Genomic DNA, 144,179 nt, shown 5'->3' on the forward strand with positions numbered 1-144,179 from the left:
GAGAAAAAGGGAGTAATCCATTCATCAAATCTTTTCATTTCAGGGCTGAGAATGTGGCTTTGTGGTAGAGTGCTTGCCTAGCATGCATGAAGCCCTGGGTTCAATTCCTCAGTACCACATAAACAGAAAAAGCCAGAAGTGGTGCAGTGGCTCAAGTAGCAGAGTGCTAGCTTCAAGCAAAAAGAAGCTCAGGGACAGTGCCCAGGCTCTGAGTTCAACCCCCAGGACTGGCAAAAAAAAAATCTTTTCATCTCACTTTAAAAATTTTTTTATTGTGGGCTGCGATAGTGACTCAGTGGTAGAGCGCTTGCCTTGCATGCTCGAGGCCCTGGGTTCGATTCCTCAGCACCACATAAGCAAAAAGAAAAAAGCCAGAAGTGGTGCTGTGGCTCAAGTGGTAGAGCGCTAGCCTTGAGCTGAAGAGCTGAGGGACAGCGCCCAGGCCCAGAGTTCAGGCCCCACGACTGGACCAAAAACAAACAAACAAACAAAAACAAATAAAATTTTTTTATTGTTATTGTGAAGGTGTTATACAGACTTATATACAATTGGGATGATGTTATCCCTACCCTTGCTCTCTTTGTTTTTCCCTCCTGTCTCTAAATCAAACCTTAAGGCATTTAAATCTTTATCATGAGGTTTCCAACCTTCTGACTTAATCACCTCTAGAAGACTGCCTTAGAATGACCAATTAGAGGGCTGGGAAGGTGGCTCAGTGGTAGAGCACTTGCCTTGCATACCTGAGGCCCTGGGTTCGATTCCTCAGCACCACATAAGCAAAAAGAAAAAAAGCTGGAAGTGGCACTGTGGCTCAAGTGGTAGAGCGCTAGCCTTGAGCTGAAGAGCTGAGGGATAGTGCCCAGGCCCAGAGTTCAGGCCCCATGACCGGACCCCCCCCCCAAAAAAAAAAAAGAATGACTAATTAGAGCATGAAATGTTGGAAGGGACACAAATATTCATACCGAAGCACATCCCCAGTACCTGAATTTCAGTGTGACCCATCCTTGTCACTCACTTATGGTGACATAACCTTCAGGAGTCACGTGTTCATGCATTTGTATGAAGGAAAGCATTTACGCCTGTGATATTTCTCAAATGTGCAGAGTCAAGAGTCACCATTGCTAGGCTTCTAGAGAATGACAGCATTAGTAGAAAGTTCCATAGAATGGACATAAGGAAAAGAGAAAGAGAAAGCTAATGATTTTCTGAAATTAGTCCCCAAATTGGGTCTCTCTAGTTGGTTTAGAGGAATTGCAACTTCAACTTTGAATATAAATGACATATCCAAGGGAATCAATGTGATTTCAGAAAGACACAAAGACAAAAAGTGAGACAGAAAAAGAGAGACAGAGGCAGAGACAAAAAACCAGGGGGGAGGGAGGCAGAGCACCCTTTCCTGGAGTCACAATTACAAGCCAGTTGCTGTGAATCCTTGACAGTGTGGCCTTTGTGTGTCTAGAGCAGTATCAGTAGGAGGTGGCACAGGCCTAAGCTCAGAACTGCCCATGAGGCGGGGTTTGCGATTATATCCTTCAGGGGAAATGATAGAGGCTTCCAGCCACTCCCGCATTCAGGAGTATTGCCACATCTCCGTCCTGGTTCTCTCTGGGCCTGTCCTACCCACGCCAGCCTGGACTCTCCCGGTGCTTTATATGGTCTCTGGGCTCTAGTCTGCTTCCCCATCGCCTGCGAATCCCTGCCCTCAGAGGTGCTGCTACAGCGCAGGTGAGGGGCATGTCCCCCAGGGTCATTCGCTCCCGGGAATGACCCTTCTTGCTCTGGTCTCACGTCTTGCTTCCCATTTAGTCTTCTTTCTAGCAAAATGGGGTTCTTGAGGTTCCTGCTTCCCATTTAGTCTTCTTTCTAGCAAAATGGGGTTCTTGAGGTTCCTTTAAGGAGAAAATGCAGTTTCCACCTCCACACGGGGGTCCTGATGGGAGGATTCCCTCCCTTCCCTCAGCACTGTGGACTGTCAGGGAAAACCTACTTCTGTCAGCAAGGAACTTTACCTGGAAAGAGTTACATCTGGGAAACATTCCTTAGCTCTGAAGCTCTGGGTTCTGCTACACAGCTCCACCGGGTTACAGCCTTCTCCCTCAGGATCATCAGTTTACCCAGGGGGTGGAGCAGAACACGTGGGCTGGTGATTTTTGTTATCTACATTCCCAACCCTGCCAGACACAAACCCCTTCAGGTCAGAGCCAATATAATAATTTTCAAATTCCAAACCTCACATGGGGTCTGCCATTTGATGTGTATTATTAAATAAAGGAAGGAAGGACGGAAGGAAGGAAGGAAGGAAGGAAGGAAGGAGGGAGGGAGGGAGGGAGGGGAAGCAGTACTGGACTTCTCTGTCCTGACACCCTGAGCTGCTGGTGCTTTGCTCAGGGTCATAGAACTTGACCTGGCTGCGAGGTATTTTTTCATTCAGGCCTCCCCTAGACCCATCTCTAATTCTAAAGCTAAACAAACATCCAGTGAGCTGTGATTTCCAAGTACACCAAGGGAGCCTATTTAAGAAATTCTGATTGTGAGTGGGAGTGTTTTGCCCTGTGCAATGTATTCAATCTTTTTCCTTTTTTGAAACATGGTAGGATTACAAGTGAATGGATAGATGGTAAAGAGAGGTTGTCTTCATCTCTGTTATGGAGGTTTTACTTGAGGCTCTGCCTTTCCTCTTCCTTTTATTCCATTTAACATAACACATTCATTCAAAACTATATGTAATTACCAGACACTGGTGGTTCAGGCTTATAATACTAGCTGCTAAGGAGGCCGAGATCTAGGGATTGTGGTTTGAAGCCAGATTGGGTAGATAAATCTGAGAGACTCTTATTTCCAATTAGCCATCAAAAAGCCTGAAGTGGAGTTGTGGTTCAAGTGATAGAGTACCAGCCCTGAGAGAGCACAAGCCTTGAGTTCAAGCCCCAGTACCAGTACAAGACCAACTACATTTAATCAACTTTTACCTGGTTTAAACCCCTTTGTACATCACCTTTATAATAACAATAAAACATTTTGTTAAAAAGAGTATAAGTAGGTGTGCTATAAACTATAATTTAATTATATAGAGCTCCTAATATTATATAGCAATTCTTATTTGCTTCAGAGACAATTATAGAGACAATATTTTTATAGGCAATATTTTTTTTGTCAGTCGTGGGTCTTGAACTCAGGGCCTGGGTGCTGTCCCTCAGCTCTTTAGCTCAAGGCTAGCACTCTACCACTTGAGCCACAGCTCCACTTCTGGCTTTTTCTGCTTACGTGGTGCTGAGGAATTGAACCCAGGGCCTCATGCATGCAAGGCAAGCACTCTACCACTGTGCCACCTTCCCAGCCTACAGGTAATTTTTATAAGTTCACACTTACAAATGTTTTTCACTATAAGGTTAACAAAAAATTAAAGCTGGGTGCTGGAGGCTCACACCTGTAATCCTAGCTACTCAGGAGGTTGAGATCTCAGGATAGCGGTTCAAAGCCAGCCCAGGCAGGAAAAGTTTGTGAGCCTCGTATCTACAACTACCCACCAGAAAACTGGGAGTGGTGCTGTGGCTCAAAGTGGTAGAGTAGACCAAAACACATACAAAAATAAAAAGATTAACAAAAAATTAAAAACAAAAGAGGATAAAAAGTCTAATTTAAATCAGAGTAAGGGAGTAAGTTTTCTACAAAACAATTCAATCACATGCATCTAGAGTTTAGTGTACCTGTGTCACCAGTGTGAATGACATATCTGTTCCTGGACAGAACAGAAACACCCTCCAATCCCCACCAAGTCAATGACGATGAAGTAATTGGTGGTTTTTATTTTGTGACTACATTTTTAAATGTTTTTATTTTTCCCCCAATGAGACAAAATTTTCATGGATTATGATTTTAAAAAAAAACAGAACAGAACAAAACAAAACAAAACCCAACTATTTCCACTACTCAAAAATGTTACAGAAAAACCATCCAAGCAAAAAAAAAAATGTTACAGAGAATTTGTCTTTTTTGTCTTTGTTTTTTGGGAGTACTAAGTCTTGAACTCAGGGACTCAAGCATGTTCGGTTGGTGCTCTACTACTTGAGCCACATCTCCAACCTAGCTCTTGCCAGGTTATTTTGGAGGTGGAGTTTCCAGAGGACTTTTCTGGCCAGGCTGGCTTCGAATAAGAAATCCTCTAATCTCTTCCAACTGAGTAACTAGGATCACAGGTGTGAGGCACTGGCACTGGTCAAACTTGACATTTTTTAAATAAATATTTATACCAGTTAGCTTTCGAGAATGAATCACACATCATGGTTGTTCTTAATATTGGTGAACATACTGTTGGAAGCCAAGGGAAGCAGCACATCGGTGGTGTGTGTGTGTGTGTGTGTGTGTGTGTGTGTGTGTTGGGGGGCTCAGCATTTAGAGCCCATAGCCCTGAGGGAGTTCCTCCTCTACCAGAGTGGTAGCACAGCTGGCATGTGAGGTCAGAGTGTAAGGCTACTTCTGGCATCTCGGGAGGACTGTGTGAGAGAATCCTGGGAGATGCGTTGCTTGGGTGAAGTGGAAAGGTCTGGGTTGGGTTTCATAAACATCCAGACATAGCGGATCAAGTGTGAAAGTCTGGAATCTATTTCAGCCTGGGAATGCAACGTGATGCTGTCATTAGTGTTGCCATCTGAAAAATGAAATCCCTTCACGCTGAATGTGTTTTCTGTTCTGTGACGGCTACTTGTCAACAATCAATGCTGTCATTGTTCCCAAAGTTTCCAAGTAAAAATGCATGACAATCACAATGATAGAAGAACAGAACTCAAACTCTTTGTCCTGACATTGGGGCCCTAGAGAGTCTGGTCCACAACAGTCCCAGAAGCCTGATGGCTCCCAGTGCAAAGCTTTGTTCCAGAAAAAGTAGGTACTCGGCATTCAGCATTCCCTCTCCACTGCCATATGCCATCTTTATCGGTGCTGATGACGATTTGGAATGTCCTTCCTATTATGCCGGTCTGGCAGTTCCGTCAGTCAATCAAGGACCATCTCAAATGCTACTTCCTGTAGCCACTAGATTAGCATCTGAAAGACACTTGCCTTTTGGCATATCGTAATTATGCTACTATGGGAGTGAAATCAATTCATTGGGTTAAGCCACTGTAATGTTTTATATCTCACAGAGGCAGAGCCCTCTCCCTGGCTGAAAGAACTTGCTATCTTTTTAGGGCTTGAGTTTTTTTCATTCCTTGTAGCAGGGAGTCAAGAAGTATTTATTCGATTCTCCAGGTGCTGGTGGCTCACACCTATAACCTTAGCTATTTAGAGGCTGAGAATGGGAGAATTGTGGATCTAGGTATGTCCAGGCAGAAAAGTTCATGCAACCCCGTTTTAACACATGACATCTCAAGCTATTGGGAGTCTGAGTACAGGAGGATTGAGGCCAGCCCAACAGAAAAGACTGCAAGTCTCAATCTCAAAGAGAGGAAAATTGGAACTGGGCACCAGTGGCTCATACCTGTAATCTTAGAAAACCAGGAGGTTGAGATCTGAGGATTGTGGTTCAAAGCCTGCCCAGGCAGAAAAGTCCATAAGACTCTTATCTCCAATTACCACCATAAAGCTGGAAGTGGAGCTGTGGCTCAATTGATATAGTGCTAGCCTTGAGTGGAAAGAAAGCTCAGGGACCAGTGCCTGGGCCCTGAGTTCAAGCCCCAGGACACACACACACACACACACACACACACACACACACACACACACACACACACACACACACACACACACACACACACACACACGCACACTTTGGCATATGCCCAGGATCCCCTAGGTGAAACCTGAAGTAGATGGGTCGGATGGCTACTCAGATGTGCCCTAAGGCAAGAATCAGAACCATATCCTGAAAAGAACCAGTGAAAAATGGGTTTGTTGGAGTGATGGCTTAGCTGCAGAGCCCCAGCCTAGCTAGGGTGTGCCCTGTATTTGAAATCTTAGTATGGAAGTAATAGACAAGTCGAATAAATATTCATTGATATATGGGAGGAAAATGGAAATGAGCTACACTATAGAAACATCATTTGAGCTGCCTGATAACACCAAAATAATCTTCCAAATTTATTTCAAGGGATTACTGAAAAAAGTGCTGCTTTCCCTCCCCTCCTGCCAAATGCTGCTCCCTGCTTCCCCCCCCCCCCCCCGCCCCCGAAGTCATTTGTCTTACACAAAAAGTACTTAGACTTTGACATCTCTTTGCCAAGGGCAAAGGGAAAATAAGATGTTTTAAGAATCAAACTGTCGGTCATTCTAGTTGAATATGGATGCCAAATTTTCTTCTGGTTATGTGAGCCAGATGGCATAACTGTGAACAAATAATGGCAGGATAAAAGATATTTCTTTTTGATTGTCAGATACTTGGGTCTGACTTGCATAATCAGTAAATAGGGGCCGTTGGCCAACAGCACTCCTACAGGCCACTTAGTCTTCATTATAAAGCAGTAATGTTCTTATTGCTAGTGTTATCTCTGAAGCTGAACTAAGTCCTCAAAAAGGGAGTGTCCATTAGTCTTAAACCCCAAACAGCCTCAAACTCAAACAAGATTGGATTCGAAGCCCTCCTAATCCCATTTCAGGCTAATTTATGTGATTGAATATTTTATTAGAACTCTAGAATCTAAAGCTTCAGAAGAAAGGCAGGGGAGATTATAACCAAAAACTTGGTGAATATGGCCTCCGGTATTTATGTAATGAGACTGGCTGGCATCAGAATTATTCTGGGCATCAGAAGATGACGTTTTGATTTTCAGTTTTTAATTATAGGTAACTCTAGTGTTCTAGAAATTCATATGCACGGCAAAACACATACCCACGCCCAATAAAAATCCTGTCTTGAGAGAAAGCTTCTCTATCCAGCTCTTTCTGTTCAAATTTTCTTTGCTCCTGATTCAGTTCTGTAAATACCAGTTTATATTTAGCCCCTCTTTGGGTCTCCATATGCTCTTCAAAAAAAAAAAAAAATACTTCCCAGTAAGGAATTTCAAATTGTTGCTCTCTTAGAGAAATACTGAGTAACATGACCTTAAAGCAATAGCTTTGTTTGCCAGTGGCTTCATGACCAAGCAGGATAAGAAAGCCCTTCTACAAACGCCTGCCATATAATTCTCCTTCTTTTCTGGAAGCCTGGCTGCTGACCAGACAAGGCCAGTGATGATTATAGCTCAGCCACCAGACTCTTGGTTGGTCACCAATTTGAGCTTGGGTCCTTTTCTGTTTTCCTGAATTTAGCATCTTTCCTCTCAAGCCTATCTTGGATTCCCTTTCTGTCCCTTGCATTTTTATTCTCTTGTCTTTGCTTTTCATGCTTTTTATTCCAGCTGATTTAACCCAGTAGTAGATGATGGCTTCTGTTCCTTCCTTCATTTTTTCCTTTTTTTCTTCCTTCCTTTCTTCCTTCCTTCTTCCTTTCCTTCCTTCTACCTTCCTTTCTTGTTTAAATAATGGCTAAGTGTTTATATAATGGCTACTTGTTTACATAATGGCTAAATGTCACCATATTTACCATATTTTCTTTGAGGTTTCAAAAGCCCCTTGGAAAAATATTGTGATGACCATGAGGAAGATATTGAATACTCTTGGTTTGACATACTAAATGATCAAATAAAACCTCCTTTACCTTTATAAAAAAACAAAATCTAACAAACACTTATAGAAGTGTACCAGGATATAAAATCAACATTCAAATATTAGTGGTTTTTCTATATACCAATAATGAACAGGCTGAGAAAGAAATTAGGAAAATAATTCCATTCACAATACCCTCAAAGACAATAAAATATCTGGTAGCAACCAAGAAAACAAAAAGACCTCTACAATAAAAACTATAATACCTTGAAGAAAGAAATTTAAGACAACAGAAGATGGAAAGACTTACCTAGCTCATCAATTGACAGAATTAATGTCATTAAAATTACCATACTAAAACCTCCAGATTCAATGCAATACTCATCAAAGTTTCAATGTTATTCTTCCCAGAAATAGAAAAAAATTAATGCAAAAATTCATATGGAAGCAATCCTGAGTTAAAAACAGAATGCTGGACTTCAAATTATATTACAGAGCCATAGTAACAAAAACAGCAGGGTACTGACACAAAAAGAGACCAGAAGATTGAAGGACTTCTGTAAAAGGCTCAAGAATAAAACCATATAACTACAGCCATCTAATTTTCAACAATGGCTCCTCAGACATACACACTGGAAAAAGACAAGCCTTTTGTGCTGGGAAAATGGTTTATCTACTTTCAGAAGACTGAAACTTGACCCCTATCTCTCATTCTGTGAAGATATCTTGTGTCAGTGACACAAATCCTTGTAGGGGGAAAATACACAGGGAGAAGATATCCATGTGAAGATTGAGGTAATTCTTTGTTACAGCAGTCCTGAGAATTAAGAAATGACACTCTGGGTTGGAGCCCTGCTGGTTCTACTATCTTGTCTACTGCATCACAGCTGTGCGAGGAGAGGCCACCATGAATGACTGATCACTTGAACAAACTCAACTTATACTTTTGTCTGGGTCCCAAGGCTCTTTGAATGGTTTAGTTTTGGAGTGAGATCACTGGGAATCTTAAAAACACAGTAAGAAGACATTACTTCAAATACTATAACAAGCAGAACATAAGAATAAAATAAAAACTTGTAGGCCACGGGGAGTCCTGAGATGCATAGCTATAAATATCGGGGGCAGGTGACGTGATGTCAGTGGGTTTTCAGAAGGGGGACAGAATGGTGGATGAGTAACAGGAGCCCAAGGATGCCCCACTCACCTGAGGACACACCCTCCCAGTCACCAGGAAAGCTGCCTCCTGGCTGTTGATGTTAGTTAGTCTAGGTGGTAAATCTACAAATACTGGGGTTTCCCTCCGGGGAGAAAAGAAGGACTCTGGGAGAAAAAAGGACTCTGCTACTTGTGAAGTAATATAAAAGTCAGACAAACAGGGCTGAGGAGATAGTTCAAGTAACAAGGATCTGCCAAATAAGCAGAGTCCCTGAGTTAAAGCCCCACTACCCGAAAATAAATAAATAAATAAATCAGACAAGAAAACCCATAGGCTGGCAAATGACACAAGCCACAGGGTCTTCAGTCTGAGACAGACTGCAAGCCCTCGCCATGGACGATGGTATGGTAAATGTAGAACCGAGAGAAACTATGGCCTCTTTCTCTGGGGGTGGCTGGGCAGGGTAAGGTCTTTGAAGATTCTCATGGAAGGCAGAGGGCACTGCCAACACCCAGGATTAATGACATGAGTAGTATCTAAACAGATAAAATATATGGCACTGAAAGAGAAGAAGGGGTTCGGTATGACTCTCTGGTTATAAATCCTGTTTACTGGGAAAATGCTGAAAGACAGAAATGTGAATTCACTGGTCAGGGGTTCAATCCCATTTTTCAATTCCAAACTTGTTCTCTTAATGCTTGTGGATGACTAGGTTATCAGCCATTATGTGCTGTGGTGTGCAATGAGCCTTTACACAGACCATGATGCAGCTGTTATTAACACTGCCACATTACAATCAAGAAATTGAAGCCAAAGGAATGTTAGTAACTCATCAAAATCATCTGGCTAGAGCATTGCAGAAGTGGGGCTTGAGTTCAAGTTCTGAAATCTTAGGTTCCCTATATTTTCCACCGTGCTTCTATGGCCGTTGTGTGGGGAACTTGGCTTGCTTTCAGGGAGTATCTTTGAAAAAAGTTGATCTTGAAAGCCCAGTAAGATGGCTAGTAGGCAAGAAGACCGGAAATATTAAAACCAACCTTTCTGAGAAGCAACAGCAAGCCTGCAAGAAACCTAGAGGCAGAGTGGAGGACAAAGCAGAGATACAGCGCCAGAGACCAGGGATTGTGCTCTTTATGTCCCAGGATGAAATCCACACAGCCAGATGGACCAGTGCTGTAGGGGAAAGACCTGGTATTGGTCAGACATCGCTCTAACAGAAAGTCTTGGTAGGATGCAGAAGGCAGAAGACAGACTGTAGAGAGAGGACCAAGCAAGAACCCAGAGCTAGAAGAAAGCCTAGATTACTCCTAAAACCATGGGTATTCTGGGAGGAAAAGACAAGATGGCAGAGAGAAAAACAAGTATTTTAAGAATCTTTAGGTAACAGAACAAGTTGGGGAGGGATCCTTTTCTGTACTGGGCCTTTGATTCTAGAGGCAGGGAGTGGGGACGATGGACAGAAAGATGAAGCCCAAGAGCATGTCTCCATCTGACCAATGTTTATGGTGCTTGGTGCTAATGCTTATCATTCATTACTAGTGAGCATGGTGAGGAGCTGGATATCTTTCAATACACATCTGTCCATTTAAGATCAGGGTGTTAGGGTAAATACTATGGCCAGCTAGCATCAACCAAATCATGTACCAGAGACTTGTAGAATGTTTACATTCAGTCTACATTATTCCTAAAAGTGAACAAACCCCCTATTGTTCATTGAACTCTGGTTGTATGTGTCAGGCACTCAAGTCAGCTTAAGCAAGCAAGAAAGGGAAATTTATCACATTACTCCAGTATCCCAGGAGCCCAAGAGTCCAGGTGCAGCCAGGAAGGGCTCAGGACAAGAGTCTGACAGCTCCACCCCTGGCTGCTACAGGCTTCCGTCCATATAGACTGGCTCCTCTCTCTGTTCATGTAGCACTTTGAAGACAGCTCCATTCAGGCGTGACTATATCTTTGTTCAAAGGATCTCTTAGACCCAGTGTATTTGGATCGGTTTTCTTCTGGGGGGAAGGAGGAAGTGCCAGCCACTCAAAAGGCTTAAGCTAATTAGAGAATTGAATGGTTCATGTAACAGAAAAATTCTAGGCCAGCTGGATTCAGGTGGTCAAAGGTCTCCATCCAGGGCATCTTTTCCCTTACTATGCCTTGCTGGCTACATTCTGTACTAGTTCTGTCTTCTTGGAACTACATAATCAACAGCACCTCTCATCCTTCTCCAACAGGCTTGGCCTCAAAGACTCCCAGAAGGCCTCAGGATGGACTCTGGTCAAGCCTAGCTCTGGTCTCCTGTTCACTTATCAACGGGATGGCCATATGGGAGGAATGTGCTCATTGGCCACATCTGAGACTTGTGCCTCTTCCAGAGCTGAGGCCAGGTTAGCCCATCCCCCTCACAGACAATTCTACAGTGTTAGGTAAATTATAGTGTGTTAGGAGTAGCTCTAAACAGATAACTCACTTTAACCTCAGGTTGTTACTGTCCTTGCTTACTCATTTAATCATATATTTTTATTCTCGAGATGAGGATAATCAAGATCTAAACCTTCAGCACTAATCCAGTGTGCATTTTATGATGGCTCAACTTTTCAATAGGGCAAAATGATATGCATTCTGTGGAAATAGAATTTTGAATTTTGCGTTTGGAGCTTTTCCCAGGTTGGAGATCTGTGCGTCTGAATCTCCCTCGGGATGCCGGGTTGGACAGACAGTAGCAGCTTCCTATCAGCTGTACAATCACAAGGTCCAACAACTGATCCTCTATAGTGTTCTGGACGATTACACCATGACATTTGTTAGGCTAGCATATGCAATGCCTTTTCAACTCAGGATAGTTCCAAGCTGTGATGGGTTTGTCAGGCTGTACCTTGAAAGTGGAGGAAAACAGGTGCATTGCAGAGCTCTGGGAGTTGATCCAGAACTTAAGGCTCCAGAAGTGGGGCTCTTCTTGAGAATGAGTCAAAGGGAACTTGTACCAGGAAAAATGGAAACTGGATGTCCCATGGCCACTCTGAGTTCTTGTTCTGCAGAGAGAATTACTGATCCATCCTGGGTTTGTGTATCTGCCCTGGTGAATAGAACAGGTGAGGAGGAACAGATCAAGTTGTACCAGAGTACATGCTTCCACTGTGATCTGCAATATGGATTAGGTCCAGAAAACAGCAAGGACAAATGAATGTGTCCTTCTACCACTGTTCTCTGATGAGGTGTCATATGATGGGGAAGGAATTTTAGTCATGCAGATAAAAGTGAAAAGGTGTTGTGGAGGGAGAAGACTTTATTCTCAGAAGGTTTCATAATTAACTCTAAAATAAACTGACAACTGAGAGATTCACAGGGGAAAAAAGGCACACAAATTTATATTATATGCAGAAGTCACGGAAAGAAAAAATACCCTACCCTTCCCCTCTTGGTGCCCCCCCCTCTTCCTACCCCCAAGCCAGTGAGATCTGGAACTTTGCTTAACAACCTGGCTCCAGAAGGCAATGGGGATGTGGAGCTTTCTGGTGGGGGAGGGGAGGTGGTTATGGGAAGGTAAGGAGGAAATGTGCCTTGTTCTGCACAGTCTCTGATGTAATGCAATTTGCCTCAAGGAGATCGTCAGAATAGGCTATATAGCTTGTGACAAAGTTCATCTGGGCAAATTAATGACCTCCAGGCTCTTCTCCTGTGATTTCATCTTCCCTGGTTGAAGAGCTTCCCTGGGGAGAGGAGCCACTACCATTGTTCTCCTCTCTGGAGAGCACAGAGAAAGCCCCACCAGCACCGCCTTCCCCTGCTGCTCACCCCCATCTCCCCAGGTCGGTAAAGAGCAATTAGCTCTCTCCCTGAGGCCTCACATTTTAGGGCCTCCACTCCTTCATAGTCATCTACAGGCTTCTGGCACTACTTATTTGTGTTTGAACCCACCTCAAATGCTGCTTCCCGTAGGGACTGAGTATGGAGGAATCTGAAGGTGTTCCAGAGCCTAGGAGCTGCCTAACCTTGTATTCCTTTTGATTCTTAGGGTCCAGGGGAGGGTTGGACAAGGGAGCCCAACCTATTTTTCAAGTGGGGAAAAGCACAGTTCTATATGTTATAATTAAAGTGCATTTTGGGATCTCCAATGATGCAAAGAGGGATATTTTCGCTGAGTATGTTAGTGAAGGACCACTTCATCTGGGCACCCAGATGGAAGGCAACAAAAGATATCCTCATGAGCTAGCTAGGCAGATGTTCAAAAGGAAGAGTACCTACTTTTGGTATGGAACAGCTTCACATCCACAGTAGAACATTTTACCTTGTCTTTGAAACCTGATTTGTTTATATCTGTGTTCTTCCAGCTTTGAGAAAGACTGTAACAACCCCGAAGCTCAGTGGTGACAATAGTTTCTTTCATGCACATAGTTCCTGTGAAGTTATTGGGGACCTGGTACTAAAGACCTCCCTAGCCTGTCTTGTGTGGTGCTGAGCAGTGGGAAAGCTGTGGCCCACGTGTGCTGGGCACCCATTGGTCCTGCCACCGCTGGCCAGGGTCTCTTCACCCATGTTCTGTTGGCCAGAGAAAGTTCAATGGCCAAGTGTAACCTCAATAAGGTGAGGTGTCATCCACCCCTTGGAAGGGAGTAAAAATTTTCAAGGATTACAATTTTATTTTCAGATACCCACAGAGCTTTAATGTCAATACTGCTATGGAAATTACATGAACTGACATGTGTGTACACATATATGTACATGTACATATCTATACATACACATATACATACATATATAGATAGATGTGTGTGAATAATATAGGCAGTTAGTGCCAATCACAACACTGGGAGGGCTAAATGATTTGTCATTGAGAAAAAGTGAACAACTTTTCAAATAAACTGTATTTTTAGGCAAATGTCCTAAGGAAGGTGCTGCAGAGAGTGAGGTGTTTAAGAACAGGTTTAGATACACACACACAGAGTCACACACCTATACCTCCGCATCTATGGTTTCTGAAGAAAGGATGGGGAAAGGGGTAAAGGCCCTGGGGTCTGCCAAGATGTAGTAATTACATCTTGGTAAGCGAGTGAGAGACGGGATTTACGTTTCCAGGATTTCTTTTTCTTCTTTTTTGGTCGGTCATGGGGCTTGAATTCTGGGCCTGGGCGCTGTCCCTCAGCTCTTCAGCTCAAGGCAAGAGCTCTACTTGAGCCACAGTACCACTTCAGGTATTCTGGTGGTTTCTTGGACTTTCCTGCCCAGGCTGCCTTTTAACCGAGATCCTTAGATCTCAGCCTCCTGAGTAGCTAGGATTACAGGTAAGAACCACCAGTGCCCAGCGTTCCCAGGATTTCTCTGGCCTCCAAATCTCATACATATGGTTGAGACTAGTGGTAGTTCCCCAAAGGAAAGGGTTAGGAGAAAGAAAACAATGACCAGGAAGATTTTCCTCTTCTTTGGACTAACCTGTAATAACTGTCCATATGGAGTGCAGTATAATATTTATTTTAACACATGCAGGGATCAACTCAGAGTAAACAGCATGTCCCCTAATGGGAAGGAGAGTGTATTTGCTTGTTTTGGGCTATACTGGGGTTTTAACTCAGGCTGAGTCTCAGCCCTTTTTGTTTTATTTTTCCAATAGGGTCTCTGTTTATGCTTGGGCCTAATTAGACCCACGATCCTCAGGTTTAACATCCTTGGTAGCTGGTAAGGTGGGAACCACTACATCCAGTTATTGGCTGAGATGGGGGTCTTGCAACTTTTTCTTTTTTTCTTTTTTGCTTGGGCTGGCCTTGTAATCACAGTTCTCCCAAGTCTGAGCCTCCCTAGTAGCTGGTATTACAGATGTGAGCCACTGCACCCAGCTATTAGGGGAAAAAAATTAAACTAGGAAAAGTAAAGGTCGAAGGGTAGAGAAACACAGAGGCAATCAGAGTAGGAGACCCGAAGAGAGACACAGGAGAAGGAAAGAAGACCCCCCCCCCTCCCCACACACATACATATAAGAATACATAAAGAAGAAAGCCCTTCCTGCAGGTCCCCAAAGCTCAGCTCAGCTCCAGCTCCTGCGGGCAGTGGAAGAAGTCTGGAGAGGCGGCACGCCCCCTGCAGGCCGCGAGGGGCGAGACCCGAGGCCGGGGCGCCGGGCTCCCAGAGCCGAGGCTCTGCCCACCCACACCCAGACACCCAGACACCGGGCAGGGTCGGGGGTTTGCTCTGGCTGGCGCTAAGGTGCCTGGAGGAGGAGGAGGAACACGGGGCAAGGGCAGTCTCCCTGCCCAGCGTTTCCGCCCGGCCCAAGGAAGAACCCGAGCCTGATTGGGCGCTGGTGGCGCACGCCTGTAATCCGAGCTACTCAGCCGAGATCTGAAAGATCGTGGTTCGAAGCCAGCCCAGGCAGGAAGAGTCGGTGGGACTCTCATCTCCAGTGAACCACCCAGAAGCCAGACGTGGAGCTGTGGCTCAAGCGCTAGCCTTGATGAAAGAAAGCTCAGGGACAGCGCCCAGGTCCTGAGTTCAAGGCCCCCCCTCCCCAGCCAGCCACAAGCACTCGCTGCCCGGGAGCCACGCGTCCGCGCCCCGTCCGGGCCTTAGCTGCGGTCTGCCCCCGGCTCCTCCGATCGGCCGACGCGCGGCCGGGACCCCCGGGTGACCGCGCAGACGCCGCGCCACCGCCCAGCGGCGGAAGGCCCGAGCCGAAGGCGGCGAGAAGCACCGGTGCCGGGCTCGGGGCTCCCCGGTGGGTGTCGCCGGACCTCCGCGCCCGTCCCGGGCCCCCGGGGCGCTGGGATCTCCCCGGCTTCCCCCCGGCACCGGAAGCGCGGGTCCCGCCCCGGGCTGCGTCCGCCCCCAGCCGGGCGGGGACCGCGTGGCGGCGCCGGGGCTCCGGGCGTCCCGAAGGCTGCCGGCGGTCCGGTCTCCCGCGGGCGCCTCCAGGGACCCTGTGGACCGGCCTCCTCACTCGCCACCCCCGCCCCGGACCGGGATCCCGGAGCGCCGCGGCCCCGCACGGATCGGCCCTTCCGGAGGCCGGCGAGCCCCGCACGCCCCGCGGCGCGCCGCCCTCCGGAGCCTCCCGGAGGCCGTGCCGACTCCCAGCCTCCGGGACGCGGGGCTTCGTCCACCGAGCCCGGGTCAGGAGGAGGCGGGTGGGGCGCCCGCAGGCTGGGCCCCACGGCGGTCCGCGCCGAACGCGGCTGTTGGGGCGGGGTGGGGGGGGAGCGGACCCCCACCGCAAGGCCCGGGCCCGACCCTCGGCCGCGGCCCGGCGGTCCGGGAGCCTCCCGCCCGCGCATGGGGGTGTCTGGGGGCGTGCAGCTCCGAACCCGCGCCGGAGCCGCAACGTTCTAAGTGTTTTAGCCCCTAGACACCCATAATTCAGAGCCAAGTTTCATTTCCCAGGAGACTGGGGCGGGGCGGGGGGGTGGATAGCCGGGCTGAGGGACTTAAGACCGACCCCCCTCCCCTCCCCTCCCCTCCCCTTCCTCGCCGAATCTAGGACTTGAACCTTTCTGCCTTTCTGCTGGTTAATTGGAGATAAATCCTCTGAGGTTTTTATCGTCCTCAGATTTCAGCCTCCTAAAAAGCTGGGATTACAGATGTGATCCACCAGCCCCGGCCTCAACCCATTTATGCTTTCCAACTTGCAAACCTGCCAGATTATTTGAAGGGGAATTATTTAACCTAGGATGCAATTCCTGGCTGGAGCGTCACACGGGATTCTTTTGCACAGGTCTCGCCAGAGGACTGGACTCCTGCCTCCCCCCCCCCCCCCACAATGGCCCTGGTACCTTACGAGGAGTCAGGAATGGGGCTCCAGAAATTCCACAAGCCTCTTGCCACTTTCTCCTTTGCAAAGCGCACGATCCAGATCCGGCAGGACTGGAGACACCTGGGAGTGGCGGCTGTGGTGTGGGATGCGGTAAGTCGGCTCAGAGAACCTCTGAGAACGTGCACAGCTCTAAGCCCCAGCATTACTGAGATAGAATTCTTATTCCATGTATTTCACTGATGTAAAGCACACACATTTGATTGTGTGTGTGTGTGTGTGTGTATGTGTGCCGGTCCTAGGGCTTGAACTCAGGGCCTGGAACACTATCCCTGAGCTTTTCTGCTAGCGGTCTATCACCTGAGCCACAGCTCCAGTTCTGGCTTTTTTGGGGAGGGGTGGGGCAGGTAATTGGAGATGAGAGTTTTAAGGACTTTTTAGTGGGTTTTAAAAGAATATTTGAAGTCGGATGCCGGTGGCTCACACTTAGCTACTCAGGAGGCTGAGATGTGAGGATCGTGGTTCAAAGCCAGCCCAGGCAGGAAAGGCCATGAGACTCGAAGTGGTACAGTGGCTCAAGTAGTAGAGTGTTAGCTTAGAGCTGAAAAGCTTTGGGACAGGGCCCAGGCCCAGAGTTAAAGCCCTATGACCGACAAAAAAAAAAAAAGAATATTCTAAGTACACTAATTCTTTACTGCCTCGATTTTAATTTTCATCATCCCCTAAACCCTATCAGTCACTCTGTTTATCCAACCACATACTTAGCATTTTAAAGGGGAGTCACTCAAAGCAAAAGATAGTGAAATGGCTTGCAGTAATTAATTACCCACATGATTGACAGGTAAGCTTGAACCTTGTCTAGTTTAGACCTTCATTAAGTCTTTTTATTTGGGTAGGGTCGTGGGGCCTGAACTCTGGGCCTGGGCGCTGTCCCTCAGCTCTTCAGCTCAAGGCTAGCGCTCTACCACTTGAACCACAGCACCACTTCCGGCTTTTTTCTTTTTGCTTATGTGTTTAGGTGCTGAGGAATCGAACCCAGGGCCTCATGCATGCAAGGCAAGCGCTCTACCACTGAGCCACCTTCCCAGCCCCTCATTAAGTCTTTTAAATGTGCTGGTGCAAAAGATATGTAAAGTGACTACAGCCCAAAGAAATGCCATGGGTTTTCTTTTAAATTTTCCAGAGTTGTGAATAGGTTGTACAATTATTTGTTTTCTGCCTCTGATTGGTGAAGGTGGCTCAAGCCCTCAGCCCCAAGCACCGCGTTAGGATTGGGGAGGATGAGTCCTGAAACAAGTGGATTATAGGATCAGAATAAACACAATTTTAACACGGTTAGGCGTCTGGAAAATAGGAATAAAAATACTACTATGATCTGTGTGCTGATGACTCATGCCTGTAATCCTAGCTACTCAGGAGGCTGAGATCTGAGGATTGAAGTTCTGTGGGCAGGAAAGCCCCTGAGACTCTTATCTCCAGTTAACCATCAGAAAACTGGAAGTGGTGCTGTGGCTCCAAGTGGTAGAGCGCTAACCTTGAGCAAAACTGCTCAAGGGGAGCATGCAGGCCCCTCATTGAAGCCCCACAACTGACAAGAAAACAACAAAAAACAAGACAAAACAAAAAAAAACTAGTATGTTCTGGCATGACATAACCACTTATATGAATGCAATCTAAAATGACATGAAAACTACTCCCGTAGCAAGTGAGAAAGATAGTGAAGAACAAGACTAAGAAAACTCAGCAAAACAAGCAATTGCCAATTATATTCCTACTGCGTATCCCGACAAATTATAGTAAAAATTACAAAAGCACAACCTTTTAAACATAATTGTAAGCAAATACTACTACTACTTCATGCATCAAGTTCCAAAACTTTGGCAAACTTACTATTAATGTCCCAAAACAGATGCCATGGGTCTCTGGGTCAGTGATGGTCAGTGACAGAGTTCAGGGAGCCTTGGGCATAGTGCTGCTCTTTCCCTTTAGGTGAAGGAAGGTGTGGCTTTGCTGACTTGACTAGGCTGAGGCATTGGACATTACCTTAAACAGTCACAGAGATTGTTCACGTCAATTCTATTGGAATGCTTTAGCAAACTTCAGTGTAAAAGTGCTGTGACATAGTAAACATTAAACTTCGCCATTCAGCGAGCCCCACCAAAGCTTGTGGGGTTCCTATCTCCCTCCCCTTTGTGGGGCTTTTCTTCCCCTGTGTCTGTGTTTGCTCTAGATTTCCTCCCAGTGGCAAGACTGTAGCTAAGTTACTGTCAGTAAGCTGGGACTCCCAGCTCACCCAAGAGGAGGGGCACGGGTGTTGTCTCTGCCAGCACCTGGGCCTTCAGATACTCTGCAGCCTTGAAGCACTTGCTCATGTGGATCATAATTACAACTGTGTTTTGATGCAGGCCATCGTTCTTTCTACATATCTGGAGATGGGCACAGTGGAGCTCAGGGGCTGCTCTGCCGTGGAGCTGGGTGCTGGCACAGGGCTGGTGGGCATAGTGGCTGCCCTGCTGGGTGAGTGTGATGTGCTGGCTAACCTCATTGAAAGGTGCATCTGATCTTGTTAGCACAACCCATTTGTAATTTCCCCCTCACCTGGTTAATTCCCTTTGTGCTTTCAGGTTGTGGGCCAATTGTGGTGCTTTTAACTCCTGTGGCTAGTTTCTTCTCTTTTTCTCTCGACCTGTAATTTATCCTTCTCCTGGGAGATTGCCTTGTTCCCTTTAATTCTATAATGCTGATATTATAATCTTAAAGTTGCTTTGATTTCAAGAATATAAGCCCATCTGTAAATTCCTTTAGTCTAAAGTGCTTACGGGGTAGTTGGATTTAAGTTGGTGAGGCAATGCCTTTTCCTTCATTAATTGCCGAGGAAACTGCTGGCTTTCCTCTTCTGGGTAGGATCAGCTCCTCTAAAATCTGTGTCATCTTATTTTAAAACATTTTATTAATAATCCAAGTATGGTGGTACATGCCTATAATCTTAGTACTTGGAAAACTGGAAAAGGAGGATCATGAATTTGAGGTCAGCCTGAGGCGCATAGTGAAACCCTGTCACAAAAAATTATGTAAATAAAATTATATATTAAGGGCTGGGAAGGTGGCTCAGTGGCAGACCGCTTGCCTTGCATGCATGAGGCCCTGGGTTCAATTCCTCAGCACCACATAAGCAGAAAGAAAAAAGCCGGAAGTGGCGCTGTGGCTCAAGGGGTAGAGCGCTAGCCTTGAGCTGAAGAGCTGAGGGACAGCGCCCAGGCCCAGAGTTCAGGCCCCATGACAGACCCCCCCCCAAAAAAAAAAAATTAACAGTCTATAAATCTGAACTAATATATTTTTCTTTTTTTCTTCCTTCCTTCATTCCCTTCCTCCCTCCCCTTTTCTTCCCCCTCCCCTGCCCCTTCCCAGCCCCTCTCCTCTTCCCTTCCCCTCCCTCCTTTTGTTCCCCGCCCCTCCCTCCCTTCTTCCCCTCCTCCCCTCCCTCCCTTCTTCTCCTCCCTCTTTTCCTCCCTCCCTTCCTCTTTCTTTTCCTCCCTCCCTCTTTCTTTTCCTCCCTCCCTCCTTCCCTCCCTCCTTCCTTCCTCCCTCCCTCCTTCCTTCCTTTCTTCCTTCCTTCCTTCCTTCCTTCCTTCCTTCCTTCCTTCCTTCCTTCCTTCCTTCTTTCCTTCCTTCCTTCCTTCCTTCCTTCCCTCCCTCCAGCATTGGCTGGTCTGGAATATATGACCCTCCAGCTTCAGCTTTTCAAGTGCTTTGATTATAGTCATTAACTTTTGTTATTTTTTAGTTTGTTATAAAACCATTAATTGAGGTCTTTTAGAGAGTGTGTCACCATGTTGGCTAGGATACCTAGAATTCATGATCTTTGTATCTCAGCCTCCCAAGTAGGATTACAGACATGCAGCACTGGTATGGAAGCATCATCTCTGGCTAATCTAGAGCATTTTAAAATCTTACTATTTTTATTATTTTCTGTTAAGTTCTTCCTACAACTTCTGACTCAAGACAGTTCGAGGTATCCAGTGAGAAGTGTAGACTAATTTTTTGCCAGCTCTGGGGCTTGAACGCAAGGCTGCCGTGCTGTCCCTGAGCTTTTTGCTCAAGGCAAGTGCTCCACCAATTGAGCCACAGTGCCACTTCTGGCTTTTTCTGAGAAGCTTATTGGAGATAAAAGACTCATGGACTTTGCTGTGCAGGCTGGCTTCCAACAGAAATCGTCATACCTCAGCCTCCTGAGTAGCTACAGGTGTGAGCCACCAGCACCTGGCTAGACAAGCTTTTAAGATCTTTTAAGAGGCTTCCTAATATTGCCATCTGGGCTCTCATTAACAGTGTAGTTTCTGATTCAGAGGTTCTGGAGTGGGCCCTCAGAGCTTTCTTTTGAGACCACCTTCCAGGCTAATAACCAGCCTTGCTGGTACTCTGACCACATTGGTGTTAAGGCCCTCGATTCCCCGAGTATTTTGAACCCATCACATTGTGTTACAGGCATTTCAGGAGCCACAAAAACCTCTTATTCTCCCCAAGTGAGCCATATCATGTTCTATGCATATTAACAATTAGGCTGTAGATTGACAGTCTCGCATTCTCATAGTAACCCTCATTTGGTAAGTAGATCTGAGCTACTTAAAAGTTCTTTTCAAGTAGTGAAATGGAGGATTAGCAGAGAGTAAAGTAACTGCCTAAGGCCACAAACTAATGGAATGTGGATGGCATATGAAAATGGTTCTGCTTCTCAACTTGAAAATCTCCCTAGCCTTTGAGTTACTTCAAAACAAGATTTTGTAGGTTGGGTTGGAATTAGGGAATATGGACATGCATATGGTTATGCTGTTACGTCTTTACCCAGTCACCTGTCTCCTTGATCCTTTACACCAGCCTGCTTACCTCTGGATGTTTCATGCTTCTCTTTCCTGCTCTATTTTCTTAAATCTAGCTTGGATCATCAACTAACATTCTGGATATTCTTCTTTTAAAAAACATCCTGTCAGGTATTCATGCCTGTCATCGGAGCACTTGGGAGGCATGGCAGGAGCAGCTCAAGTTTGAAGCTACCCTGGGCTCCATCCATGTGAAAATCCGGTGTTCAGAACAAAACAAACGGAAACAACATTAACATTTTTGTTGCTATGTCCTTGTTTGAATGTCAGTTCTTTTTTTTTTTTTGGTCAGTCGTGGGGTCTGAACTCTGGGCCTGGGCGCTGTCCCTCAGCTCTTCAGCTCAAGGCTAGGGCTCTACCACTTGAGCCACAGCGCCACTTCCGGCTTTTTTCTTTTTGCTTATGTGGTGCTGAGGAATCGAACTCAGAGCCTCATGCATGCAAGGCAAGCACTCTACCACTGAGCCACCTTCCCAGCCCTAAATGTCAGTTCTATGGGGCTAAGTTTTTCATCCTCTGATTGATGGTGGCCTCCAGTAGAACCAGTGAGTTTATAGGGAATGGTCATCTGACATTAAGATCCTGTTCAGACTTCTGAAATACCTGGGAAGTTAAATGACCTCTGAAATCATGCAGAGGGGCATTAGAATGAATGCTCAGGTAATGGTTGCAAGATGGGTCACTCCAGTATTGCCAGCAGAGTGCTCTGTGGACTGTGAAATCCAGAGATAAAAGTTCTTAGCCACACTTAGAAAGGTTGTCTGTAATTTTCATTGACGGAAGAAGTAGAATCTCTCATTTATTTCCGCTTATTGGGTAGTAGCACATTGTCTGGCAGTGGTCAGAGCGGTGGGTCCAGGGTTGAGTGCTCTGACAGCTTGAGTGTTTCAGCTGTATCACAGACTCCGTGGCATACTGTCATAATCTTACATGTCAAGATAAGGGTATAAGCTGCCGGTGGAATGGTGCTGACTGAAGCTGTTCCAGAATCTTGTGGGAAAGTAGAGACTAAAAACAAATGCAAATAATTGAAAATACTGTTGTTTTGTTTTGGTGTATGGAGGTAGAGTGTCCTTTTGAGAGTGTCTTACTATGTTGCTTTAGCTGGCTTCAAAATTTATGGTAGCCCAGGCTGGCCTTGAACTCTCTGTCTTGCCGCTTTATCCTTCCAAGTGTTGAGATATAGTCATTCACCATATCCAATAGAGAAAAACTTTTATGAAAGAATGAAAGATAAATTTGAATTTCTTGGGCCTAATAGGATTATATTTTATGCATGAGTATATTAGGTCTGATCTTACATGGTTTCTTTATCTTCAGAGTAACTACAGGTCAGTTTCTTCATGCATATTGGTTCAAAATTAGATATTGCTGGTGGTGGCTCAAGCCTATAATCCTAGCTACCTAGGAGGCTGAAACCTGGAAGATAGTGGTTTGAAGCCAGCCTGAACAGAAGAGTCTGCAACACTCTATCTCTAAAAAGCCAGCAAAAAGCCAGGCTGGCAGTGGTGGTAGAACACCATCTGTGAGCAAGAAAGTCAAGTGCAAGGCCCTGATGTCAAATCCCAGTACTAGCAAAAAGAAAAACAGATAATAGTCACCAACCTATAAGAAACAGGTTAATAAAATATGACTTCATTAATTGTTCAGTACTGAATGTAGAAACTTAAACAAACAAACTTACCTGAAAACTATATAGTAATTCAGAAGAAATTATATATATTATATATATTACATATATAATATGTATATTCCATAAACCCACATAAGTTGGCTGGTTCAAAACAGCCTAGGGGACAGGTTGTGGCATTCCTTAGGTTCTGAACTGTGATTCTGTTTTAAAGCTACAAAGCTGTTTCCCCTTTTTTGGTATCTGCTCAGTAATTATATTCTGCTAACAGAATTTTTCATTCTTGAATTCTGTTTTACCTAATGGGTAAAGGGTGGGTGCCCAGTTCAGAAGCCTCAGCCTGGGTCAGTTGGAGACTAATTTGTGAGTACAACTTCAGCAAACAGCTGGACTGTCATAGAGGCAGATGCCAGGGCTCCTTTTGCCGAGAGCCAGTGCAGAAGTCACTGCCTGCCAGCCACTGCTGGGACATGGTGAGCTCCACAGAGGGCCCTGCTATCAGGTGGAATATTCACATGCACTCGGTGTTTAACCTGACCCCCTCTCTCCCTGCAGGACTTGCATTGATATGTCCATTACCTTTTCTTTATCCCCCATTGTAGGTGCTCATGTGACTATCACCGATCGAAAAGTAGCCTTAGAGTTTCTTAAATCAAATGTTCAAGCCAACTTACCTCCCCATATCCGAACCAAAGCAGTTGTTAAGGAGCTGACCTGGGGCCAGAATCTGGGGAGTTTCTCACCTGGAGAATTTGACCTGATACTTGGAGCTGATATCATATATTTAGAAGAAACATTCACAGATCTTCTTCATACACTGGAATATCTCTGTAGCAATCACTCGGTGATTCTTTTAGCTTGCCGAATCCGCTATGAACGGGATAATAACTTCTTAGCAATGCTGGAGAGGCAATTTACTGTAAGTAAGGTTCACTATGATTCTGAAAAAGACATATATATTTACAAAGCACAGAAGAGAAACCAAAAGGAGGACTTATAGGTGGCTGTACTCTGTAAGAATGTTGTCAAAGAGTGTGTCTTAGACTCTAATGAAATAGCTTCCTGCACTAGTCTCTGTCCAAAGCTACTCAAGGGACAAACCATGTGGACAAGTTTTTATTGTTTGTTTCTGGCAGGATTGGGGTTTGAAATGATTTACACTTGCTAGGCAGTACTTTACCACTTAGCTATTCCTCTAGCCCTTTATGGCTTTTGTTATTTTTCAGATAGGGTCTTAGGGTTTTTGCTCAGGGTTAGCGTTAGATAGCGATCCTCCTGTTTAGTTAAGATTGCAGGTGAGCGTCACTACACTTGGCCTCATACTCACTTATTTTTTCTTTTATGTTCCAGTACTATGGCTTAAATTCAAAGCCTCACTCTTTTGCTTAGCTTTTTCACTCATTGATGGTGCTCTACCACTTGGGCCACACTTCTACTTTGGGATTTTTGCTGGTTAATTGGAGAAAAGAGTCTTGGGGATTTTTCTGCCCAGGATGCGTTTGAACTGTGGTCCTCAGATCTCAACCTCCTGAGTAGTTAGGATTGTAGGCATGGGCCACTGATGCTGGCCATGTAACCCCATTTCAGAACAAGGCAGTGCTTGTTCTATGCCGTCACTTTCAGTGATATTTTACTCACTCTGGAATTGGATTCACATTAAATGAAAATGAAATATGGGGATTTTTTTTTTTTTTTGGTCAGTTGAGCTCTTTTGCTCAAGCCTAGTGCTCTACCACTTTGAGCCATAGTGCCACTTCCTGTTTTTTGTTTTTGTTAATTTTAATTTTTTATCCTGTGTTGGTCCCTCTTGGTGTTCATCGAGATGTAATGAGGGGCTGGTATGCAGCTGTCTTTAAACTAGTGACTTGCATTGGTAAGGTTAAGTCATATAACTTACTTTAAACACATTCTGAGATGGTATTTGTATTCCAGTTTTCCAGTTTTCTGAAAATTGAGATTTAACATGTATTTCCTGACTTAGTGCTGTTGAAATCTTTTGCCTTTTTTAAGCCTCAAACACTTGTTTTTGTTTTTTTCTAATAGGATGTGAGGGTTCTAGTCTCACATTATGCTTTTTGGCTGAATTTCAGGTTTAGCCATATAAACAAAGGAATGAATAAAACTAAAATTTTAGATTTGAAAGCACCTAAATTCTTGGAGTAGAGTAAGGTGTCTGTAAGTCCACAGCTATGGTTTTCCCCTTCCCTTTTGCCGTTTTGTACATTTGTTTTGTACATTTGTACATAGCTTTTCCTTAATTTCATACCTTTGTAAGGGGTTAGTTCCCCCATGTTAAGTTCCTCCCTTATTCTGTCTACAATCGCTCATCAGTGCCAGTATGCACAGTAGCAAGCTCAAGCTTCAGAAGGCCCAGTGCTCCTTCCTCTTCCACTGTTGCTTTCCACAGGCAGTGTATCTTAACCAAATAATGAAAGAGACATGCCCTTGAGAGGGCATTAATCACTTTTGTCTTTTTTGGTTCTGGGGTATGGAACCTAGGGTGTTCCTTGCTCTAGGCAGGCACTCTACCACTGAGCTACATCCCCAGCCAGAGAGTCTTTGGACTAGATGATTGCTACATTGCTTTGTGATTATCTTTGGTAGATTGTATGAATGTGGTCATGTATGAACTTTTACATAGCAGATTAAACAAATCTATCTAGCCCACAGGAGTCCTGTAATCCCATTATGGTATTTGGTATGAGAGAGATTTGTTTTGCTGAATATTAATGACATTTTTTTAACCTTTTAGTAAATATTCTGGATGTGAGAATATCCAGTGATGTTATTTTCTATGTTGCAAATAGTTTAATAAAAGTGAACTGAAAGTTGTGAGCATTCTGTGATGTACTTGTTTAATACAACTATGGTCAATGCACATGAACTGGAAGTGTCCATACTTACGGCAAAGTGCCAGTATTGTACCATAAACATGGATGATCTTGGAAAACAATTCAAATGAAAACTTCACTGGCATTGTAATGAAAACCCAGTCTCATTGAGCTGTTATTAAAAATGATATATCAGTTGTTCAGTTCCTTCATTTGAACATCTTCAACTCTGGAAGTTAGGTCTATTTTAGTGGGGTGGGGTGAAGGTGGGGATTCAGTGACTCACCTAGATATTAAGTGTAGAAGCTACTGGGTTATATATTTCATTTTTATACCATATTGACTAAGAATTAAAAAGATGTTTTCCCCCCCTGCTTTTGTTCTACAAATAGAACACGCACAAAAGTAAATCATCAAGAACACGTTGTCTAAGTGACAATGACCTTTTATTGGCTTCCAGTTTGGGATGTTATTGCAGGTCAGATTCCCATAGGAAATAGGCCGAGATGAGGATTAAGGTGCAGAAAGTTTAAATGGGAATGTTCCCAGGATTGACAGGGAGAGGGAGAGAGAATCAGGCTGGGATCCTGTCGGGAGAGAGGGCTGGGAGGGCCTCTGCAGTATGGCCATTTTGAGTCCCCAGTGGGTATCAAACCTATCTGGAGGACACAGGCGAGTCACCAGCCCCAAGAGGAGGGGAATGAACAAGGGATCTGAATAGCACATCATTTTTTTTTAAAACTTATGTCAAAAGTACTAATTCATCCTATAAATGTATATTTTAAGTGAGTATCTTTTGTTCTTGTTAAAAATAGCTAGTCCAGCCCATTTTACTAAGCTCGACTCTCACAGTGCTTTCGAGTCATGTAATCCTGTATGCAGAAGTAACTTCTCCCCACTGGTATCAAATATTGCCCCCGAGATGTTAAAATCTACCATACCACCATACATAGAATTCCACTAGAAAGAGTACTGGTACTTTCTCAGATTACCTCTAAAAGCGTCTTGCCTTCTTCGATCATGAACTATCCAAACCGCCTATATACCAGACTTCCTAGCAGAATGTTTCTTCTACATAAGGACAGAATTCTAGTCCAGAATACTACTTTGTGGGTGTGTGTGTGTGGAATAACAGTCTTGAATATTTATCTTAGAGATTCCTTTATAGATGACTGCCCTTCTTGAATTGTCTATCTTCTTGTCCATGGTATTTCCCTGAGAAACAGATCCTTGGATACATTAAAATGATAGAGTATGCTCTCAGTAAAAATAAAGAATAAAATAGTCAGCCATGGGGCTTAAACTCTGTGCCTGAGCACTGCCAGAGCTCTTCAGCTCAAGGCTAGTGGCCCTACCACTTGAGCCACAGCACCACTTCTGGTTTTCTGGTAGTTTATTGGAGATAAGTCTCATAGATTGACTGGGATCCTCAATCTCAGCCTCCTGAGTTAGCTAGAATTACAGGCGTGAGCCACTGGTGCCCTGCTAAAATTAATTTTATGATTCATTTGCCTCCAACAATTGGTACAATTTAATTGGTATACATGTGGCGGTGCTGGGATCAAGGCCAGGGCCTTATGCATGTGAGGCAAGCATTCTGCCAGACATCCCCAGATCCTAATTGCTGTACTTCATTAAAGGAAACTTGGTCACAATTGGTTTGTTCCCCAGAACCCTCAGAGAGAAATAGCACTTTTAAGTTCGAGGTAAGTCACTGTAGTGAGCATAGGAATGAAGACTGAGTACTTGTGTGTGAGCCTCAAAACATGTGAAGTCAGACAAAAGCCATACAACATGGTATGATTATTTGAAACATCGAGAAACAGAAAGCAGATTGATGGTTTTAGCGGGAAGAAGCAGTGAGGAATTAACTTTAAAAGGATTCAAGGTTTAAGAACAATGAAAATATTTGGGGTTTGGGGGCTGGGAAGGTGGCTCAGTGGTAGATAGAGCCCTTGCCTTGCATGCATGAGGCCCTGGGTCCAATTCCTCAGCACCACATAAACAAAAAGAAAAAAAAGCCGGAAGTGGTGCTGTGGCTCAAGTGGTAGAGCACTAGCCTTGAGCTGAGGGACAACGACCAGGCCCAGAGTTCAGGCCCCATGACCGGACCCCCCTCCCAAAAAAATATTTGGGGTTCGGATAGATGGGACTTCACCACTGAATCATTCACTTTAAAAACAAGTTTAGCTGTAGTCCCAGCCACCTGGGAGGCAGAGATAGGAGGATCATGGTTTGTTAGACTAGTGAAGTTAGTGAGATACATCTCAACCAACATTTGGGTGTGATGGTGCATACTTGTTATCCCAGTTTTGCTTGGGTTAGTGTAAATAGGACAGTAGTATAGGTCTACTTAGGCAAACAAGATAATCTCCAAAAAATAACGAAAGCAAAAAGGATTGCAGATGCAGCCCAGTATTCCAAGAAATAGTAATAATTTGTCAACTGTACCTCAAAGAGCAGAAGTACCATGCACATCCTTGAAAATTACCCTTCCCTTTCATGAAGATGTGGAGGAAATGAACAGCAATGAGCAAGGGAGGAACTGATTAAGGCAGTTGCTTTTCTGGGCTTCTATAAATAATTTAGTTAACAATGGTGCCATTTACAAGATGGAAAAAGCCAGCTGAAGGAACACAGTGAGAAATTGGAAGTTATGTTTGGGATGTGTTTTTGCAGTCAGAGTGGTAAAATATGAGTCTAGAATTCAGCGATGAGAACTTAACATTATATAAAAATATACTCTTGGATGTCAAGTTCTTGTGAGTTAGGGAAGGTATGATTGTCCACAAGGAAATGTTCTCATAACCTGACTTATGTAACTAATCCCGCTGTTTTCACCTTCATAATAAAAAAAGTTGAGAGATTTTTGTCCCCCTAGTGCCAAGTACGTTCTCAATAAATTTGTCTGACAGCAAAGATATGCTGATTCTCCTGGAGCTCCAGGCCTATGAATGTGGCTGGCCAGTAGAGACCACAGGTTCCCCCATGTCCAGCACAGTCCTGGTTTGTTGTCCATGAAACTGATACTACCCCAAAGGAAAGGGAGATCCATAAAATTCTTTCAATAAAGGCTTAATAAACACATCTGGGCAGTTACAGAAAAAAACAGATTTGAGAACAAATATGACTGCTTAAAACTTATTTCAGAATAGTAAAGGAATGCTTTATTCTTAGAATTTAAGCAAAATTTATGAATTGCTCCCTCCCTCCCACGGGTTCCGTGTGCATCCCAGCTTGGCACTACATTTTCATCCTTTCGCCTCGAGTGCTCAGATTGTCAGAGTACACAACCAGCCCTTGGAGTCCCTTCCATTTTATCAGATAATACAGACAGCTAATGGGTCTTCACTGGTTTAACAGTGTCTTCCCATCTTCAAGTAGGCACTGTTCTTTCTTACTGAAAAGTCTTGTACTAAAAATTAGGAGGTTACTAAAATTAAGTAACTAAAGATAGGTTCTTGTTGCTTGAATTGCAATTTTCGACTGCTGTGCAACACAAGCTTGGGATATAGTCAATATGCTTTTGCTCACCTAACAAAAGAAATAAACAAGAAAATATGGCTTAACAATACTAGCAAGAAGCAAGATAAGGAGAGCCCATCCCCAAAAAAGAGACTTACAGTGTTTTTAAAAGCAATGTTTATGTGACTGCACATAAATGTTTGTGTAAAAAGGGCATTATGACAGTTGATACCACAAAGATTACAGTAAGAAAAAGCACTTTATGACAATATATCACAAATTCACAAGGATCACTTCAATATACAAAGCAATCGCTACCATCCTGAACACAAAGCAGCTAATATATGTACATGGTGTTCATAAAATGCATTGTAACCCAGTACATTTTCTTCCTTTACACATAAAGCACAGAAAGTTTTTGGTTAAAAAAAAAAGATCAAAACAGGGACGTTTCTAGAATGTAGGGAATTTTATTAGAAATGTATTTCCTTCATTATAGTTACTTATTTAATATTCAACTCTAACAGAAATATCAGAGTTAAAAAAATTGATACCCTGTTTTGTGCTGATAGTTTTGGGGGAGGCATTCTTAACCCCTGACCTCAAGGAAAAATTCAAAAGCCAAACACCTTTGGAGGAACTCCCCTGGTTATTTTGTTGCTAAGAAGTTTCAAGTGACACATCTGGTTAGAAACAATTCTTTTTGCTGGGGGGGGGGGGGAGTGGGTGGGTGAGGGAAGACTATAACTACTCTGTTATAAATCAGTCAAGGACAACTTTACAAGGGAAACTGCTAACCAGGGCTCTTTGTCATCCCTAATAATCTATACTCACAGTAAAATGCTGAAAAATTATTTCCCACTTTCAATATAAATAATTTTTATTACATACACATTGGAGTGGCACCTGGATAAAAATATGTCTATAAAGCATTTACCAATTCAATTTTAAAACATAAGAAAATAAAACCTCCCAAACACAATTCTTGATCATTTCATGTGGCCAACTAACATCAAATTATTCCCTGCAGGGATTTTCTTCCTCCTCTAACAATTTTTACCCATCTCAGGTTGACTCTGACCATCTCCAAGATGCTCATCACACGGAAGCTTAGAAATGCCATGCTTCTATAGCCAAGTATTAAACAATGCCTGGAAAGTAGGTAAAATTTTAATTTGCTTGACTTTTCTCAAGCCATTTCTTGTAGATTGTTCATTTCCTTTTACTTGCTGGTGAGGATAATTTAAAATGCATGTTTTACTTAGCTGGGACCTGCACCCACAGTGCCAGAATGTGGACCGGTCATTATTTTCCTCTCTGTGCTAAACAACTCTGCCTGGTTTTTTTTTTGTTTTTTTGTTTTTTTAATTGTCAACTTGCTTTACAGGCTTTGTTCTATTTTTTTTTTATTTTTCTTTTTTTAAAAAATAAGTTTCAAGCTAAAACACCTGAAATATAATTCCTCCGTTAGAATGTTATCTGGTCCCTCTTTGAAGTTTGCCCCCTGAGGATGCATACAAAGGCTTAAGCTACATTCACTCATCAATAAGAACATATCGTAGGAGATGAGACAGATGGAACTTCAGCACCCTGTTTGATTTGTTTGAAATTCTTCCATACTGACTCAATTTCCTGATAGGTTCAACCCCTCAAGGATTTGCCTTTTCTTAGCCATTGGTTCTAGAAAGTCAGGAAAACCAGTTCCTAGTACATACAGTGACTTATGTAGTCAACTTAAAAAAAAAAGTCAACATTATTAACAAGTAATCAAGATGTGAGCCGTCCAACAAAAGGTTCTGGTTGTGCTTTGTACAACTACTGAGTGAACAAACATATCACAATTCTTCACTTATAGGCTTTCTAAAGCATACGTCCTCATCTATAACCAAACTTCATCGCTTTGATGTAATAAAGCCAATATAAAATGAATTTAGTAAAAAACGATTATTATATGTAGTCTCCCATGATGATAATAGCTATATGCTTTTAAAATCTTACTACTGTGGAAAGATTAGTAATTATTTGGAATACTATTACTGTGGTGAGGATAAAGTTTCATTTGAAATAAGGATTGATACTTTGAGTTACTTTTTTTGTTGAGTCATTCATGATAAAAGTTTGAGTCCATCTTCTGATTATCTGGGCTAGTCAAATCTATTATCTAGATTTTTTTTTTTTTTAAAAAAAAAGCTTTTTGAAAAGGGGATAGGGTGGAAGAGGGGATGTTCTGGGGTTTGAACTTGACATTGAGTTTGCTATCAGGCGCTTTATCATTGAGCCATACCTTCAGCCCCATTTATATGCTGGTTATTTTGCTTCCTGCCTGGTTGCATACCTGGACTGATCCTGCATTTGTCATCAAGCCTAGCCATTGATTGATAAGGGTTCTCAGGAACTATCCTGCCTTGGTGGGTTGGCTTTGAGGTGTAAGCATTCAGTTCCCCAAGCAGATAAGAATACGGGCATAAGCCTATAATCCTATCAACAGTTGAAAGGCTAGCTTTTAGGTGCTAATATATATAAATCAACAAAAAGCTTCTATTAAAAAAAGTCATATCTGAAGAGAAAAAAAAAGACCAAAAAGTCAATGAATTGGTTAGGGGACTTGATAAGTTGCTAAGACCCACACTAGGTCATTTTTAAAAGTGCAAGTTACACCAAACATTTACAAATATTCATGTAAATAAAATCCAAATAAATATACAACTTTTGTATTAGGTAACGGGAAATAATATACCAATAGTTTTCAGCATTACAAATGCAACAAAATAAACTCTCCTCAAAATCATTGAAAAGGCATGTAACCACTGTTTCTAATTACATTAGCCTTTATTCCTGCAAAATGAAGCAGTCTTTGGTAAGCAACCAATTTATGTTAATAGATGACTGTAACTGAACACTCAATTAAAAATTAAGCCAAAAAGAATACATCTAGACTGAAGTCACTACAAGTAAGTAAAAGCATTCTGGTTTATACAAACTTGTTTCCAAGCTCTAAGCCTTTGTATGATTCCACCCAAATGGTCAAGAAGATAGTAAGGAGCAGTCCTGAGAGGCAGAGATAAAACTTCAGCCAGATGACTATTGATTGGAAAGCCTGCCTGACTGGTATTGTGCTTCTGGACACTAGCACTGCTGCGGGCCTACCTCAAAACACATTGCCTGATAAATCCCTGCGCAAATCAAACACCAAAAGTTCCTCCCCTGGATGATTTTTGAAAAATCAGTGGTTCTTTTAAAAAGCTGTCTTCAAAATGTTCTTACCAGTATTGTAGCTGCCAGAGACAAAGCAGAAAACCCAAATATTTTGGTGGGAGTGGGGAAGTTTTCAAATGACTAGTAAAGTATTTAAAAGCATCCAAGTAAACTAATAAAAATGCTTGGAAAAATTTAGAGCTATAAATCAATCATGAGTGATGGAGAAATGCAGTCATTGAAACTAGCAGAAGGGATGCAATAGAACACACAAAAATGTAAAATTTCATCTGACCTCAATATACTATAGTACTCAGCATTCCTGACTTAGGAGCTCTCAGAGCTTTAGATTATATACTGTATGTATGTATATATGTACACATATATTATACAAATGCCGTTTCCCCAACCCCACTCCCAAGAGAATCTAAACAAACAGAGCACCTATGACAAAATTACAGTTGCCAATATGGTACTTGAGTTTGAAAAAGAATGAACTTATATCTCATCAAATTTTTAATAATGTGAACACATTGAACCTAGCCCTTTCTAAGCCACTTTTCAGTTAAACACTATCAGAGCTTGAAAACTCAGAGAAATATATCAAAAATAAACCCCTCCCCACTTCATTTTTATTAGTTAATCTGTCCTATAGATAAAAGTGCCACATGGCCCTATATTTGCAAAATGAGCAATATCAAACTTATTATTTTCTAGGCAAATCAGTAGCATATATACAGATTCCTATGATGACATTTTTATTCCCTTTTGGCCAATAGGAAGAGAAAACCTTACTTACAATGTGGCCATAATTTCTTGGCTGCAAGATTTAAAATGTCATTTTAAAAATAAAGATTCTCCAAGTAATAAGCTTAAAAACAAACATATTTCTTCTATCTCTCACATTAAAAAAAAAACCCCACAAAAAACCTGGACAAATGCTGCTTGATTTCTATCTGTATAAACTGAAATCTTCAAGTCTCTCCAAAGGCCTAAAGCAGATTGAGCAACATCATACATTTGTCACCTTACTGTTAAGTAACTGACTTCAAACCAGTGCAGTCATCCTGAAGGTATAAAGGACCAAGTCTTTGTAACTTAGAAATCCATTCAGCTAATAGAAATGTGATTGCCTTGATTTATCAGGGACTAAAAGATACAACCTTCCTAATTAAGTAGAAAGCCTCAACTTTTGGGAAAAAAAACCCCACAACAATAACACAGCTTTAGAGATCATAAATTGCTATATACAAGCAATTTTTCACTTAAAACATTGACAGCTGACATTTTGATTCAATGTGAAATAAGTCCAGATTTTGAAACAGATATCCTTTTACTTGGTTTGTGTAGAACCAAGTTTAGAAATGACATAGCTATCCTGGTAACAAGCAATACTTATGCTATCACTTTCTCCACTTGCTCAGCAGGACAAACATCAAACTTTACAGTTGTTTGAAAGCCTTCTTGAGAATCTGGTGAACTGTCCAAATATAAAGACTACATCACTCAATTCTTAGAATGATGCTCCTTCATAAACTCTGTTCATCCTTGAAAAAAGACAATGGTCTGTTACAAACAAAAATATAACATTTATAAATATTAATTTAAACTTACTTTAAAAAATAAACCCAATAACTCACTCTGTATGGTTTGTTATGATAAGCAAACTTAATTTCCTTAACCCATGACTATAAAACATTTCTTATTGAATTTCTTGACTTTTAAAAAATAAACTTCCTTCTTCAATGTGGAAATTTAATGTCATATTATGCCATCTCCAATTTAAAAAATCCACCTTGGTTTTCTTTTAAAGGATAACATTTAGATTTATCAAGCTTAGTGAATATAATGAGCAACTAATTAAAATGTTATTAGAAACAAAGATGCACACATATGCAGGTTCTTATATTCAGCAATTAAAACAGGTAACAAATAGCAAGGCTCTATGGAATCATATTGGAAAGCTAAAGCATTTAACTACCCTAATTTTTAGAAAAAAGGCAAAAATGTTTTGCAATAACGACAACTGAAGTACAGTAGACATTCAAATATGTGTGGTGAAATTACTTTCTTTATGCACACCTAATGCTGTATTTTTTAGAACCATAGGCTTATATACTTTATTTAAAAGATTCATTAGAGATTCTCTGATTAAAATATGCTAATATGGAAAAGATTTAAAATCCAGTATTTTACTATAGCAAATAAATATATGATTTTGCTTTATTTTACATCTTGAAGACGTTTCTTGTTGGTGGCACAATGTAAGTGCAAAGGACAATAGTTAATTAGAAGTATTTTTTAAAGTAAATGAGTGACAATATAAATAATTTTGAAGGCAAGGAAAAAAATTTTTATTTAAAAATCTTGTTGTGTAACTCAAGGGTTCATTTCCTAGTCGGCATCCTTTTACTAAGATTTAGTACTAACTAAAATAAGCTTTGCATCTTTACTTCAATTTAATTTAAAATTCAAATACCATGCTTTTTCATTCAGTTGGTTACTTCTTTTAATGTATTCAAAAATACTGAACACATACAGAACTGAAGTAAGAAGCAACAACTGTCCTATGGAAGAGCTGTGGTTAATACAGGTTTTTAAGAACCAAGGAAAGTTTCAGTACTGAAAAAAACATACATAGGAAGTTCTTCAAATTCATTCTTAATTTTTTCAATGCCATATTAAAATTTGTTTAAAGGGTATGTCTGAACAATTCTACATAATTCACAAAAAGTGAAAACATGTCAATTTGGCAATCAACATTTCTTCATTGCACCTTACTTACTTTATGCATGCGGCCACACATTACTTCAGCTCAAGAGACTGGGGTAACTCTGTCCCTAAGGCAATCAAGGAGCTCAGCACAAACCTTGAAATCATTTTTTAAAAAAGATTTCATTTTCATCATTTCCCCCAACAATTTACAAGTAAACAAATTATTACTTCTTGAGGAGGGTGGGCATTGGAAAGCAGAAGTCTTTTCATGATTCCTGGTGCTGAAAATTTCTTGAGGGGAGAAGTGGAGGCAGGTGTTGAAACATTCACAGTTTAATGCAAAAGCACAAATGAAGGAAATTCTGTAGTTGCTTCAGGCAGTTTTGCGCATAGAAAAAAAAGAAATGTTTAGAAAATAAAATGTTTATTTTGTCTTTCTGGTTGTGGCCAATCCAGTCCACTTGCCACCTGAACAGGTGAAAATTTAAATCCCAAATTAATCTGATTTGTGGCAGTAAAGGTCCTTAAGTGCTTTTAGCTCCTCAATCAGTGTCTTGTTTTGGTTTTCAAGCACTGCTACTCTGTTTTCTAAACATTTCACATATTCTTTCTTCTTTCTACGACACTCTCGTGCTGCTTCCCTATGAATAAAAAGGACAGCAAAAATTATGTAAGTAATCTCTATCTCATTTCTTTTGGAATAGAAATTAGTCAAAGGAATATTTTAGTACATATTAGTATATATTTTCTATATATTAGGCATTGGAACAGATATACATAATTGAATTTAATTTTAATATACTACAAAAACTTGAGCCAAACAAACATGCAAATAGATATTCACTCTGTTACCACTAGTCTTTATACTATTCACTAAAATGTTCTATCTATATCAATAGGACAAATTTAAGTGGGGGAAAAAAATCCTTCAACAATAAAAAAAACTTGCAAACTCATTATTGTAGAACATTTAAAAAAATCTAACACAACTGCCTCTTCAATAAATAAATGCTCTTGGGACATGTAAAAATTAAATGTAATATAAATATAAAAAATATAAAACCTAAAGTTACAGAACTTTTTTAAGAAAATGGGGGGAGGGGCAAAGGTTCCTAAAGATGGATTAGGTAAGGTTAACCTAAACAGGAGACTGAAATGGACACCAGCATATAATAAATAACAAATAGGCAATCTTCAGAACAAGAGAAGTAAAATCGTATTGGATGAGGGGTTAATATCCAGAACATATAAAGAATTTTAATAAGGGGCTGGGAAGGTGGCTCAGTGGTAGAGCACTTGCCTTGCATGCCTGAGGCCCTAGGTTAGATTCCTCAGCATCACATAAGCAAAAAGAAAAAAGCCAGAAGTGGCGCTGTGGCTCAAGTGGTAGAGCGCTAGCCTTGAGCGAAGAGCTGAGGGACAGCGCCCAGGCCCAGAGTTCAGGCCCCACAACTGGACCCAAAAAAAAAAAAAAAAAGAGTTTTAATTAATCAACAAAGTATCCATACTGAATGGCATAGGAGTTACCTAGATATTTCTCTAGTAAAAATACACAAATAGTCGGGTGCTGTTGGCTCACATCTGTAATCCTAGCTACTCAGGAGGCTGAGATCTGAAGATCATGGTTCAAAGCCAGCCCAGTCAGATAAGTCTGTGAGACTTGAGCAAAAAAAGCTCAAGGACAGAGCTTAGGCCCCTGAGTTCAAGTCCTATGACAAACTGGGAAAAAAAAGAACAAGAAGAAAATACACAAATAGCCAATGAGCATATGAAAAGATATTCAACATTACTAATTATTAGGGAGATGCAAATAAAAACTGTAAGACATCACATTACAATCTTAGGGTATCTATTTCAAAACCAACTTCCACCATCACCAGAAAATACTGATAAGGATGTTAAGAAATTGGAACATTTTTGAACTGTTTCTGGGAATGTAAAATGGTATGGCTGCTATAGAAAACAAAATGGAATGTTTATTAAGAAATTACTAATAGAATTAGCTATATAATTATTAATCTCATTACTTAACAAAAGAACTGATTTAGTGATATATATTATATACATATATATGTATATATATAATATATATATTATATATATACTGTGTACACAGCTGTACAAAAGCTAAAGGATAGAAGTACTTAAGTGTCATCGGTGAAGGAAATGACATACATACATAGAATGTAATATCTGTTATTCAGTCTTCAAAGGAAGGAAATCCTGACATATACTATAATATGGATAAACCTTGAAGACATTAAGTGAAATAAGCTAGTCCCACAAAGACAAAAACTACAGTTCTACTATCTAAAGTAATAAAGCATAGAAGTATAGAAGTATAGCTACTCACAGCTTGAGGAGGGGATGGGTATGGTTTAATGGGTATGAGATCTTCATCTTATAAAACTGAGTGTTACAACTGTGACCATACTTTACTATTGAACTAAAAAATAGTTAGGATATTACATTTTATGTTATGTTGTATGTTGTATGTTTTACCACAATTTAAAAGAAGTAACATTATTTAAAAATTTAACAAGTTAAAAACTTAATAAAAGATCATTTTTGGCAAGCTGAAAACTGTAATATAAACTTAAAAAAAATCTATGTGGTTAAATGCCCTACATTATGGTTCTTTTTTTTGTGTGTGTGTGGTCCTGGAACTTGAATGCAGGGCCTGGACACTGACCCTGAGCTTCTCTCTCAAGGCTAGCGCTCTACCATTTGAACCACAACACAACTTCTGGCTTTTTCTAAGTAGTTTATTAGAGATAAGGGTCTCAAGGACTTTTCTGACTGGGCTGGTTTCAACCATGATCTTCAGATCTCAACCTCCTGAGAAGTGAGGATAACAGTCGTGAGCTACTAGCACCTCAGCTTGTTTTTTTTTTTTTTTTTTTTTTTTGAATATCTTCAGCCACTAGCACAGGGAATAGAACAAGGTAGATTCCTTATGGCTCAGTTGAAAGTAGAGTCTAAGCCTATATAAAACATAGCCATTTACAACTAATCATGCATTTACAAAAGTTTAAATTCTGCCAAGGTTGATCAATCTTATTTCTTTCCCTTTTCCTCTTTATTACCCAAGAATTTATAATCTGCAAGTAGAATCGACCATGTGAGCACTGTGACTACATGTTTTCAAAGTTACATTAATATGATAGACAGGTTAGTATCTTCTAAGATTGTTCCATTACAAATAGTATTATGAATATTTTAAATGTATGTTCCTCAAACATTGGGCTAAAACAATTAACTAGCTTCTTTAATGCAAGAATTCTTGGATCTTTTGAATGTACTATTGTAAACTGAGGATCTCCAAAGAGGAATTTCATAGAACACATTCTAAACTTAATTTGGTTCTGTAATACTTTTGTGCCTGGGCTTTGAACTGGGATCCTCAGATCTCAGCCTTCTGATTAGCTAGAATTACAGGAGTGAGCCACCGGTGTCCAGCTTGCTTTTTTTTTCTTGTTTACAAATAAAAAGAGAAATAAAAAGTACTCATCAACACGTCTCAAATTAAGATATAAGTTAGGTTTGAATTGAGGTATATACAAAATTAAGGAATAGACATAGAGCCATTCTAAACCAACAATTTTAAATGATAAAGTCTAAACATTTAAATATTAATATAAATATCCTAATACAAAATTCAAATAAACCTCAAATGAATGTTTTGTAAGAACTTGTAGCTTGAAGACTTCCTCTTAACAGCTTCTAAAAATTCCTATGTAAATACACTTTAAGACTAAAGAGAATTAAAAGGATGCCCCCCACCCGCCGTATCAGCGACTGAAGTGGGAATTTACATGTAAAGATTAAAATAACTTCTACTACAAGAAAAATACGATTCTATGATTCCAGTGCAAACAGATGACCTATAGATTCTGAAAGTGACTACTTTTTTATGTATGCCTGTTGCAGTGTTTGTCCTAGGGCCATGTACTTGATCAGCTTGCATGTTCTCCAGCTCATCCTTCTGCTGGTTGTTTTGGAAATAAGAGCCTTGAGAAGTTTTCTTTTTCTTTCTTTTTTTTTGGTCCGGTCGTGGGGCCTGAACTCTGGGCCTGGGCGCTGTCCCTCAGCTCTTCGGCTCAAGGCTAGCACTCTACCACTTGAGCCACAGCGCCACTTCTGGCTTTTTTCTTTGTGCTTATGTGGTGCTGAGGAATTGAACCCAGGGCCTCAGGCATGCAAGGCAAGGGCTCTACCACTGAGCCACCTTCCCAGACCTCCTTGAGAAGTTTTCTGCCTGGGCTGGTTTCAAACCATGAGCCTCCAGACCGTAGCCTCCTGAGTACTTAGGAGGATTAGAGTTAGAAGCCCCCAGTACCAAGCTATATGAATATTTTCAGAAAAAATTCTTTTACAAAGTGTGTTTCAAACTCTTTCTTTTTACTGTATTTTTAATTCTATACAATCTTCCTTTTCTCTTTGGTCTTCAAATCTGTAAGTCTTAGCTTTGTATGTGTAGCACACCTATAACCCCAGGACATAGGAGGCAGAGGCAGGAGGATTGAAAGTTTGAGGCTGGCATGGATTACATAGAAAATTGCACTAAGACAGCTTAGGTTACAAGGTGAGACTGTCCCAAAAACTAACCAATCAACAAATTTGTACAAGTCTTTTCACTCTTCACTGGCATGCATCATGTTAACTTAAAAATATGTGCCTTGGTCTGGCTTCTGCGACAACATATGGAGAGTCTGAAAGAATATTGCTCTTACCCTATCATACTGATAGAGAGGATTACCATAGGAGATAAATGGAAGGAGGAGATAAAAATCTATCCTCACTGGAGTACAGCTGTATGCCAGCTACAGAATAATAAAAATAACTCCTTACAATTTTAAGTACAGTAGGTGAAAACTGATGAGGGCCAGAGTATGTAAGTTGGTAGGTCAATGCACAACCTCTGAAAACAATAGTAATTGTGTGCTTTTACAGGCTATGGCTCCATGAACCTGATAAGGCACTTGGACTGCAAAGAGGCCCCAGTATCTACTGTGGTAGACATTGAAGAAGAGCAGCTGAGTGGGAGAGACAAGAAACTAGGAACCAAAGATCTGTTAACAGCATTTACTAAGAGGCTACAACTTCTAAATATTTGTAATCACCCCAAAATGACTCACCTCTGAGACCTGATGTGGCTTAGGGAAATTAAGCTTGATAGGGAGCTAATCTTAAAATAGGAAAATTATTTTAGATTACTTTGAGAGAGTTTAGACTAAGCACAAGAGCTCTTAAAATTGGGAGGCAGAAAGCGATATTGCTATGGAAGAAAAACAGAGAAATGCCAACGATGCTGACTTTGAAAATGGATCATTAACCAAAAAATGCTGGGTTCATCTAGAAGCTGGAAAGGGCAAGGAAGTAAATTCTTCTCTAGAAACTCCAAAAAGAAATATTATGTCCTATTTTTTTATTTTGGTCGGTCGTGGGGCTTGAGCTCTGGACCTGGTCGCTGTCCCTCAGCTCTTCAGCTCCAGGCGAGCGCTCTACCTCTTGAGCCACAGCGCCACTTCCAAAAAGAAATAAAGTCCTGCTGACATCCTGACTTTAGCTTAGGAAGTGGTTCTTCCTAAGAAACATTAGTATGTATTTTTGGTGTTCCTTCTGACATAAAATTCCTAAACTACTAGGAATCTTCAAAATGTTGTCTTTTTGTAATATATATATATATATACATAAATATATATAAATATATATATATATAAATAAAAAAATATATATTTTTTTCTTCTTTTGGTCAGTCATGGGACTGAACTCTGGGCCTGGGCACTGTCCCTCAGCTCTTCAGCTCAAGGCTAGTGTCCTACCACTTGAGCCACAGCACCACTTCTGGCCTTTTCTGCTTATGTGGTGCTGAGGAATTGGACCCAGGGCAGTCTTTTTTAATATTAATGCATTGAGCGATGGCTGGAAGTCCCTAGATAGCAATAAGAGGAAGACTAGCCCTCAGAAGGACCAAGGCATGATTTGGTGTGGTTCACTTGGAACTTCCAACCAATCACAGGAAGGGACAAAGGCTGAAGTCCAATAAATAAGGATTTAATGAATCATGTCTAGGTAATTAAGCTACCATAAAAATTCATGAAACTGAGTTGGGTGCCAGTGGCTCACGCCTGTAATCCTAGCTACTCAGAAGGCTGAGATCTGAGGATCACGGTTCAAAGCCAGCCTGGGCAGGAAACTCTGTGAGACTCTTATCTCCAATAAACCACTAGAAAACGAAGTGGTGCTGTGGCTCAAGCGGTAGAGAGCTGGCCTTGAGCTGAAAAGCACAGGGACAGCGTCCAGGCTCAGGGTTCAAGCCCCACGACCCCCCCCCAAAAAAAAAAATTCATGAAACTGGTTTGGAAGAACTATATAGCTGTATTCACGGAGGCTTCCAGGAGAGTGTGAAACAACACACCTGTAAGCCAGGAGGGTGGCACAGGCTAACTGCAGACAAAGTCGGACTTGCCCCTGCTCCTCACTTAGCTGTTTACAGCTGCTAAAATATCCTTTATGATTAATAGTAAATACAAGTGTTTCTGTACTAACAGCTGTTTTGTCAAATTAATAGAAATGAAGTCATGAAAACGATTAATAGCAGCTCAGTGAGCAAAAAGGCAAAATAACCTGGGGCTTGCAATTGGCAAGTAAAAGGCAAGAGTGGCCTAGTGGGACCAAACCCTAAACCTGTGGGATCTAACATCTGTCAGAATTGTTTCTGAATTACAAGACACCCAGCTGGTGTTTCCTACAGCACTGATTGCTTATTTGTGTTTGTTACAGATGTATTTAGAGTGATAGTATAGGAGACACTGAACTTAATTTTTTTCCTGTATCCTCAGAGAAGCTAATGTTATTTTTATAGACTAGCAATGAGCTGCTTAGGAATTTTAGTACCACCCCTAAAACAAGAACCAAAGAGCCAGAATTATTTTGGTATAAATCTATCAAATTAAACAATATATCAAATTAAGAATATCAATTCTATACTTGATGTAGAGAGTCAACCCAATCCTAATCAAAGCTCGTTCTATAGACATTAACAAGCTAATTAAAAAATCATATGAGAATGCAAAACAATACTGTACACGAGAGGAGGATTCACACTGTCAAATTCAAGATTTACTATGATGCTGTGATTTACTATGATGTTAGATAGCATAACATTACTGAAAGACACACAGATCAGTGACTGTTGGCCCAGAAACAGACTCACATAAGTATGATATATTAATTTTTCACAAAAGAGCAAAGGGAAAACTCTTGTTCCACAGGAGTGAAATACAGAGATATACTCTGAGTAATTTTGTTGTATTTATTTATTTGTTTATTTTATTCATTGTGGGCTTGAACTCAGGGCTTGGGTACTGTCCTTGAGTTCTTTTACTCAAGGCTAGTGCTCTACCACTTTGAGCTACAGCTCCACTTTTGGTTTTCTGGTGGTTAATTGGGGATAAGAGTCTCACAGGGACTTTTCTGCCCAGGCTGGCTTTGAACTGCAATCCTCAGACCTCAGCCTCCTGAGTAGCTAGGATTACAGGAATAAGCCACCAGTGCTCAGTTGTTTCTGTTTTTATAATCAAAAGAATTTATTTTCTGACTGTCCCGTTATATCTACTTAGAACTGTTTGTTTGTACTAGTACGTGCTGTTGTTTTAAAAGTTTTATACCCAATATTTGCTTGAGATATTTTATATTAAAAGGGTTAGGCATTTTTCTTATAATTAATTTTCTTACATTAAATTTGAACGTACCTTTTACATTTCCATTTGGTGCTGGAATTTATTTACTTAAAGAAAGGTATTTGGAGCACAAGATAAAATAAAAGCTGCTGGGTTTCTTTCCAAGTTTCTCCCTAATATCTCAGAATGGCTATACCATTTCTCATAGCTTAGATATAATTTATCAGCATTGTGACAGCTAAGAAATTATTTTAGGTACAAAGAGATAGATCAGCTGAAACACAAAGTTGCTTAAACAAGAAACTAACAGAGCATTCATAGGTACAAAATGTTTTCAGGGGTATAATCTTACTTGACCATTAGAACAACATTTTAAGTGGGAGAGCTAAGACTTGAAGCTAGATCTTTCAAGTTCAGTTTTTGTTTCTTTCACTCTATTGCAGTATTTGAAGATTCTTGGGATGAACTGATTTCTAATTTTTTATATCATCATACATCTTTATTTTCACTTTTTTGTCTCAGTCATTGCCATAGTCAAATCTTAAATATTTAGTAAGTTTCGTTTGCCCTGTTTTAAACAGGCTAACTACTTATGGCAACGAAGTTACTTCCTGAGAATGATTTTAAACTTCCTATTTTTTGGTCAGCTGTGGGGCTTGAACTCAGGGCCTGGGCACTGTCCCTGAGCTCTTTTTGCTCTAAGGCTAGTGCTCTACCACTTTGAGCCAAAGTGCCATTTCCAGCTTTCTGGTGGTTAATTGGAGATAAGAATCTCATGGACTTTGCTGACTGCCGTGGCTTTGAACCGTGATCCTCAGATCTTAGCCTTCTGAGTATCCATGATTATAGCTGTATTTCATTTTGATAGGTAAAACTTTCATTGGACCAGATATCAGTGGCACACAAGTAATTCTAGCTACTTGGAAGGTAGACTTAGGGATCATGGTTTGAGAGTAGCCCAGATAAATACGTTCTTAAGGCCCAAATAGCTGGATGGTATGTGCCTATCATGGCAGTGAAAACTGAGATCAGGAGGATCATGGTCAGGCTAGCCTGGGCAAAAAGTCGTAAGATTCTGTCATCTGAACAGAAAAGAACTGACATGATGGTACACACCTGTAATCCCAGATACAGCATAAATAAGAGGACTAGGATCCAGGATGGCTCAAGCAAAAAGTGAGACTCTATCTTAACAGTAACCAAGCAACCTCTCCAATTTCATTGTTGAGAACTATATCTATTTTAAAATTTTGTTACTAAATATGGTATTCTTATTAATGTACTTTCAAGGAATCTTTTGGTGTTAAATTATCATTCTGAATAATGAAAATATTAAAACATAAAGTGGCATTATACATTTATTTATTACAGATAAATTTAAGGTAAATTTAACATTTAATATTAACACACCTAAGAAAATTACTTCATAATTAAAAGACTAGCCCACAATTTCATTTTATAAATGAGAAAGTTTCAGGGTGATCATTTCTATTGGAAAAAATTCAATTCAAAGATCCTATTATCAGTAGTTACAAAGGCACACTTGGAAGAATTGACCTACAATGGTCTAAATAAATGGAGTATACATACCTGTTCTTCATTAGACGAACCTCTCTCTTTCGTGCTGCTTCTTCAGCGGGCTGTGTAGGAAGTGCTGGGGAAGATGCCATAACAACTCCAGGTGCAATGGTACTAGTTGGTGCTGTGCGAATCTGGTATGTCTGTACATCTCCGGAGGCAGCTGTAAAGAAGAACAGTGAACAAGGTGTAAGACAGAAACTCTATAACTTGATTTAACTGTGTATCAATCATCACTTTAAACACACTTTTTGGATTCGAAGGGATGTGATAAGGAGCAGATGATTATGGCTAAAATGTTGAAATAATGATCAACTCTGTCATTACTGAGAAATAAATCCCAATTTACTGTATTTATTAGTATAGATAATTGTGTGAAAGATGTCTTAACCTATGTCTGCTGGGTCTCATTTATCCCTATTGGAATGCAGGTCTATTCTGTGGTTAACATGCTTACCAACCTTAAGTCTAAAAGGGAAGTAGGGCACAGCTTGGATGATCTTCCTAGATAGAGTATAATCCTCAGTGTCTTCCTTTGATATTGGTAAATTCATATTAAAAAATTTCAAGTAGACTCTTGCCACGACATAAAAACGACCATGATTTTTCATAAAATAGCAAAATGGAAGAGAAAATAAAGCATTATGGTCAACTATTATAAATTTCTAATTCAAACAAAACTGAAAGTATGAGAAAGTGAAGCTAATTATATTATCTGAAAACATATTGTTAAATGTAAATGATAATAGCTAAATTCAAATTGTATTTTTCTAACTAAACAACCTACTTGTCAAACTGCTTCCAAAAACTCCTTTATGAAACGCTCTCCCAATAAGAAACCTAACATTGAGAGAATTTGAAGATCTTCATAAAATTATCTACATCAGATATCAATATCAATTAACTTGTGTAGTTTGAGTGGAAAAGATTTATATACTAAACATGTTACCATCTTCAAACTGACGTTCAGAATTCAAATTCACTGACATCCTGCTTTACAATTTTTGAGTACCTGCATGTAAAGTGAAAAGGTGTTTTACTCCCATTAATAATCAAAATATTTCTTTCAAATACCATTTGTTTATCAGAATATATTCTGTAAATACATTAGGGCCATTTAATAAATTGTGACAGGTTGGTGTTTTAGGATCATTCTAAAATAATTATTCAAGGTGAATGGTACAGATATCATTACCTAACATAGGGCTAAATGCACTGTTACTTCTGTAAAAATTTTTTGTTGTTGTTAGTTGTAGGACTTGAACTCAGAGCCTAGGCATTGTCCCTGAGCTTTTTTAACTCAAGGATACCGCTCTACCACTTTGAGCCACAGCTCTACTTTCAGTTTTCTGGTGGTTAATTAAAGAGTCTCACAGACTTATTTGCCTGAGCTGGCTATGAACACTGATCCTCAAATCTCAGCCTCCTGAGTAGCTAGGATTACAGGCATGGGCCACCAGTACCTATAAATATATCTGTAAATATTTTTTAGAAACAAATTTATTAGTTCTTCCATCTGTAATATTTTAATCTGGCATAAATTAATCTTGAAGTATTCAAATAAATTCAACAACAACAAAAACCCCTGGTGAAGTCCTACTTACAGAATCCTGAAAAAAAGCTATTTCTATAATTCAAGCATTTATCTACTACTACTTTCTCTCCAAAGCCCAACAGTCCTGTATACTGTATTCTTTTGGAATATAGTTTTTTTCACTTGAAATAAGTAGTGATCTTAGAAAAAAGTATTTAAATTTCTTTAGAATAAATTTGAAAAACCAGAAAGCAAAATCCAAACATAGAAGAAAGACCTAGGCCTAGAAAGGTTGGGTCTTTCTGAGGATCACACAGCAGACCCCAGGCAGTCAGATCAAGAATCCATTTTCCTAACTTACTATTTTTAAAATAATCTACCCCTCCTCAAGTCCTCAAAGACTAAATGTGTTAACGATACATACTATATTTTTAAAATTGAAAATAGTTGTTTTTATGCCATGACATTTTGGTCCAATTGGAGTAACAGTAGATTTCATGGAAAATATCTCTTTCTTCATTAAATATATATCTAAATAAATAGTGAGGAGACATTAATTATATTTAATGGTACTTACTTTTTTCAATTTACAAAATTTTAATCTTTCAAAGAATTTATCATATTTGTGAATTCTGAATTTTCTTACCCTGAACAACAACTTGGTTGCTGGGCACCAAAATCTGCTGTCCATCAGTGGTCTGTGCATATTGTAGAATGGTTGTACCCGGCTGAGTGGCGGCTGCATTCGTCATGGTTAGTGTTTGCAGACCCTGCACCCCATCGGTACCATTGTTAGCCAGTTGTATTGCTCCTCCCTGGGTAATGGCAACTAAAACCCAATGGATTGTATAGTTACATGTTTATTTAACACCATATAAGACTTTTAAAATATATTTAGTTCAATGTAAAACAATGTGCAAGACAAAGGATAAATTATAATAGCAAATAGTAGCACCAAGAAATGTTTGATGTAGTCAGTAATTTTCTACTTAGGAAAACCATATCCTATTTTTAGGACAGAAATGTGTTCTACGAACTACATGACTACTTATATAATGTCAAATTCTTTTTGACTTTACTTGTTTCTGAGGAGGCCCTACTTTGTGGTCCGTATTTTTCTTTATTCCAGTATTAGCGACATAACCTATTACTTATACATTATCTAATATTCTGTCCTAATAAATTTCTTTAAGGTAGGAAATGTGATTTTTTTTCTTCTTTAGTCTAATGCACTCAGTAGAGTAGTGGGAACAAGCACTAAAAAAATTGTTTGGGGGCTGGGAAGGTGGCTCAGTGGTAGAGTGCTTGCCTCACATGCATGAGGCCCTGGGTTCGATTCCTCAGCACCACATAAGCAGAAAAAAAAGCCAGAAGTGGCACTGTGGCTCAAGTGGTAGAGCGCTAGCCTTGAGCTGAAGAGCTGAGGGACAGGGCCCAGGCCCAGAGCTCAGGACCCACAACCGGACCCAAAAAAAATAAAAAATAAATAAAAAAAAATGTTTGGGCTGGGAATGTGGCTTAGTGGTAGAGTGCTTGCCTAGCATGCATGAAGCCCTAGGTTCGATTCCTCAGTACCACATAAACAGAAAAGGCCGGAAGTGGTGCTGTGGCTTAAGTGGTAGAGTGCTAGCCTTAACACAGAGAGGCTTAGGGACAGTACCCAGGCCCTGAATTCAAGACCCAGAACAGGCAGAAAAAAAAAATCATTGTTTGAAATTGCAATTAATATAGCTTATTACCAGATAATTCTATTTTCCAACTCCTTTAGCAATCATTGACTATATCAAATGTGTACTTAATTAGCTAGGTGTAGTAATTGTGTTTGTAGTCTGAGGTACTCAGGAAGCTGAGTTGGGAGGATTGTCTGAGCAAGATAATAGAGGCAAGACAGTAAGACTTAATCTCAATAGAGGGGCTGGGAAGGTGGCTCAGTGGTAGAGCGTTTGCCTTGCATGCATGAGGTCCTGGGTTTGATTCCTCAGCACCACATAAGCAAAAAAGAAAAAAGCCGGAAGTGGTGTTGTGGCTCAACTGGTAGAGCGCTAGCCTTGAGCTGAAGAGCTGAGGGACAGTGCCCAGGCCCAGAGTTCAGGCCCCCTGACTGGACCCCCCACCCCCCAAAAAAAAAAAAACCCTCTTAATCTCAATAGATAGGTAAATAAATCTTAGGATGTAGCTTACTAAGTATGTTCAATGACATGAGCTTAAAAAAAAAGTCCTGTACTTTCTGATACATATATTTTCTTATAGGATCTTTTGTAAAAAAATCACTATCTACACTTGCTATTCATTAAAACCATAAATTATTTTATTTAGATGACAAAAAGCATTGAGAAATGTGGTTCAATCTTTCCAAGCCATACTGAGGTCAAGTATTCCAGAAAGAGAAGGAATATAAAATTCAAATGGATTTTAACTAAGAGAAAGTTTAAAAAAAAAAGGCAAAAATAAGATAAACATGTCTGACTTGTGTATGCTACTATATTAGAAAGGAATTTGGGAATCAATTATCAAGAAGCTAGGAGTTTTTGGGACATGGAAAATTATCTATTGTGTTTAATAAATAAGGAGAGTTAAAGGTTACTATTTGGCTAGCATAACAAGTTGATATTGTGAAAATTTGTATACTAGCATATATAATTCGTTCATTTTAGCTAATCTTAGACAAAGGGGAAGAACAGTATTTAAGAATTACGGTCAGTGTTGCCACAATGAGAAGTACAAGTGGTCATGTCCAAAACGAGCTTTACAATGTCGGTGCGGGGGGGGGGGGGGGTAGGGGTGGGGGTGGGGGGAGAGCGGGGAAGGGGGGGGAAGGAGAAGGATTGGGATTGGGGGGGAGGGGGGAGGCTGGGAAGGGATGTGAAGGGTAAACCAAAGGAGAAGGGTGCAATGCTTGGTAAGAAATGTATGCATTATTCTGCCCATGTAATTGTAACCCCTCTGTACAGTATGTTCACAAATAAAATTAAATTAAATTAAAAAAAAAAGAATTAGGGTCAGATTCTGTAAGATTAAAGAGTAAGCAAACAGAATCAAACTTTATACAGAGTTAATAAATTCTACTGTATTTAACAAACCATTTTCTTTTTGGCTACACAGCAGTAAATTCAAGTGAAAAAAAAGCTACATATAAGTATGAATTATAGACCAAATTCTATCACTAAATCCTTACTTGATTTTGTTCTAGCTTCTGTAATGCTAATAATATTTGGTTCATTGTTATAAATATTTAAACAGGTCATGTATATGGAAAAACTTTGAAAAGGGAAGAGAGCTTATAAATATTATTAATTTTGACAACCATATGTTCATTTGACAAGAAATAATGTTATATATTTGAGTGTTCACTACAGTGCTTAGTCAAGAAAATGTTAATAAGTCAGTTCCATCAAAATGATGTGTATATACACAGAGAGGAAAATGGATAAAGGCATTGAATAAAAAAAGGCATTGTAAAAACCCAAACTATTCAATCTTGAATCTGAATAGTAAACCTGTTACTAACAGGTTCATATTGTATGTTACTAACAGGAAGATATTGTATATCTTAGTATGCTGAAATAGGGAGAAACTAAGTTCATCTATTAATGTAAAAGAGACATCCTTGAATTATCTGGGTAAGAAGCAATCATAAAATTTAAAATGCACGGGCTTAAAGATGTCATCTATTTATCCTGTCCAACAGAATATTTAAGAAGGAAAAAAGATAACTAAGTCCACAGAGCTCAAATAGTAAATGAGTAACTTGGTTTGAAAAAAAAAAAAAAAAAGCTTTCTTTCAACATACTGTCAAAAGTTCCAGCTTTGGGAGAGCTAAACATTTGCTACTTGGGAATCTGTTTTTAATACAGTTGGATGTAAAGTGCAGGCAGGCAAAGCTACAATGGGCTAGAACTAAAAACGAGTAACTTGGGCATCACATATGAAGAGAAATAAAGGAAGTATCATTTATTCACACAAATCAAACAGCAGGTTTCAAAAGTATTTTATGAAAATACTTTTAGGCCAAGTGGAAGGCCCAGAAGGCAAATTCTGGTAGAGTCTTCCAAGTTTAAACCCCATTTCCCGCAGGGAAGAAAGAAGAGAGAAGGGAGAAAAAAGAAGAGAAGAGAAAAGAAAGAAGAAGAAGGAGGAGGAGGAGGAGGAGGAGAGTGGAGGAGGAGATGGAGGAGGAGGAGGAAGGAGGAGGAAGAAGGAGGAGGAAGAAGGAAGAAGAGAAGGAGGGGGAGGAACAGGAGGAAGAAGAGGAGGAGGAAGAGAAGGAGAAGAAGGAAGGATAAGAAGGAAGAAGAAGCAGAAGCAGCAGCAGAAGAAGAAAAAGAAGAAGAAGAGGAGGAGGAGAAGGAGGAGAAAAAGAGGAGGAGGAAAAAAACCCCATCTTTAACTAGATACTGGTAGCTCACACCTGTAATACTAGCTACTCAGAAGCCAGTATTAGGGGCTGTGAATGTGGCTTAATGCTAAAGCACTTGCCTAGCATGCATGAAGCCCTAGGTTGATTCCTCAGTGCCACATAATCAGAAGCTAGTATTAGCTATTTGTTGAGATGGTCTCCAATTAGCCAGAAAAAAGTAAGGCTGGAGGGATGACTCAAGGGGCAGAGCACCAGCCATGGGCAAACAAGCTGAGTGAGCATGAGGCCCTGAGTTCAAATGCTGGTATTGGATAAAAACCAACAAACAAAAAGAGGTAAGACAGACATAAATGTAGACAGATACCATGAAATAGAAATAAACAACTGTGCAAGTGAAACTTTTTGTGTCTGTAGCCAAACAGTAGAATATTCTGTTAATTTTAGTAATCCTTCAAGTTATGCTATAATTCAATATAAGCTACCTTGTATATGAAAAGAATATTTAAATGTGCTTTAATAAGACTGCAACCAAGCCACTCCTTCTCAAAGTATTATGAAATATGAATTCTTTTAAACACTTTTAAGGAGGTAAAACAAATCATTAAAAATAAATGAACAAATGGGAGCATTTTTGAGGCTTAAACAAAATAAAACAAATTTTCCCCTATCTGAAAACCTACATTTTCTCTTAGTATCACATGATGATTAAGATCTATAGTTTCATTTTGTAGTCACAAAGCTATTGACTTTGTGTTTTACACAAAACAAAAAATAGATACAAAGGGCTTACATATTGAGTAATCTGAAAAAACTATTTCTATTAAAGACTTCTGTATACTGACAGTAAAGGAAATATAATAATGGCAGTATGACAGAGAAAAGAAGCTGGGCTCCAGTGGCTTACACCAGTAATGCTAGCTACTCTGGAGGCTGAGATCTGAGGATCACAGTTTGAAGACAGCCCAGGCAGGAAAGTCCATGAGATTCTTATCTCCAATTAACCACCAGAAAACCGGAAGTGGTGCTGTGGCTCAAAGGGTAGAGCACTAACCTTGAACAAGAGAGATCAGGGACAGCACCTGGGCCCTGAGTTCAAGCCTAATAAATGAAAAGAAGGAAAAAAAAAAGACTGAGAAAAGACATGACACTTATGTTTACTCACTATACTGTCCACTGCTAGTTTGGTAAATTGGAGTTGGCACCGTTACAGTGGTGATGGCAGGGGCTGAAGTCTCCTCTTCAGACTTTTCTTCTTCAATCCTTGGTACTCCTGGTGCATCAGAAGATAGGTCATTCAAAATTTTCCTAGAAAAATAAAGAACTATATTAATTAAACTAAAGGTAAAAATTACTGGCTAAGGCTGGGTGCCAGTGGCTCACGCCTGTAATCCTAGCTACTCAGGAGGCTGAAATCTGAGGATCATGGTTCAAAGCCAGCCCAGGCAGGAAAGTCCGTGGGACTCTTATCTCCAATAAACCATTAGAAAACCAGAAGTGGTGCTGTGGCTCAAGTGGTAGAGCATGCACCTTGAGCTAAAGAGCTGAGGGACAGTGCTCAGGCCCAGAGTTCAAGCCCCAATTATTGGCTAAGTTAATAAAGCTGCTAATGCTTAGTATATAAGTTTAAAATATATGAATCATAAAAATAAACTCAAAGAATGAAGAATGTCAAATACAAGGTCTAGAAAGAAAAAAAAGACATGTTGATTATGAGTATTTCTTTTTTCTTAAATACAAGGTCTTGCTTTTTAGCCCTGGCTGGCCTGAAACTTAAATGCTTCAGCCTCTAATATACATTCAGCTCTATATACATGTATTTGTATGCTTATAGAAAACTATAAAAGGGAGATATGTTTCTTTCCATGGATTATGAAAGAAAAAGTTTTAAAAGCTACCTCTTTAGATCTGGAAACTAATCTACCTAGTTCTCTTTTGTATGACAACTGAAACATGAAGCAAGAAGCCTTTTTTAATGCTCTCAAGTTTTTCAAATTATTGTTATACCACCAGGCTAAATCTTCCTGGATACAGGTCACTTTCTCTTAATGTATATACTAGACTGTGGACTCATCAATAAGATAAATTCCCTCCTTTAAACTAGACACTATGTTTCTCACTTCAGTAGTCTTACAGAATATTGGCAGGAGGGGACAGGGAGGCAGCCACACCATATTAGTAATAACTTAAAGAATGTAATCTTCTTTAAAATATTCTTAATTTAGGGGCTGGGAAGGTGGCCCAGTGGTAGAGTGCTTGCCTTGCATGCATGAGGCCCTGGATTCGATTCCTCAGCACCACATAAGCAAAAAAAAGCCGGAAGTGGCACTGTGGCTCAAGTGGTAGAGCGCTAGCCTTGAGCTGAAGAGCTGAGGGACAGCGCCCAGGCCCAGAGTTCAGGCCCCACAACCGGACCCCCCCAAAAAAAAATATATATATATATATATTCTTAATTTAATGTTGAATATGTAGTTTCATTTCATGATCAATTTTGAAAATTTTACACAACCATTCTTGTTTCATCCTACTGTCTTTGGCTGCTATGATCTTTCAAAGTTTTTATCCTCTTACATCTTGAGGAACTTATAAACCTGTCATTTGTAAATTTAATATGCACAGCTTCTACATTTTTTAGCTAAACTGCACTTTTCAAGGATTTCCTCTGGATATAAAATGCTACAGAGATAAGAATGTTTCAATTAAAATTTATCTCTAATTGATGGATCATCAGTTAGTGTTTTTAGCTTCAGCCTTGCATGTTAAGCACTTGGCTATAATCAAAATATGGAGGCTAGGTTATAAGAATTCATAAAATTAAAATGATACCCAATAAGAAAGTTGGATTACAAGAGCAGGAATAGTATTCTCAACACATCTGGTCTCATGATACTTTTCATTTGACTATTAAATATCATTTTAACTTGTAATTATTAACTTGTTAATTATTAATTTATCATTATTAAATGACTGTTTCTAGGTTTTAGACTATAAGTCAAATAAGGTTAAGAATTTTTTTCAGGGGGTATGATTGGGTGGGGGGGAGGGGGGAGGCTGGGAAGGGAGGTGAAGGGTAAACAAAGGAGGAGGCTGCAATGCTTGGTAAGAAATGTATGCATTATCCTGCCAATGTAATTGTAACCCCTCTGTACAGTATGCTCTCAAATAAAATAAAATAAAATTTAAATTTAAAAAAAAAAAAAAAGAATTTTTTTCAATACAAAGCTTTAGCCTCAAAGATGTTACATACTAACATCAGCTATATTTCAAAGTTAAAATCTACCAAGAGGCTCAGGGACAGTGCCTAGGCCCTGAGTTCAAGCCCCACAACTGACAAAAAAAAAACAAACAAAAACTCCTAATACTAATTATATCTAAAACAAAATTATGAGGGCACTACTAACATAAAATTTCTTAAGGCCTCAAAAATCATTTGTTGATAGAAATTCAGAATTGTTAATTTGTGAAGCTAAATCTTATTAAGCTTAGCAGTAAATATGTTATGTGTTTTTGTGAGATCACCATTCCTTAAAAAAAAATATGAATATAGCCAGGCGCTGGTGGCCATGCTGAGATCTGAGGATAACGGTTCAAAGCCAGTGTGGGCAGGAAAGTCCATGAGACAGTTATCCCAATTAACCATCAGAAAATTGGAACTGGAGCTGTGGTTCAAACGGTAGAGCATGAACTTGAGAGAAAAAGCTCAGGGACACTGCTCAGGCCCTGTGTCAAGGCCCATAACTGGCAAAACAAACAAACAACTAAAAAACACATGAAATAGTTTTTTTAGGCTAATGAGGAAAAGAAACATAACTGTAAGACTCTGAAATTAACCTTTTTATTTTTAAGTACTATTTAATGTCAGTATCAGTTTGTGGGTACAACATCACTCACTCCTTTCATCATTCTCCTCATCTTTCCCACCTACCCTCAATTTACTTAGTTCCATTTTCACATATATACACTGAATATGACTGCATTAAACTTCTTCTGTCCATGTGTCTAGCTTCCTCCCCTTGACCTCATGCCCTAACTCTCACAACATTCCAGCTTCCAGGTATTCATTCTATTGTTCAAAGTAATAATACCACTGGAATCCTTCCCTGTATATAGTTTAGTTATATGTTTGTGTATATATGCATGACACCCTATATGTTTTATTTTATTTTATTTTTTTATTTTTATTTTATTTTTTTTAGCTATGTTTTTTTTTGATATAGTTAAAATTCCATTCTGTCTACCTAACTACATACTCATCCCATCCCTCCCTCCCATATTTTCTTAATCCATTTTTTTTCAATTTCCATTACCTTGTGCATATTTCTTTATTTCTTTTTTATATTTAAAATTTATTTTTTTTAATTGTGAAAATACTGTACAGAGGGGTTACAATTACATGGGCAAGATAATGAATACATTTTTTAATCAAGCATTGTTGCCTCCTCCTTTGTTTCCCCTTCCCATCCCTTCCCAACTCCCACCCACCCTCCCCCAACCCTCCAGGCCAGTGTTGCAAAGTTCGATTTTCGATAAAATGACTTGACATTTCATTGTTGCAATGGGTCCACCTGAATCCCTATTTAAACGATTTGTTTTTGTCCTTCCCCTCCACAAATTATACCAACATCATATACAGTGAAAGCAGGGGTTATACCGTGGGGGAGGGACATACAAAGCAACAAAGAAATCATCTTATAAATATGTTAGAAACAATTGCATGAAAGAAAAAACAAGGGAACTTTACTGCATTGTTGGTGGGAGTGTAAACTTGTTCAACCACTTTGGAAAGTAGTATGGAGGTTCCTCAAAAGACTCCATAGAGAGCTCCCCTATGACCCAGCAATCCCACTTTTGGGCATTTACCCAAATGATCACAAACATGACCATACTAAAGCTACCAGCACAACTATGTTTATTGCAGCATTATTTACCATAGGTAAGATACGGAACCAACCCAGATGCCCCTCAGTAGACAAATGGATCATGAAAATGTGGTATATATACACAATGGAATTCTATGCTTCCATCAGAAAGAATGACATTGCCCCATTTGTTAGGAAATGGAAAGACTTGGAAAAAATTGTATTAAGTGAAGTAAGCCAGGCCCAAAGAAACATAGGTCCCATGGTTTCCCTTATTTGCAATAACTAGTATATGTCTGAGACAAGCAGAAATGTTCAGATAACTTGATGTTAGGTGAAATGAACCCCAAGATAAGTATTCAAATGTTTTTTCTTTCATGCGATTGTTTCTTAATCCATTTGTCCACTGGAGGGCATCTGGGCTGTTTCTCTCACTTGGCTATGGTGAATAGTACAGCAGTGATCATGAGTGTGCAAATGTCTTTACTGTATCCTGACTTGTAATCTTTTGGATAAATATCCAAAATGTGATTAGAATCTCAGTGTTGTTTTGATTTATATAGCTTTTATGAGATGAAGGATTTATGTATCTACTGACCAGGTTTACTTCTTCTGATAAGTCTCTATTTAGGTCCTTTGACCATTTATTAATTGAATTATTATTTGAAAATTTAGTTTCTTGAGCTCTTTGTATATTCATGATATTAGACACTTATCAGATAAAGATCTTCTTCTGTTTTTTTAGCTTAGTAACCATGTCCTTTACTGTGAAGAAACTTTTTTTTGTCCTGTTCCTGGGGCTTGAAATCAAGGTCTGGGCACTGTTCCTAAGTGTTTTTGCTCAAGTCTAGCATTTGATTAATTGAGCCATGTCTCCACTTCTGGCTTTTTTTTTTTTTTTTTCTTTTTTTTGGTGGTTAATTGCAGCTAAGAGTCTCACACCTTTCCTACCCTGACTGTCTTCAAAATGTGATCCTCAGATCATTTTTCAACCTCCTGAATAGTTAGGGATTACAGGAGTGAGCCACCAATGCCCTGTTTTGCAGAAACTTTTTTTTTTGGGGGTGGGGAGTCCACTCGTGGGGCCTGAACTCTGGGCCTCAGCTCATCAGCTCAAGGCTAGCACTCTATCACTTGAGCCACAGCGCCACTTCCAGCTTTCTTCTTTTTGCTTATGTGGTGCTGAGGAATAGAACCCAGGGCCTCATGCATGCAAGGCAAGCGCTCTACCACTGAGCCACCTTCCCAGCCCTTGCAGAAACTTTTTTAACATGATGTAATCCCATTTGACAATTCTGTCTCCAATTTGCTGAATCCTTGGAAGTCTACACAGAAAGTTCCTGCTTATGCCAATAAGTTCTAGTGTTTCCTCTACTCCTCTTAGTACGGAGTTAAGCTCTGAAGTAAATTAATCAAAATTTGTGCAATTACCTTGCCTGGATATAGTTAATATGAGCTAACTTCTGTGAAAAATAAATGGCTTTAGCATCCTGGATGCGATTCAGGATGTAGGCAACCTCCACAGCTGAAGACAAACTACAGAAAGGTGTCCTTAGTACTAGAGCATGAGAAGAAAGCACCACTCAAAAACAACTACTAAATTAATATAAATCATAATTTGCTAAGTAGCATGGTATAAAAAATGATATGTAAACATGAGTAGATAAATACTCAGACTCTGAACTAATATATAACTAGAAAATGGTATAACCTATCAGATTTGTTCCAAATATTTTAACAATAAAAAAGTGTTTTTATCCAGAACTTCAGTAAGAAGTGGTCTCATTCTGTACGACAAGCTTCAATTTATTTTAGAGAAGTAACTTAAGAAATACAGGAAAAAAATCTATTAGGTTTGAAAAGCTTGTTCTTTTTCTGATATCTGTATCTACTACTATCAAAGGCTTCTTGTACATTTAAAATTCTTTTTCTTTTAAGCTGCTTTTTTAAAATTTTAAATTGTTATTATGAAGGTGATACAGAGGGGTTAGTTACATAAGTCAAATAATGAGTATATTCCTTTTTGGACAATGTCACCCATTCCTTCACTTTCTTAGTTTTTTTCTCCTGTCCCCATATTTTTTTTTTTTTTTTTTGGGTCCGGTCGTGGGGCCTGAACTCTGGGCCTGGGCGCTGTCCCTCAGCTCTTCAGCTCAAGGCTAGCACTCTACCACTTGAGCCATAGCTCCACTTCCGGCTTTTTTCTTTTTGCTTATGTGGTGCTGGGGAATTGAACCCAGGGCCTCAGGCATGCAAGGCAAGCGCTCTACCACTGAGCCACCTTCCCAGCCCCGCCATATATATTTTTATTTTAGCTATTAAAACTCCTTACCTGTAGGAAGGCCTCCTTGAAAGAATTTCCCTTCGTTTTTGAGAATCAGTTACACTATCCACTGATTCCTGTGAATCTTCGCTTTCTGCAATAGTTGAAATCTGAAAATAAAGAAGAACTTTTATCTTGGCAACTAAATTTAGTTCCCATCAAATTTTATGAAACTCAAGAAAGTCAAATACGAATGATTATATATAAACCATTTATATGCTTCAGTTTTAAATGGGAGACAACCACTTAGGCAACTAGTCACTCTGCACCCCTTTTCTTAAGCTACATTAAGTATGAATTAAGATGAAGTCAGAGAAAATTAAAACATTTGCCCTGAAACATTTGTCTTTAAATTCAGAACTCCGTTTAACCTATCCTGAATGCATTAGTATTGTCAGTTTTTTCCTCCGATTTTTTTAGAACAAAATTGCCAACTAAAATGGGGTTTAGCATTAAAAAAGAACAAATGACCAAGAATATGGTCCTAAATCTATGCAGTGACTATGTAAGTACTTTCTTTTAATTATTCTGCAAATATTTCTAAATTTACAAGTGCACAATTAAGATCAGAGCTGCCCCACCACATTCTAGACAGTTGTTTTAGGCAAGTTAGTAAGAAGTTCACTTTTATATATAGACATATTAATAAGTTAGCATTCTGCAGTTTTATTTTGATTGGCAGGTCTTGGAGCCTGAACTCAGCTTGGGCACTGTCACTGTTTTTTTGTTTTTGTTTTTTTTCTTTGCGTAAGGCTAGCACTTTGCCACTTGGAGACACAGCTCCACTTCTGGCTTTTTAAGCAGCTAACTGGAGTTAAGAATTTCACTTTCCTTACTGGGCTGGCTTTGAACTGCAATCCTAAAATCTCAGCTTCCTGAGTAGCTAGGATTACAGGTATGAGCCACCAGAACCTAGCCTCTACAGTTATTTTTAAGCCAACATTCCAGGTGAAGAACTATGTGTTTTTGGTAAGCATTCTTAGATTCACAGATAATGAATGTAAGTGAATAAAGGTTCCATGTGGCTTAACAGAAATGAGAATTCACAGATTACTCTGTGTCAGTTGCTATGTACTCACATAAGTGTATGTAACACCAGTTACCAATGGGTGCTACTAGAATTATATCTATTTTATAAATAGAAGATCTAGTGGCAATAAAGATCCTCAAATGTATTTTATATGTACTGCTATCCTCATTATTTGTCGACATAAATAATTAGACTAAAGGCTAGGCATGTCTACATGCTCATGTCTCATGTCTCGTGGCTCATGTCTACAATCTCTGCTACTCAAGAGGCTGAGATCTGAGGATCTTGTTTGAACACAGCCCAAATCTGAGACCTTATTCCAATTAATCAGCACAAAGCCAGAAGTGGAGGCTGGCTTAAGTGGGAGAGTGCTAACCTTGAAAGAGACAAGGGCCGGAATTCAAGCCCCAGCATAGCATATGCATGCATACTTGTACACATGCACGTACCCATGCATATAAATAATAAGATCTGTATTTTATAACTTTATTGTTTAAATCCATAAGAAAAAAAAGCTCCTTTCATTTACTGTTGGAGGTCCCATATAATAATTCTATATAATGACTAAAAAATAAATCAAAGTAATGATATAATATTCCTAAATGTTTTTAAAACTATCCTCTGAAGCTTAAGTACTTTATATGGGTAAGTTGAAACTCATGGCTTAGATAGTTTTTACTCACTGGATCAAGGAACCTTAGCAAGAGCCTAGGATGTTGATCTTCAAGCTCTTGATCTGCAAATCTACCAGTATATGTATATATGTTTATGTATATTTATGTATAATTTCACATAGGCATATATACTTCTTATTTGTAGTGTGTGTGTGTGTGTGTGTGTGTGTGCTTGTGATGGTCCTGGGGCTTGAATTCAGGGTTATGTATAATTTCACATAGGCATATATACTTCTTATTTGTTGTATGTGTGTGTGTGTATGTGTATGTGTGTGTGTGTGTGTGTGTGTGTGTGTGTGTGTGTGTGTGTGTGCGTGTGCGTGTGCTTGTGATGGTCCTGGGGCTTGAATTCAGGGCCGGAGTACTGTCCCTGAGCTTTTTTTCCAATCAAGGTTTGCATTCTAACACTTGAGCCACAGCTCCATTTCTGGCTTTTTCATTGTTAATTGAAGATTGGAGTCTCATAGACTGTCTGGGTTGATCTAGCTTTGAACTGCAATCTTCAGATCTCAGCCTGAGTAGCGACAATTACATATGTGAGTCACTGGCACCCAACTTAATTGTACATTTTAAGTGTTATTTAATTTGTTGCTCATCAAGAGTTCTTTAAGATAGGTTAAGTATAAATACTAATTCTAATTTCCTAAAGATAAATTATGTAACTTTTTGCTAATAAACTGATGTGACTAAATATGCTTCACTAAAAAGTCATTTATTGTCTTTTAAAGTGATATGGGTCTAGGCTTAGGTTTAGGAAATGTGATTTAATAACTGTTAGTTATGAAAAAGACAACCCTCAATATGTAGGTTGAACTTACAAAGTAAAACAATCAGTTGATTTTCAGCTACCAACTACAGAATCACAACTATGAAAACTGATGTTGAGATTTAGGTTCTTACTCCCTAGTCTAAGTTGGTTACTGCATGCTGGTAGAAAGGCCTTACAATTTCATGTGTATGTACATGTATATGTGTGTACAGGTGTATGTGTATATATGTATGAATGTTTGGTGGTACTGGGATTTGAACCCAAGGCCTTGCACTTGTTTAATTGCTCTGCTGGTGCTCTACCAATTAAGCTATGCCTCCAGCCCTGCTTTTCGCTGGTTATTTTGGAGCAGTCTCACAGACTTTTTTACCCATTGGTCTTGGTGATCCATCTGTAATCCTGGATTACAGATGTGAGCTACCTGTAGTTGATATAATTTGTTTTTGTTTTTTTTTGTTTTGAACCGTGATCCTCAGATCTCAGCCTCCTGGGTAGGTAGGATTACAGGTGTGAGCCACCGGTGCCTGGCCAGTTTCACACTTTTTAACCAATAAATTCAATACCTACTGAAACTTAGACTTCCAAACAGTATGGAAGCTTTTTAAAAATTCTGAGGCATAGCTGTGGGCTACTGACTCTTGCTTATAATCTTAGTTACTCAGGTGGCTTGAGACTTGAAAACTAAGGTTTAAAACCAACTTCAACAAACATATCCATAAGACTCTCATCTCCAACTAGAAAAAGCCAGAAGAGAAGGCTTGGTTCAAGTGATAAATACCACCAGCTATAAGTAAAAAAGCCAAAGTAAAAAAGCCAAATGAGAATGAAAGAGTTTAAGCCTAAGTGTACACACACACACACACACACACACACACACACACACACACACACACACACACACACACACACACACACACACACACACACACACACACACACACACTCTCTCTCTCTCTCTCTCTCTCTCTCTCTCTCTCTCTCTCTCTCTCTCAATACTTTTGGGAAGACAAACGTACATTACCCCTAGAGGGAGGAAAATATGAAAACATTTTCAAATTTGTTGCCAAATTTTCTCTCCAAAGCATATGTTTTTTTTCAAGAAACAATACTCTCATTTGTAGTTAAAATAGTACTTTTTCTGAAATGGGATAGTTCAAATGAATTTCTTTTTTCAAATATCTGTTAGGTAAAATACATCTTCCAAGTCCTTGCTTCCCAGGCATCATTAAGGTCAGAAATGTGCCTATATGTTAAACAATAAACACCGTGAAGTTAGGAAACTGTTAAATATTTTACTGTAGTATAATTACAGAGTCTGTGTGTCATACAAGGTTTTTACTGCTATCCCCATCATATTACAAAGCACCAGAAGGCTCATCTTCAGCTGCTGCCAGAGGCTCAAACATGTAATTTTAATTACTCAAGAAGCTGAGACCCAGAAGACCTTTCAGTGCCAGTCCTGGCAGAAAACCCTTGAAATTCCATCCCCAATTAAACAGGAAAAAGCAGAGTTGGAGGTATGGCTCAAGTAGTAGACCACCAGTAGTGGGCAAGCAAGCCCAGTGAATACAAGATGCGATTAAGGCACGATACTGGCAGCAAAACAAAATAAAATCTCATCTCCAATCACTCTGCTTGTTTATTCTATTCTATCAACACCCTGCTATTTCCTTATATCACAGAATCCCAATCATCCTCATTTCCAAACCTTGATAGCTTTCACTATCTACTTGGCACACCTGCCTTCTGGTCTCTGCTCATCATTTCCCCAATCATCTTATATAAAATAAGCACTTTTCCCTTTGCACCTTTCTCTACCCTTTACCCCTGTTTTATTAATCTCTTCAGCACTTATCCTCACCTGACATATTTTATTTTTTTCATAGTCTGTCTCTCTTCACTCAATGTGATCTTCAAGAGAAATAGATGTATGGTTTGTTCACTGCTGTCTTTGATAGCACCTAGAACAATGACTGGTACATAGCATGTGATCAATAAGCATTTGTTGTAGAGATGAAATGTAATAATTCAAAGTAATATTATCTATAAATCACCTGTCTGGTACATTTTAACTACATTGTATTAAAATGTGGCCACAACTAATAAAATGAGGATGGCACCCTCAACCCCTAAATACTGTGTAATCCTCAACATTTTTATAAGGATTTTCACATTATCTTTGAGAACATACGTATGTAACAATGTTAGAGCACCAAAGCCATGCTGTACATGAAATAAGTACAGCTTAGTTTCTTATTTTTAGATTGCAATATATAAACAGGAGTATCTTAATTCTCCCATCATGAAAATGTACTTTGTGTATTTGAAGCCTTGTTATATAATAATAATGTTCTTCTTTTTTTCTTTTTGGTCGGTCGTGGGGCTTGAACTCTGGGCCTGGGTGCTGTCCCTCAGCTCTTCAGCTCAAGGTGAGCACTCTACCACTTGAGTACAGCGCCACTTCCGGTTTTCTGGTGGTTTATTGGAGATAGGAGTCTCACGGTCTCTCCTGCCTGGGCTGGCTTTGAACTGTGATCCTCAGATCTCAGCCTCCTGAGTAGCTAGGATTATAGGCGTGAGCCACCAGCGCCCGGCTTAATGTTCTTCTATGTAGAAGTTTGAGGAACAATTCCACACCTTGTTGATCACATCTTCTGCTGTAAACTACTTCCTATCTATTAATATGAGTCACTGTTAGCCAGCTAAAGTGACTAGTAAAAGTTTAGTAGATTCTGTACAGCTTAGGCCCTTTATAAAAGAAAAAAGTCCACATGTATATTTGTATCTATTTATAGAATTAAGGCTTTAAGAAGTCTAACTTTTCTTCTGGAAACTTACATGTTGTAAATTATAAGCATAAATTATCTTAATGGAAAATCTGTTTTTTAAAGATAAATATGTATTTCTATAAAGTAATTACATCAAAATTATGTTCCAAAATATGAACATAATAAATAATGAACATTATTATTCTCCCATTGTAATCTCCATAGACTATGTAACTTTTTTTTTAATGGAAGAAAATCTATGTCTTTAAGTAAAATATAAATTAAAGGTTGACATGCCCAAGAGCATCTGACTTATTACTATCCAAATAGGTCAGAATCTAGGTCTCCTCCCTGGCAGGTCAAGATCTTTCCACTATGATCAAGAAGAGAATGTGAGAACATGGAAAACAGTAAGGTAGCCTTCAATGAGATAAAAAACTAAGTAAGGCAAAGAACTACTTCTGAGTGATTATGAGGCCATAGAAATTCTTGGCTTTTAATTTGGTAACACTATCAACTACTTGTTAACAAAATCCATTCCAAGAGCTTCTGGAAATTTACCCAACTTGATTTCACATGAAAACACTGTCTTTCCCAAGCCAAAGCACAAGGACTAAATGAAGCAGAGGAGATCAACAGTTCAATAAATCGATACTAGCTAACAACATCTTCACATATCCTTTGATAACATTAATAGAATGCTTATAGGACAAAGGAAACACATCTCCCCTCTACAGAGATCTATCATTTTTGGCTATCATACTGAAAGAAAACATTATTTCTCACCCAGAAAAAGGCAATTAGGATGGCAAAGAAGAATCAAAGGTATAACCTATTATAAAAGACTGAAGAAAACTAGGACTTTGTTGAGTCTGCAGATTTTCTTAAACAGAGTATGAGGAAGAGGAAGCAATTTGACAGAAAAGGAATAAGACTTTCTAGTTTCTGAGGCAAAAGTGCAACTGCCAAGTAAAAAAAAGTTAGAATGAGCCAGGCGCCGGTGGCTCACGCCTGTAATCCTAGCTACTCGGGAGGCTGAGATCTGAGGATCACAGTTCAAAGCCAGCCCGGGCAGGAAAGGCCGTGAGACTTATCTCCTAAACCACTAGAAACCCTGAAGTGGCACTGTGGCTCAAGTGATAGAGTGCTCGCCTTGAGTGCCTTGAGCGTGGCTCAAGTGATAGAGTGCTCACCTTGAGCTGAAGAGCACAGACACAGCGCTCAAGCCCAGAGTTCAAGCCCCATGACCGACAAAACAAAACAAAACAAAAAGTTAGAATGATATATTCTAGCTCTGGAAACAATATTTTAGCAGTCATCCTTTATTCTAAACAGAACACTTCTAGAGCGAGGCAGTCACTTTCTCTGAAACTGATCAAGTAAACATTGGACTATCATTTGGAGATAAAATGTTATAATGGGGAATTAAGCAATATATCAAGGGCTGGGTGGTAACAAGTTCGGCCTAGACCTAAAAGACCTCTAAGGCTTTTATTCAGATCTTGAAATTTCATGTTGATAGAGTAGGGCAAAGACAAAGAATAATTTCTCACCTTCCTTTCTACTAAAGGTTCTCTTCAAATCTAGGACCTAAGACTCACCTGAGTTCCAGAGAAAAGCCTTTTTAAGTCCTTATTGGAAGACTGTGAAGCAAAAAATATGAAATAGAATAGCTGAGGTTATGGCCTACTCTCTCTCTTTCCCTCATCCCTCTCTCAATAAGCTCAGTTGCAAAGATCTGTATGTTCTTGGTTCCCTTCAGTTGTGTAGTTGCCTTCAGAGGTTTAGTGTACCTTTATGCCTTTTGGATCCAAATGAAAGGAACAAACTTTCCAAAGAATAACACATATAGTATAGTCAATGACCTAAGATGTACCTTCTGAATATATTATTATTTCAAAACTATATACTATAAAAACTATATACTGGAAAGCCCTACAAGTCAATATCAAATACGTTCAGGTAAAGTTAATTCATTGCTTATCAAGTGTTTTCCAGTCAAAAGCAGGTTTAGAAAAGAATTATAAAAATTCTATTTTTGTATCTGAATTTTCCTTAGCTGAAGTACATTGGTGCCTTTTAGTCTCTCCCAAACATTTCCACTTTCATTTACTTAACTCTTCAAATGAATTCCATCTTCTGTAGCTTAGGAAAAGTCATTATCTTTATGTGTGTTGTTGGATGTGTATACCCCTATATATACGATCATAATACAGATGAAACATATTCCTTTTCTATGAAGTAAAATTCTCTGAAGTAAATATTTTAATAACAACTAACGAAAATAAGTAACTATACATAAATTACAAATGTATATGCATAATTTTTCACACATACCTGAACTGTCTGGACTTGTGGAGACTGAATAACTGATGGCTGGGCCGCCTGAATAACTCCATGGACTTGAACTGTCTGCCCATTGGGCAGCTGTACTAAAGTTACAGTGGGAGCAGATGATGTTGCATGAGCTGCTGGCATTGATACCTATGGTGTTGAACATGGAAAAAAAAATTACCATCACAGATACCTTGACTACTCAGGTTCAATATGAAGTAACTTTGTAAAAGCAAATTGGTGAATTTTCTGCTAGGTAAGCTTTTCATTAATTCAAAAAAATGATTATATTTAATATTCTTGATATAACTGCCTCCCCTCCCTAACAAATCCCAAATATGTTTTATTATTGTATTGAAAATATAGAATGATGCTTTACATTTTCCTATTTTTATATTTGATTTCTTATTTTGTTCTTTAAAGAAATTAAAGATTGAGTAATAAGGACTAGCTTCACTTTAAAGTAAAAAATAACTGTTCAAAGAGTAATTTATGTAAGGTCAACAGATATGCTGGCCTTGAAGAAACATAAAAGTGTTAAGAATATGTGTCCAAATAAGCCATGTTCTAAAATCTTGATTGCTCTTAAACTTAGGGAATAATTAGTTACTAAGTTACATCTTACAGTTTCCAGCTTCATTTCCTCTATCTTAATTACAAGTATTCTTCCTCATTAATTATTAAGTATTAATATAAATTAAAGTGAAAAAAATTCAATTCCTCCCATCCTCAAAAATTGTAAAACTGGTAACAGCTGGGTTTTAAGATCTTTTCATTTTGAATGTTCAAAGGGGCAGAGCTGAAAGAATAAGAGAAACCCACTGTTTCCTGAAGCAGAAAGAAGGCAACTTTAATGAGTTACTATCCAAATTTTAAGGGCTCTTATGTCATACATGTTAATGAGGTGGCAATTATTTTTCCTATACTCCATTACATTCAGGTAAGCATTCTATTTGCTCATTTGGTAAACAGTTATCAAGACCTTTTTGCCAGGAACAATGTTTGAACAAACCCCACCAAAATAAGAAAAATATGGACCCCTAATCATAAATTATTTGCATGCATGCATGAAGAAATGGGAAAATGAGTAAATGTAATTCAAATGTATTGATGAGGTTTGCTAGTAGGAAAATGGACATTATTTTAGTGATTTAAAAAATCTTATTAGTAGTTGTATAAAGAGGACATACTGCAGACAACTACCCAACTCAACCCAAGCACAGAAGAGGCTACAAGAATATACATTTGAAGAATATGTTAGGTTTCTTCTTCTTATGACTTGGGAAAAGGAGAGGCAAAAAACTTGAGGCAGAGATGATAATACTGACAATGGCAAAGAGAAATAGTATAGATTATACATAGTATAGAGAAATAGTTCAGTACTATTCAGAAGTAGTTCAGTAGTACTAGAACACGTAAGTTTGTTACTGTATGATTGGAAAGTAAGAAAGACACAGAAACAGAAGTGGGAAGGGATCAAATAAACTCACCATAAAAACACGTGAGTATATCACATTCAAGAACTTTTACCTTGAGAGTACTGAGGAAACCATTAAGGACTTTAAACTCCTGAATTTCTTGTTGAGTTTGCATTTCAGGTAGACCACTTTAGTGGTAACATGATAGACATATATAATGTGGGGAGAAAAACTGGAGGTGGAGATAGCATGAAAAACCCCTATGCAACAGTTATGGTAAGATGATGATAGCCATAAATGGACTAGTAGTGTGTAGGTATGGGGATTACAAAAGTGACTTTATGAAAATGTGAAGGCAGAACAAATTTTATGAATGATTAGCTGAAGAAGGGAAGAGAGGAATCAAAATGAGAAAAAATGGATAAATTACTTGATTAACTGAAATAGAAAATGTTAAGGATAACGTTTTGAGTGGTTGGAGTTATAGTGGATGACTTGAATTTACAGATATATTCAAGCATGCACTTAAACATTTTACTCTGGAATCTGAGGCAAAGATCTTACTGAGTGTAGTCTTTTGCACACAGATTAAAACCAGGAGTTTCTATCTCTGGATAGTTAGAAAGCCTTCCAAACCCTCCCTTATTAATCACATACTGTCTGGCTTCTTTAAGTCTTATTTAGTTTTAACTAGTTCTCAAAACTACCTGCAATGGAGCCAGAGGGTACCTGTGTGCAAATTCAGAATCTAAGAGGAACAGAGGATACTTCCCCTTAAAGTTTATAAAGTAGAGATAACACAAGTAGAAAATAATTTTTAAAAATTCTTTGTAGATCTACCACAATCACGAGTCCTTATTACATTTTTGTTGTAGCTTATCTAGGTTTTGTTGTTTTGTTTGGGACCATACTAAGGTTTGAACTCAGGGTCATGTACTTGCTAGAAAAGAACTCTATCAATTGAACCATACCATCAGCCCATCTAGTTGTTTTTCAAACCACAAAGGGACACACAATTTTTTACAATACATTACCATGGCCATTTTATCTTTAACTTTATTATAGTTTCCATACTATTAATAGTATTATTTCATGGTTTTAATGGCTGTATAATGGCTATAAAAGTACATAATTTAATAATTCCCCTATTATTAGATACCTAGGTGTTCAAATTTGCATGACAACTGTAATAAACTTTATATGCTCATAGTCTTCTTCAAACTGTAAAAGTAAAGCATCATACTTATACTGACATTTTCTTTAACTCTAAAGACTAAAGGTTTCTTTTTCCCTACTCATTGACCAAATTACCACCATCTTGAGTTTGTCTGGAAATTTTATTGTATTTTCCTAGTCTTTAGCTATGGACATTAAGAAGTAATCAAAATCAGAATGATAGGCAATTAAGCCAAAAACGTCTGATATATTTAAGGGACTCTGATGAGTAAGTAAAGAAAAACAAAACACTTTACTAGAGAATAAAAGGAATTGAAAATTTATGAATGAGGTACCTACTGGCTTTCCTAAAAATTCACATTTAATTATTGCATGCCACTGTTAAGGTTTCAATACTAGTATGCTGTCTGATAAAGTAAGGTGAGCATGTGCATATCAATTTTGTTCCTAATTTAATCCTCAATTAAACCTCACAAAATCAATTTCATTTTTATAGGCATAATTACACAAATACAGGAGAATGGAAAAGTGATAAAAATAGAATTTTGGAGGCTGGAAAGCAGATGAATGAATGGTAATGAACTGGAAAGAATTCAGAAGGCCAACTCATGAGCTTCAGGCAGGAAAAGACTGATTTGAACCATTAAAATCAAGAGGCCCAGGATTTATACCACCTCTAGGAGGCAGAGTGAAAAGAGAGGGTGGTTGAAAGCTCTTTAAAAAGCATCTGAATCCTTTCTCCATTCCCTATAGAACAGTCCACCTCACTCACAGAAAAACAGAAATTTACTTTGGAGCAAGGGTTTCTTAACTGCCTCATATCAGAAAATACTACAGGTGGCTCTAGCCCTCTTCTTTCATTTGGCTCCGAGGCTTTATCCTTGTAAGCAGGGCTTTAGTGAAAGTTATGGGCTACCATATCAATTGCAAGATCTAAGAGATAGTGACAGTAGCACCACCACAATCACCCTACAGTGATGCTCAGGGTTCATAACCAAACATACTTACAGCTTCCAAATGTATCTTCTTAGTCCCTTACATTGATTGATTGCTGAGGAGTGAGGATACTATTACTGAGTTACACTCTCTCCCCATTTTAACCCTATAGAGACAATCACAAATCACCAAATATTTGAGAAAAGTCTCTAACATGAAAGATGACAATCAAATGAAAATGGGTCAGGGAGACATGAAAAAAATCTACATGAGAAGAAAGTTGAAATAGTCTAATATTCTCAGACACAAAATACAAGCATTTCTTTGTGAAACACAGGATATTATTAAAACCTAAAGGGACTATTCAGAAAATAAGTGGAACTCTTAAAAACATGATAGCAGAAATAAAAAATTCAAAAAATGGACTAGAATATGTCAAGGATAACTTGTAGAAAGTGAGAGCAAAAAATGAAAAGCAGGAAAGAATAGATGAGGAAATGAGAAAAACAGATCTACAGATATAAATAACATTTGGATTACAAGGTTCCTACAGAGAAATGAAAGGAAAGGAAAGTGTTTTCCAGAACTGAAGATATGTTTCCACTATAAAAAGACTTTTGAATAAACACAGAAAACCAATCCAATTTGCCATGCCCATAGTATCAAAGTTTTGAAGTACTGTGATGAAAGATTTTTATAAGACACCACAGATACAAAATAAGGAATTTGAACTTTAAAAATTGGTTGTGGAACAACGCTTTCAAAATTTATGACAAAAAATCCTTTACCAAGAATTCTTTACCCTAGTTAAACATTCTTAAACAAACAAACAAAAAAACTATTCCATCTATACGCTTTTCTGCATCAAGAATACAAAGTCAACAAGAAAATATCATTAGGTAAAAGGAATTTCCAGGATGGCTATATAGCATACTGTGACATAATATTGTGATCAAACAGAGGTATGTCTTGAGTATTGTTATCACCTAGCTGCCTATTACCACTGTTATCTTTTTATCCAAGGGTGAATTCAGATTCTTATTTGTTGTCTTGAACCCATATGAGTAACTCCTAACTCCTGACATAACGGTGTATATTCACTTATCTCTAAATGTATTTAGCTTTCTTTTATAAGAGGACTGGTAACAGAAGTGTTAATGGGAGAAAACAGAGCAATCCACTCCTTCTGACTATATTCTGGCTGGGATATCAGTATCTGGTCCATATTTGAGCTCAGCTAGACTTTTTTTTGGTCGGTCGTGGGGCTTGAACTCTGGGCCTGGGCACTGTCCCTGTGCTCTTCAGCTCAAGGCGAGCGCTCTACCGCTTGAGCCACAGCACCACTTCCTCAGCTAGACTTCTACCCTGACTATTCCCCAACTCGTTCTTGCTCAGTGATTTCCCCAGAAACTCTTAACCTCTTGGAGAAACTGTAGCTAGATATAACACAGATTCTTCTAGGATTAAATAATCTTTGGGGTATTCATCTTAAAGAGGAAATATTACATTTTACCAAGTAGTTTTATATTTCCTATTTGTTTTTATATTAACCATCTTTTCATTTATATTCAGATAAAGTTCTTAATAAGAGAAAAATATGTGAGAACAAGAAGATTCAGAACATATATTCTTAAAAAATAGGATGTTTAAAATAATAAATCAAAACTACATTTAGCATATACAAGCAAAACTTATTCTTGCATTTAAATGCAAATACTTATTTTTTAGTGTAAACTGTAAATTTAGCACTTTAAATTATGTGTCCCAAAACTAATCTATATGAACAAAGTATAGTCAAAGTTCTATCCCCTTGCTTGAGAACCAATTTAACAGGTAAAAGTGTAATTATTTCTGGATCATGTAACTACAAGTACTATATTAGTATTTAATGATATTCACTATGTTACTAAATACTACTATTTCTAAACACAGACTAAAAGAGTTTGATAACCTAGGAATATTTCCACTCATTCTGTATCCCTCTGTAATCCTAATTTTTCTTGGAAACATATTCCTCTTGGAAGAGACACAGCTTGGGATCTCTTCATATGTTTATACCTGGGCTAATGTGGCAATCTGTGGCTGGGCTTGAACTGTCATTTGTTGGTTTTCAGCTTCTGTTACAGCTGCATCTCCACTCTGCTGGTTCTCTGCTCCAGATTCCATGGTCATTTAGTTACCTATAATCATATGGAAGAGTGTTACAAGCACTACAGTGCTTTGTATTTTTCTGACTTGAAAGGCAAATTTCAAGTTATATATAGGTTTATGTTGTGGTTAGGTAGGATATGCACTTAGGTATCTAGTTAAATACAATGTTGTTGACTTATTACCAAACTTACTAAAACAAAACAAAACCTCTTTCCCTTTGGCTAAAATTTCCAAATGGGTTATTATTACATCTGGAAACAAAAGGGATTCTTCTTTCCCACTAATTCCCAGTACTAACAAGTGAGGAGCAGTGGCAGCAAAAATTGTGATTTTTCTAAACTTTATCAACCAAGTATAGAATGTGCCAATATGGTTTCATATAGGTGAAATATTGGTTTCATATTCCCCACTAAGATATTTTGAAACAAAGAAATTATAAGTTACTGATTATTGGAAGTAGGACAAAATAAGCCCAAGTTTCAAGAGTCCAATTTGTGAGATATTAAGATAGAAAGGTGGACTAAATGACCACAGAGCCAAATTAGGGGCCCCAAATAATGAAAAAAGTTGTGGCATTTGGACATCTCAGTCTGTACAGTATATAGTAACACACTACACATCATCAAGGGAAATACAATACTTTTCAAAATATTTAATTGTAATATTCTGGATGAGTTAGAACAATCTTTGTTACTTTTTGAACTCTGTTTTGCTAAGAGCTTAGTATTATATGTTGGGTGACCTGGTACTGCATGGCAGCAAAAGGAAGTGGTGAGCAGTCCCTAACAGCAACAGTTATGTGGAGGTTATAAGATTTTCTAGGGAAGTAATCTTGCCTAAAAGATTTTTTAAAAGGGAACTTATAGTGTACTATTCTTATTATTCAGGGCCCAACATATTACCAGGAAAAACTGAATTTATTATGAAGGAATATCTATAGTTATTACATGAAAAACACAAAAATTCAATTGTTTTTCCAGAATATATGGTATTTATTTTAAAACTCTGAAATTGCTCATCAATATTGACACTGATCCTTATGGGGGTCATTACATACAACATAATATATTATATACATCTTACTTTCACAAAAATTTTACAACAGTTAAAAACAGAAGTGAAAATATCTGAGGAAATGAATACTTCAGAAATAAATACCAGAATCATAAACAAAGTAAATGGTGAACATACTTAACATCATTATTTAGCTTATTCATAAAGTCCCAAGATTCTGGGAAAAATAACTGTCACAATACTGAAACACTCTAAATACAAAACAACTAATACTAAGAAACTTTTATTACTGACTAGTTTACAAAAATCTAGTACAATAAAGAACATTAGGAGGACTATCCAAGAAATAACATCAGTAAAAAAGAATGTTTAAAATAAAACAATCTCATGCTTTTTATTTAAAGTAAAATACATGGCTGTAAAGGTATGAATGGAAAAGGTTTGGGAATTAGACATTATACTTAGATGATAACTCTAAAGAGGAACAGGATTTGGACATGTCAAAGGATGATGACTTTCACCCATGTAACTCTACATACTTTAGTACTGATTGATGTTTTATTTCCTCTGCAAATGGATTTAAAATGGTTTCCCTTATTTGCAATAACTAGTATATGTCTAGGACAAGCAGAGAAGGTCAAAACTATGTACATATGACCATACAAGATGATGCTAAGCGAAGTGAACCCCAAGATAGGGACACAAGGTTTTATCTTTTTTGCTATTTTTTTAAGTGTACTTATAATGTACTATGTGATATTTTCTTTTGTATGTTCTTCCCCCATGGTATAACCCGTTTTCACTGTATTTGATTCCAGTGGCCTGCATCTTGTATATACATTTTTCTAATTTGGGAAGGGGGAAGGGAAATAAAATGCTGAAATAAGGATACAGATTGACCCATTGTAACAAGATGCTATGTTGAAAATGAACTTAACGACTGGGGGGGGGAGGGGTTGGGGAGGTAGGGAGAGAAGGGACAGTAGGGGAAAAACAAAGGAGGGGGCAACAATGCTCAATAGGAAACGGACTCATTACCTTACACATGTAACTGTAACCCCTCTGTACAGTATCTTTACAATAAAAATATATATTATAAAAATGATTACTTGTTTAATTTAAAAGAAATTACAATACTAGAAGTCATACCTAACATTTAAAAATATGGACTAATACTATACTTCAATAGTGATTTTAACATACCCACTGACAAATTTTTTTAAATGAAGTTAACATTTTGCTTAAGTTTTGTCTAAACTGTTTATATTTCCAAATTAAAAAAAATTCGCTTTAGAAAATTTGTCTTATTAACTTTGGTTATTATCACTTGAGATAATTTACTGTTGCCCTTTTAAACTAACAAATTTAAGAATATCAAATGTAGCAGAAAACAACAAAACAGTTTCTATCTTTTTTGTGTGTGTATGCCAATCCTGAGGCTTGAACTCAGGGTCTGGGCACTGTCCCTGAGCTTCTTTTGTTCAAGGCTAGCACTCTACCACTAAGCCACATTCCAGCCCTACTTAAAATCTAGATAGCAGGGTCATATCCAGTCACAGATTTAATTATTAGAGCCAATACTTATATTTCCTGAAATTCTCTCAAGATTTTGCTGTTCACTAAATAATGCAGGCTTTTAAGGGAATGTTAAAAAAAAGGAATAAATTTTAAAAATCATATATATATATATATATATATATATATATATATATATATACATATAAACTCTGAATGTTGTAAAAATACGAAGTCTAAAATGTTAGGAAAAAATGCATCTAGCCAGGAGCTGGTAGCTCACGCCTGTAATCCTATCTACTCAGGAGGCTGAGATCTGAGGATCATAGTTCAAAGCCAACCCCGGTAGGAAAGTCTGTGAGACTCTTATCTCAATAAACCACTCAGAAAACTGGAAGTGGCGCTGTGGCTCAAGTGGTAGAGCACTAACCTTGAGCTGAAGAGCTGAGAGACAGCGCCCAGGCCCAGAGTTCAAGCCCACACCCGACCAAAAAACAAAAACAAAAAACAAAAAAAAAACCCCAAGCATGTAGGAAATCACTTTAATGCTTTGAAATTTTGTTTTTTCAGAATTCAGAATTCTTTTGGGATATTTAAGATTTGGGCACTTACCTCTAAATATTAAAGTAAGATTAGTATTTGAATACTGTGATTTTACAACTAATTTCAAATAATAGCATGCTCAAGAAAAACAATAAAAATCAATTAAAAAACATATCATTCTGCTATACTGGCTTTCAAAATTCTACTTCTTTTTTTTTTTTTTTTTGGGTCTGGTCGTGGGGCCTGAACTCTGGGCTTAGGCACTGTCCCTCAGCTCTTCAGCTCAAGGCTAGCATTCTACCACTTGAGTCACAGCGCCACTTCCCGCTTTTTTCTTTTTTCTTTTGTGGTGCTGAGGAATCGAACCCAGGGCCTCAGGCATACAAGGCAAGTGCTCTGCCACTGAGCCACCTTCCCAGCCCCAATTCTACTTCATAATATGGAAAATGTTTTTTAAAAAAGTGAAAGTGATTCAGTAGTATTAAACAACTAATCTGTGTAGGTAGTTGGGGGAAAGGGCCTAATACTTTGTGGAAAGCTGGATTTGTCACCAAATGACATCACCAAGTGGTTATTGGACATTTTGTTTTTCAATTTTCTCTTCTGAAAAACAATAGGGATGGCTTAAAAGGTCTCTTCCAATTTTAAATCCTCTGATTCTAGGAACTCAGACCACAAAAGATGTTATGAAAATACATGATTACAAAGGCCACATAATAAAAATATGGTAAAGAAAGTATTTCATAATAAAGGATATAAATTCCTTACCATACACACACTACATGTATACATAATCATGAAAATACAATTTGAGAGAACTTTAAACATTATTTTTAATGAAAAGTCTTCTCCTCCTCCCCTCTCCCTGCCCCCCAATAGTGGAGATTGAACTTAGGGCCTAGGAGTTGTCCCTGAGCTCTTTTTGCTCAGGGCTAGCACTCTACCACTTTGAACCACAGCATTACTTCTGTTTTTTTGATGGTTAATTGGAAACAAAAGTTCCACATACTTTTCTGCCTGGGCTGGCTTTTGGGCTGGCTTTGAACCATGATCCTCACCTCTCAGCCTCCTAAGGAGCTAGGATTACAGGTGTGAGCCACCAGCGTCTGGCAAGACTCCATTGCACATGGTAATTGTCATTTCTTACTTATATTGTTCTAGTGATAGTTACTATGTAGTTTCTAAATCTTCAGAGAATAAGGCAGTTTTTCCCTTTCATCTAATGATGTTTCCCAAAAGTAAAGGGTGTATCTCTTTTGTGCCCTATCCCTAGTAAAGATAATGGCAAATACTAAAAAGCTGAAGATTTACTTTAGGTAAACAATAAAGTGTCAAATGAGTGCTCTCATAAGTCAGGAGATTAGGAGAATTCAAAGAGGCATAAGAAATGAATACAGTATTAATAACTTTGCAGAAGAGTACTTTTTCTGGTAAGAAAAAGTCTATAAGCAAAGGCTTGAGCTATATAGGCCTTTAGAGAAATGTACAAAGTCAGTACCTGGTATCTAACTTTGTACAGAAATGAAGGAAAAGAAGCCAGTAACACATAAAAGGATTACTGTAAAGCAAAAGGCACCATAGAATGGTATTAGCTGGGTGCTGGTGGCTAATATCTGTTACTGTAGCTACTCAGGAGATCCAAAGGATAGTAATTCAAAGCTAGTCTGAACATAAAAGTCTGAGAGACTTCATCTCAAATCCAATAGCAAAAACACTGGGCTATAGGCTTGGCTTAAGTAACATAAAATGCCAGCTGTGAGTAAGCAAGCAAGTTGAGCGAGTTTAAGCGTGGAATTCAAGCCCAGGAACAAAGAAAAAGATATTGCTTAATGTAAATTATTGTTTTTTTTAAAATGAAATGTTCTTTGCTTTTATTTTATATAGAAATAAATCAAGGGATATTTAACCACAACTAAATAATCCATTTTATTAACCCATCTTACCAACAGTAAAGTCTTAAATTTTATCAATTTTATCAACAACAATATATGATTAAAGTGCTTTAACACAACTTTAATGTAAATACTGAATAGTTAGTGTAGATCAGCATTGTTTAAGCTACTGGAAATAGTCTTTATAGAACATACATACATTGCAGTGTAGAGAGTAAACAAGTATTAACAAATGGGATGGTGAGAAGTGTGTAGAAAAAAGCTCAGGAAGATGTTGGTGGCTTTTTATTTTTCTAATTTAGTAGTAAATAGTAGTAAAAATCTACCAAACATCTATAAAGGAACTGAATCAGGGCAAATTCTAGTGCCATTATCCCTATGTTTAACACAATCTTTGATCAAAGTACAAACTAAAGCCCAAAGAAAGCCCAGATAGCACTTTTGCTAACTATCACTATGCAAAAGATTGCATATCTTCATTTGTTCTATACCCTAAAATACTCTGACTTTGATGTACCCCCATCAACAGTCTAGTTGTTACGTTTATGAAAAATTTATCTTCTATACAACCTAATTAACATTTTTAGTCTGCTAAATCTCTGACAAAATTCTGTTTAGGATGAAAGGTAAATATGCAAAGAAATAACTGAATTTTAACTGAAGAATACATCATACTTACTTAATGAAATGTATTCCAGGCTTTTAAAAATGGGAATAACCTCAATTAGAAATTGAAAAAAAAAATTCTTTCCTTACATGACAGGATATTAGTCCTCCTGAATCCTCACCAATACAAAATTCCAGGAATTTAAGGAAATCACATTTAAGGAAATGTAAGGAAAGCAGAAGTCTAGTTACCAAGGTAACTGTAGCAAAAGGCATACTTGGGTACATCATTCAAAAACTCAGTGACTATTTTGTTGCTACATACATATTAACTAAAAATATTCTGCGGAAGTATACCCACAGACACTACCATGCAATTCATTAATAATCACTATAGTTAATTTGTACCTGTTTTTAGTTTCCAGGCCAAATACTTAAAAGCAGTGTTAATATATCCTTTTATCTTTTATACTTTCAACCTTTTGATTTTCTAAATTGTTATCAACTAATCAGAAAAATTTCAGGCCTGGTGCTGGTGCCTCATGCCTATAATCCTAGCTACTTAGGAGGCCGGGATCTGAGGATCATGGCCGGCCCAGGCACGAAATCCATAAGTACCATGTCTCCAATCAACCACCAGAAAACCTGAAGTGGCTCTAAGTGGTACAGTGCTAGTCTTGAGGGAAAGAGTTCAGGGACAGTGCCCAGCCCTGAGTTGAAGCCCCATGACCAACCAAAAAAATATAACCAGCTGCTATACAAAAGACTTTAGTTTTCTAAAAATCAATAACCATGTTGTATTGCCTAATTCTCCTTTTACCCCACCCCCTATCCCACCCCTTACAATTCTTTCTGTTAACCCTGAGATTTGGCATTCATCTTTTTTGTGTGTCCAATCTAGCAAAACTCAAGAGATGTAATTAATACTGAAAATTAGCAGTGCTCCAAGTTCCTGATGTCAATAATGGTCTAAGGATGTTTAATACAGTTGGGAAAAAGTAACATTCAAACGCTGTATATTGACACACACACACACACACACACACACACACACACACACACACACACACACACACACGTGCGCACACACACACGTGCGCACACGCGCACGAAATCAAAACTATTGACTGTCAACCTATAAACTTTAGATTATACTGATTTTATTTTAACAAAATAAGTTTAATTATGAGTGAGACAGAGCAGTCAATATGGTCAACTAAAATAAACTACCAAGCTAAGTAACTTCTGAGTTTTTGGAAAGTTTTCTTGATGTTCCTACTCAGGTCTTTCATCATTAAATAGAACAATTCAGTATGTCAGCTTCTAGTTTAGATATTAGAAGGCAAAACAAGTTACAATAAATATGAAGTTAATTTGAATTTGATGGCAAATATTTAATGACAAAAAACTTATTTATGTATTTTCATAAATTCTATTAGCAGTGATATTAAGTATCAGTATAATTGTACCACCAGCACAACTAAAAGAGAACAGCATATAGTGAAATTAAGTTTTCAGTTATTTAATAAACCACTAGTTTGCTGGATTTAACTCAGAGAAATCAATGTCATCTTTTTTTTTTTTTTTTGTCGGTCGTGGGGCTTGAACTCTGGGCCTGGGCGCTGTCCTTCAGCTCTTCAGCTCAAGGCGAGTGCTCTACCACTTGGGCTACAGCGCCACTTCCGGTTTTCTGGTGGTTTATTGGAGATAGGAGTCTTTCCTGCCCGGGCTGGCTTTGAACCGCGATCCTCAGATCTCAGCCTCCTGAGTAGCGAGGATTACAGGTGTGAGCCACCAGCGCCAGGCTCAATGTCATCTTTTAAAAGTTTGTCTTTAAAAAGAAGCACATTTTATTAAAGTTCTTAAAAGAAGTACTTAACAGGGGCTGGGAAGGTGTCTCAGTGGTAGAGTGCTTGTCTTGCATGCCTGAGGACCTGGGTTCGATTCCTCAGTACCTAGAAGTGGCGCTATGGCTCAAGTGGTAGAGCGCTAGCCTTGAGCTGAAGGGCTCACGGTGCCCAGCACCCCTCCCCCCCAAAAAAAGTACTTAACAGAGAAAAATGTTATATGACTGATGTAAACACCGCATGAAATTTCAACAAGAAAGGCTTTGAACATTCTCAAATCAAGGCATTTGTTCCCTGTTTCTAAAAGGAATGGCAAAATTTACTTGCCTTGTTTCCTTTCAGGTAAGAGTACTAATAGCTGTGAAACAGGCTTTCATGTGTCTGGGCTCAAGAGACAGTGTTGCATAGCAAAACAGCAACCATGACTATGCAAGTATCTTATGTGGTAACATTTTTATCCCATCTCTTCCTATTCCTCTTTCCAACACCCACCTAATGCTATGTTCACAGCTTTTTTTTTTTTTTTGTCGGTCGTGGGGCTTGAACTCTGGGCCTGGGGGCTGTCCCTCAGCTCTTCAGCTCAAGGCGTGCGCTCTACCACTTGAGCTACAGCGCCACTTCCGGTTTTCTGGTGGTTTATTCGAGATAGGAGTCTCATGGTCTCTCCTGCCCGGGCTGGCTTTGAACCGCAATCCTCAGATCTCAGCCTCCTGAGTAGCTAGGATTACAGGCGTGAGCCACCAGCGCCCGGCTTGTTCCCAGCTTTTTAAGACGTTGAACCTTTCAAATAAATGACTCAATTAAAAAAATGTCTATATGTTCTACTACAATGGATTTTTTGTTTTATGTTTTGGTGCCAGTCCTGGGGTTTGAACCTGGGCTCTATCCTTCAGCTTTTTTGCTCAAGGCTAGTGTTCAACCACTTGAGCCACAACTACTTGAAGCTTTCTGGTGGTTAATAAAGTAAGAGTCTCATGGACTTTCCAGCCCCAGATGGCTGTGAACCTGATCCTCTTACCTCAGCCTCCTCAGCAGCTAGGATTACAGGCATAAGACACCAGCACCCGGCTGTACATTGATTTTAAAGCCAATTTCCAAAGATAAGTAGGATTATATGTCTCTTACATACCTCTATAAAAGCAATATTTATCTTACTAGAGAGTGAAACTGCCTTCAAACTTAAGTACTGCTTCATAAACTACCTCAATGCTGAAATTCTAAGGACTCCCAAAAAGTTAGTCTCAGAGCTAAAAAATTCATAAGCTTCTAATTCCACTTACTTAAAACCTTAGTGGTTATGGGAAAAGAACGTATAAGGTTATTTTTTTGTGAAGTTTATGAACTAAAATTAGCCACTCTAATAGTTGTTTTGGGCTCAATTTTAAAATGCATTTTTGAATTTTTACAAATTGGTGTAAATCCGGTTTTCCTGAAGTGAGGCAGCACATGTAAAAGTCAGTCAGGAATTATGATTTTACTTTTCTGACTTCACAGAGAATGAGAGAGACATTAAGAGATTTGTAAGGAATTTGCAAGATTTCAGGCTATACCACATAATCTTCAATACTGCAAAAACTGAAGAATTCTGGGCTGGGAAGATAGCTCAGTGGTAGAGTGCTTGCCTTACATGCATTCCTTAGCACCATATAAGCAGAAAAAGCTGGAAATGGTGCTGTGTCTCAAGTGGTAGGCGCTTGCCTTGAGCTGAAGAGCTGAGTTCGGAAGGTGCCTAGGCCCAGAGTTCAGGCCCCATGCCCAACCAAAAAAAAAAAGTGAAGAATTCTTTGGGTACTTGAAACCTATAGACTAAGAAAATATGCAAACTTTTTGTTTTTGGTAGGTTGTAGGGCTTCAACTCTGGGCTTGAGCGCTGTCCCTCAACTCTTCAGCTCAAGGCAAGTGCTCTACCGCCTGAGCCACAGCCCCACTTCCAGGTTTCTAGTGGTTTATTGGAGATAGGAGTCTCACGGACTTTCCTGCTCCGGCTGGTTTGAACTGTGATCCTCAGATCACAGCCTCCTGAGTATAGCTAGGATTACAGGCATGAGCCACCGGCGCCCGGCACAAACTTGTTTTTATTATGGTGCTTAGTAGTCAAGCAACAAAGGCAAAAGCACAAGAACTTAAAAGTAACAAAGATATATCAGGCTATATTTTAAAATTGGCATGGTTTATTTACTGAAACTGATAAATGATATTCAGACAATAGCTTAGATTTTATGCAGCTTGTTTTGTTTTGTATTAGAGTTCCCTATTAAGACTGTATATTTGGTTGGGGCAAACATAATAGCATGAATTCACTATTGTGGTATCATACATACAATTATGCAGTTTTCATAAATAGACTCACTTCAAGTTTAGGTATTTTTAATCTTGAAAGAATTAGTATTAAGTCTAGCCTTTCAGGCAGATGTTTATTTATCACTGTGTTATTGATTTCTGGAAAGGTCATTTTGACTAACATAATTTCATTCTATTCTTATGTCTCAGAGGAGGGAAGTACTATATTAGTAAAACATCAAAAATTAATGAAACTCAAGGAACAATTTTGTGTTTGTGCACGTGTGTGTGCCAGTCCTGAGGCTTGAATGCAGAGCTTGGGTGCTGTCCCTGAGATTTTTAATTTTTTTGCTCACGGTTAGCCCTCTACTACTTGGGGAGATTAATTGGAAATAAGAGTGTGACCAACTTTCCTGCCAGGGCTGGCTTTAAACTGCAATCCTCAGATCTCAGCCTCCTTAGTAACTAGGATTACAGGCCTGAGCCATTGGTGCTTGGCAGTACAAAATATATTTTTTGGGGGGGTCTGGTTGTGGGGCCTGAACTCTGGGCCTGGGCCCTATCCCTCAGCTCTTCAGCTCAAGGCTAGCGCTCTACCACTTGAGCCACAGCGCCACTTCTGGCTTTTTTTCTTTTTTGCTTATGTGGTGCTGAGGAATCGAACCCAGGGCCTCATGCATGCAAGGCAAGCGCTCTACCACTGAGCCACCTTCCCAGCCCAGTACAAAATATTTTTAAACTATGGAAAAGGAATCTCAAAAACAAAAACAAAATGGAATAGCTGGGCACTGGTGGCTCATGCCTGTAATCCTAGCTACTCAGGATATCAGGAGGCTGATATCTGAGGATCACAGTTCAAAGCCAGTCCGGGCAGGAAAGTCTGTGAGACTCATCTCCAATAAACCACCAGAAACCCGGAAGTGGGGCTGTAGCTCAAGTGGCAGAGTGCTAGCCTTGAGCTGAAGAGCTGAGGGACAGTGCCCAGGCCCAGAGTTCAAACGCCACAACCGACAACAACAACAAAAAAAGGCTGGAGACATAGCCCTAATGGTAAAGCACGACTACAGTGAAAACCCAAAACTTTGTTTCTACATAAAGAAACAAAAAATTACAGTAGTAACTTTTAACTGACTCAAATATATTACATCTGTTCCATTTAATCTGCAAGCTTCTAAAGGAAGATTACTTGTAAAGCTTTCAAATTTGACTTTCTAATAGCAAATCACTCATTTCCTTAAAGAAATGTTCTGTGCCTCTTAGAGCTGCTGAAAACTATGAGGACAGTACTGTTTGTAAAGCAAACAAGAATCTTTCTCTCAGACAGCTTAGAATCTAGTAAGATGAAATACATATTAAACATGAAAGAGCTTAACAAGTGCAAAGTATTCCTTATGTACAATGTACCAAAAATTCCATCCAAACAAGCTTTTTTTTTGGGGGGGGGGTGCTGGTTGTCTGGTTGTGGGGGCTTGGACTCAAGGCCAGGGCACTGACCCTGGGCTTTTTTGCTCAAGGCTACCACTCTACCACTTAAGGCATAGCTCAATTCAGCTTTTTTTTTGGGGGGGGGAGGGGGTAGTTAACTGACTATAAGATTCTCATAGACTTTTCTGTCCATGCTGACTTCAAACTGAGATTTTCAGGTCACAGCTTCCTAAAGAGAGGATTACAGGCACAAGCCACTGGTGACCGGCCAAACAAACACTATTTAATACTAACAAATTGAAACGACATGATAGAAATACTATGAATTATGGAAACAATGCAGCAAGTTGGTCACTTATGGAAATCTTTCTGATACAGATCTGATTAATAGCCTAATGGAATCAATATACTTTTCCATGTCCTTAGAATATTTTCTCCAAGTGAGCTACTTATAAATCAAAACTACTATTGCTTAAGAATAAAAAGTTTGGTAGCCATTAATAAAACAGGGATTTTAAGCCAGGTGCTGGTGCTTATTGCTGTAATTCTAGCTTCTAAGGAGGCTGAGATCTAAGGATCAAGGTTCAAAGCCAGGCTAGGCTGGGCTAAAGTCCATGAGACTCTTACCTCTAAAAAACTTCCAAAAAAGTGAGGCTGGGCTATGGCTCAAGTAGTAGAGTACTAGCCTTGAACAAAAGAAGCTCATGGACAGTACTCAGGCTGAGTTCCAGCCTTAGGATGGGGGGTGAGGGTGGGGAGAGGAAGAAGTGAGAAAGTTCTTAAAGAATATTATATAAGAATAAAGCCTTACTATAAGGGCTCTAAATAGCAAGTACACCATTTTAATTCTTCAGAGCCAAGTTTAGTCATTTGTAAAAAATGAAGGAGTTGCTAGTCCCATCAGGAATCGGTTTACAAATGTGAAATTTCCCAAACACAGTAGTTTATGAGTAATATACTATACCACACTTACATCATAAGTTCTCTCATAATACTTTGAAATGTAGGTATAGCCAATTAAAAATACTGCCATTAAAAAAAATGTGTGTTTGCTTCTTTTCACCAGTCACTCCAAAACACAAGGAATATGGAAGTGGAGTATAATTCCAAATATACATTGGTTGCTCCAGTTATTTTGCATTAAATAATGGTATTGTTGATTGGGCTTTTGAAGAAATACTTATAAATGTTTTTAATAATTAAATAAGAATTTATGATGTATACAATGTGACACCAAAGACACAGGCAACAAGAGACACAACGGGTGAACCAGAAATCATAAAAATTAAAAATGTGTGTACCTCAAGGATACGAGCAAGAAAGTGAAATGATAATCTGTAGATTGGGAAAAATTTTTTTGAAGTCATAGCTTATAAGGGACTTGTATCCAGAATTAAGAATCATTGCAATTAAACAACAGAGAACTCAAAAGAAAAACAGGCAAAGAATTTGAACAAATACCTCTCAAAGATGACAGAGACAATTAGCACATGAAAACATGCTTGATATTATTGGGAAAATGAAAATCAGAACCACAGCAAGATATCTTTTTTTTTTTTTTTTTTTTTTGCCGGTCATGGGGCCTGAACTCTAGGCCTGGGCGCTGTCCCTCAGCTATTCAGCTCAAGGCTAGTGCTCTACCACTGGAGCCACAGCGCCACTTCCGGCTTTTTCTGTTTATGTGGTACTGAGGAATCGAACCCAAGGCCTCATGCTTGCAAGGCATGCACTCTACCGCTGGGCTACCTTCCCAGCCCCCAAGATATCTCTTTATATCCATTAGGACGGATACAATGAAAAACGTAAGATAATATTAAGTGCTAGTCAGAATGTGAAGAAATTAGAATCTTCATGCACTGCTGGTATGAATGTAAGACGATGCAGCAGTTTTGGAAAACTTCCTCAAATGGTTAAAACAACATATAACCTGCATACATCACTTCTAGAAACATACCCAGGAGAAATGAAAATATGTGCCCATAAGTGTCATTAAATACTCACAAAGCCCAAATATCCACGAACTAATAAATAAAATGTTGGACTTATATGAAAACTATTATTTGGCAAAAACAAAATAAATACTAATACACACTACAGTATGGGTTAATCTTGAATGCATTATGCTAAGAAGCTTACCACACTGAGCAATTTATATGCAATGTCCATAAATCTACAGAAGCAAAAAAGTAGGAGATGAGAAGATACATATATATATATATATATATATATATATATATATATGTAAGAGATGTGGGTTTTGGGGGAGATGATGAAAATGTCCTAGTTTGTGGACACACTAAAATTCACTTAACTATAAACACCAAATTGGCAGATTGTATGATGTGAGTTATATTTTAGTAAAGTGATGACAAAAATCTATGAATGCCCATTTAAAAAAATAGCAATGTACTAGACTTCAGGAAATATTAGTGTTAGGCCAATATATTAAAGTTAAAACTTCCCGCTTCACAGGTTCCTTATAATGTGGATCTGTAGTTAATCTAACAGGTATGTTTGTTAATTCCTGTATCATTTCACTGCCTAGAATATACTTTACTGCTACTTATTCTATTTTGCTTTCCCACAACTTTCCTTCCCTAAGCCCCCTTCTCTTTTAAACTCAAAAACTCTTCAAGGCAGCAATAAGAATTGATATTCTCCACTTGTGTCATTTTTATTATCAATATGCATAGATTATTTGATGATAGAAGTCATATACTCAGGCTAATTTTTTATAGCAACTAAAACAATCTTCACCTATATTTAGGTATTATTCTCATTTTCTTGTGATTATTCCACCAACTGCAAGTTGCTGATGGGTGGCCAAAAATAATTTTTTTAAAAAGCATTCAATGAGTGATATATAAAAACATTGTTAATAGCATTACTAATCATAGCTATGATTAATACGTTTATACTGATACAAGAAAGTGATTCCCCTTTAAGGGTACTTCAGAATAATCAGTAGTTTTCACTTCAGTGATGACAAAAAGATACTTGTGAGCCTCTGCCAACTATGTAGGGATAACACTCTAAAAAATTTAGCTATGTTTTTATTGAACATAGGTTGCAGTTTTTTTTTAAAAAAGCATTTTTAGTTACACCTATATTGTTATATAATTGCAAGCAAATATTCAAATGTAGATAACCAGCTCATTAGGAATGGAGTTAAAGATTTCTTAGTTTCAAAGATCTATTCATCTTTGGAAAAAATACTTTTCTGCTTTATGGGCATACTTGGGTCTGAACTTAGGGTCTCATGCCTGGTAGGCAGGTGGCTCTAGAGCACTTAGCCATGCCCTTCTCTGTACTCATTATTTTGAGATAAGGTCTCTTTCTGCATGTACCTGGACTGCAATACATAACTTCCTACAGAGCTGGGATTAAAGGTATACATCATGTCCAGCTTCTTATGTAGAGATAGTCACACCAATTTTATGTAGAGATAAGAATCTCACCAATTTTTTGCGCCTTCATGGCTGGCCTCAACCCTCAATCCTCCAAATCTCAGCTTCCTGCCTAGCTGAGGTGAAAAGTGCATTCCACTGAATCCAGCCAGCAACTGGGTAAGTTGAGGGTGGCCACACATGCTTTTTGCCTGGAATGGCCTTGATCCTTCTGATCTCAGCCTTCTGAGCAGCTACAATTAAAGATGTGAGCCAAGCAACCTGGCTTGGAAAAGACACTTTTAATTACTTCTGATGTTAACTTTCAAACCCATCCTCTACTCCTACACCAAGGTCATCACTGAGCTATTTTATCTCAACTGAAGTTAAAAAAAAAATTAACTCTTCAACCCAAAGCCATTATTTTCTCCTTTCAGAAAAGGAGAAACTTCCTCCTTTCCAAACCTCCTTTTAAGGTTAATTAGAAATCCTAGATTAATCTTACAGTCGGAGGGGTGAAGAACCTAAGTGTTTTCCCAGCTCTGATCACACAGCCAGTGTCATTTTATGGTAAGCCCTTAATTATCTTACTTCAGTTCTGAGAAAAAGCAACATTGGCATCTAAAAGTTTATCAAGGATTGCTAATGTTTTTGCTTTTTGAAGTGCTAGGGATCTAACCCAAAGCCTGTGCAAGATAGACAAATACTCTACCACTAAGCTGCACCATCAACTCAACTATTGCTTTTTCTTTTGGTTTGTGTGGTTGAAAATTCAGATTTGTGAAACTAGCAGTAAGAACTGATTAAGTACTTACTTTTAGGAATCTTTCACCTCTGGGTATGTATAAAATTATAGGTTATTTTTCTGTTGGGATAAACTCTGTAATATGGAAAGACGATTTCTTATAGATAACCTAGCAAGACTGGCCAAAAATAGAATAAAATCTATCCTTACATGGACTTTTTGGGTCAAACTAAGGATGCAAAATTAACAAACAAAAAACTAGAGACAAGTGCGCACATCTTAAGAAGCATTATTATGTTCTGGATGAGAAGAAAAACTAATTGGCTAGTTTTATGAGTTTTAGCCCCAAACCTAAATTTAAAGGCATAAAAGTGGTGCCTAACTTCAATTATATTTCAATTTCAGGAAGCTGACTAGGGTTGGTTTATAGAATGATCAAGTTAGCACATATAATTTTATTAATTCATTATCAAATTGGCCTAGAATACATTAATAAACAGCCATTTTCATATTATGTTTGTTTCTTTAGTTCAATGATTTTTAAATCCACAGAGGTGATTTATGAACCAATCAACTTTCTGGTAGCCTGCCTTTAGAGGCTTATTTCTTTTGAATCATTTTATTTTTTGTTTATCTGGTACCAAAGAATTGAACCCTGGGCCTCATGCATGCGAGGCAAGCACTCTACCACTCAGCCACATTCCAAGCCCCTGCCTTTACAGGTTTCAAGTATCTACCCCATTCCTGCTTCTGTAATTAGTAAAGATGCATACTTGTGCACATCTTTATTATTTAACAGATAAAAGCAGCTTATATTAATGTTTTATGTCATTTACACTAAAACTTCAAAATTTTAATAGAAAAACTGCATTAAAATAGTAAGTATTAAATAGTAAATACACATGAAAACAAGCATATAGTCACAACATTAACTTCTCAATTTAAAAGAAAACCAAAGTATATCATAACAGCTTTAATCATTTTTGAAAGATGTATGGTATGTGTATTTGTTACTTTCTTAGTTTCGCTTAGACAACCCATAGCAACTGTATTTTAAAGATAAACACAGCAATTAAAAATGTACTAGGGCTCATTGCTATTTTTTAACAGCCCCAAAGGAAACAATACTGCAATTAGTTTTGTGCTTGAGTTGAAATGTGCGTGTGCATGCACATATATTATATATATTCTTTTGCAGTGCTGCGTAATCAAACCTTACACTTTGCTAGCCAGGTACTCTACTACTAAGTTACAAACAGCTCAGTTGTCTGCTTATAAAACAAAAACAGGACTAAATTAAATGCCCTTTTCCATTAAGAGCTCAAACTTCAGAAGCTTTTTGGCCAAAATATTTGAAGGAAGCAGAATGTTCAGTGACTGTAAGAATCTCCAAAAGTTAAACAGACTAAATCCACTTTGTGAGTTAAATCTTAAGTTTCCCTCATCTTGATCATTTTACTCAATCTTTTAAACCGGAGCTAAAAAGGAAATAAGGCAGTTCAAATACCAACTTCCTGTCACAAACGGTATTTTACATTCAAATGAAATCTCTTTTGTTTAAAGGCATGACAAAGTTTAAAAGGTCATATTTGATGTAAAAGTAAAATTAGCTCACTAAATGGTTAATTCATACAAGTAATATATGTACAGAGGTTTATGTGTCCATAGTAAATGGTTGGGATGTGGGTGCAGAAGGAGATAGCAGTTGGGGAAGGAACAAGATTTAGGATTGCAGGTACAACATGCTACAATTTGTAAATTGCCTCTTTAGAGGCAATGCATATACACGTTTGCATATGAAATGGCAAATAGTAATTGGGCAACATTTGGGTAACGGATAGAGAAAATTCACAGCATTTTATATCATATATTTATTTAAAATTATAGACTATCTGAATTGTCTTTTCCAAAGAATAAAACTGAAGATGCAAAACATATATACTCTTTTATTTCAAGGTTTATGTCTTTTGCCTTATTTAATCACCGATTTCCCAAGTTTCTTTAAAGTGAAGATGGTGATGCTCAATTTTGGATTTTTGGCATCTTCTGGCCCAGTGTATTAAATACAGTAAGTATTAAAGATAGTATGGAGAAGTTAATAAACTTGCATCAGTTTCCACAAGTAGGAAGTTAAAATGAAGCTATGACAGCTATAATTAAAGACCTAGCTTAAGGATAGTACTTTACCTCACAACTTAAACGCTGTTATTTAATATTACAGATAAGGAAACTGAGTCTGAGATTAAGAAATTTCCCTTCGGTCAAAAAATTCCTTAGTAGCACTTAAACTTGTCTCAAGTGATCCTGCAGCAGAGATGAGTTCAGAATGGGTAAGAAAAAAATATTCTGCATTTTACCATCCTCTGACACCTGCTACATTCTTGAATGAGCTTTAACCATTCAAAGTAAAGATACCACCAGAAGTTATACATCAAAAAAGATGTCTCTCAAGACTATCATAGTCTGACTACAGCCAAGCTTCTAGTTTTCTAAGATAGTTAGAAGTAGAGAAATTTCATTCATACATTGTAAGCATTTTTTAAATAAATGATTGTCTCTTAAAGACGTTTTAAAATAAGATGAAGTGGAAAATGCATACTTGGTTTTCTCTAACTATACTGTACTTAAACAAAACCAAGTATCTTAAAACAAGAGATAAAAAGTAAAGCTATTTCTGTAAGAACAAAAACTTATTAACTATTCAGACCTAATAAAAAATATGAATAAAAAAGTTTGCAAAGTTTCATCTAAAATTGCATAGAACCACAAATTACAAATCTGCAAGTAAAATAAACCTGAAAAGATCTTTGGCCGGGGCTGAATAACACATCAGAAAATATTTTTAAAACTCACAGAATCATTCTTGTAGACCAAGGTTAAAAAAAAGTGTACTTTTTTTGTTTACAGAAAATTGTTTTTATAGGAAAAGCAGTAGTTTTACCACCATCAATCCTATAACTTCTTTTGTATTTGTAAATAAAATCATTCTTTGTGGAAAAACTCCTTGTATTTGTCTGAATTTTCTTGGCAATGACAAATTCTAATGCTGTCCTTAAAAAACTAGCAATGCAGCAAAGGAGGTTTTGGAAAAGCGACGTGGATACAGAAATCAGAAGACACTGTTTCTATTAAGTCAATATTTATTCCTACCTAGAAGCCTTCCATGCATCAACTGCAGTAACTTTTTCTTTCAAATATTCATTTGGTGCTTTACATTAGGAAATGAGCAGTTACACGTACAAGATTTTAATAGATGGCAACCAAAAGTACCTTATGCTCAAGAAGACAGATCTAAAGCAAACAGGCCAGAAGGAAAGGTTAACGTCTTGCGAGAGTTTGACAAATTTAAATAGGTCATACTGCAGGTCCTTTAAACATGTCTTTTAAAGCCATGTGTCAAGGAATTTTTTTGGCCACCTCTCCCGCCTCCCCCCAATAGGCAAAGAAAAAAGTCTTGCGGCTTAAATTGTCATCAATCTCAGACTGAGATTAGCTACTGCACTCGAGACAAACAATGGGTACTTTTAATGCCTATTTTAAGAATTAGAATTAAATCAATCCTTCATTAAAGTTCAGACAAAAGTACGTGGAAAGTGTTGGGGGGAGTAAGTAGGGTTGTGTGTGTCTGTGTGTGTTTGGGGGGGAATGGGGGGTGCAGATGACTCAAACGCCTCTGCCCCCCCCCAAAAAAGATAAAAACAAAAAAGAAAAACGGATGCAAAAAGCCAAGCATTTTCGACTAACCATTTCTGCGGGGGGGGTTCAAAAGGATGGCCTGCGATGCGATTACTAACCTTGCTGAAAGGTTAAAACCGAAACTGTGTGCAAACACCAGCTTCCCCGCCACCAGATCCCCACGGTCTCTTTTCAAAGTTATTGCAAAATGTTTTTCTTAGTATTCCTTTCCTTGCAAAAAAAAAAAAAAACCAAAAACAAAACATCACACTTCCATGACTACTCACTTTAAAAAAAAAAACGGGATGGGAGGAAGGAAGGGGGAATCCAAAACTCCCTTGTAAAGCACGAAAATCAGCAGCACAGGGCAGCCACCAGCATCCTCGGCCAAAGGTGGTGAGAGCGGGGGGAAAGGGGCGAGAATAAAATACAGCACGAGAGCAAACCTTGAGTTTCGAACTTTATTACACAAAGAGAACGCGGGGGGGGGGGTCGGACCCTCGCCGCCCGTCCCCTCGCCCCGCCGGCACCGCGAGCCCGGCGGCGCCCGGGATGGCAGCCGGCACCTTCACCTCCTCTGCCCTCAACTGTCGCCTTCTTCCTCCACCCCCACCCCCCCACGGGCACCCGGGCGGCGGCAGCCCGGGCGCACAGCCGGGCCCGGCCAGGCAGGGCCGAGCGGAGCGGACAGCGGGGTCGGCGGCGAGCGGGGGACGCGGGCGGGCGAGCGGGCGGGAGGGCGGCCTCCCCCGGGGCGGCTCGGGCTCTGGCTCCGGCTCCGCGCCCGGCCCGGCCCGACCTGGCCCGGCCGGCGGCGGCGGCGGCGGCGGCGACGGGAACGCGGGCGCCAGCTCGCCGAGGCCGGCCTCCCGCCCGCCCGCCCGCCCGCCCGCACACACACACCCCCGGTCGCCGTCTCCCACCCGAGCCCGCCGCCCGCCGCCCCCCGCCATGAGCGCCGCCGCTGGCTGCAGGCAGAGTCGCTGCCGCCCGGCCGCCGCTGGCTCCAGTCCGCCGCCATTATCCTTTGTTCGCGGCGAGCGGCGGCGAGGTTGTGGGGCTCGGGCGGAGGCTCCATCTTTACCGCGGCCCCTCCTGCGAGGGGAAGGCCCCGGGCGCGGGTGTCCGGCGCCTCCCCGGCCCCCCTCCGTCCCCCCGGCTCTCTCCGGCTCCTGCCTCCTCCTCCTGCTCCTCTTACCGGTGGTACAAGCTCCTCCGTCACTGCTTTCGTTCGCGGCCCGGATCTCGCTGGAGTTTTATTCTCTCCCCCACGTAACACACCGCGTCAAACTACACCTCCGCCGCGTCACTCACCAACACTCCGCTTCTCCCAGCCGCCCGGGCCACAGGCAGCAGCCGCCGCCGCCGACTGAGGAGCCGCAGCCAGGGAGCCAGCCAGCGCCGCCCAGCGCCGAGTGCGCAGCGGCCGCGCACGGAAACAGCCGAGCCCGGCCCGGAGCGGCCCGCGCCGCCCCGCCCCGCGCCGCCGGCGGAAGGGGCCGAAGGCCTTCGGCCTTCTCCGGACGCGGCGGAAGGGGGAATCGCGGTGAGGCGGGCCAGCCGGGGAGGTTGGGGACGGGTTCCGGGAGAAAACGAGCCGGACTTCGCCGAGGGGTTTCGGACGCTTTCAAACCGGGCGGCGGAAGTGTGGAGGCCGCGGGGTTTGCGTGTGGCCAGGTCGGGACTCCCCGGGTGTCGAGGGCTATCGTGGAAACTCCTGTTTCCCGCGCGAGGCGGGCCCCGCGGGGGGGAAAGCGGCGGAAGGCGGCGGGCGCTAGGGCGGCGGCCTCGGGCCCCGGGGCCGCCGCCGCGCGCCCGGGAACTTTCGAACGCGGTGGGGACGCGGGAGCCGCGCCTCGCGGGCTGGGACCCGGCCGGAGTGCGGGAGCCGGCGGGGCGGGAGGGGTGTTCTCCAGACACAGCTCCCTGCCTGCGGCTGGCCCAGAACTCGCGACACCGCTGGCAGCCGAGGCCCAGGGGTACCTCGGCCGATCCGGACCCTCTCACGACCCGCGTCCTTCCGGACGCAGCTCTTCCCCACGCGAGATGCGTGCCCCCACCTTGCCGCCCTCCTCCGGGGGCCATCCCGGGTGGGTTGCGCGTCTGTCCCGGCTGCCCGGTGCAGCTGCGGCCTGCGGCTCCCGGAGGGTGTGACTTCCGGGGACTCGCACGCTTTCGGGTCGGTCACCCGGGGCCAGCCGCCGGGGCTCGGTTTCATTTATTTATTTATTTTAGTTGAACCCTCAGGTTCTGTCCCCGGGCAAGTTTTGTGATTCTTTGTCCCTTCTGACTCCGCCCCTCAGTGGCTGCGGTGACACACCGGAGAGTCGCCCTTCCAGTTCCGTCGGTACCGACTTCCCTGCCTGCTTTCTCTGCCTGACTCACGGCTGTCATTTCTTCCAGATAGTCGCTATTTCTCACCTCCTTAACTCTTGGTCAACGCCTACCGGCCCTTATCTCACGAGTATTCTTTTCCCATTCTGCTGCTCCAGTTCTCCTACCTGCTAGGACTGAGGATTGTCACAAGTGAGCTTCATGTTTGTCAGTACATGGCAATCCCCATTTTAGAAGACCTCATCTCAGCGCTTGACACCGGTCTCCAAATAGAGTCTCCCTTCTGCTCTTGAGTGAGTTTTCCTCTTACCTCGGTTCATTGACGGCTTCCCCGTCGACTCCCCTATGGGAATCTGCTGAGCTGAGCTCGGATCCTCTTCTTTGAGGCCCACCATACACTCTTTCCTCTTCCAGCAGCTTCGAATACCTCTGGCAAAGACTCCAAACTGTAGCTCAGGCCTTGCTGTTGAACTCTAGGTTCATCTTTCCCGACAGTCTTTGCTACACTTTGTAACATTTTTCATTTTACATATCAAAACAAGCCTGTGTATTATATTCCCTCCAAAGATTTCTTTTTAGCTCCTAGCATCTACTTAGGGCAAGCTAGAAAAACCTAGCACTCTTCCAGGACACATCAGAATCACATAGATTATGTTCTGAGAAGTTGTGTCTTTCTCGGTTCCCGTGCAATTGTTTCTTCCCACTCTAGGCTAACCCGCCTTCATCACTTACTTGAAGTCCTGCAGTAGCCACCAAGAGCATCCTGTAAAACTGCTCCCGCTTTAATTCCATTCCATTTACCACACTACTGTCAGAGGAACCTTCAGAATACAAGTTAATCATGTCACCTCCCTTCTTAAATTCCTTCAGTGGCTTTCCTTTGCTTACTGAACTTACTGCCTAAGCTGTTGCCTAGATTGCCTTATCTGCACTTGTCTTTTCCAGCCTCTCTAACTGTCCTAATTCTCTGTACTAGAGCCATATTTTAGTCTATTTTTTCCAGGGTCTCCTCTCCCTTTTCCTCAACTGCAGGCTGTCACCTCCAGCATTAGCACATGCCATTCCCTTTATCTCCCTGGTTCCTACAAAGTATAATTTATCACGTTCTTTACCCATTTGTCATAATTGTTTAGTTTTCTTATGTCTGAAGGAAAGGCCCATATCTTTCTTGTTTACTGCCTGCTTTTCTTCTCCTTTCCCATCCCTAACAAAATTATAATATCTAGACACATAGTTCTCACTAAATATTGATAGAATAATTAATTTTTGTCCTAAGCTAAGTGTCAACACTTTTGAGTTCTAATACTGGTTCTGTTAGTATTTTGGACTGTTACAATAAAATACAAGAGACTTGGTAACTTTTAAAATACCAAGTTTATTCTTACAAATCTGGAATCTGGAAGTTGGAGATGAGGCTGCCAGGATCCTCTGGTTCTGCTGAGGGCACTCTTCTGGGTTGTGGGTAGCAATTTTTTTTTTTTTTTTTTTTTGGTCCCTCATAGATTTCTGAAAATGACAAGGGTTCTTTGATGTTCCTTTTTTTTTTTTAAGGTTACTAATCTTATTCATAAGGGCTCTACCCTCATAACCCCTACCTTTAAAAAACCACACCTTTTCTTTTTTTTTTTTTTTGGGTCCGGTCGTGGGGCCTGAACTCTGGGCCTGGGCGCTGTCCCTCAGGTCTTCAGCTCAAGGCTAGCGCTCTACCACTTGAGCCACAGCGCCACTTCCGGCTTTTTTTTTTTTTGCTTATGTGGTGCTGAGGAATCGAACCCAGGGCCTTGAGCATGCAAGGCAAGCGCTCTACCACTGAGCCACCTTCCCAGCCCCACACCTTCTCATATCAGATCCGGAGTTGGGATTTCACTATTTGAGTTGTAGAGCACAGACATTTTAGATCATTGCACTAGCTCAGTTGCTTATTAGCTAATGACTTAGGGCAAATGATTTACTCCTGTGCCTCAGTTTCCCCATCTGTAAAGCAAAGATGAAAGAAATAACACCTATCAAAGTTAAGTTGATGAGCTAAGAACTGCAAAGTACACTTAACACCATGAAATGTGTTAATTTTTTTTTTTTTGTCGGTCGTGGGGCTTGAACTCTGGGCCTGGGCGCTGTCCCCTGCACTCTTCAGCTCAAGGTGAGTGCTCTACCTCTTGAGCCACAGTGCCACTTCCGGTTTTCTAGTGGTTTATTGGAGTCTCACGGACTTTCCTGCTCTCACTTGCTTTGAACCTTGATCCTCAGATCTCAGCCTCCTGAGTTACTAGGATTACAGGCATGAGCCACTGGCGCCCAGCTAAAAGTGTTAATTTTTTTTTAAGTTGCCTATTACTAGTTTCACTTTGGAATCTCACCTTTATGTCAAATTCATTTTCAAAACTGAGTTCATCTTCCTGCTCTTTCTCTTAACTTGACCCTAAACAGGATAATATCATTTTGGGATTATCTACCTATAGCCTATGTTTATTGCCCACAAAATTAGGGTTTTGCATTTTCTGTAATTTCTTTTTTAAAATTTCTTTCCTTGTATTCAAACTGACTATTTAGACTTTATTTCTTCACCTCTCAGGTGATGCTAATCTTACATGGTTTCTAACTGCAAGCTTGTTTCTGCTAATCCCTTGTACCATACTATCAGGCCACTGGTACTCTTGCAGTTATTAAGTCATGTGTCCTTGATATCTGCTCTAGAGCCCTCTGTACTAATGACTTCACCTGTTCATTCATTTAGTTATTTATTCAAGTGCAGGTTAATGTGCTAAACCCTTGAGATTATAATCCAGATTTGAAATTCATTTTCCCAATTTCATATATTCTGCTCTGGCATATTTGTAATCCATTGGCAATGTTGAACTTTCAGCATCCAATTTGTATCTTTAGGATTTGGAAGCCACTTCCATTTTAATTGAAATTAGGTTTCCTAGTTGGATAATATAGTCAGTATTAGGGAGAAAAAATGGATCTGAAACTAGAAGTGAGCACATGAACCTAATTTGACACTGTAAAAGATACATGAGCATCATCCAATAGGCCCACAAAGGGGAAAAGTCCTACAGGATGGTTATAGAAGGTTTCAAGTAGAAAGTGGTGTTCAAGAGCTTTTCTCTAACCACGGCTTCCTTTTTCTGTTATTTTGCTCTCCCACTTCTGCTGTTGAACCTAATTTTCACCATCACAGGCTTCAAGTTCCGTGAACCCTGCCTATCCTAGTTCATCACCCCATATGACTTTTCTTACCTAACTCCAAAGCCTTCTCAAACTGTTTCACTTATTCCAAAAGTATCTATTGAACACCAGCTTTGTGCCTTGTATTTTTCTAGAAACTGTGGATATAAACAGACTACCTCTGCTCTCAAAGGTGCTAAAATCTTCAACTTTTCCACTTGGAGACATTTAAGTCTTTTTGCTTTGTCTTTTGTGTTCTCATCCAATCTCATGATTGTAAATACTATGCCTTGCTGACAGCATTGAAAATTACATCTCCCCAAATTGCTCTTCCAAACTTCAGACTCATTTAAACCGCTATCTACCCACATATCCACTTGTTTTTGCCTTAGTTTGTATTCTCCCAAAAAGTAGAACCCAGTCCAAAGCTGTATGTTTTTATTAGTGTAGGAGAAACCTAGGAAGATAAGAGTGGAGGAAAGCAATGAGTTCGGAAGAATCAAGATTCAGTCAAATGGAGGACTCTTGTAAGATGTGTGGCCTGGACATGAGCCAAAACTCCATTAGCGTGACTACTGGCTGAGGTTATTTGGCCAATGGCAATTGGATGGTTGCCTAGCCCCCAGAGACAAGCAAGACCAAGGGGTTTACTTGACCTCAAACTCAGTTTGTCCAAGATAGAACTAGCTATCCCTCTCACTTGTACATCTGCAGCCTTTCTTATGTTAAAATTTCTCATGTTAAAATTTTTGGGCTGTTCTAAGAGCCTACATCTATTGCATCAGTAATGTACTGGTATCTTCAGAACATATGTCCAATCAGAATACTTCCTACCATCACAAGTTGAGCCAGGTCTACTGTACCATCATCTCTTACCTGGATTTCTGCATTAGCATCTCAAGAATGCCACTACATCTTCCCTTCCTGCATAACAGATTCATTTCTGCCTTAGTACTAGTGCTCATTTCCCAAATAAAAGGGAGCAGCTAATTGTTTTATCTCCTTCAAATCTCCTCAACAAGAAGACTTGAAATTCCCATTGAAACTTTGATTTAAAATTGCAGCTAGATTTGTATCTGAACCCTGATATACACCCACTTCTGAAATCCCCTGACCTCATCAAGCCCTTTCTCTATGGTACATACTTCAGACACACTAATATTTCGTATGTTTATGAGTTCTAAGAAAATAAGTTCTAAGAAATATGAATTCTAAGAATTAGTATTTTTGAAACTATACCCTGACATAATAAGTGCTCAATCTTTATATTTTGAATAAACTTACAACTTGCTTGTTATTAGTCTTATTTTCTTGGTTAGTCTTTCAATTAAAATGAGACATATATAATGTTTAATATAACAGCTATCAACATATAATTTGCATGAGAATTCAAATGAAATCTATTATAATTGTAATGACAAAACCTATAAATGATCCAAACATCTCCACTACTGAATAAACTACTTACTCATTGTTGCTCCCTGTATGTACATGTACTTCTTTTAACATTTATAACATTGTAATTATTCATTTGTCTATATACTATTCAACTATGTGCTTCATAAAGGCAAAATTTGTTATGTTAAATTTGTATCCTTAGTAACTGGTCATCAATAAAGCTTCTTAAGTGTAAGAATAGATGGATTATTACTGTTGCTCCAGTACTAGTCAAAGGAGTGTGCTCTGCCCAGCTGATGCAAGCATATGGTCCACTCAGTACTTCCTCTACAGTATAATGATGCTTGCAGCTCTCTATAGTTGAAACCAGTGCAAGATTGTGTGTTATCTAATGCCCATTCAGTAAGAAATCATGTGTTCTAATTTGACTGTAGAAAATAAACATTTACTTAGCCATAACTATTCCAGTTGTTTACCATATTCCCTATATAAATTAATATATTATGTCTTGATGTTGTTTTTTTTTTTTTTTTTAAGAATCACACACAACCCCCACACCTCCAACAGCTATGGTACAACTTTTTTCTCTTACAATAAATGTCCTTGAAAGAGAATTTCCCCCTTTCTTCCTGTCTTCTACTCCAACTAGTCCTAGTGTTCAGCATTTCACCCAAACTACTCTTCAGGTTTCTGAATGCAATGGCTAGTCTTCAGTTCTCTGTCTCACTTGACCTATCAGCAGCATCTGACACAGTTGACCTTCCCTGAATCCCTCCCTTCGTGGACTGGATTATGCCCCCCCCCCTTGGTTTTAGCCCTGTACTCTTGTCAGTATTGCTATTGGTATCTTAATATTGGACTCTCCTGGGACTCTGTCTTTGGACTGGACTGCTTTTCTTCTGTTTCTGTTCTCTCTTTAATGCTCTCATTCAATCTTATAGCTTTACATACAAATAGGCTCACAATTCCCTAGTATTCAATACTTCAGACTTGGATATTCAGATACTTCAGCATCTCTACTTGGATGGTTAGTTGACCTTTCCATTTTATCTTATTCAAAAATTTCCCTTGCCCCCATTTCTTTGCAGAAATTGTTTCGACCTATAACTTTTACCTCAGTTAACGGCAACTCCATAGATTGCTAAACCCAACTCAGAACTCTTCCCTCTTCTCCTTTCCCCTCCTCTTCCCTTCTCTTCCCTCTTTTTCCCTTCTCTTCCACCACTGATTCATATTCCAGCCATCAGTGAAGTCCAAATTGCCATCAATCCTCTTTTCCCTTACACGTACTCAGGAGGTGGAGATTTGGAGATGAAGATTTGAAGCCTGCATAGGCAGGGAATCCATGATATTTTTATCTTCAATTATCCACCAAAAAGCTAGAAGTGTGGCTCAAGTGGTAGAGTGCCAATCTTAAGGAAGAAAATGGACTGATACATACTTATACATGTACATCGACATATGTATGTGTTTTATATTCTTTGCCTCTGTTAGCCTTTTCTTTCCCTTTCTTTACTTTTTTTTTTTTCTACATAGCTCCTATGACTGGTATTCTGTATATAAATTCATTAATTGTGATTTTTGTACCTTCCAGAGCAGGGTTATTTTGTCTCTTTTGTTCCTGCTGTATTATTGAGAAAATGCCTGGTATTCAAGTGTTTGTTGAGTGTAGATTTAATCATCTGAGCATTTGGTTTGCTCAGATTGATCACACCAATAAAGATTGGGTTTCTGTACTGCAACCTAACTCAGAGAGGCTCCACCAAGGTATTATCCTCTTGTGGGTTTGATTTCTACATGATTGCATTTTGTCATTTCTATTTTGGTTTCACTGTAGCATGAAAGAGATGAGGTCCCCTTTGAAGCTCCTTGGTCTTCCACATCTCAGAGTCAGAATTGAAGAAGTGATTAGGGAGGTTCTGTACCTTACCAAATGCCTCTCCATTGTCCCTGTGATGGAAAACAGTTCCGCAGACAAAGTCAAATGGCCTATTATCCTTCCCAGAAATTGCAAAAGGCCCATGGTTGGCAATTAAAAACAATAATGGTAACAAGTAAAGATTTATTGAATGCTTACTTTGTGCCAGACATTGCCCTACACTTCTCAGTGTATTAACTAATTAAATCCTCATAATAACTCAAAAAGGACAATATTAATGTTAGGAACATTTTACAGCCAAGTAAGCTGAAGCTGGAGAGGATGTGTTTCAGAGATCTTAGAGCTAGTAATGGCAGTCTTGCAGTCTGGCTACGGAGTCTGTACTCTCCACTGCTGTGCTCCACTGGCTCTGTAGAATGAAGGAGGGGGGGTAGGGGCTTTGCCTTGAAAAGAAAACAAAGTAGTTGTAAGTTCTGCAGTGTAATTTCAGCATTCTGTAGTGCCATAGTAACCCAGATACTTCCTTCTGGCATTATTGGGTATTGTTTTCATGTGTAGTACAAAAATCAGGTTAGCTACTTCCCAAAGAAGTAGATTCCCGGAAGCACACTTCCAAACACTCCATGCCCCACTCCTCAGGCTTTACAAGCTACTGTTCTTCTCTGAGCTCCAAGAGTGCCATTGTTGACTCTGAGTTCCAACCTCCCTTCCCCCACCTACACCACCAGGCCAACACTTTATGTCCTATTGTGGTTTAATGTCTGAACTCTGTTTTCATCAAAGCACTTCTCACACTTCTTATTGTATGTCTAGTTGTCTACAATAACCTCTCAAAATTGGTTTGAATGAATAAGAGTGGCATTTCTGGAGAACATATGTGATCAAGTCCATATATTAAAATGTATTTGCTTGTAGCCAGGCTAGTCTATTTCTGCAGAAATAGAAAAGATCTTTTCTTCTGGTCTGCCTTCCAAACTATTGAGTGTTCATGTTATGGTCTCACTCAAATGCTGTATGTCAGTTTGCAGTTAGTGCCTCTTTCTTCATCAGAATCAACCAACATTCAACTGTTATGTGATGTGTCTTACTAGCTTGTTTTATATATGAACTGCAATAACTTATCAAGGATTCAGATTCCATAGTTATATAAACAAGATACCTAATGAACTTATACAAGATCATACTATATCTTTGAGAATTGGAATTTAGAATTCTAGTTCTAAATTTAGTTTTCTTTTCTCCTATACTGTGTTACCTTCGTCTTCTCATCTCTGATACTTGTCTGCTGGCCCATAGGTATCACCTGTATTACTAAGTAACATGTATTTCATGGCTATTATGTATTCTTCCTTTAAAAACACTTTCCTGCCAGGTGCTGGTGGCTCGCACCTTTAATCCTAGCTACTCAGAAAACTGGAAGTGGCTCTGTGGTTCAAGTGGTAAAGCGCTCTCCTTGAGCTGAAGAGCATAGGAAAAGTGCCCAGGCCCAGAGTTCAAGCTCCATGACTGACAAAAACAGAAATTAAAAAACATTTTCCTCACCTCTTCTTTTCTCACTATTATTCATTTTCCTTCACTTTTGTTCTGACAGCTTCTTTCACAAATGAATCTAGGGTCTGTTATGGCTAGAGGACCTAATTGAGATTTGGCTATTCCAGTGATCATTTCTAGGCAGTGTTCCCACCCTCCCACCCCTGTTGTGGGGCTTGAACTCAGGGTCTGAGCACTGTACCTGAACTTTTTTACATAAAGCTAGTACTCTATCATTTTCAGCCACAGCACTTTCAGTTCTCACAGCCACTTCCAGTTCAGTTTTCTGGCAATTAACTGGAGATGAGAGTCTTACAAGCTTTCCTACCTGGGCTGACTTTGAACCATGATCCTCAGATTTCAGCCTCCTGAGTAGGTAGAATAACAGATGTGAGCCACCAGAGCCCGACTCTATGCTATTATTACAGTAGAAATAGATGTGAGAGGTTGAAACCGTGAAATATACTTTTCAAGGTTTGATCAAAGTAAGCATATGCTTTTTGCTCTATCGTTTCCTAACACCCCACAATAAAGGAATAGGAGAAGAACTTGACTGGGGATATCACACAAGTTGTAGCTTGCTTGGCCTTCAGTTCAATTCCCTGTACCAACAAAGGGAAGTATAAATACCATGTTAAGGAAAAGCAATGACATTCCCAAAGATATCCACGTCATAACTCTTGGGTCCTATCACCTGGAAAAAAGATTTATGCAGACGTGATTAAGTTTGAACTGGGGACATTATCCTAGATTATTTGGACGGGCCAATGTACTCACAATGAACTCCATAAGCAGAGAAAAAGAGTTGTGATCATTAGAAATAGAGAGGTAGAGTCAAATAGAACTAGATGGATTTTGCTCTGCTGCTGGATTTGAAGATGAAGATGTGGATATAAGCCAAGGAATGCAGGCAGCCACTAGTGCTGAAAAAGGGAAAGAAACAGTCCAAGAATTTCCCGCCAACACCTTAACTTTAGCACACAGAGATGGATTTTAGACTGCATTATTACAAAATTAAAATAAATTTCTGATGTTTTAAGTCATTAAGTCTGTGGTAATATGTTACAGTGGCAATTAGAAAATAATACTACTCCCACAAAGGAAAAAAAGAAAAGGAAAGGAGACAACAGCAGTTGAGAGAATTACATGTTTGAAGATGGAAAGCGAATGGAGAAAAGGTAACTGTCTTGGCAGAGTAGAAGCCTGTACTTAAGTGCTTGTTGAAGGAAGTGCCTCTTCCTCTCTTTTTGAGAACCCAAGAGGAGAGTACAGATGAAGGTCTGCAGAGCATTTGCCTATTTGAAAGTTAACTAAATAATGTTCTCTCTTCTTGTCTTGAGAAATGCTGGAGTAAGACCTCTGTGTGTGGGTCCTCTAATGTAAACATGTGTTCACTATCCAGTTACCCTCAATGAAGCGTCTACTTGCCAAGTCCCATTTATTTACAAAGAGCTTCACTCTGTCATTTTAATTACTTATTCTTAAGTATGAGTGAACAATCAGGGACTAGCATACATTTAAAAAATTGTTCAGCTTTAAGCTGAACTGTCTAACTCTTAAGCAACCAAATTGATGTGTATATGAGTGTTTTAAGATATGAACACCAGAAGAGAATATGGAATTAGTGATATGTGCTTAGGAAGCTGAAATAAATGAAAAAGCAAAACACAATTCACTTAATTCTAGAGAGAGCAAAAAAATGCAAGGGGAGGAAACACAGTCATGTTTATAATGTGAACACTGATTTGTTGGGCTGATGAATATACTGATATACAGTCTAAGGTGCATGTATATGATAATTATCCATAGAGGGAAAAGAATAGTTCCTCATTTTCATAATAAAAAGTTGAGCCAGGTGTTGGTAGCTCACACCTGTAATCCTAGCTACTCAAGAGGCTGAGATCTGAGGATCATGGTTTGAAGCCAGCTTGGACAAGAAAGTCTATAAAAGTCTTATCTCCAGTAAACCACTCAAAAACTGGAAGTGACACTGTGATTCAATGTGGTAGATCAGTAGCCTTGAGCTAAGCAGAGCTCAGGGACATTGCCCAAGCCTAGTTGGAACTCCAGGACTCCTCCCCTCCCCTAAAAAAGTCAACAAATAATTCCTAGAACAGAATTAACAAATTGCCACTAAAACATTATTTAGAGAGAAATTGTGGTCAATTTGAAAGAACCAGCTGAAAGCATTCATCTTTGTGGTGAATGCTCAACCATGAGCATATATGTTTGATACAACCAAATTCTTTTTCAAAACTAAAGGACTACATAAATGGCTTCTGAGAGAAAAACTAAAGGATGTTTGCCTAGATTTGAAAGACAAAAGGACCCATGTCAAAATTTTACAATACCAGTTACAGAAAGAAAAACAAAACAAAACAAAACAAAAAACAGTAGGTGAAGATAAAGGATCACAGTCAAAGGACTGGGAAAAAAGTGTTCCCTGGCTTTCATTGTTCAGAAGCAACATCAAAAGGTGGAAGACAATAGCCATTACTCTCTAATTCTAAAATTCTTTCAAATACAACATTCTGTTATTTTCAGATAACCATGTTTCTGCTTATCTAAAACACTTTCTCAGGAAACTGTTAGATGGTACATAGTACCAAAGCAAGGAAGAAAAACTGAGAAAGAAGATCCATGAAATGGATAAAGCTGTCAGCTTAGGCTATGATGAGGTAACAAACAGGTTTGTTTCTTTTCTTCCTTCCCTTCCCTTGCCTTCTCTCCCTCATTCTCTATTCCTCCCTCCCTTCCTTCCTTCTTTCCTTTCTTCCTTCCTAACTTCCTTTGGCTTGAACTCTGGGACTGGGTGCTGTCCCTGAGCTCTTTTGCTCAAGGCTAGCACTCTACCAGTCTCAAAGAGTTTGCTGCCTGGGCTGATTTTAAACTGTAATCCTCAGATCTCAGCTTCTTGAGTAGCTAGGATTACAGACGTGAGCCACTGGTGCCTGGCCAGAGGTTTATTTCTTACCCAATAGGTCCGTCATGTGAAGGTTCTCATTCTCCTCTTTGTCATCTTCATGGTGGAACCCAGACTAATAGTCTGCTTTGCCTGGGACATTGTTAGTCTTGTGATTAAAAGGAAAGAGATTGTCTGATATATCTCTTATGCGTCTAACAAGTATTGATACATCAATGGACATAGCAAATCACATTGTCATTTGTGAGTTTTACTAGGTAGAGATGGGAAATACATCTTGGGGTGGCACACCGTAAGTCATGGGCAAGCCTAATATCTATAGGATGAGACAATATAATCTATGGTAATGCAGGAACAGCAGATGCTTTGAAAAGAATAATACAGTCTCAAAGACAAGCCTGTATAGAAGACAACAAAAGGAATACCCAGGACATTTATGCAACATGCTCTGAAAAGACTTGGGTTTGAGAGGTTCCTATGACCTCCACAATAGTCAGAACTCCGATTTCTTGCTCTTCTGATCATTTTGGTTGTTAGATGGGTACCCCTCTGGTGGTCACTAGAAGATTGTAAGGCTTGGAGTGTAAGACTGCTTTTTCACCTGCTTTTTTGTTTTATGTGAAATAAAAATTTTTAAATGAATGAAATAATCTAGTGCAGATTTAAACTTTTTAAAGGCTAGAAACTTAGTTCTAGGTTAGGGTGTAGGATGCTTCTGTAAGGGGCTTGTGTGCCTGTGTGTGGCTATGATAGCACTTCTCAACTGTCATCATTGTACTAATTTGATAGGATGCTTTCTATTTGTTGAAATAAATAATACAGGGTTTGGTCCTGGAGCTTGAACTCAGGGCCTAGGTGCTGCCCTTGAGCTTCTTACACTCAAAGCTAGTGTTCTAACACTTGAGCTACAGCTCTACTTCAGCTTTTTTAGAAGTTTATTGGAGCAAAGAATCTGATCTTCCCTGCCTGAGGTGGCTTTGAACTGCTCTCAGCTCTCAGCCACCTGAGTAGAATTACAGGAGTCAGCCACCAGTGCCTGGCAAAATAAATAATACAATTTTTGGCCAGGTATGGTAGTAAACACCTGTAATTCCAGCACTTACAAAGCTTAAGGCAGGGGGATCATGAGTTTGCAGTCACCTTGGATTGTATGCCAAGACTGTATCTGAAAAAATAAACCCCTATAAATTTTGGGACTTAGGCATAGTATTCTTTGCTTTTGAGGTTTTTGCTTTTCTGAAAAGTTTTCCTTTTACTGTATTTCATAAGAATTGGTCTGTGGATGATTGGAAATTTTAAAAATTTGGACCTTTATTATAGAGAATTTTGGAAACATTTGTTTGTAGTATAAGGCTTTTGGGTAAAAATCTTTGAGATTTATTGTGGTAGAGCAATGAGTAAATGGACAACTGTACACTTTCTGACTATCCTTACTCTGTTACATCCATGAGAAATTATGTAGACAGAACAGAAGCACATTGAAGTCAGCACTCCTTGTCCTAATATAATTGTTTGTGTGTGTGTTTTTTTTTGGGGGGGGGGATCCGGTCGTGGGCCTGAACTCTGGGCATGGGCGCTGTCCCTCAGCTCTTACGCTCAAGGCTAGCACTCTACCACTTGAGCCACAGCGCCACTTCCGGCTTTTTTTCTGCTTATATGGTGCTGAGGAATCGAACCTAGGACCTCATACATGCAAGGCAAGCGCTCTACCACTGAGCCACCTTCCCAGCCCCCTATTGCTTACAACATACTTGTCTTCCTCTTACCATTCCCCTCCTATAAAGCACCTGGAAAGAAGCCAAATAAAATGGCCATTTTTCTTTTTAGGAGCAATGGAATAATAGCATTATCAACTCTGAGAAAATAAAGACTTTGAACTTTGCAAGGATAACAAGCTAACTTATTTTGTAATCTTGTTCTGAATCCTGTGTTTCTTACTCTACTGTTCTTTTGTTTTTCTTTTGGTCGGTCATGGTGTTTAAACTTGGTTTGGGCACTGTCCCTGAGCTCTTTTGCTCAAGGCTAGCACTCTACCACTTTGAGTCACAGCTCCACTTCTGGTTTCCTGATAGTTAATAGGAGATAAGAGTCTCACAGACATTCCTGCCTGGGCTGGCTTTGAACCGCAATCCTCAGATCTCAGCCTCCAGTGCCCAATTTCTGTACCATTCTTATACAAATGTTGATAGTCATGCATCCAAGGCTAGTAGAAATAATACAATGATACAAACAATGATAGGCATGCTCTTACTTTTTTAACTAGTTCATTCAGTTTTTGCTTCTTTCCTAGCATAAGTAATACCCATGCTACCAGGTGCTTATTAAAAGAAAACAAAGGAAACATACACATTAAATATCTTTGGGAGCTTAAAAACTTGTACTTTAACTCATTACCTTACTCATGTAACTGTAACCCCTCTATACAGCATCTTTACAATAAAATAAAATTTAAAAAACTTGTACTTTATTCTGATAAAAGCAAGCTATAATTTATCTTCAACTGTATTTCAGAAGTACCAAAGAATACTTTTCCTTAAGAAGACATTTCTTTTTATATATGAATACAAAGTATAAAATGGTCAGTAATTCTACCAGTTTTAATACTGAACTTCACATCTTAATAAAACTGTTTTGTGTTGATTTTAGTTTAGACATGAACGTTGTCTTGGTAACATTGGAAAACAAAGCACAGCCCACTCATGCCCTAACAGGTATCAGTATGACCTAAAGTCTGGTACAGGATCCAGTGTTCCAAACTATTCTAGAAGCAGCATACCAACTCTGCCTACTGAAAAGCTATTCTAACATAGTTTAGAAAGTAGGATTTTCTGTGTTTCCTCTAATTCTATCTGGGTATGTGTATTCAGCTACTTAATCAGTGGTTCTCAAGTTTTCTTTTCCACATTCCCACCAATTGCAACCAAAGTTGGAACAAGGAGAGAGGCTCTGTGTATTTCAGAAGAAATTTCTACCAAGAATTAATCCTTTGCCCCACTCCCTTTTCTTTGCAAGGATTTAGAAAAGAGGTTTATTTGTTTTTGTGTATAAGGATGATAGGGAGGGGGAAAGGAAGTTTTATTTGTTGTTGGAAAATTTTAGTTTATTTCCTTTGACAATATGGTTATGAAATACTATATCTCTTTTCAGGATCCCTAAAGCCAGTTTTATGAAATTATAATTGGCCAAAAATCATTGGTATCTGCCTATATGGTGACATGATTCAGTCTAAACAATGAAAATTTTTATCCCAACCTATTCATTCTTGAGATTTACTCAGCAATTTTCAAGAGTGTTGTGATACATTATCATTAACTATAGGCACCATGCTGTATAACTACATCTCCAGGCCAAGAATAAGTCTTTCATTTTATATACATCCCTAAGCAGTAGATGAGAATAAGATCCTTAAAAAAATAGAATGTCAGCCGGGCGCCGGTGGCTCACGCCTGTAATCCTAGCTACTCAGGAGGCTGAGATCTGAGGATCTCAGTTCAAAGCCAGCCCGGGCAGGAAAGTTCGTGAGACTCTTATCTCCAATAAACAGCTAGAAAACCAGAAATGGTGCTGTGGCTCAAGCAGTAGAGCACTCGCTTTGAGCTGAAGAGCACAAGGACAGTACCCAGGCCCAGAGTTCAAGCCCCACGACAAAAAAAAAAAAAAAATAGAATGTCATGACTCCTAGTCCCTTTTCTGTATAGATTTTCTGTAGTGAGGAATCCAATACTGTTAAACTGAGTGCTCATGTTCTGCTACTGGATAAACTTTTTAAATGGCTTGTAAAAATGACAGTGGTTTAGTGTATGTGTTTGTGTGCGTGGCACTCAGAACAATATTGCCTTTTCCGGGAAATAGCCATTTTTGCCAACAGGACTCATACATGACTGTGTCTGCACTATACTAGCTAATGTTATGTAACATGTTTTGCATCTGTAGATTAGACAAAAGAAAACTTCCTTCTATTTTAATCCATTTGTTAGAACTGATATATTTACATTTCTGAGATAGTAATAATGGGCACATATATTCTCAAGTAATGAATTTGCTAGAATATGAAAAACTCAGAGGCCTAACTTTTAACAGTATAGTTTCTGTTTTAAACAGTACAGTTCATCAATCAAACTTTACAGTCTAAGTAGACTGTGCTTTTCTAGGATGGGCTATTCTTTTTATCCTATTCTTCGTTTAATACAATGACCCTGGGGAGATCCACGGATGGAACCTACACATACTACTGTCTAAATGTTACTGTCTAATACTCTGTAAATGTTACTGTCTCATATCTATTCTAGGCACAGTGCTAAGTAGATTTTATTAGTGTGATTTGAGCTGAACCAGTAGAATGTTTTTGAAACTGTGTGCCAGAGTTTCTTGTATTTTTTCTAGGAAGCTGGAAATGAATCATTTTCAGAACTTTTATATAACCTAGTCTATCATCTCTAGTCCAAGATTAAACAAATACCATATGCTTTTGTGGCCTACATGATATAAGATGTAAAGGGCTATGACTGAAACACTCTCTGGGTTGCTATAGCCAGGCTTGCTTACTGGAATTATCATTATATATGATGAAGCAATAGCAGTTTAAAACATACTTTTTTTTTTCTTTTAGGGCTTGCCCTGAGTTGTCCATGTCAGAGCTTGCTGTACCAAAGAGGCAGGCCCTCTGTGATGTGTTATGAATTCATTTAATTGTCTAACCCATTAGGCTGTATGTAAGTGCCTCTAGGCCAGGAACGAAGTTTTACTCATGTCTGACCTGCGCAGAAGAAACCAAAACCACAGGACACAAATGACTAGGAACAGAGGTTTCACTTGGAGCAGTCTGTAGCTATTCTTAAGGTCACTGATGGAGCAGGCCTGGAAAACCTGTGCTAAAGATTTTGTTTTCAGAAATCCTTTTAAAGGTGAGGAATTATAAGACAGCCCCTCATTTTATTGTGCTTCACTTAATTGTATTTGCAGATGTTGTGGGTTTTTCTTTTTAAAAGATATGTCATTTATTTATTTTTTTTTTTTAATTTTTTTTTGGGTCCGGTCATGGGGCTTGAACTCTGGGCCTAGGCGCTGTCCCTCAGCTCTTCAGCTCAAGGCTAGTGCTATACCACTTGAGCCACAGCGCCACTTCTGGCTTTTTTCTTTTTGCTTATGTGGTGCTGAGGAATCGAACCCAGGGCCTCATGCATGCAAGGCAAGCACTCTACCACTGAGCCACCTTCCCAGCCCCTCATTTATTTTTTAACCAACTACACATCTGTGGCAACCCTATAGAGCAAGTCTGTTGGTACCATGTTTTCAACAATGAGTGCTCACTTCATTCTCTGGGTCACATTTTGATAATTCTCACAATAAGTCAAACTTTACTATTGTTTCTATGTTATAATTTTGACTTTCATATGTCTGTTTTGACTTTATATGTGTTATCCATAAATAGTGATCTTTTAAGGTAACTATAGTTGTTTGGGACACCATGAACCTTGTACATATGGCCAACTTAATATTTTGCTTTGACTTTCCACCAGCCATTTGTTCCTATCTCCTGTACTTGAGACTCAGCAGTGCGAAATTTGATCAATTAACAATCCTGCATTGGCTGGGAAGTGTTCTAGTGAAAGGGAGAATAGTTTCTCACTTTAAATAAAAAGCTAGAAATGATTAACTTAGTGAGAAGGGGCATGTCAAAAGTAAGGATCAGAGGGATTGGAGGCATGGCTCAGGTAGCAGAGTGTCAGCCAGTGAGTGAAAGTGTCAGACACTGAGTTTAATTCCTGGTCTCCGAGAAATAAAAAAGTAAGAAAAAAGACTAACAGCCTTTTGTGCAAAATAGCCAAGTTGGGGCCTGGGAAGTTGGCTCAGTGGTAGAGCGCTTGCCTTGCATGCATGAGGCCCTGGGTTCGATTCCTCAGCAACACATAAGCAAAAAAGAAAAAAGCCGGAAGTGGCGATGTGGCTCAAGTGGTAGAGCGCTAGCCTTGAGCTGAAGAGCTGAGGGACAGTGCCCAGGCCCAGAGTTCAGGCCCCATGACTGGACCCCCCCCCCAAAAAAAAAAGCCAAGTTGGGAATACAAAGGAAAATATCTGTCTGTCTGTCTGTCTGTCTGTCTATCTATCTATCTATCTAATTATTTGGTGGTACTGGGGATTGATCTCAGGACTTCATACTTGTTAGTCACAGTGGAAAAATTCTTAATGGAATTAAAACTGCTACTCTAAAATGCAGATGAGAAATCAAGCCAGACATATTGCTGATAGGGAGAAGGGTTTAGTGGTCTGGTTAGATCAAACCAGTTAAAACATTGCTTTAGCCAAAGCCTAATACAGATAAGGTCCTAACTCTCTTCAGTTCTATAAAAGCAGAGGGAGGAAGGGAGCTGCAGAAGAACAATTGAAGCAAGCAGAGATGCTGCAAGATGAGGCAGCAAGGGCTGCTGGCGAGGCTGCAGGAGTTATGCAGAAGACCTGGCGCAAGTAACTGATGAGTTGGCTGCAGGAAATACTGACTTACAGTGAAGACAATGAAACAGCCTCTGTTGGAAGAAGATGCCATCTAGGACTTTTCATAGCCAGAGAGGCTTCAAAGCTTCCAAAGACAATTCTCTTGTTAGGGGCTATTGCAGCTGGTGACTGCATTAGTTGAAGCCAGTGCTTACCATTTCAAAAATCCTAGGCCCTTAAGAATGACGGTAAATCTCCTCTGCTTGTGCTCTATAAATGGAAAACAAACTGTGATGACAGCACATCTGTGTACAACATGGCTTACTAAATATTTTAAGCTTACTGTTGAGACCGGCTGCTTCGGGAAAAGGAAAAAAAGATTAATATTACTGCTAATTGATGATGTACTTGTTTGTCCAAGAGCATTGATGGAGATTTACAGAGAGATTAATATCGTTTATTGTCTGCTAACACAACACAGTGTAGCTATGTATCAATTTGGACTTTCAAATATTATTTTTTAAGAAATACACTTCACAATGTAATAACTTCAGTTGATAGTGAGTCCTTTGATGGATCTGGGCAATGTAAATACAAAACATTCTAGAAGAGATTTATTTACACGTGCTGTTTATCATATATGTGATTCAGTGAAGGTGGTTGAAATATCAATAGTTGTTATGCAAGTTCACTTTTTAAGAGGAGTAGGGCCTAGGCTAAACATTTAACCTTAAATTTAATTAAGTTCATTTTATAGTATGCATGCTTTTTCATTCAAAGTTTATATAACAATGAGAACTGAACCAGTTTGCTATATTTTATTACTCTTCATAGTACATGAATAAGAAAATAAAAGCCAATTTATTACTTTATCTCTTATAACAGAATAAAAATGCCAGTGGGCATTATACGTGTATTCAATCAAGAAGGGAATCTGTGGCCATACACACTTTTTTAAAAAAATTTCTTGTACTTGAAAGCAGATGCAAGCTGTATTTCCCTTATTATTTTTGGTAACCTTTTAAATGTCAATGTGGTGAGTTAATAAATGTCAAAATCTAAGATAAAAATAAAACAATATTGTGTCTCTTTTTTATTATAATAAGGGAAATACAGCTTGCATCTGTAAAACAATAAAGTGCTTTCAAGTACAAGAAATTTTTTTTAAAAAGTGTGTATGGCCACAGATTCCCTTCTTGATTGAATACAATATATTTTATTACTCTTCGTAGTACATGAATAAGAAAATAAAAGCCAATTTATTACTTTATCTCTTATAAAAGAATAAAAATGCCAGTGGACATTATATGTGTATTCAATCCACTTCCAATTTTCTGGTAGTTAGTTGGAGATGGGAGTTTCATGATCTTTCCTGCCCGGGCTGGCTTTGAACTTTGATCCTCAGATCTCAGCCTCATGAGTAGCTAGGATTATAGGTGTGAGCCACTGACACTGGCTTGACTCCACTTTTGAAAGAAGTGCTATATGAGTAAAATACTATCCAACAATATTATATATTATGCAGAAGTATTTTGTGAAAGGAAGAGTCAATCAAAGTGACAGACTTTATTGTTTTATTTCAAGAAAATACCACAACCATCTCAATCTTCACTTGCAACTACCTGATTAATCATCAGCCCTTAATAACCCAGGAAGACCCTTCACCAACAAAAAGATTATTACTAAAGACTTACCAATCCCTGAAATGATCTTTAACAGCAATAAGGCATTATTTATTTATTTATTTTTGTTGTTGGTTTTGGGGCTTGAACTCTTGGGCCTGGGCGCTGTCCCTCACCTCTAGTGCTAGGCTAGCGATCTAGCATTTGAGCCATAGCACCACTTCCAGTAAAGTATTTTTAAATTAAGGTACTTAAATTTTTTAAGATACCATGCTATTGCAGAATTAATAGACCATAGTATGTATTCTAGAATTAAACTTGAATTATCTCTGAAATATAGCTGTATTAATGAATAACTGATGAATGTGTGTGTGTATGCATGTGTGTGTGCATGTGTGTGTGCCCGTGTGTGTGTGTGTGTGTCTATGTTTGCCAATCTTGGAGCTTGAACTCAGCCTGGATGCTGTCCCTGAGCCAAACTTTTGCTTAAGGCTATACTCTACCACTTGAGCCACAACTCCACTTTGGGCTGTTTTGGTAGTTTAGGGAAGATAAGATTCTCAAGACTTTCCTGTCTGGGCTGGCTTTGAACCACAATCCTCAGATCTCAGCCTCTTGAATAGCTAGGATTACAGGGGTGAGCCACCAGCACCTGGCCTGATGACTTTTTTTTTTTTTTTTAGGCACACGGGTTATATGTGACATACAGAAAATATGTAAGGTTTTCTTCACTGGTTTGAGTTTTCTCTATGAGGAGGAAAAAAAGGTAACTATGCCATAGGACTGTTGTGAAGGTGTTACAAAAAGATCTGTATATATTGCATAGCATTGCCCCTGCCATTGCATGTAATCAGTGATACTGGATACTACTATCATCTTATCTCAGTAATTAAATTAAGTTCATTAATTAAAATATATAGTATCTGGGGGCTGGGGAGGTGGCTCAGTGGTAGAGTACTTGCCTTGAATGCATGAGGCCCTGGGTTCGATTCCCCAGCACCACATAAGCAAAAAGAAAAAAGCCGGAAGTGGCGCTGTGGCTCAAGTGGTAGAGCGCTAGCCTTGAGCTAAAAGAGCTGAGGGACAGCGCCCAGGCCCAGAGTTCAGGCCTCATGACCGGACTCCCCCCCACCAAAAAATATATATATATAGTATCTGTTGGCTCATACCTGTAATCCTAGCTACTCAGGAGGCTGAGATCTCAGGATCGCAGTTCAAAGCCAGCCTGGGTAGGAAAAGTCTGTGAGACTCTTATCTCTAATAAAGCACCAGAAAACCAGAAGTGGCACTGTGGCTCAAGTGGTAGAGTGTTAGCCTTGAGCTGAAGAGCTCAGGGACAGAGCCCAGGCCCAATTTTCAAGCCCCACGACTAATCAAAAAAGAAAAAGAAAAAAAGAAAAAGGAATTTCCAGTAATTATATGTGTATATGTATAGATGTGTATATGTATGTATCTGTAGATATGTATAATATTTTTATACCATATCTAAAAAGGCACATGTAGGCAAATCATTGCAAGAGTTTTAGAACTTTTCATGTTCAGAGTTTAATTCTTCTGGATCATTTTTCAGCTTAGTGATATTGATTTCTGTGTTTATTTTCTTGAGACATCAAAGTGCTGTTGTCTAGTGCAGAGTATCTAAAATGTATTCTTTTGAAGAATTTCAAGTTTTTTTTTTTTTCAGTCCACTGGTGCTTTCTCTCTACTTGTTTCATTCTTACCAAATGGTATCAGTGGAAGGTTTTCAGACAACAAACACATTTATAGTCTTTCCTGAATCCCTGTTCTCTGTATCTTAACCCAATGCTTCCTTTTCCCTGCTCAGTTCATGAAGATTATACTGTGGCAGATGCTATGACAAAATCTTTGAAGTTATCTTTTGATTCTTCTGTGTCTCTTATACCATTCAACCCATCAGAGCTGTAAATCTAGAATTTGCCCACCTCGGCTGCAACTATTCTGGCCAGCGGCATCATCATCTCTTACTTATAGTTACCTCTTAACAGGTTTTTCTGCTTTTGTCTGGGCTAGACTATGATTCCATTCTCAAGTATTGGTTGGAACAAAATATAGCACTCAGTCAGATCAGGTTCTCCTCCAATCCAAACCCTATTACTCCCCCTTTTGCTTAGAGTAAAAGCTAGTGTTTGCAATGGGCCAGGGGACCTACAAAATTGGTGCTCCCTACTTCGTTTTCTCCTCTTCCTCATTTTTGGTTCACTTTATTCCAGATTCACCAGCCTATTAACTGTTTCTCAATCTTGCAAGGCATATACCTGCCAGATTATCTTTGCTCTAGCTTGTTCCACTCCTTGAAATCTTTCTCCTCTAGGACTTGCAGAGTTAAGTGCATCAGTTTCTTCTTGACTTTACTCAGACCTCACGTAGTCACTGAAGCCTTCTCTATGCCTTTCCTTGTACAGTCTACTTTATCTCTTCTAATGTACTCTACATGGTTTTTCTTTTCAAAGCACTGACAGTATTATTTTTAATAGCTTTATGCACGTATATACTTATATTTATTGCTTAGTATCAGTCTTTTTTCAGAAGAATTGGTATCTTTGGTTTGCCCAGTGATGATTTCTGATACCTGGAACAGTGCTTCATAGATGTTTATTTAATACTTTAGTTGCACTAAATTTGTGATAAATCCTATGACTGAGATGAGCACAATTGTAATGGGTGCATGTAGAGATGATCCTCAAAGCAGGTTAAGGAAGACTAAAGGAGTTCAGCTGAGCTTGTGTTCTTGTTTGTTGGCTTGTTTGGTTCTCTCTCTCTCTCTCTCTCTCTCTCTCTCTCTCTCTGTCAGTCATAGGGTCTGAACTCAGCCTGGGTGCTGTCCCTCAGCTCTTCAGCTCAAGGCTAACACCCTACCACTTGAGCCAGAGCACCACTTCTGGCTTTTTTTTTCTGCTTATGTGGTGCTGAGGAATCGAACACAGAGTCTCATGCATGTGAGGCAAGCACTCTATCACTGGGTTAACTTCCCAGCCCTATTCCCATCTCTTTTAAGAATAGTAGATAGGTTGTAATGAGCCTATATGAAGCCAGATTTTTAAGGAATATCTTGAAGCATGAATATAAAATATTGTGATTTCAGTAACTTTCCCTGTGTGAAGTTTCTATGGTTTGTGGTACAACTACATTCTATGAAATATTAAGTGAAAATGGATGATTTGTACTTTTCATGTGAAAGTGGACCAATGTATATAAAGAGTGACAAATAAAGCTAATGATTCCAAAAAAACAAAAGAATAGTAGATAGGGTGAGATCAGTGAAGAAGCAATAAAATCATAGATGTAAATACTCAAATGTCTTACTCAGCTTAGGCTACTAAAACAAATACCATAAACTGGACAACCTAAACAATCAATACTTTTCAAGAGTTCTGAGGCTATGTGAAGTCTAAGATCAAGGCATTCCAAATCTTGCTTCTGGGAGAGACTGCCTTCTACAATCTGTATTATTATACTTCAGGAAGTATCTAGAAGGTTCTCTGGGGTATCTTATAAGGGCATGTCTCATTCTTGAAGACCCCACCCTTTATGTCCTTGTTACCTTCCAAAGGCCCCACCTTTTAATGCCATCACATTGGGGATTAGGGTTTCAGCATAGGAATTTTAGGGGACCATGAACATTCCGCCCATTGCCCCTGTTTTAGGTGGGTATATAGATGGGAGACTACCCTGTGAGCTATAATTATAATTACTCAATAATTCAGAGTGTTACCCATGTGTTAAATTTTTAAAATTTTTTTCAATTTTTCTTTGACAGAGACAATTTCTGTTTGAATATACCATGTTTTTTGTTTTTTGTTTTTGTGGTTGTGGGGCTTGAACTCTGGGCCTGGGCACTGTCCCTCAGCTCTTCAGCTCAAGGCTAGCTCTCTACCACTTGAGCCACTGGACGTGGTGCTGTGGCACCCCTTAGAGATAGGAGTCTCACGGACTTTCCTGCCTGGGCTGGCTTTGAACTGTGATCCTCAGATCTCAGCCTCTTGAATAGCTAGGATTACAGGTGTGAGCCACCGGCACCCAGCTGAATATACCATGTTGAATGATGAAATAATATTTAATGGTTAAATTGCCTTGGCAGGAATTTCAGCATCACCAGCTAAGGTTATTCTCATGGCCAACAGTGTAGCAAGTAATGAAAATATTAAGGTTATGTTTGCCACAATAATAGTTATTTTTCTCAGTGGACTGTGTTCTTTTAATATAGACTATGGATATAATTCAGGGATAAAGCCTTTCTTATAGTGGCACTTGGAATGAGACATAGACTCATTCTGAATAAGCTTTTGAACTTTAGATGTATATTTATATGTGCTTAACAATCAGCACCATCTGCTAACTTCCTATGTAAATATTATTGGAAATTAGGTGTCAAACTCAGTTGTTTTTAGCTGCTCAAGGATTGTATATGTTGTCAACATGCAAATAAAACACATTTTTTGGGGGGGGGTCTGGTCGTGGGGCCTGAACTCTGGGCCTGGGCACTGTCCCTCAGCTCTTCAGCTCAAGGCTACCTCTCTACCACTTGAGCCACAGCGCCACTTCCGGCTTTTTTCTTTTTTCTTATATGGTGCTGAGGAATCGAACCAGGGCCTTATGCATGCAAGGCAAGCGCTCTACCACTGAGCCACCTTCCCAGCCCCATGAAACACATTTTAGAATTGTACATTCTTGGAAATGTTTATGACCTTTATATTTCAATGGGTTGTGCAGAGCCCCCCTTTACTTTCAAATTTTGACTTACTCATATATTACTGAAATTCAGTCCTTTGCTGGCACACAGTAAACAATATACATCACTTAAATGACTGAATCCAGTAACTTTAGATCCAGATTAACATGCTTAGTGTTAGCCTCCAGAACTTGGGAAAACAGAACTTAATGTATGTTAGGACTAATCACAGTGCCTATCATAGTCTTTATAAAAATTAATATATATGAGTTAATTATATTATGCTCTCGCTTTCTTTTTTTGGTGATAGACTATTTTAGGAACAGTGTTAGATTTATAGAAAAATGATCATTTAAACAGAGAGTTCTTATATACCCTCCTGTTTTACTTGATTTATAGTTTCCCTATTGTTAACATCTTACGTTAACATGGGACATATATGATCATTAACAGGCCTACATTGATTACATTATTATCATTACCTCAAATCTATATAGTTTATTCAGAACTAGGAGTGATTCACTATTTGGAGCATTGATCACTTTCACTGGATTCTAATGATGCAAATACTTCTGGGAAGCAAACGACAGGAAGTAAGCAGCAGTGTAATATGAATGATTTAGAGAAACACTGTTCTCTGGGAGAATTCTAAGAGTCCCTGATGTCTTTGGAGGAAGGGATACTGAATAGGTGTGTGAGGTAGTGGGGTGAAGAATGTGAAGGTAGCGGGACTAAGCCTGTTTTCTGATCTTAGGCAGCCTGCTGCTTAGGAAACATTAGACTACTACATGGACTTAAAAATAACCAAAGACAGATTTTGGAGTCAACATGTTTGAATTCTTGCCACCATGAAGATGAAAATGGATAAAGGACTCCCCATTTTCCATTTATGCTTACTTCTTCCCTAGTCTTTCTCTAGGTTGCTTTATATACCAGCTCATAGTTAGCAGTTTCATTGCTATAATACAATGGTTTTCAGAATATAGAATGCATCAGAATTATCTGCAAGACTTGTTCCTATGATAGCTTATATGATAGTCTTGCTCTACTTAGGATTTTTTTTCCTAAAATGGTTTTCCACAAAAATGTTTCTTTATTCCTAAAATGGGTATCTGGCCCCCTTCTCCTTTAACTTTACATTTTTGTGATTTTTGCTTTGGAATGAAATATCTCTTCTAGTGCTTGCTTCTTACCCTATTTTCCAAGGTTTAAAATGCTGTCCTGGCACTCAGCTGGACTTCTGCAGTTTGCTGGTCCACTGTGGGAAAATTCCTACTTGGGCAGAAACAGTGCTGTTTATTCACCAGGTGTCAAATAGACCACAGGGTAGAACTGTCTCACAGCCTGGTTTCTCTGGCTTGAATAGCAAGCTTATTTACTTCCTTGACTTTCTTAAGAATACCCAGCCTCTCTTTCTAATTCATGCTTTCCCCCAGTGAAAATTAAATCCAATTCAAAGCCCCCAAATGGTTATATTCTAGGAAGTTGCTTTTGTTTGAGGAGCTGATACAGTGAGAGACTGTGATTTTATTATTCTCACAGAAAGTAAGAGCCCGGCTCTGTGGTTTAGACACAAAGCTCTGTGACTAACAGGATTCTTTCTTTTTTAGGGTACATTTCTCCCCTTCACTGCCAGGTCCTTTCGTGACGGTTCTGCAGCTGAAGTGATTTATCACATAGAGTTCAGGAGAGGTGGGAACTCTAGGTGGTTTCCTTTTAGCCCCTGACAGCGGGACTTCTATTCCTAAGATCAGGGCAGGCCCACAGCCCATTGCTTCCATAGTGTGAGCTGAGGAAAGGAAATTTGACTCATCACTAGTGATTCTGGAGAGATCCTGGCATGCAGGGCAATGGGCCAACCAGTGTTGTGAGCCTTCTGGTACTCCCTCCCAAAGCCAAAGGCATTTGGAAGGCAAGACTTACTTGTGTAACCAAAGTATAGCTGGAGGGTCTTCTGCAGCAGACCTGGAGATCTACTTAATATGGATTTCAAAGCTAGCCCAGTCATTCAGCAAAGTAAGTCCCAGCCTGTGCTTCCCCTTCCCTGGCTGTCTGCCAAGATCTCTGAGGAGCCCCTCAGGGTTCATACTCTTTGTCACTCCTTTCCCCAAACCATATCATATGGAGACTGCGACGGACCAGCTCGGCCGGAGCACTGGGACCGACGGGACAGGGATCTCGGGATAGGTGGGCAAAGGAGTCGGCGAAGTGACAAACAGACACAGACTCAAAAGAGTTGTATCTGAGTGTATCTTTATTGAGGAGAATTAACATTTTTATACAGTGTGTGATTGTGACATAGATTCTTTGTTTATTTAAGCACGTAATCAATTTTTTAAAGGCAAAGCATTGATGAATTACATGAAAATTAATGACTATCCCACCAACTGTTTAAGCTAAGTGGTGCGAAACAAGTCTAGCATATTGTTTAATAAAATACGTCATCTATTCAGCCTTTTTTATGTTTAATAATTAACAAACCTAAGACAGGGCTGTACTTACATTATACTCTTTTTAATTTTATCCAACTAATTTTATCTTTATAAGCTCCTGTATAAGGAAATGGTTCTTGGTTGGTTTAGGAAATATGTCACTAACTTTATATTTTGTGTGAAAACACCATCTATTCCCTATAATGTAAGTTGGACTAAACTTAATCATAACTGTTAGGAGAATCTTTCTTTTTCTTTTATAATCAGAGGTCCCTTCTTTTTAGAACTCTCTAAACTACTGGGATAACTCTTTTTAACTTAGTTTAGTTCATTGATTTTGTCTGTTAGACATATCTAGAAATTTTAAGTCTTTATATTTACTATTTGTGAGCTGTAAAACCGCTTGTGAAGTTGTAGGAGTTTTTGGAGGCAACGTTACATCAGATGATAGATTGATTGGGGGATTGCCCACATTTAATCTTTGGCCTTAGTCTTTATTACTTAGAGAAGCCATCTCTATTGGACTGGAAAAATACAACATGCTCTGTTCACGGATCAATGGAAAAATAGCCAAAACGAGAATAAAGACAACGAATGTACAGCCAAGAAGAATATAGTAAGAATAAAGGTAGAGGCTATAAAGGTGCAGCCAAGTGTATGGGAAGCCTTGAACTAACACCCCCTTCCTGAGGGCATGCTTCCTTGAAGCTCTTTGTCCAACGCGATCTCTCACGCAGACTCTGCAGAAGGTGGCGTGGCACCCACTGGTCACAGAAAGATGTCCACTCAGCTGGAAATACCAGGAACCACTGGAAATGAAGAAACTTAAGTGTTTGACCTTGTTTCTCTGGCCAGAGACTATTCATTGAACTTGCAGTCCCTTATTCTGTTGTCGAGGTCAAATCAAAAGCCATCTATCCACCACAGGCAGCTTTATGAAAGTGCTCCACCCACCTGCGCTGACCTCTCTTTGCTAAACCCAGCTAAGGACTCCTTGCAGACACATCTTCATGGCTGCTTTGCCTGCTGTGATCTCTGCTCCTTTCCAAACGCTTGCTTCGGCAGCTTCCTCTCCATTGTGCCTCTCGGACTGGGTTCCCTTGGTGGTTGGATACTGAGCTGCTTGTTAGAGGAGAAAACAAGAGTTGTTGTATACAATGGCAGGCCTGAATTGGCCTGGAGGCAGGACAGACGCTCTCCCAGGTGGGACTTGTCAGGGCACAGGGCAGGCATCCTGCCACTGGGCCCTGGGTCACTGTGGTGAGCAGCAGTCACACTGGAATGTCTCTTTCTCAGAGAACAATGGGTTAAGTCTGACCAGATTGTCTTTTTTAGGGAATCCAGTTCTCCACCAACTCCTGGGGGATGCCTGGGGCTTGAGTCTATGTCAGGCTCCACTTCTATCCAGAACCTTTTATTCCAAAAGTTTCAACCAAGTGTATGTGGCGTGGCAGGAGACAAGTGTATTTTTGAAAAGATAAATCCAATTAGTAGCTGACTGTCATAACAATAGTTGGGGGAGGGGGGCGGGTAGAGACAGGCGTTAAAAGCATTTCTAGACTTGTCAGATTTCAGAGGTCCACCTGAAAAACAGGTGAGTCAGAGGGAATGAGTGAATCAGAGGAATGTGTTAATCTGATAATGAGATGTATCAACAAGATGCCAGCCTGTGGTGAAGAAATATAGATATAATCTCATATTTTCTGGGGGAAAGCTCTGTGAGTTCTTCAGCTTTTAGCCTCTGTACATAGGCTTCACTTATTTGCCTTGAAAATTGCTTCACTTTCTAAGTCAGTCATAACAAGTAGGGAGTATGTCACTATACTAGAAAAGTATAACCAGGAAGACAGAAACTATATTGAATATTTGATTCAGGAACAAGTTGTTTAGGAGGTAGAAGAGCCAAAGTGCCAAACAATGGATGCTGAGATTGCCAAGCTATAGAGAGAGCAGAAAGAAGCCACTACTACTGTTAAACATGATGTCTACAGAGTATAAGTGTGTTTTTACGAAAGAGGAGGAGATGCTGGGTCATCTGGTGGAAAACTACTGTGTTATCTGTCTGTTGGGAGCTGGAGATATGTAGATACTGCCTTGAGAAGGAAGAGAGGGAAATACTCTGGGTATCCTGGAGTTCAGAGCAGAGCACCAGATCCAGACAGGAATTCCAGATAGTTTTGTGTGTTGAGAAGAGAGCCCAAGACCAAACTTTGCTTAGTGTGAACCTCATGCTTTCTATTCTGGCATGACTCTTGGCTGCCATGAAACCTACCAGTAGCAAGACTTCCTACATCATACGATCTGGCAGAGAGTAGTAGACTGGGTCACATGTACATGTGCATTGATTGAAAATTTACTAAGCTATAGTGGTTAAAATAGAGCTCAGGAAAGTTTGAATTAAAATAAACATACAAGAAAGATATACTTGCTTTTTACTAGCTGTTACAGACAAAATTGTTTATTTCAAATACTGAGGGGTGAAGAGAATAAAAAAATGCTAAACACACACACACACGCACACACACACACACACACACACACACACACACACACACACACAAATACAGCATAATGAAAGCCACCAAGTGCTGTTTGAAGAATGGAGGATGGGGATGGAATATGACAGAGAGGAAAAGCTTGTTCCAAGTGTGTATGTATGAAAATACCTCAATGAAGGCCCCTCATGTTACAAATGTATATTAACTCAAAATTTGTTTTAAAATTAAATAAAATTTTGTATGTTGAATCCTTAACCCCACAACACAACTGTATTTGAAAACTAGGCCATTAAAGGAAGTAATATGGTAACTTGACATCATCAGGATAGGGCACTAATCTGATGGGACTGAATGTCCTTATAAGAAGAGGAAGAGAATCCAGAAGTGTCTCTTTTCTCATGAGCACACAATGAAGAGGCCATTTGAGGACATGGCAAGATGGTAGCCCTCTGTGAGCCAGGAAGAGAGACCGCACCAGAAACTAATTCCACTGGCACCTTGATCTTAATGTTGAGTCCCAAAACTGTGAGGAAATAGACTTCTGTTGCCTAAGCCACCCATCTGTGGTGTTCTGTTATGGCAGCCACAGCTGACTGATATACAAGTGACATGACTTGGAACAAATCATGTATCTTTTTGTTTACCTTAGTTTCTTCATCTCAGGAAAAGAAATGAAAAGGTCCTCTTCATGGGGCTTTTGGGACAATTAAGTGAAATATATATAATATATAATATATGTAATATATAATATGACACATGGCACATAAGCCAGTGTACCATGTAGCTTTGACCCAAATTCAGAATCTCACCTATTTCAATGCTGCTTCCCATGTTTCTAGCATCCTAGGGGATTTTCCTAGTCCTTTCCTTTGGATTCTGCTCCTGGTACCTTCCATCTGTCATTTGGGGTCCTGCTGGCATTGCTCAGAACTGACAACTGCTTTCCTTTAAGCTCTCTGCACTCTACTTGCCAAAATCATCTTGTATCTCAAGAATGTCATGTCTTTACAATTACATGCATTGATCCATCTACCAAGAGAGCCTATGGTTAAGCCACTACATGTATTGATTTTCCATAACTCTATGCTCTTTGGCATTGGCTCCCTCCCACCAGCCTATGTGCTTAGGTTGGTCAGCATACTTCCTACCTTCTTTAGCACTTAGGCTTTTCTCACAGACTTTCCAACCTGGAGCAGCTCCAGACTTTTCTATCTAGAAATGTACTAGACTAGACAAGAGTGAGTGGATGTGCTTGCCTTGCTGCAAGCTGCATTTGTTGACAAGCATGCTGTTTCTGGTGTTGTTATTTCAGTTCGATTGTGTACTTATTTGGGTTGGATTTCTGAGGAACTTGTAAGTTGGGGGGAGGGGGACTGTTACAGGCCAATTGGATACAACCCCCAACATTGGTCTCTTCTTGGCACTGTCACTGGTTTTGCAGCCATTGGGATTTGCAACTCTCTATAGGAGGTTTGCAATCAGTGAGTGTCAAGTTTGTAATGATTCCTGTGTATATTAGTTTTCTACTGCTCTATGGCTGAAACTTAGCATAAAACAACACATTTACTATCTCATAGCTTTTGTAGTTGTTCAGTCTCTCAAAACAATAAAATGATACAAGCTGTTTACAACAAGTTAAACACTGAAAGGTTAGAGTACAAGTGATATATATCTATGTTTCTGTATGTCTATATATCTCTTATTATCTGTATCTTCTATGTATATATCTATATATGTAATCTATCTTCTATCTATCTATCTATCTATCTATCTATCTATCTATCTATCTATCTATCTATCAATCTTTTTACCTTTCTCTTTCCTAACTCTCCCAGAAATCACTCCTGTTGATCATTTAGATTTTCTACTATGCTTAGACAAATGTACACTCATATATAGGCACATACTTTCTTCAGTATGGAAGTTCCTCAAAAAACTAAAAACAGATCTACCATATGATCCTGCTATACCACTTCTAGTTACATGCCTGAAGGAATGTAGGTCATCATTTAGTAGAGATACTTGCATATTCATGTTTATAGCAGCACTATCACAATATCCAAGTTGAGATAAGTATATACACATATGAGATAAGTATATACACATAAATAGAGTTTTATTCAGCCATAAATGAGAACATAATTATGCTACTATAGGAAAATGATTGGAACTAGAGATCATGATATTAAAAAAAATAAGCCAGACTTGGAAAGACAACTATCACACGATTTTACTCATATGTGCAATCCAGACCTAGAAAAAAAATGACATGAATTTAAAAGGGAGATTTTCTTTTGTGGAAAATGCAGCAGAAGGGGTGGAGGTGGGAGGGGAGTGAATATCATCTATGTACATTATAGGCATGTATAAAAATATAATGAAATTCAAAATTATAAAAAAAGAAAAGGGAATTGTCTGTGAAACAAGAAAACAATAGTAAATGGGGTAAATATGATTTGAGTATATTAAATGCATATATAAAAATAGCACAGCAAGATACTTTTATACAATTAATATATGCTTAAAAAAGTAAAAGTTGTATTCTTAGTTCCCTTTCTTTTCTCTAGGCAATGGTATCTATTTGGAATGGATTATTTGGGAATAGGAAGTGGATCAGTAGGATGGAGGAAGGGGTTGAATATAATCAAAGTACATTATATATGTGTATGAAGATATCATGGTGAAATGCACTACAAGTGAACACAAAAGGAAGAAGGTAAAGAGAAATGGAGAGAAGAAGAAAGGAGATAGGGGAAAGAAAGGGAAGAGAAGGGAGTGAAGGGGAGAAGGGGAGAGGGGACGGAAGAGAACAGAGGAGAGGAGAAAGGATAGAGGACAGGAAAAATGAGAATTGAAGAATTGCCCATACTTCAGTTAGTAGTTGGGATTTTCTTCTGCACAAAACAGAAACCTTGTGTGATATATCTGAAGCAAAAAGAGGAATTCACACACACACAAAAAAACATTTGAACCACAGGGCCGACTCTGTTCTCTTGTCTCTGCTTCTATGAGATCGGCATACTCCTCCACAAGCTGTAAATATGGTTACTAAAAGCTGCCTGGCTCACAGCCATGAGTTTCCACATACTAAAGGCTGGTCCCTTTGCCTTCACTTCTAAATTAAATATTCCCAAAGACTTTGATAAGCTTGTGTATCATCTAAAGTACTTTTGACTTCAAGCAATTGAAATATTCAACCAGGAGTGACTTTAATACTAAGAGTTTGTTGTCATCACAGATCAAGATGTTTATAGACAGAGTTTGTGGCCCACTGATACCAGCCTTTTGGATCCATTTCTCTAGTTTTCTAGGTCTTGTTCCCATGGTTGCAATGGATAAGGCATGTCCAAATACCATGTTATGATTTGACAATGTGTTTCTTAACCTAGCTGCTCTCAAAAGTGAAGTCTCAGGCAAGTCTTGTGTGCAGAGAAGTAGGATGCAGGCTGCTACTATAGGGGAAGCTAACTGGGAGTGCATTACTGATAATGATGGGGGTGACTGACTCTAGGCCATGATTGGACCTTCTAAGAGGCCTTGTGAAAGGTATATACACACATTTATATTATATACATATAGTATACACACATATATGTAGTATACACAATCCGTAGCTGTGTGGTATCTCTACAGATGGGCTACATGTTGCCGAGTCTCCTGTTAATAGCAGGCATTTTATGCTACAGTTCTGGTTTTATATCAGGTTGCCATAAGCATTGACAAAGACATGGTTTTGGTGAGGGTTTTGATTCCAGTTCTGAGGACACTGATTTTATCCTATGTCAAGACTTGGCATATAACCCATTCAGAACAAAATTAGAAAGACATAAAAAGAGCCAAATAGATGACAGACAATCAGGCATCCAGAAGGAACTATCAATCTTGTGTTGTCTCACCCTGGCTTTGTCTTAAATCTCATACAATTCACTTCTAAGAAAGACCTTTATTAGGATCCCATTTTAACTTCATTTTACTTAACATTCTAAATAGATTGGTATCCTAGTTACTATTTCCACAGCAATGAGAAAAGGGAAGGAAGTTGCTCAGCACTGACAAAACCAAAATCAGAAAGTGACCACAAACAGAAACAGGAGGCAAAGACCAACAAAGCAGAGCAGCAACCATCTAAGAAGAGCACAAAACATGCTGGACATTGGAGCCTCTCATTTGGCAGAACAGTACAATAACTAAAGGTCCTCACAGCCAGAAAGAACAGCTCACACTGCCTGTAGTACTCTTTAAGAGATGGGGGAATGAATAATTTATTTTAGGCTATTATATCTTTCCGTGCAGTATTGATTCAAGATGATTGTTCTTTCTGGGTAATATGTTTTAGAGAGGTTTACCAGTAGTAAGTTTAAAATAATGGGGGATAAAAGTTTATTCCAAAAGCTTTACGGGACTTCAGTCCCCAAACAGCCATTTTCTATGGAGATTTTAGCCAAGAAATTTCCTCTAGCAAGATGGCTGGGGTTGTGGGGAGGGCGCACAGGAAACAGCTTCTGGGCCATTTGTGTTCCGTAGGAGCGGCCGTTGTCTGCTAGCCTCCTACTCTGAGTCAGGGCACAGGGCACCGTCCAGGGAGTATACTTTTGCAATCACTATCATTTCTTGCAGAGGGATGATTTCAGCTGAAGATGCAAATGATATTACTGTCATCCACACTCTTAGGAATTTTAGGGAAGGTTAGATGTGAGCTAGGAAGGAAGACAGGAATTTGGAAACTTTTTTTCGCCCACATATAGATGTGTCACTTATTTCTTGCTTGTTTTGTTTTGCTATTAGTAAACAGTAATAGCCCAGTAGTAGCACTAGCTAAATGGACATTGCTCTCTCTTCCCCCTCCTCCTCCTCCTCCTCCTTTTCTTCCTCTGGTTGAAATTAGCTAATAGTAGTAAATAGGGAATGCTTTTGCTTTGTTCCAGAATCTTGTACTCTACTGTACCAATAACTTATATATCTATAGTCTTATTACTACTATTAAAGTGCCCATTAGTTGTCATTTCATCTTGTTTGTTACTTTTGGCTAATGTGCTGTGGCAGTCATAATAATGGCCCCCAAATGTCCATGTCCAAATCCTTCAAATCCCTAACCAGGGGATGATATGATTACAGATCGAATTAAAGTTGTTTATCTTGTCGGCCTTAAAGTAGGAAACTATCCTGGGAACTTAAATGAGGTGAAAGCAAAAGAGTTAGAAACAGCTAAATGGCATTGTGAGAACCAGTGCCATGGGTAGGATCCTGAGCCAAGGAATGCAGCAGCCTCTGGAGACTGGAAAAGGCAAGAGAATTAACTATCTCCTATGCAGCTCTACTGACACCTTCAAGATAGCTCAAACTTTTAATTCCTGAGCTGTAGGATGATAAGTTTGGATTGTTTTAAGCCATTAAATCAGTAGTAATTTTTTTTACAGATGTAATAAAAATGAATACATATGTTTCATTGAAAGTGTTATCCATTTATTTACATTTTTATTGGCATAGATTAGTTACACAAGGGGATTTCATTGTGCTGAAGGTACATACATTCAGTCACCACTCTTCAGTCACCTTTAAATCATTTTGGTAGGTTCACTGATCTATTTTCATACATGTGTATAAAATACTTTGATCATACTCATTCCTCTTTCACCCCTCTTTTCACCTTCCCTCTACCACTTATACCCACTCTTTGTTTCCTTCCCCTCCCCTCCCTTCTCTACCCCTCCCTTTCTCTTCCTTTTCTTTTGTGCCAGTTCTGGGGATTGAACTCAGGGACTGGGCACTCTCATTTGACTCTTTTGCTCAAGGCTTCTACCACTTGAGTCACAACTCCATTTCCAATTTTTTTTGCAGGTTACTTAGAGATAAGAGCCTTTCAGATATGCCTGCCTAGACAGGCTTTGGGTCAAAATCCTCAGATTTCATCCTCCTGAGTAGCTAGGATAACAGGCATGAGCTGCCAACGTTTAACTGACTTATTGCATTTAACATCAGGATGTCCAGTTCCATCCATTTTCCTGAAAATGACAAAATTTCATTCTTATGTATGGGTGAATAATACTGCAATAGGTATATATATCACATTTTTCTCATGCACAATTGACATGCACCTAGGCTGATTTCATAGTTTGGATATGGCAAATAGTGTCACTGTAAATGTGAGTGTGGAGGAATCTGTTGTATGCTAAGTTACATTCCTTTGGATATGTATACAGAAGTAGTATAGCAGAACCATATGGTAATTTGATTTTTCTTTTTATGAGGAACTTTGATACTGTTTTCTGTAGTGGCTACATTAAATTCTCAACAACATTGTGTAATTGTCCTTTTCTCCCAGTATCCTCATCAGCAGTTGTTTCTTTTCATAATTGTTATTCTAATTGGGGTGATAGGAAATTTTAATGATAATTTGATTTGTATTTCCATTTTAGATACAGATACTGAGTATTTCATTTACTAGTCAGTCAAACCTCTCTTTGAAATTTTTTATCTGTTTAATTAATTAAAGCATTTCTTAACTGAATTACTCTTTTGGTATTTAATTTGGGGGGTGGCTCTTTAAATATGTACTAATCTTTCATTCAAAGCCTGACAAAAATATTCTCCCATTCTATAGATTTATTTTGATTTTGGCAATTGCTGCCTTTGCTGAGTACTAGCTTTTTAATTTGGTGTAACCTAATTTTTTTTTATTCTTACTTTTGTTTTCTGAGTAATTGATGTTCAATGAAGAAAGCATTACCCCATGCTTGTATCTTTCTCTGTGTTTTTCTCCATCAATTTTAGTTTTTGTATGTTTTTTATTGTAAAAATGCTGTACAGAGGGGTTACAGTTACATGAGCAAGGTAATGAGTACCTTTCCTATTGAGCATTTTTGCTTCCTCCTTTGTTTTACCCCTACCATCCCTTCCCTCCCACCTCCACAACTCCCCACCCCCTGCCCTGCCAAAGTTCATTTTCAGCATACTGTTTTTTTTCATTTCATTGTTTTGTACATTTCATTTTCAACATAGTGTTTTGTACATCTCATTGTTACAATGGGTCAACCTGTATCCTTATTTCAGCATTTTGTTTTTCCCTTCCCCTCCCCAAATTAGAGAAGTGTATATACATGATGCAGGGCACTGACATTGAATACAGTGAAAACGGGTTTTACTGTGGGGGAGGAACATACAAAGCAACAACAAAATCACATGGTACATTATAAATACGTTAGAAACAATAGCGAGAAAGAAAAAAGATATTTGTGTCCCTATCTTGGAGTTCATTTCGCTTAACATCATCTTATATGGTCATATGTACATAGCTTTTGGCCTTTTCTGCTTGTCACACATGTACTAGTTATTGCAAATAAGGGAAACCATAGGACCTATGTTTCTTTGGGCTTGACTTACTTCATTTAATATAATTTTTTCCAAGTCTTTCCATTTCCTAACAAATGGGGTAATATCAATTTTTCTGATGGAGGCATAGAATTACATTGTGTGTGTGTGTGTGTGTGTGTGTGTGTGTGTGTATACATATATATACATTTATACAATATATACATATGTGTGATATATATATATATATATATATATCACATTTTCTTGATCCATTCATTTACTGAGGGGCATCTGGGTTGATTCCATATCTTAGCTATGGTAAATAATGCTTTGATAAACAAAGTTGTGCTGGTAGCCTTAGTATGGCCTTGTATGTGATCGTTTGGGTAAATGCCAAACGTGAGATTGCTGGGTCATAGGGGAAGCTCTATGTGGAGTCTTTTGGGGAATCTCCATATTGCTTTCCAAAGTGGTTGAACAAGTTTACATTCCCACCAACAATATGCAATAGGGTTCCCTTCTGGCCACATCCCCTCCAGCATCTGTTGTTACTAGAGTTCTTGGTTATAGCCATTCTAACTGGGGTGTGGTGGTATCTCAATGTTGTTTTGATTTACATTTCTTTTATGGCTAGGGAGGTTGAGCATTTCTTCATGTGTCTATTGGCCATTCTTATTTCCTCTTCAGAGAAGTTTTTCTTTAAATCTTTAGCCCACTTATTTATTGGGCAGGTATTTCTTTGAGGATTTGTTTTTGGGGGATTTAATTTTTTGAGTTCCAAGTATATTTTAGATATGAGACCCTTGTCCATTGTATGACTAGTGAAGAGCTTCTCCCAATCCGTGGGCTTTCTATTGATCTTGCTAGCTATGTCCTTTGCCATGCACAAGCTCTGCAACTTCATGCAATCTCATTTGTCCAACCTTTCTTTGATTTGTTGTGTTTCTGGGTCTCTATTAAGAAAATTTTGTCTGTGCCAAGGAGACCTAGGGTTTCTCCTATTCTGTCCTGTAATGTTTTCAGTGTGTCTGCTTTGACTCCAAGGTCTTTGATCCATTTGGAGTTGATTCTGGTGCAGGGTGAGATATAAGGATCTAGCTTTAGTTTTTTACAGGTGATTAACCAATTTTGCCAGCACCATTTACTGAAGAGGCTATCTTTCTTCCATTGTATTTTTTTAAATTAGGTGGTTATAGGTCTATGGGTTCATTTCTGGGTTTTCAGTTCTATTCCATTGGTCCTCAGGTGTGTTCTTGTGCCAGTACCAAGCTGTTTTGATTACTGTGGCTTTGTAGTAGAATTTGAAATTTGGTATTGAAATTCCTCTAGCACTGTTCTTTCTGTTAAGGATTGTTTTTGCTATTTGGGGTCTTTTATTGTTCCATATGAAGTTTTGGATTGCTTCTTCTATTTCATTGAAGAATGAAGTTGGAATATTGATAGGTATCGCATTGAATTTGTAGATAGCGTTTGGAAGATTTGCCATTTTCACGATATTGATCCTTCCAAGCCAGGGGCATGGGAGGTTTTTCCACTTCCTAAGTTCTGCTTTGATTTCCTTTTTCAGTTTTTTAAAGTTTACATCGTAGAGGTCCTTCACTTTTTTTAAAATAAGTTTTTTATTGTGAGAATACTGTACAGGGGAGGGGTTACAGTTACCTGAGCAAGGTAATGAGTACATTTCTTATCAAGCATTGTCTCCTCCTCCTTCACTTCTTTAGTTAACTTCTAGGTATTTAATTTTTTGTGGGGCAATTACAAAAGAAGTTGTTTTCCTAATTTCAGCCACACTCTTCTCATTTTGTCTTATGTTTGGATTTTTGATCCTTTTGGAATTGATTTTTGTGCTGGGTAAGAGATAAGGTTTTGTTTTCAGTCTACCTCATATGGATATCTAGTTTTTACAACACTATTTGTTGAAGAAGCTGTCTTCTCTCCAGCATTGATTTTTGGTGCCTTTGACCTAAATCAAATGAGTGGTTTATTTCTGTATCTTATATTCCATTCCAGTAATTTATATGCCTGTTTTATTCCAGTACCATGCTGATTTTGTTACTGTAACTCTATAGTATAATTTGAAGTCAGGTACTAGAATATACTTACCCAGTATTTCTTTGTCTATTTGGGAAATTATACACTTTAAAATGGATTTTAAGATTGTTTTTTATTTATATGCAGAATAACAATGGAATTTTGGTGAAAATTGCATTAAATTTGTAGAATTAGAATTAGTACTATAGCCAATTCTGCTCAATGAACATGGGAGGTCTTTTCATCTATGAGTGTCTTCTTTCTTTAACTTTTTTGTTTTCATTATAGAGGACTTTTTCCTCTTTAGTTAGGTTTGTTTCTAGATATTTAATTGTTTTGAGACTCCTGTGAATGGGATTGATTTCCTGGTTTTCTGAGCTTGTTCATTACTGGTATATAGAAAAGCTATGGATTTTAAATTTTGGTTTATATCCTTCTACTTCTCTGAACAGTTTATCAGATCTAAGAAGAATTTTTGGTGAAGTCAATGGGATCCCTGAAGTATAAGAACAACCATCTTTATATAGGCATAATGTGACTTCTTCCTTTCCTATTGTATCCCTTTTATTTTATTCTCTTGTCTCCTTACTCTGGTTAAGAATTCTAGCATTCTAGTGAATAAAAATGAGGAGATGGACACCCTACTCTCATTCATATCTTTAGAAAAGATGGTTTCAGCTTTTCCTTATTTAGGATGATGTTGGCTATTAGTATGTTTTATATAGCCTTTATTATGTTGAGGTATGTTGCTTTTATTTCTAGTTTCATCAGGCCTTTTATGATAAAGAGATGTGGGATTATGTCAATGACTTTTTCTACATCACTGAGATGACTGATTTTTGTTTCCTGCTTATGTGCTGTATTACATTAATTTATTTGCATATGTTGGACCATCCTGTGTCTCTGAAAAGAAGACAACTTGGTCATGGTAGATGATGTTTTAATGTGTTGTTGAATGCAGTTTATAAATACTGTGCACAGAAGCTCAATACTTGTAGAAGAAAAGGGTTTTCAGTACCTCCTTTATTGTTTTCTGTTTAGAATATTTCTCTTAATCTCTCATTTACTATTACATTAGAAAGGAAGACTAAGCATTAGCTTTTTGTAATTTCCATTTCCCAAAGACTAATGTGATTTATCAGAATGAACTCATTATAGCATATTTCTGTCAAAATGAGAAAGTAAAAATGAAACAAAAACTGACATGTCACTGCACTAAATTATCTTTAACTAGAATTGAGGATGTAACAGACCAAGCCACTTATTGACATTTATCTAAACGTTAGTTCTATCCCATTTCTATAGGAGTATTTTAAAGTGAGCCATATTTCTGAACATTGAACCATGCAAAAGTTAAATAGATGGAGTCAGCTTGCCTAAGTTCATATCTCAACTACCACTCAAATTGAGCCTTAGTTTCTTCTTCAGTAAAATGGGACTAACATTAATTACTAATTCAGAGGAATGGGTGGGATTAAAAGTGGTACTCTATGTAAATTGTTCAATAAATATGTAAATTGCATTTCCTCTTAGGTTGTGGCAGTTGGTGGTGTTGATGATAATGAAAGTATTTGAGACTGAAGAGGTTTAAGAGGAGTCTCTGAGCTGGGTTGATGAACAGTTCTGCCTCTTACTATCTGTGTGTTTTCGAGCAACTCATCCTCCCTCATCTTCAGATTTTTTATGTAGGAATGGGGATAATTATGGTGAATCTGTCAGAAAAATTGAACCAGATCATTTTAGAAACAGTGTGCTTCAGGGAGATGTCATATAAATTATAATTACTATGAAAACCAAAAATTGTAAAACTGCTATTTTGTTCATTGATATTGTAAAAATATTATTCAAACTAAAGTTGTCTGCTACCATGTTTTCTATTCTTTCCTGTATACCATAAGCATTGCTATTATTTCCTGAACTTAGGGTTAAATTCTGAAATCAAGAATTCCAATATACAATCCATTTTTTGGCCTTTTTATTTTTAATGTCTAGATTCCTTTGTTTTTATATTAAACTTGATTTGGTTTTCTTCTGTAGATTTTATTTTCCTATGCTGAATTTTACACATAGTTCATGATTTTTCTTGTCTTCTATATTCTCTTTTCTTCCTCTTCCCCCCACCCCATTCCTACTTTTTGATCTTCCTTACTTTGCGCTCTTCTTCCTTTTTTCTTTTTTTGCTTATAATTAGGTCACTTGCAGACTGTGTTCCAAGAAACTCTATAGCATGAAGGATGGATGTGTTTTGTGGAACAGCAGCTCTGAGAATGTCTATCATTTGCTAGTTTCATGAACTTGCATAAATAATTTGCCCAGCTTTGGCTTCTTCATCTGTTAAGTAGGAACAGTAATAATACCTTCCTTTGGGGCTTGTTGTGGGGATTGAGGGAGAAAATGTATAAAGAACCAGGCGTGTAGTAAACTCAGTAAATATTTAGTGTTGTTATGATTCTTTTAGTATTACTATTATTTTATTATTGTTATTAATAATATTATTAAATGTAGAAGTTTATTTGAGAAATGAGTTAGCTTCCCTCCCTCAGTTAGTCATGTCATCCTTGCCTTCAACCTCTGGCTTTAAGGAAGGGCTTATTTTTTCTTGTGCAACTTTTTCATGTTTGCTGTAACACAAGGAGAACTGCTTTTGTTTTCCCTTCCTCCCCATGCTTTCTCATCCATTTCAATGCAATAAAACTGTGTGAAGAGTTTCATAACCCATAGAAACATCAGAGGAAAGTGGTTGGTTGTTTCTGCGGCTGGATATGTGGATGTGGACACAGTGGAGCCCTGCTGGATGAGACTGTCTTCTAGACCTGTCTACATAGGTTTGAAGGATCTGGTGCTCCTATTCTTCCTAAGAGTGATTTCTTTTTTCTTTTTTTTGCTTTGGAGCCTGGAATATTTGATGGAGTTGTTTTTGATCGATGACTGGGGACTCCCTAGACATCTGTATGGCCTTCAGGTGTTTCTTCTTCGTCTGTTAATCAGGCTGCTGTGATGTGTGAGGATCATGGTGTCAGTCCCTCCTTGGCCTTTGACAGCCTCTGGGAAACTAAGAAAAGTGTATGTCAGGCTCTATGGGAAAACTGGGAGATGAGGGATAAATAAACCTGCCAGCAGATGGGTAAGGTCAGGACTAAAGCTACAAAGTTGCAGTGGAAATGTATACCATTATGTCTCCAATGATTTCTTAATGCTTCAAACTATGTGCATATCTCTTTCACTTGCAGAGTGCTTTCCCATATACCATAATGGCATGAACCTCACAGCAAGTCAGTCAGGGAGATTAGAGGAGATCTTACCCTGTTTTTCAAAGAAGACAATGGAATCTTTCTGCAATAAGATTTTCTAAACAGTGTTGATGCAGGACATAGCACTCCTATTTTGACTCTAGTCTTGCTGCTCACAGTGTTTTTGGTTTGGTTGAACTCATTCTCAGGTAAAGATGGTATAACTTGAGGCCAGCAGGATGATCTTCAGGCAATGGATCATTTTTACTTTTCTACATTTTTCTCTGAAATTTCATTATTGTGAATCAATCATTCTTATGAGTCAGTACCTCTCTATGGCCTGTCTTACATAAGCCAATAATTCCTAAGAAAGGAGTGTATGCCATCAATAGTAAATGAACTTCTCTCTTGACAGGATGTTGAGATTAAAGCAGTTAGGGAAGAGATATTGATGGCAGATAGGAGAGGCAACTTAATGCACAATCTGACACGGGAAGGCCTAGGCCTTCTTGCTTCATTGAAATGATCCCAACTGAAGACCCACATTGGTCATCACGGTTTCCTTGAGTCAGGAGTCTGGATGTGGCTTTCTTTGGGTTCTCAACTCAAGACCTCAGAACACTGCAGTCAAAAGGCAGGCTGAACTAGATCCCATTCTGGAATTTGGGGTTCTCTTCCAGTCTCAGGCAGCTAGCTCTCTATGTATCATGCTAGCACAATTCAGTTCCTGAGGTAATGGTATTGAGCTCCTCAGCAACTGCAACTATAGGCTACCTGAAGTCCCTGCATTCTCATGAACGTTCATAGTAGAACAACTTGCTTCTTCCAGGTTAGCAACTTATTCTCTCTTGCTAGTCTCTAAAAGAGAGTGTGGTCAAGTGTAATGTTGTTTGGTGTAATGGAATCATGGGAGTGAAATTTCACCTGAAACTTAGATTGTTGAGCAAAGGCAGATCCATATTTTCCTTGAGAAGCTGAGAAGATCTGAAGAGTGACTATCCCCTGGCCGAGGGAAGGCTTTAGTTTTTCCATGTCCTTGCCTTCCACAGGTGCTTCATAGGCATTGCTAGACAGTCTGCTTCAATCAATTACCTTGTCTATTGTGAGCATTTGCATTGTAACCCAGGATTCTGTTTCTGAAGTAGGAAATACATGAGTCTAGGAAATGAAATAAGGACGCTCTGCTTGAAGAAAGGGGCTGAGCTGAGGAAAATATGGTCCATATTCTTGTACACATGTGGTTATTATATAAAAGAAAGTGGATTGAAGAGATAGGAACCCTTTCCTTTCTTTTCTTGACCCATTCATCATTTGTAGGGTGTTGGTGCTACCTCCATAGCTTGTGAACAGTGCTGAAATAAACATGAGTGTAAATAGTGCTTCTGTTGTGCCCTGACTTATGTTTCTTCAGACAGGTGTCTAAGAATGGAATCACTGTATCACTTCCATAATTTCTGAACTTCCATACTGTTTTCCATTCTGGGCACCATAGTCTACATTCTCACCAACAGCCTAAAAGGGTTCCTTTTCTTCCACAACCTTGCCAGTATTTGTTGTTGTGGTTTGTGTTTTGGTGATAGCCATTCAGACTGGTGTGAGATGAAATCTTGGTGGTGTTCAGAAAAATACAGATTGTGTGTATTTTCTTCATATGTAGAAGCTAGACCTAAAAGATAATCATATACATATAAAGGATCACATATACATATATAGAGACAATATTTATAATTGTAGAACTGTTTGAGAGAACTAGAGGAAGAGATTAGAGGAAAAGACTGTTAGAGGCTGACGAATATTAAAATACAGTATATCTGTATAGCAAGATAACATAAACTCACTGAAAAGTAAGGCAGACCCAAAGAGACATAGGTACCGTGGTTTCCCTCATTTTTAATAATTAGTATATGTCTAGAATAGTCCTAGAAGATGAGTAGAATAGCTCAATAGCTGTGTACATATGACCATGTAAGATGATGCTAAGCGAAATGAACTCCAAGATATGGGAACAAGAAGTTCTTCTATGTTGTTGTTGTTTTTAATGTGCTATGTGATTTCTTTTTTTTTCCTCTATGGTTTATCCCTGTTGTCACTGTATTTGATTTTGGTACCCTGGGTATTGCATATATGTATATCTGAATTAGGGAAGGGAAGGGGAACAACAAAATGGTGAGACAAAGGACAAAGGGTAAACCAGTAGAACAGCAATACTCCTAAGACAATAGGTTGGAAATGAGCTGTACAACTTGGGGTAAGGGAAAGTAGGAGAAAAATGAGGGAAGAGGTAACAAGTTTGAAAGAAATGTACTCACTACCTTCCATATGTAACTGTAACCCCTCTGTACATCACCTTGACAATAAACTTAAATTTTTTTTTTTTTAATTTTTTTTATTGTAGAGATACTATACAGAGGGTTACAGTTACATGAGTGAGGTAATGAGTACACTTCCACTTCCTCTTGAACATTGTTACCCCCTCCATTGTTTTCCCCCTACCATCCCCTCCCTCCCTCCCTTCCCCAAGGTTCTTTTTTTTTTTTTTTTTTTTTTTTGATCGTGATTAAGTGATTACTTAATTTCCGGAAATTCACAGTATTGTGGAATAATGATGCTCATTTAAAGTCACAAGTTCATTCTAACTTTCCTGGAGCAAATTGTCTATCACAGTCTGTAATATATAACGGTGCTCATATGTTATATACCATATATGTGATCAGCAGCATGGGGATATTTAGTAGTGGTTCAACCAGATGAGTGGGAGTTCTTTGTTTCTTAAGTCCTGTTAGTTTTGTCATATCACCTAACATTTTGGATTCATCATCCACTTATCAGGGAGACCATGTACTGTTTGTCTCTTCGTTCTTGGCTTACCTCGCTCAACATGATTCCTTCTAGCTCCATCCATTTCCCTGCAAATGCCATTATTTTGTCATTTCTAATGGCTGCATAATATTCCATTGTGTATAGATACCACAATTTTTGGATCCATTCATCTGTGGTGGGGCATCTAGGTTGTTTCCATATCCTAGCTATTGCGAACAGTGCTGCAATAAACATGGAGGTGCACGTGTCCTTGTATATTGGTTCCTGTTGTTCAGGGTAGATGCCTAGAAGTGGTATGACTGGGTCGTAAGGGAGGTCAATCTTTAGCTTTCTAAGGACCCTCCAGACTGCTTTCCAAAGTGGTTGTATGAGTGTACATTCCCACCAGCAGTGTAATAGCGTTCCTCGTTCTCCACATCCCCTCCAGCATTTGTCGTTGGCTGATTTGTGGATGTGGGACATTCTGACTGGGGTAAGGTGGTATCTCAGGGTTGTCTTTATTTGCATTTCCTTCACCACCAGGGATGATGAACATTTCCTCATGTGTTTCTTTGCCATTTTTATTTCTTCATTTGAGAAGTCCCTCTTTAGTTCCCTTGCCCATTTAGTAATTGGTGTGTTGGGTTTGGGAGGGATTAGTTTCTTGAGTTCCCTGTATATACAGGATGTTAACCCCTTGTCTGATATATTGCTGGTAAATATTTTTTCCCAATTAGTTGGTTGTCTTTCTAGCTTGGTTGCGATAGCTTTATCTGTGCAGAAGCTTTTTATTTTAAGGTAGTCCCATTTGTCGAGTCTCTCTCCAATTTGTTGTGACCCTGGGACTCTGTTCAGGAAGTTCCTTCCTGTGCCTATTAGTTCAAGTGTCTCTCCTACTCTGTCCTGCAGTAGTTTCAGAGATTCAGGTTTAATGTTAAGGTCTTTAATCCATTTTGAGTTGATGTTGGTGCATGGTGATAGGCTGGGGTCCACTTTTAGTTTTCTGCATGTGGCTGCCCAGTTTTCCCAGCACCAGCGGTTGAAGAGGCTGTGTTTCTTCCATTGTATGTCTTTGGCTCCTTTGTCGAATATCAGCTGGCTGTAGGCCTGTGGATTTATTTCTGGATCTTCTATTCTGTTCCATTGGTCTTCGGGTCTGTTTTTGTGCCAGTACCATGCTGTCTTTGTTATTATAGCTCTGTAGTAGAGTTTGAAGTTCGGCATGGATAGCCCTCCCATATTGTCTTTATCCCCTAGAATTGTTTTGGCTATTCTAGGTCTTTTATTGTTCCATATGAATTTTTGGACTGTTTTCTGTATTTCAGTGATGTACGTCATTGGGATTTTAATAGGAATTGCGTTGAATTTGTATATTAGTTTTGGAAGTATTACCATCTTTACTATATTAAGTCGGCCTATCCAGGAGCATGGGAGGTCTTTCCATTTCCTAGTGTCTTCTGCAATTTCTTTCTTTAACTTTTTATAGTTCTCATTAAATAGTTCTTTTACATCTTTGGTTAGGTTAATTCCTAAATATTTTATTTTTCGGGAGGTTATTGTGAATGGGGTTGCTCCCTTTATTTCCCTCTCTTCCTGTACATTATCAGTGTATAGGAAGGCAACTGATTTTTGTGGGTTTATTTTGTATCCTGCTATTTTGCCAAAGTGATTTATGATTTCTAAGAGTTTGGGGATGGAGTTTTTGGGATCGTGGAGGTATAGTATCATGTCGTCTGCAAAAAGGGATAGTTTAACTTCTTCTTTTCCTATGAGGATCCCTTTAATATCTTTTTCTTGCCTTATTGCCCTGGCTAAGGGTTCTAGGACTATATTGAAGAGGAGTGGAGACAGTGGGCATCCTTGCCTTGTTCCTGATTTTAGGAGAATTGGTTGTAGCTTTTCCCCATTAAGTATAATATTGGCTATTGGTCTGTCATAAATGGCTTTTATTGTTTTTAGAAATGTTCCTTCTATTCCTATTTTCTCCAGAGCTTTTAGCATGAATGAATGTTGAATTTTGTCAAAGGCCTTTTCTGCATCTGTAGCGATAATCATGTGATTCTTGACCTTGGCTCTGTTGATATGTTGGATTACATTTATTGACTTACGTATGTTAAACCATCCCTGTGTCTCTGGGATGAAGCCTACCTGGTCATAGTGAATTATTTTTTTTATGTGTTTCTGGATTCTGTTAGCTAGAATCTTGTTAAGGATCTTTGCATCTGTGTTCATCAAGGAGATTGGCCTGTAATTCTCCTTTTTGGTTGGGTCTTTGCCTGGTTTGGGGATGAGTGTGATATTGGCTTCGTAGAATGAGTTTGGGATAGCTCCTTCCTTCTCTGTTTCTCTGAAGAGCTTGAGGAGTATGGGTATTAGTTCTTGTTTAAAGGTCTTATAGAATTCTGCTGTGAATCCATCTGGTCCTGGGCTTTTTTTTGTTGGAAGACTTTTGATAGCTTCCTGTATCTCATTATAGGATATTGGCTTATTTAATTGGTTAACTTCTTCTTTGCTCAGTTTGGGCAACTTGTATTTCTCTAAAAATGCATCCATTTCTGCCCGATTTTCTTCCTTTAGAGAGTATAGCTTTTGAAAGTAGTCTGTTAGAATTGTTTGGATATCTTGGGTACGTGTGGTGATGTTTCCCGTGGCATCCCTAATCCTATTAATATGGGTTTCCTCTCTTCTTTTTTTAATTAATCTAGCCAATGGGCCATCAATTTTGTTTATTTTTTCAAAGAACCAGCTTTTTGTTTGGTTTATTTTGGTTATGGTTTTCTGATTTTCTAATTGGTTAATCTCTGCTTTTAATTTGGTTATCTGGCTTCTTCTAGTAGCTTTAGGTTCCATTTTTTCCTGTTTTTCTAGCTGTTTTAATTGCAACATGAGGTTATTTACTTGGTCTGTCTCCATTCTCTTGATGTGGGCACTGAGGGCAATAAATTTGCCCCTCAGGACTGCTTTTGCTGTGTCCCACAAGTTTCTTTGTGAGGTGTTTTCATTTTCATTGAGTTGTAGGAAGTGCTTTATTTCTTCTCTGATCTCTTCTGTTATCCAGGCATTGTTAAGGAGTGTGCTGTTCAATTTCCATGTATTGGAGAAATTTCTGCGGTATGCTTTGTTATTGAGAGCTAGCTTGATTCCACTGTGGTCAGATAGGATACAGGGGATTATGTCGATCCCTTTGTATTTGCTTAAGTTCCTTGCATGAACTATGATATGGTCTATTTTGGAGAAAGTTCCGTGAGCTGCTGAGAAGAATGTGTACTGTGTTGTTTTAGGGTGAAATACTCGGTAGATGTCAGTTAATTCCGCTTGAAGTATGGCCTCTCTTAATTCGGTAGCTTCTTTGCCAATCCTCTGGTTGGTAGACCTGTCCTTTGGTGAGAGTGGTGTGTTAAAGTCTCCTAGTATTATCGTATTGGGATCTATTTTATTCTGTAAGTTTGAGAGCATTTGTTTGACATATCTGGGTGCACCAATATTTGGGGCATATAAGTTGATGATGGTTATATCCTCCTCTTGGATTGTTCCCTTTATTAATATGTAGTGTCCGTCCTTGTCTTTCTGTACTGATTTTAATGAAAAGTTTATTTTGTCAGATATCAGGATAGCTACACCTGCTTTCTTACTGGGGGCGTTTGATTGGTAGATCCTTTTCCACCCCTTCACTCTGAGTTTGTTTGTATGTTTGGCTGAGAGGTGGGTCTCCTGAAGGCAACAGATGGATGGGTCTTGTTTTCTTATCCAGTCCTCAGTTCGTTTTCTTTTAATTGGCGAATTCAGCCCATTTATATTAAGAGAAAGTATAGAGAGATGCATTGTTGTCCCTGCCATTCCGTTTTCCTAAGTTTTTCTTTTTTCCTTTCCTCCTGTGCTTGCTCAGTTAGACTTTGAGTAATGCCTGTTTGGGGCAGGCCCCAGTTCCTGGCTGCTTTCTTCAGGTTGTGTCCCCCCTCTTAGAATTCTTTGTAATGCTGGCTTAATGTTTATGTATTCATTTAGTTTTTCTTTGCTATTAAAAGTTTTCAGTTCTCCATCAAATGTGAATGCTAGCTTTGCCGGGTAGATCAGTCTGGGTTGGCAGTTATTGGCTCTCAGGGCTCGTATGGTGCTTTCCCAGGCTTTTCTTGCATTCATTGTTTGTGTGGAGAGATCTGCAGTAATTCTTATTTTTTTCCCATTGTAGTATAGCTCCTTCTTCATTTTTGCTGCATGCAGGATTGTTTCCTTATTATTCAGATCTATCATTTTTACTATAATGTGTCTAGAAGTGTTTCTCCTGGGGTCTTGCTTGTTGGGTGTTCGATAAGCTTTTGTGATGTAGTTAAGATGGTCGTTTTTGAGGTGGGGAAAATTTTCCTTGATTATATTGTTAAATAGGTGGTGCATTCCCTTGCTCTGGAATTCCTCACCTTCGTCCACTCCAATTATGCGAAGGTTAAATTTTTTAGCATTATCTGCTTGCTCTTGAATATCCCTTTGGTTTAATTTGAGTAATTTTTCCATATCTGTCACTTTTTGGTCCAGTTGGTGTATTCTGTCTTCTGTATCTGACACTCGACCTTCCATTTCATTCACTCTGTTGACAGTGGCTTCTATTGTGGTTTGCATGGAGGAAATGGATCCCTTTATGGATTCAATGTTGGTTCTCAGAGTACTGATCTCACCTCTCAATGAGGTATGTATTACCTCTAATTTGGCGTTTATCTCACTTCTTATTGAGGTTTGTGCAGCTTCTATTTTTGCATGCATCTCTTGTTTGATACCCTGTATCTCTTTGGATAGTTCATCCTTGTGCTCTTTCAATTTCTGATAAATTTCTCGCTTTATTTCTTGAGTCATTGCCTCCAGCAACCCTTGGAAGTAGCCTTTGTCTTCCATTCCTGCTTTGCTCCCACTGGGGCTCTCCCCTGTGTGGCTGCTGGCTTTTGAGGTGAGCTTGCTGTCCTGGGTGGTAGTAAACCTTGTGATTTTTCTCTGTGATTTTCGCATGGAGGTTCAGGAGACTGCTCTTCAATTTTGTTTTGGTGTGTCTGTCTTTGCTTGGTTGCTGATTCTGTATTGGTAGAGAGAGTCTGTGCCTGATCTGGGTTCTGTTGGGAGCCTATTTCCAGCTGCTATTCTGACTTACTTAGGATTCTCAGCTCTCTGCTGTAGATTGCTGACAGTTCCCGCCTTTGGAAGGGTTGAGCAGCCTAGACTGCTTGTGTTTGCTCCTACGGGTGCTCTTGTGAAGAACAGATGCTCTGGATGCACTCTCCCAAATGCTGGAGTCTGCTATGGGCTCCTGATGTGTTTTTGTTTATTTGTTTGGGGCTGGTTGTGGGCTTGAACTCTAGGTTTGGGTGCTGTCCCTCAGCTTTTCAGCTCAAGGCTGGCACCCTACCGTTTGAGCCACAGCACCACTTCTGACCCTTTTTGCTTTTGTGATGCTGAGGAATCAGATCCAGGGCCTCATACATCCAAGACTATCACTCTATTGCTGAGCCGCCTTAACAGTCTGAGCTCCTGCTTACTATCAGGTGCTGGCAGCCTGTGTTGCCCAATTCCCAGTCTAGGGTATATGGGTGGAGTTTTGGTGGGGTTTGGGCTTCTCTTGTCCTGGGCCTCCAGGTCTTTTGTTGTCACAGGCGTGCTTCCCGGGGGAGTGTTGTTTCCTGGTTTTCTCCCCTCTGTTGAGGCGTATGCTCAGCTTTTTACTTCAATTGGGAGGAGTTGGTTGTGTTGTTCAGGTGCCGGATCCCCGGGCTTGGTTCCGGCCCCAGCCTGGAGCGCGCTTGTTAGGCCTGTGCTGATGTGTATAGGTTATACAGCCTGGGGGACACAGTTCAAATTTCTTCTACTGTTGGTAGTCTTGACCCAGGGGCGCTGTTCCTGGCTTGGGCATTTAAGCTCCCTTCCAGGGGTGCTCTTGCTCTAGCCTGGCCAGCTGAGTGTGCTCCACGGGCTGGTGGAGCTCTCAAACAGTTCCCAGTTTTAGTGGGTCCTGTGGTCCGGGTGCTGGGGTAGGGAGTCTAGGTCAGGGTCTGGGGATTCCCTCCAGCTCTGGTCTCCCTTGAGGGATACACTTCCCCTGTGGGGTACTCACCCTGGAGCTGGTTGTTTCTGTGTGGTGTAGGTCGTCAGTTGTTGTTGCAATCCGGGCTGGGTTGGGCGGTGGTGGCTCTGTGTGATTCTTTTCTGTCTCTGCCTCTGTCGAAGCTGTTGGGTCAAGAGTGTCCACGCTCAGGCAGCTTCTTCTCGGTACCTCTGGGGCCCAAGTGACCCCGCCGGGTTGTTGCGATCGTGATCGGGCGGGCGGGTGGTCTGCAGACAGGACCCTTTGTCGCGCCGAGCCGCTTTGGCGGGATGGAACCTCTCTGCTCGGGTGGAGAGTGAGGGGTGGGGGTGGGATCCTCGTGGAGACTCCCGGCTGGTAGGTTTCTCTGTTCCTGGTGATCTGCTGTTCTGCAAACCAGTACCAGATGTTCTGAAAGTGGCCCCCTGTGTCTCTGCTGTTTCTCTGGGGCTCCCACAGCCCCCGCCGGGCCGGCTGGCCGGCGGCTTGGCGCGCTGCCGCGCGGCCAGTAAAGGTTGGGGGAGGGGTCTTCGCTTTTCTCTGTTTTGAAATTCTTTTCCTCTTTCTTTTTTGTTATTCTCCGCCTCTGGTTTTTCTCTGAGTGTTCGTCTTTTTGTTGTTGTCGGTCTCTTGGGGAGATTAAGCGTTGGAACTCGAACTCTCTTTTTGGTTGGAGAGAGCTGTGGCGTTTCCCTACTGCCCCGTCGCCATCTTGGTCCCCCCTCTAAACTTAAATTTTTAAAAAGGAAACATACTGAAAACTTGAGTAGTAAGGATTAGGAGGAGGACAAAGAGTAATGTAGAATTAATCTGATTAATGTAATAGATACATCTTTGAAATACCCTGGTGAAATCTGTTTGAATTAGTTATACTCACCTTAAAAAAATGTCAGGAATGTCAGGTCCTGTAGTACTAGTAGGTGGAGGGAGGGAGAAGAAGACAAGAGAGGGAAAATACTAATGAAATACTTTATAGACATGTATGAAAAGAGAACAGTGAAACATTGAAATGGCTTTAAGAAGGGAGGAGTAGGGAGGAAAGAGGATGATGGAAGTGAATCTGGTGACACTGTAATCATATATGGTTGTGTCATGATAAAACTCTGTACAACTAACAGATGCTAGTAAAAAAGGAAAACACAAGTTAATTTTAAGTGCTTTGATATAAATGCTCAATATAAAATGCTTTATAGGTAAAAGAACACGGTATTTATCAAATTGTGTATGTTGATACACAATAAACTAGTATTTATTAATACACCCCAAGAAATCTGAAAAAAAATAAACAAAAAAACCAAACCCCAAACTAGAAGGATGTGAGTCAAGGAGAGAACATATGTTTTATGAAGTCCTGCTTGGACAAGACTTTGCTTTCCTATAGAGATGGCTACTGAAATATACTTTGTCCAATTAATTCACAAAACTTACTCTTGTCACTTTGTAATCTATAACAATGGTTTGGTTTAATGACCCAAGGAAAGCCTTGAAAATAATTTCCTGTTTTTTTGTTTTAGTTTTTTTGTTGTTGTTGTTGTTGGTCATGGGGCTTGAGCTCTGTCCCTCAGCTCTTCAGCTCAAGACGAGTGTCCTACCACTTGAGCCACAGCTCTACTTCTTGTTTTCTGGTGGCTTATTGGAGATAAGAGTCTGATGGACTTTCCTTCCTGGGCTGGCTTTAGACTTTCCTTCCTGGGCTGGCTTTACATATATGGTGTATGGAATTCCTGTTCTCTACTTGCTCATCATTACTTTCAAGATTTATTCCCATGGCTCCTATTTTTTTTTTTTTTTTTAATACTGGGTGATAATACTGCCTAGGATGTTCTCAACTTCCCAGGCTCCCACCTCAGCTTCCTCAGTAGCTGGGACTTAGTTAATTCACTTTCAACTATAACAATCTACTATGTGAATATATGTTATTATTCATTGCAATACTGTACTACTATTTGTTACAGTGTTTAATTTTGGTGCTCAATTATGTGGTATCATAATTAGTTTCTTAATACTCCTACGGGGTTAAATAGGTGGATGATGAATGTGGACATCTTATCTCTAGAGATAAATCTGGCAATACCTAATGAAACAATTGAACAATATTATATTCCCACTAGCAGAGGCTGAGAGCTCTCAACATCTCACAGTCTCAGAATCACT

General features: G+C 39.3%; 2 protein-coding genes across 7 annotated transcripts; one reads left to right on the forward strand and one right to left on the reverse strand.

Moving 5' to 3' along the window:
- Positions 1-15,746: 15,746 nt before the first annotated feature.
- Positions 15,747-25,947, forward strand: Mettl21a (methyltransferase 21A, HSPA lysine). Its single transcript, XM_070018448.1, has 4 exons — positions 15,747-15,822; positions 16,422-16,610; positions 18,863-18,974; positions 23,567-25,947. Exons 2-4 carry the CDS (start codon positions 16,467-16,469, stop codon positions 23,962-23,964), a joined length of 654 nt encoding a protein of 217 aa, XP_069874549.1. The 5' UTR covers positions 15,747-15,822; positions 16,422-16,466; the 3' UTR covers positions 23,965-25,947.
- Positions 25,948-29,420: 3,473 nt separating this feature from the next.
- Positions 29,421-91,078, reverse strand: Creb1 (cAMP responsive element binding protein 1). 6 transcript variants are annotated; one of them, XR_011371138.1, is made up of 10 exons: positions 90,886-91,078; positions 70,667-70,788; positions 65,082-65,228; positions 64,346-64,387; positions 57,513-57,613; positions 51,487-51,629; positions 46,614-46,796; positions 44,446-44,596; positions 35,241-35,811; positions 29,421-34,002 (listed from the first exon to the last, which is right to left on the reverse strand). XR_011371138.1 is itself a non-coding variant. In XM_070018464.1 (9 exons), exons 2-9 carry the CDS (start codon positions 70,778-70,780, stop codon positions 35,667-35,669), a joined length of 1,026 nt encoding a protein of 341 aa, XP_069874565.1. In that variant the 5' UTR covers positions 70,781-70,788; positions 90,886-91,078; the 3' UTR covers positions 34,030-35,666. The 6 variants fall into 6 exon arrangements, 4 of the variants coding, with proteins under 4 accessions (XP_069874565.1, XP_069874591.1, XP_069874581.1 ...); XR_011371139.1 differs by having other exon boundaries at positions 29,421-34,021; XM_070018464.1 differs by lacking the exon at positions 29,421-34,002 and having other exon boundaries at positions 34,030-35,811.
- Between the last annotated feature and the right edge of the window lie 53,101 nt (positions 91,079-144,179).

Source organism: Dipodomys merriami, unplaced genomic scaffold, assembly GCF_024711535.1.
Source record: "Dipodomys merriami isolate MVZ:Mamm:240054 unplaced genomic scaffold, mDipMer1.0.p SCAF_1, whole genome shotgun sequence".
Taxonomy (NCBI): Eukaryota; Metazoa; Chordata; class Mammalia; order Rodentia; family Heteromyidae; genus Dipodomys; species Dipodomys merriami.

Excerpts from the sequence above, each read along its gene's own strand:
- Mettl21a (XM_070018448.1), top strand. The coding sequence starts at position 16,467 with ATGGCCCTGGTACCTTACGAGGAGTCAGGAATGGGGCTCCAGAAATTC. Across the intron at positions 16,611-18,862 it reads CGGCTGTGGTGTGGGATGCG|GCCATCGTTCTTTCTACATA; the intron begins GTAAGTCGGCTC and ends GTTTTGATGCAG. Across the intron at positions 18,975-23,566 it reads CATAGTGGCTGCCCTGCTGG|GTGCTCATGTGACTATCACC; the intron begins GTGAGTGTGATG and ends CCCCCATTGTAG.
- Creb1 (XM_070018464.1), bottom strand. The coding sequence starts at position 70,780 with ATGACCATGGAATCTGGAGCAGAGAACCAGCAGAGTGGAGATGCAGCT. Across the intron at positions 64,388-65,081 it reads CACAAGTCCAGACAGTTCAG|TCTTCCAATAAGGACTTAAA; the intron begins GTATGTGTGAAA and ends TTTGCTTCACAG. Across the intron at positions 35,812-44,445 it reads GTTCGTCTAATGAAGAACAG|GGAAGCAGCACGAGAGTGTC; the intron begins GTATGTATACTC and ends TTTTATTCATAG.